The sequence below is a fragment of the Erinaceus europaeus genome, chromosome 13, assembly GCF_950295315.1.
Source record: "Erinaceus europaeus chromosome 13, mEriEur2.1, whole genome shotgun sequence".
NCBI lineage: Eukaryota > Metazoa > Chordata > Mammalia > Eulipotyphla > Erinaceidae > Erinaceus > Erinaceus europaeus.
In genome coordinates this window covers 44,212,197-44,356,375 of record NC_080174.1, presented here as the reverse complement: position 1 = coordinate 44,356,375, position 144,179 = coordinate 44,212,197, and the positions used below count along the sequence as shown (strand labels likewise).

Sequence of the window (144,179 nt, the reverse complement as noted above, 5' to 3'; positions counted from 1 at the left end):
CGCAAGGACCTAGGTTTGAGCCCCAATCCCCACCTGCGGGGGAGGGAGCTTTGCAAGTGGTGAAGCAGGTCTACGGGCATCTCTCTGTCTCTCGCTCTCTATCTCCCCCTTTTTCAACTTCTGGCTGTCTCTATCCAAATAAATAAAGATAATGGGGGGGGGGCGGGTGGTGGCCCACCTGGTTGAACGCACATGTTACAATGTGCAAGGACCTGTGTTCGAACCCTCAGTCCCCACCTGCTGGGGGAAAGCTTTGCGAGTGGTGAAGCAGTGTTGCAGGCGTCTCTCTGTCTCTCTCCCTATCACACACTCCCTCTCGATTTCGGATACTCTCTATCCAGTAAATAAAGCTAATAAATAAAATAAAATATCTTGCAGAAGTTGAGTGGTGGTGCACCTGGGTAAATGCATATATTACCATGTGCAAGGACCCAGGTTCAAGCCCTGCTCCCGACCTGCAAGAGGCAAGCTTCACGAGCAGTGACGCAAGTACTGCACATGTCTAGAGAGACTGTCTCTCTCCCTGGTTTCCTCTCTCCTCTCAATTGTTATCTAATTAGAAAAAAAAAAAAAGCACAGGAGTCGGGCGGTTGCGCAGAGTTAAGCGCATGTGGCACGAAGCGCAAGGACCGACCTAAGGATCCGGGTTCGTGTCCCCAGCTCCCCACCTACAGGGGAGTCGCTTCACAGGTGGTAAAGCAGTTCTGCCAGTGTCTCTCTTTCTCGCCCCCTCTCTGTCTTCCCTTTCTCTCTCCATTTTTCTGTCCTATCCAACAACAACGACATCAATAACATCAACAACAACAAAAAACAAGGGCAACAAAAGGGAAAATAAATATTAAAAGAAGAACCCATACCAAAGGGAAAATTTTTTTAAAAAAAAGACAAAACACACACACACAGAAAAAAGAAAAAAGGCAAGGGGAAAAGAAATGGTTGCTAGAAGCAGTGAATTTTTTCCTGCAAGCACCAAGTCCCAGCAGTAACACTCGTGGTAGCAAAGCAAGGCAAAACAAAAAGTGGGAGGGGGGCTGGCAGGCAGTGTGGTGCACCGGTTAGCACTCCCATCACAGTGTGCAAGGACACAGGTTCAAACCCCTGAACTCACCTGCAGAGAGAAAGCTTCACAAGCATGTTCACAGGTGTCTTTTTGTCTCTTTCCCTCTCTGTCACCTTCTCCCTTCTCAATTTCTCTCTGTCTCTATCCAACAATAAATAAATAAATAATAATAAATAGTTAAAAAAAAAAGATCTCTTCACACTCTGTATGGTGTCTTTCTGTTTGCGTGGTGGTCTCCTTTGCTGTGCACAAGGTTTTCAGTATGATGTAGTCCTATTGATTTTTTTTTTTTTTTGCTTGTTTGTTTTATTTGCTGTTGTACTTGAGTCTTTGAAGACACTTAAAATATAGATCATGGGGGGACCGGGAGGTGACGCAGCCGGTTAAGTGCACATGGCGCAAGGCACAAGGACAGGTACAAGGATCCCGGGTCTAGCCTCTGGCCCCCCACCTGCGAGGGGGGGGTGTCGCCTTACAGGTGGTGAAGCAGGTCTGCAGGTGTCTATCTTTCTCTCCCCCTCTCTGTCTTCCCCTCTGCTCAATTTCTCTCTGTCCTATCCAACAACAATGACAGCAATAACAGTAATAACAACAACAACAAAGATAAACAATAGGGGCAACAAAAGAGAAAAATTGGCCTCCAGGAGCAGTGGATTTGTTGTGCAGGCACCGAGCCCCAGTGATAATCTTAGAGGCAAATTAATATATATATATATATATATATATACATATATATATATATATCATGAAATGTGCTGCCAATGTGTTCTTTTTTCTTTTTTTAAATATATGTTTTTAAATATTTATTTATTCCCTTTTGTTGCCCTTGTTGTAGTTATTATTGTTGTTGTTATTGATGTCGTCGTTGTTAGATAGGACAGAGAGAAATGGAGGGGGGGGAGACTGAGAGGGGGAGAGAAAGATAGACACCTACAGACCTGCTTCACCACCTGTGAAGCGACTCCCCTGCAGGTGGGGAGCCGGGGGCTCGAACCAGGATCCTTAAGCCAGTCCTTGCAATTTGTGCCACCTGTACTTAACCGCCCGACTCCTTGTATTTTGTTTTTTTTTGTGTGTGTACTTGATAACTTCTAATTTAGTGTCCATGTCTTTGACCCACTTGGAGTTAACTTTTGTGTATGATGATATGTGGTGGTTCAATAGTATTCAGTTCAATTTCAATCCAATTTTCCCAACAACACTTATTAAAGGAATTCTCTTTTCTCTATTTATTTTTTTGGCTCCCCCTTGTCAAAAATTAGTCATCCATAGGTGTGGGGGCTGGGAGCCTCTTTAAGAAAACAAAATACGGGAGAAGACTTCCGGAGGCGGAGCTACGAGCAGCAGATCGCTTTCTCTCCTCTCCTCTCCTCTCCCGGATCAACTAGGAATACCAAAAGAGACCACCCGAACCGAAACAAGACAGGACTAGAATGACCACAGAAACCCAGTAAATCACCCGTGAGTACAAACACGCGTGGCTGGTGACAGAGAGGAGAGAGGGGCCTAAGGAGAGATTAAGTGACTGCTAACAGTTCGACAGTTTGTCAGTGGAGACACCACCTCCAGTCTGCTCCACCAACAAGGGGACAGCTGAAGGGAGGAAAGGACTCCCCAGAGACTCACCAAGTACAACTCTGAGTCTCCATTGCTACTACCCTCAGAATCTGGAGCAGCAACAGGGAGGGACACCAGGGCACAGAGATCTAACCGGGAAACTCAGGAGAAGACCTATACCTCGGTGGCATAGCTGAAGGGCTGTGAAAGTCTCTTTGCATAACCACTGGATTATCTCTGCCACACCCTGCTTTATCTCTTGGTCAGGAGTCATTGATTAAGCCAAGAAGCCTATTGATAGTTTAAAAGCCCTCAGGCTACCATAGCCTACAGGGGGAAAAAAAAAGGCTTTTACACCACTGAACTCCAACTCAGGGATTGAAAAACCTCTTAACTTATATAAAATGGTTAAAACAACAAGAAAAAATAATGGAGACTCGAACCAAGACAAGAGTCCAGCTAAAAGTCCTCCAGAGGGTGAAGCACAAAACAACGAGTTCAACATCCAAACATTAGCTAAGGAAATAATAACAGGAGTGAGTAAAGAATTTGAAAAAATTGTAATCAGAACTGCAGGAACAACAAATGAGAATATGGAAGAAAATTCTAATTATCTCATGGTTATTAGAGAGCTGAAAGCTGAAATTGCTGAGCTAAGAAGGCAACTAGCTGAACAAGCTAAAACAGTATCAGAGCAGGGCAACAAAATAGATGAACTCCAGAAAGCAGTAGAGGGCAGAGAGAATAGAATCAATGAGGCTGAAGACAGAATTAGCAAGATTGAGGATGAATTAGAGATAACAAAAAAAGAAGTAAGAGATCTCAAAAAGAGATTAAGAGATGCTGAAAACAACAACAGAGTCCTATGGGATGACTTCAAAAGAAACAATATACGCATTATTGGCTTACCAGAGGAAGAAAGAGAAGGGGAGGAAGAAAGCATTCTCCAGGCCATAATAGCTGAAAATTTCTCTAGTCCAGACAACACCAAAGACATAAAGATTCAAGAAGCCCAGAGGGTCCCAAACAGAATTAACCCAGACCTAAAGACACCAAGACATGTCATACTTAGGTTGGAAAGGAATAAGGATAAAGAAAGGATCCTCAAGGCTGCAAGAGAAAAACAAAGAGTCACCTACAAAGGAAAACCCATAAGATTAGCAGCAGACTTCTCCATACAAACACTACAGGCCAGAAGAGAATGGCAAGATATCTATCGAGTGCTCAATGAGAAAGGCTTTCAGCCAAGAATATTATATCCTGCTAGACTGTCATTCAGACTAGATGGAAGCATCAAAACCTTCTCAGACAAGCAACAGTTGAAGGAAGCAACCATCACCAAGCCTGCCTTGAAAGAAGTTCTGAAAGGTTTCCTATAAACAACCAGACCACCACAAATAGGACATATATCAAAACACTCTAAAACTCTACAAGAATGGCGTTAAAATATCTTCAATCTTTGATATCAATAAATGTGAATGGCCTGAATTCACCTATTAAAAGACACAGAGTAGGAAGATGGATCAGAAAACACAACCCAACAATATGTTGTCTACAGGAAACTCACCTAACGCAACAAGACAAACACAGACTTAAAGTGAAAGGATGGAAAACTATCATTCAAGCCAATGGCCCACAAAAAAGGGCAGGAACAGCTATTCTCATATCTGACATGATAGACTTTAAAATAGATAAGATTAAAAAAGATAGGAATGGACACTACTTAATGCTCAGAGGATCAGTCAATCAAGAGGACTTAACAATTATTAATATCTATGCACCCAATGAGAAGCCATCTAAATACATCAAACTTCTACTGAAAGAGCTACAGCAATATATTAACAGTAACACAATCATAGTAGGGGACTTCAACACCCCACTATCTCAACTTGACAGATCATCCAGGAAGAAAATCAGTAAAGACATAAGGGAGTTAAATGAAGAGATAGATAACCTAGAACTATTGGACATTTTCAGAGTCATTCAGAGCAAGTTGTGGTAAATACACACAATGGAATACTACTCAGCTGTAAAAAGAAAACAAAATACAAAATAAAGAATACAAAATATTGGGAGTCGGGCTGTAGCGCAGCGGGTTAAGCGCAGGTGGCGCTAAGCACAAGGATCCGCATAAGGATCCTGGTTCAAGCCCTGGCTCCCCACCTGCAGGGGTGTCGCTTCACAAGCAGTGAAACAGGTCTACAGGTGTCTATCTTTCTCTCCCTCTCTCTGTCTTCCCCCTCCCCTCTCCATTTCTCTCTCTGTGCTATCCAACAACAATGACAACAATAATAACTACAACAATAAAACAACAAGGGCAACAAAAGGGAATAAATAAATAAAATAAAATAAAAAGAATACAAAATATTGGGCCAAGGAGATATCTCACATGATAGAGCACATGCCTTTCTATACATGATGTCCTGGGTTCAAGTCCCAGCACCACACATGGATGATGCCAGAAGAATCCAATTGGTAGTGGAGTGGTGTTTTTTTTTTTTGTTCTCTCTCTCTGAAATAAAGAATTTAAAAAAATGGGTTGGAGAGGAATCTCTAAGGCCCTGGGGTTATTCACACACACACACACACACACACACACACACACACACACACACACAGGGGGGCGGGGGAGAATACAAAATACAAAATGTCAACAATCACCCAAGATCAGAAGACAAACTAGGAAGGAGGAACGGTGTGTGAGTGGAAATAAATAGTGGTCCTCACCTATTGAAATGAACACATTTTACTTTTGCACATTTCATAGAAGCATATAATCTTGTAGACACAGGGTCAGGGTCCCTGCTCAGGCCTGTGCAATTGAACCCTTGACTGACACATGAGCCTGCCCCTAGTCTGCGGGAGCCAGGTTTGAAGTCCCCCATAGGAAACTTGGAGATTCTGAAGCTAAGGAAGGATTGGCACTTGTGTCTCTCAGCCACCACATCCCTCAGCAACCCTTCCCCCCCCCACACACACACACCAGCACCACCTCCAGGGAGGAGGCCTTTCAGCAAGACTTTCCAGAGCTTCTTACCTTGAACCAAAGCCAAACTCCCTGAGCCTTCTGTCAGGCCACATACAAACAGTTGGATTATCCAGACAGGACTGCCCAGGGGGTCCTCTGTTCCTCCCATTCACATCCTCCTTTATTTTTCAGGAAGCCCCAGGAAAGCATTTCTACCTGCCTTAGCCTACCTGGGTAGAGCCAGCACTGTGTGCGGCACTCAAAGATCTTTCAGCAGTGCAAAGCTCTTGTCGAGCCCTTGTTGTCAGTCTAACATCACCATGAGTGGTCAATTTAGATAGACATTTCCTGAGCTCTTCGTGTGTGTGTGTGTGTGTGTGTATGTGTACGTGTGTGTGTGTGTGTGTGTGTGAGAGAGAGAGAGAGAGAGAGAATTCAGACCCAGTCTCAACCATACTCTAGTTTGAATATTTTATTTATTAATGAGAGGGATAGGAGAGAGAGAAAGAACCAGACATCACTCTGGTACATGTGCTGCCAGGGATTGAATTCATGACCTCAAATTCACCATATTTTAGTTTGTAATTAGTGCAGAGTGAAAAAAACAAAAGTAGGGATGAAGACAAACTTAGAGACCAACTAGTCCAAATGATTGTCAAATGCCACAGAAACCCAATGTAGAAAGGTAGAAAGCAGAGGGAAGGTTAGAGCCCCCTGCTCCCCACCTGCAGGGGAGTCGCTTCACAGGCAGTAAATCAGGTCTGCAGGTGTCTATCTTTCTCTCCTCCTCTCTGTCTTCCCCTCCTCTCTCCATTTCTCTCTGTCCTATTTAACAACGACGACATCAGTAACAACAACAATAAAAAACAGGGCAACAAAAGGGAATTAATAAATAAATACTAAAAAAATAAAAGAAAAGAAAGAAAGAAGAGGGAAGCAGGGATACAGTGATCTAAGCAGTGTCTTTTTTTAATATTTATTTATTTATTTATTTTCCCTTTTGTTGCCCTTGTTGTTTTTCATTGTTGTAGTAGTTATTATTGTTGTTGTTACTGATGTTGTTGTATAGGACAGATGCCGGACTAGCCTGAGGGTGTTTCTTCCCGGGCACATGCTCTCTGGGTTGGAGAGAACTCTGCCGGAGCCAACCTAGGCTGCTGCATACTCAGCGACGGGAGAGGAACCAGGAACTCTTATGGCTGAGCGGGAACGCAATGCCATGCTGGCTTTATTCATCTGCATTTATAATTTCCAGGAAGTAAGTGATAGGGTGGAAAAAGGAAGTACGTAGGATAAGGGGGCGGAGTGGAAAAAGAGTGCAAACCAGTGGGGATTAAACCAGTGGAGATTAAACTAATGGGGATTAAACCAATGCCCTGCAGAAAGGGCGGGTCTCAGACAAAACAATGATTATGTAAATAGACCACAGCATCAAGCAATGCAGTATAGAGCAGGGGGGAGCTGGCATAATGCCCAACAGACAGAGAAAAATGGAGAGAGGAAGCGAAGACAGAGGGGGGAGAGAAAGACACCTGCAGACCTGCTTTACCACTTGTGAAGTGACTCCCCTGCAGGTGGGGAGCTGGGGGCTTGAAGCTGGTCCTTGCGCTTTGTGCCACGTGCGCTTAACCTGCTGTGTTACCGCCTGACTCCCCAGATGTTTTTAATTAAAAAAAATTTTGCTCCCTTGCGGTAGCACAGTGGGTTAAGTGCATGTGGCTTGAAGAGCAAGGACCACCGTAAGGATCCTGGTTTGAGCCCCGGCTGTCCACTTTTAGGGGAGTCACTTCACAAGCGGTGAAGCAGGTCTGCAGGTGTCTGTCTTTCTCTCTCCTTCTGTCTCCTCTCCTCTCTCAGTTTCTCTCTGTCCTATCCAACAACAACGACATCAATGGCAACAATAACAACAAAGGCAACAAAATGGGAAAAAATGGCCTCTAGGAGTCACGGGTTTGTAGTGCAGGCACCAAGCCCCAGCAATAACCCTGGAAGAAAATATATATATATATATGTATATATATATATATTGCTTCCTTTTGACTGGAGCAGCTATCTTCCAGTAAATTGCCAGAATGACTAACACAAAACGGAAAGAGGAGAGGAACCCACTATATGTTTTCTAGGCCTTTTAGAAAACATGAAATTTCCTTTGGCCCCATATAAGTGGATCTATAGGAAAGGTCATATATATATAAATAGTCATTTTTTAAAAAGATTTTATTTATTTATGAGAAATATAGGAGGAAATAACTAGACATCACTCTGGCACATGTGCTGTGGGGGATCGAACTCGTGACCTCATGCTTGAGAGTCCAAAACTTTATCATTGCACCACCTCTGGGAACAGAGGAAAGGTGATATTGTAGATGTAAAGGGATGTAGAAAAAAGGAATGCCCCACAAATGTTACCAGGATAAAACTGGAAGAGTCTGCAACATTACCCAGTATGCTGTTGGTATTATTGTAAACAAACAAGGGCAAGATTCTTGACAAGAGAATTAATGTTCATACTGAGGATACTAGGCACCCTAAGAGCAGAGACAGCTTCTTGAATCATGTGAAGGAAAATGATCAGAAAAAAAAAAAAAAAAGAAGCCAAAGAGAATGAATGGGACTTGGGTTCCACTGAAGCACCAGCCTGCTCCACCCAGAGAAGCAAACCTTGTGAGAACGAGTGGAAAAGAGCCAGAGCTGCTGGAAACCATTCCCTATGAATCCATGGCATGATCAATATAAAAACTTGGTAAACGGAGTCGGGTGGTAGCGCAGAGGGTTAAGTGCACGTGGCACAAAGCGTAAGGACCGGTAAGGATCCCGGTTCGAGCCCTCAGCTCCCCACCTGCAAACAAAACGGTGAAGCAGGTCTGCAAGTGTCTTTCTCCCCTCCTCTCTCCATTTCTCTCTGTCCTATTCAATAATAACGACATCAATAACAACAATAAAACAACAAGGGCAACAAAAGGGAATAAATAAATATAAAAAATTTTTTAAACTTGGTAAAATGTCTGAATGGTAAAATACTTTATTAATTTTATTATTTGAAAGAGAGAGAATCAGAATACTGCACTGCTCTGGCTTATGGTGGTACTGGGGATTGAACCTGGGACCTTAGAGCTTCAGGCATGAAAGACATTTGCATAACCATTATGCTATCTCCCCAGCCCTCCAAAATATTTTTTCTTCCAAAATATTTTTTCTTCCAAAATATTTCTATTTTTATTTTTTTATATTTATTTATTTATTCCCTTTTGTTGCCCTTGTTGTTTTATTGTTGTAGTTATTATTGTTGTTGTTATTGATATCGTCATTGTTGGATAGCACAGAGAGAAATGGAGAGAGGAGGGGAAGCCAGAGAGGGGGAGAGAAAGATAGACACCTGCAGACCTGCTTCACTGCCCATAAAGCAACCCTACTGTAGCTGGGCTTGAACCAGGATCCTTGCACCTGTCCTTGGACTTTGTGCTATGTGCGCCACTGCCCTCCCCTTTCTCTCTTTCTCTCTCCTTATTTATATATTTATTATTGGATAAGGACAGAGAAATTGAGAGGAGTGGGGGAGGTAGAGAGGGAAAGAGACAGACACCTGCAGCCTTCTCCACCACTTGTGAAGCTTTCCCCCTGCAGGTGGGGACCAAGGACTTGAATCCTTATGCACTGTAATGTGTGTGCTTAACCAAGTATGCCAACACTTCATCTCTCTCTCTCTCCTTTTTGCATCTTCCCTCCATCCAGCATGGGGGGGGTTGGTAAAGAGAAGCTCCAAGGGTCCAGAGCCCTTTTGGAAGCCCTACACTGGCATGAGGACAGAGACTGGACCTTTATGTGCTTGCTTTCTGTTTATCTTCAGTTTGAGCACAGGACCTCCTGCACTATCAGTCACTAGTATTAGTTGAGTGAATGAATTTGAATAGTAGGCTGGGCTGGGGCCCCGTCTTGGTTGGGCAAATCATCCCTGCAGGTTGATCTCTTCTACCTCTGGGTCTGGAGTAGCGACATGGGCTAAACTTTCTGCAACACTTAGTACAAATTTTCAGTTTTGTTGTGTCCTTCTTTTCTCTTCAAAACACCTTTCATATTATCAGAGGAAGCTACAGTGGTTCTGAGCAAGTTACTTCTGCATCCATCTCTTCATTTGTTTGATTTTTTTTTTTTTTTTAACCAGAGCACTGTTCATCTCTGGTTTGTGATGGTGTGTGTGTGTGGGAGGATTGAACCTGGCACTTGACAGCCTCTGACATGAGTGTCTGTTTGCAGAACCATTATGCTACTACCCCGCCCCCCCTCACAAAAAAAAAACTTACTTTAAAGGCCCAGTACATATTACTACTAACTCAATGAAACGGATTCCTTCCCCTGGCCATCACATGGGAACACCATACAAATAGGAAGCTTAATGACTGGTGGAGCAATGTTGTTGGGTCTCACCTTCTGCTTCTCATCCTCTCTGTCACCAACCTCTATCTGGGGAAAAAGAAAGAGTGCATCAAAAACAGTGGAATCCTGCAGGTTCAAAAGTCCAAAAAATTCCTGGGGGCAAAAATAGATATATATTCATATTAAAGTATTTTTATTTTGTTGTTGGTCCCCCCCCCCCTTCCAGAGGACTGCTCAGCTCCAGCTTACAGTGGTGCAAGGGACTGAACCTGGAACCCTGGAATCTCAGGCATGAAGGTCTGTTTATATAACCATTATGCTGTTCCCCCACCCCCTTGAAAGTGATTTTTCATAGAGAGGAGGGAGATATAGAGAGGGAGAGAGGCACCTGCAGCCTTGCTTCAACATTCACGAAACTTTCCCCCTGCAGGTGGGGACCAGGGGCTTGAACCTGGGACCTTAAGAACTGCAATGTGTACACTCAACCAGGTGCACCACCTCCTGGCCCCCTTGAAAGTGCTTTTGTATTATTATTATTATTATTATTTCCATTAATAATGTCTAGAAGTTTTATTCAATCTACTTTTTTGGAGTTGCGCAACAGAGATACAGTGATAGGAATAACAATTCCGGTAAAGGTAAAAGCAGACATTATAAACTCAACAAGCCTTGTTTGTGACTTAATTGGATTAGAATATAATTGTAAGGTTCCATACTGCAGGTTTTGTGTTTCATTAGAAAAGTCATGGGAGTTAGGTGGGTTAAGCGCAATGGGTTAAGCACATGTGGTGCAAAGCGCAAGGACTGGTGGAAGGATCCTGGTTCTAGCCTCCAGCTCCCCACCTGCAGGGGAGTCGCTTCACAGGTGAAGCAGGTGTGCAGGTGTCTCTCTTTCTCTCCCCCTCTGTCTTCCCCTCCCTGTCCTATCTAACAACGATGACATCAACAACAATAACAACTACAACAACAATAAAAAAAAAAAAAGAAAAGTCATGACCAGTTATGGTTGGATTATTAACGAAAGATTACATTAGCAGAGTCCTCTTGCAGGAGCTAAAGGATGAATATGTTTTGCTTCATTAGAATGGTCTTGCTGTCAATTGACATTGTGATTTTACAAAAGGAAGAGCCAGTCAGAGAGCTCCATGGCCCAGGTTCCATTATCCTCTTCTCAGAAATGGGTATGTTTGCACCCTGACATTGTTTCCCCAAAGCAAAATAAACACAGTCCTTTGCATTTGTCCTTCTGCCACAGTAGGAGATGTCAGCTCCATGACATGCTGCATTGTGAGGGATATATATTGTTAATTTTAAATTTTTATTGACTTTTCACTGCATACGGCATGTGGGATAAGGAAAATAAGTGCAGTAATAGATACATGAGACAGTGGAACCTGACTCAGACTGTGTGGTTAGTCAGTGATAGGTCCCCACCAGCTCATACAAAGTTTTCCAGTGTCTCCCAACAGGATACTTCTCTCATTCATGACCATCTTTGAAAAGCCAGTTCCACTCCACAGTTTCCAGACTCATGAGAGAGCAGGCGCTCTGGCTGAGCTCTGAACAGAAGGAAATTGAATAAAGATGCTCTTATCAGGTATGGCCAATAGGTGGCAGCAGTATCCGTGAAATGAACCCATCCATTGGCAACTTGGACATTTCTCCTGGGCCAAGCTGTTTGGCTTTGAGTAGAGGCACCAACACAAGTGCATAAATGAATGTGTGGCCCAGTAGGAGCTGTGTGTGTACATGCCCGTGGCATGAAAAGGTAGGCTTGGTCTCTCCAAAAATTGTTAGATAGGGTTTTCCAAGATGTTCAGTGCAGGATTTTTTTTTTTTTTGGATATGTCATATACCTTTGACATGTGGAGCTAAGGTCAACAGAGGTCCTGTGGGCCTTAAAGAATTATCATGGGCCAGCACAGCAGCTCACTTGGATAGAGCGCTGCTTTGCCATGTGTGTGACCCAGGTTTGAGCTCAACCCCCAGCACATTAGAGGAAGCTTCAGTGCTGTGGTCTCTCTCTTTCTCTTTCTGCTCCTCTTTGTCTCTGTCTCTATCTGAAAAAGTCATCTGAGAGTAATTAAGCCCCAGTGAAGCCAAACAATAAAATAAAATAAAATAATAAATAGAAAGAATTAAGATTTCTGGCTGGGAAGGTGGCTCAGCTGATAGAACATGGGACTTGAATGCCTGAGGTTCCCAGTATGACCCTTGACACCCCATGTGCCATAGTGGTGCTCTGGTTTGTCTTTAAGACTTTCTTACTGCCTCATGTGAAACTCTGCCATGTGTAATCAGTACAAGCAATCTAAAGAAAAAATGTGTTAAGCACCCTAGGAGATGGCACAGTGGCTTGGTGCACACAGTCAGGTGCATGTATATGTAGCCTCCAGGTCAGTGAGGGCCTGTGTGGTGCATGTAGCCCCTATCCAGCTCCCCCTGCAGAGCCTCTTAACCTTTTGGGTCCTGGAAGCCTGGGGCATTCAGTGAATCTCACAGCAAGGCACGCAGAGACAGTTTGGACTCTAGAATCTGAGGGCTGGAATCACCTCTGGATCCCCTGGGAGTTCTCTTAGGCACTCAGAACCAGAAAGATAGCTAACTGGGCAGGGCACCTGCATTGCCATGTATGTGATCCAAGTTTGAGCCCCAGAACCAAATGGTAGGTGCTCTGATAACAGTACACTTATGTGCTATGATATTTATCTCTATCTGAAGAAGGAGGAGGAGGAGGAAGAGAAGGAAAAGAAAAAGAAAAAGAATGGTCAACAATTTGTTTGGCTTTGTATGTTAACTCTCTTTCAACCACCAGGTTCCAGATGCTAGCATGATGCCAACCAGACTTCCCTGGACAGACAACCCCACCAATGTGTCCTGGAGCTCTGCTTCCTCAGAGCCCCTCCTCACTAGGGAAAGAGTGAGGCAGGCTGGGAGTATGGATCGACCTGTCAATGCCCATGTTCAGCGGCAAAGCAATTACGGAAGCCAGACCTTCCACCTTCTGCAGCCCACAATGACCCTGGATGCATACTTCCAGAGGGATAAATAGGAAAGCTATCAGGGGAGAGGATGCAATACAAAGTTCTGGTGGTGGGAATTGTGTGAAGTTGTACCCCTCTTCTTCTATAGTTTAGTCAATGTTTCCTTTTTATAAATAAAAAGTTTAAAAAAAGAAAAAAGAAAAAAAGAGAAGCCACCCAGAGTGGTGAAATTGTGCGTGCCTAATGCCCAGTTCCGTAAAACATAAGAGGAAGTACACTCAGGTGTTACTAAAAAGGGGAACAGGGGCTGATGTTTTCCTTCTTTTTTTAATATTTTATTTCATTTATTGTAATGAGAAAGAGTAGATACAGAGGGAAAGATACAGAGAGACTGAGACAGAGACACCAGAACACTGCTCATTTCTGGCTTATGGTGGGGCTGGGGATTGAACCTGAGACCTCAGAGCTTCAGGCTTGAAAGGCTTTTGCATAACCACTATGCTGTCTCCCCAGACCCGGGCTGATGTTTTCTTCCCCTTCTTTCCTAGAGGAAAATCATTTTTCTCTGCTTCTATAATGAGCATTCTATAATAACCATCACTTTTAGGGTCCAGTAGGATGGACAGTTGATAAACATTGAGCTCTCAACCATGAGGCTCTTCCTTTAATTTCTTATTTATTTATTTATTTATTTATTATTGTAGATAGAGATAGGGAAGTAGAGAGGCAGAGAGAGAGAGTAGAGGACACCACAGCACCAAAGTTTCCTTCAGTACAGTGGGGGCCAGGCTCAAACCTGGGTGACATATATGGCAAAGTAATGTACTGAGTGAGTTATTTCGCCGGCCCTCAAACAAGAAGCTCTGAGCTTGATCTCCAGCATACCATATATCAGAGTGATGCTCTCTCACATTCTTTTCTTTTTTCTTTCTTTCTTTTTTTTTTTTTTTTTTAACTAGAGCACTGCTCAGTTCTGGTTTATGGTGTTACAGGGGATTGAACCTGGGACTTTAGAGCGAGAGTCTCTGTGTATCCTATCTACTCCCCCTCACACATTCTTAATAAATAAGAATTTAAATGAAATAACCATAGATTTTATTGAAGAAAAAAAAAACTGGGGAATGTTATGCATGTCCAAACTATTGTATTTACTGTTGAATATAAAACATTAATTCCCCAATAAAGAAATAAATTAAAAAAAAAATTGTGTTCCAGGCAGGGGTAGATAGCACAATGGTTATGCAAACAAACTGTCATGCCTGAGGCTCCGAAGTCTCAGGTTCAATTACCCACACCACCATAAGCCAGAGCTGAGCAGTGCTCCGATTAAAAACAAAACAAAACAACCTGTGTTCCTTTCCACAGCAGAAGAGGTTGTGTGTTTCTGGCAATGCTGGGGTGTGTGTTTGGTTGTGTGTGTGTGTGGTGGGGGGTCAGAGAGAGCCTGCTGAGAAAAAGCAGGTCTTACTCAGCAAGACAGAGCCTGACAGCAACTGTGGGAAGTATAAGCAGGATAAAGGATATGGCTGCAGCAATCAAAGAAGGCTTCCTGGAGGCAGAGATTGTTGATCAGACCTGCAAAGATGATGAACTGGAGACATGACAGAAATCTGCTTTGCCTGCTCCCCTTTTCTGAGAACTGCCTGTCCAAGGGTGGGGAGTTGGCAGTCTTTTTTCTGTAGTGAGTCTCCTTTGCCTGCTGCAGGAGTTCAAGGTTGCAGGCAGGCAAACTTGACCTTAGATTCCTAGAATCCCCCTTTGGGAAAGAGCAAGGGAGAACATCTATATGTTTTAGGTAATTGAGAGCCATGGAGGGTCAGATGCCTAGTGTGTTTCCCCATCAATAACAAATCTGCCCTAGTTACTGTCCACAGTTAACTACAGATTTTACCAGAACAGCCCTTGTGAGTTAGCTACAATAATCATTACTATCCTGCTTTACAAAGGAGGAAAGTGATGGTCAGAAAGGGCATGCAGTATACCTTCCTCAAGGGATATACAAAGGTGAATAAAGAAATTCATGATAGTGGTCCGAGAGGTGGCATAGTGGATAAAGCATTGGATTCTCAACCATGAGGTCCCGAATTCAATCTCTGGCAGCACATTTACCACAGTGATGGCTGGTTCTTTCTCTCCTCCTATCTTTCTCATGAATAAGTAGATTCTTAAAAAAAAAAAAAAAAAAAAAAAGAGTGGTCCGGGAGGTGGCACAGTGATAGGGCTTTGGACTCTCAAGCATGAGGTCCTGAGTTTGATCCCTGGCAGCACATGTGCCAGAGTGATGTCTGGTTCTTTCTCTCTCCTCCTATCTTCTCATGAATACATAAATAAAATCTTTAAAAAAAAAAAGATATCCATGATGCATTATTGCTAAATAACTCACCTTGATAATGTGCCTGCTTTGACAAGTGTGCGGACCAGGTGGGAGCCTGGCTTTCACTTCATTGGAGGAAACTTTGGTGCTGTGGTGCCTCTCTGTCTCTCTCTTTCTGTCAGAGTAGCAAAGCCCTGGTGATGACAAAAAAAACTTTAACATAAATTGCTAGATGCTCTGACTCTCTTGCCAGCTCTCTCTTAGCTTCACTTTCAGTGAGAGATTCCTTGAGAGAATCTCTGTGTGAACAGTGTGAGTAGTGATAACCCCGTCCACCCCAGTCTGGCGGCTGTGCCCATGTCCACAGTCTGCAGCTTAAAGGAGTTGGACTCCAGTCCAAGTTAGGGAGCCATCACCCTAGTGCTTGTCACCTGACAGAGGCCCCAGGTGTGAGGCCAGGCTAAGGATTTGGGTCTGTAAAGGCAGGATGCCCAGAAGAGGAAGTGGGGCTCCAGGCCCAAGAGCCCTAAGATCCTGGTCACATATGGTGAGGAGGCATATCCTAGGGCTGGGAGGCTCCCTCCCCCACAGTTAACTGCTCAGCAGCAGGGCCCCCACACTGATCCCTGGAACACAGACCTTTCCAGTCATCCACGTGGTTTAGGGTGACCTTGAATATAGAGGAGGTTTTTGGTGCTTTTGTGACCAAAGGCAGGCTTTCTGTGAGGCAGTGGAATATAAATGAGGTGGGAGTAGGGTACAGATTGGCTGGGAAGAGTCAGTGGGAACCCCAAGAAGCATGTGAGGTGGGAGCAGGGAGATAACTCAGCTAGTTAAAGCACCAATTTGCATGTTTTAGAGGTCTTAGAGTCTGCAAGATTAATGTCAGAGCTGAGCAGTGTTCTGGTCTCTCTCTTTCTTTAAATATTTATTTATTCCCTTTTGTTGCCTTTGTTGTTTTATTGTTGTAGTTACTGATGTCGTTGTTGCTGGATAGGACCGAAAGAAATGGAGAGAGGAGGGGAAGACAGAGAGGGGGAGAGAAAGATAGACACCTGCAGACCTGCTTCATCGCTTATGAAGCGACTCCCCTGCAGGTGGGGAGCCTGGGGCTGGACCTGGTCCTTGCGCTTTGTACCATGTGTGCTTAACCCACTGGCTACTGCTCGATTCCATCTTTTTTTTTTTTTTTCTTTCTCACCAGAGAAAGAAAATCTCAGCTCTGATTTATGGTGATACAGGAGATTGAACTCGGGACTTTGGAGCCTCAAGAATGAGTCTCTTTGCATAACCATTATGCTATCTACCCCAGCCTATGTTCTGGTCTCTTTATCTCATAACAAATAAGTAAAATATATCTATATATTTTTTAAAGATTTTATTTATTTATTCATGAGAAAGATAGGAGGAGAGAGAGAGAGAGAAAGAGCCAGACATCACCCTGGTACATGTGCTGTTGGGGATTGAACTTGAGACCTCATGCTTGAGTCCAATGCTTTATCCACTATGCCACCTCCCAGACCACTGTATATCTTTTTAAAAAAATATTTATTTACTTTCCCTTTTGTTGCTCTTGTTTTATTGTTGTTGTATTCTTGTCATTGTTGTTGGATAGGACAGAGAGAAATGGAGAGGAGGGGAAGACAGAGAGGGGGAGAGAAAGATAGACACCTGCAGACCTGCTTCACCACCTGTGAAGCGACTCCCCTGCAGGTGGGGAGCTGGGGGCTCGAACCAGGTTTCTTATGCCACGCCTTTTGCTTTGTGCCATGTAGGCTTAACCCGCTGCACCACTGCCAGACCCCCAAAAGAATTTTTTTTTTTTTTTTACCAGAGTACTGTTTAGTTCTGGCTTATGGTGGTACAGGGAATTGAACCTGGGTCTTTGAAACCTCAGTCATGAGAGTCTCTTTGCATAACTATTATACTATCTACCCTCTTCCCTGAGACATTTTTTAACTAGAGCACTGCTCAGCTCTGGTTTATGATAATATGATGGTGTTGGGGATTGAACTTGAGACTTCACACTGTCAGACAAGAAAGCTGTTTGCACTACCATTATGTTAGTTCTCTTTTTTAAAAGATTATTTTATTTATTTAAAAAAGGAGACATTAACAAAACCACAGGATAAGAGGGGTACAACTCCACACAATTCCCACCACCAGATGTCCATATCCTATCCACTCCCCTGATAGCTTTCCTATTCTTTAACCCTCTGGGAGTATGGACCCAAGGTCATTGTGTGATGCAGAAGTTGGAAGGTCTGGCTTCTGTAATTGCTTCTCCGCTGAACATGGGTGTTGACAGGTCGACCCATATTCTCAGCCTGTCTCTCTCTTTCCCTAGTAGGTTGGGGCTCTGGTGGGGTTATCTGTCCAGAGAAGTCTGGTAGGCATCATGTTAGCATCTAGAATCTGGTAGCTGAAAAGAGAGTTAACATACAAAGCCAAACAAATTGTTGAGCAGTTAGTTCTCTTTTTAAAGATATATACCCTATTCCCTCCACAGATCAACTCTGTCTTATGGTGGTATTGGGGACTGAACCTGGGACTTTGGAGCCTCAGGCATGAGAGTCTCTTTGCATAACAATTATGCTATCTACCCCTGCCCCTACTATGCTATTTCTCTAGGTCTATAAATGAATATTAAAAAAATTATCTTTGTTTATTGGATAGAGACAGCCAGAAATTGATAGGGGAGGGAGACATAGAGAGGAAGGGAGACAGAGAGACACCTGCAGCCCTGCTTTACCACTTGTGAAGCTTTCCCCTTGTGGGTGGGGGCCATGGGCTCGAACCCGGGTCCTTGTGCATTGTAATATGTGCACTTGACTAGGTGAGCCACCGCCCAGCCCCTATAAATGAATATTTTAAAATGTGCTTTGCAAGCATGTGGGTAGACCAAACTCTGGAGAAAAAGGAACTTAGTTTAGTGGAAGTGGGCCATGAGGTTGAGAAGCCCATTTGGAGGGTGTGGATTTGGTCTGGTTTAGGAACCTAGGAAGTGGTTATAACTGCTTTGTGTGTCTGTCCCACTCATCTAATGGAAGGCTCTGGTTTTTGCTACCGCGATTTACGTTGGGGCTTGGGAGTGTCTACATGACTCTAACATTCTCAGAGCTCTTTTCTTCCTCCTCCTTCTCTTCTTCTCCTCATCCTTCTTCTTTTCTTTCTTTCTTCTTTTCTTTTTGATAGAGGATGACAGAGAAAGAAACAGAGGGAGGTAGAGACAGAAAGGAGAGATACCTGTAGCTCTACTCTACCATTTGTGAAGCTTCTCCCTGGAGGTGGGGACAGGGTAAGAGAACTGGAACCCAGGTCATCTAGGATGGTAAGGTGTGTACTCTGCCAAATGTGACACAGGTTGGCACTGAGATTGGTAAATTTATAGCTTTATTTATTTTGGTTTTAAAAATATTTATTTTGGATAGAGACAGAGAAATTGACAGGGAAGGGGAGATAGGGAGACAGACGTCTGCAGTGCTGCTTTACCACTGATGAAGTTTCCTTCCTGCAGGTGGGAACTGGGTGCTGGAACTAGGGTCTTTGTGCATGATAACATGTATACTCTCCTGGGTGCACTCTGAGTGGGTCCTTATAGCCCTTTATATAAATAGAGAGAAAGAAAAAGAAATTGAGAAGGGGAGTTAGAGAGGAAGAGAGAAAGAAAGACACTTGCAGTACTGCTTCACCATTCATGAAGTTTCCCCCTGCAGGTGGGGACAAGGGACTTGAACCTAGTTCCTTGTGCATGCTAAGATGTGAGCTCAACCAAGTGTGCCACCACCTGTCCCCAAGCCATTTGGAAAAAATATATATTTCAAAAGATAGAGAGGGAGAGAGAAAAGGCCAGGGGTCTAACTGAACCTTGTACTCACAAGTGAGCACTAGTCTCTGGGCTGCCAAATGAAGCTAATCACAGTGTAAGGCAGGTCCTCTGGGTAAGGCTAGAATTCCTTCACTGTGACCAGTCAGGTCTGTATCACTTCCTAGGCTGGAGCCCCCTCATAAGCCCCCTTAGGAAGTGAGCAGAAGCAACAGAGGCTAAGAACAACACTCTTTATTGGGATAACATAAGGTTGGTTCTTGGTACCAAGATGGGGCCGAGAGAGGCAAAAGTCAGGTGTTTGAGTCAAGTTTCATATATATATGTATCCTTCTCTCATCCTCAAAGTGGAGCAGTTTCAATTACAAACACCAGACTCCAGGCATCCTTCTGCCTTTGGACAAATGTCTAGGCAATTTCATCAGTAAGTATCTGTTTATCAAATCCAGGAACTTAAGCAAACTGTATCTGTTCTTTTGGGCCATGGCAGAGCCATTAGAATCCATCTCCTCCTACTTTTGATTTTTCATTGTGCAGGGACCTAGAGGGATAGATGACTGCCTAAAGTTACATGGCAATGGAGTGGAGGACCAAGAGTAAAAACCACATTTTCTATCTCCTGGTTTAGTATTCATTCCAAGAGAAGATTCTAGAAAACTAAACTCTCATCAGATGGCTGTCAACTACACCATGATCCACTCCAGGACTCCATACCATCAGTCAAATGTCCAGGCAGTGCCTCTCAGGGATCTATTTTCCCTCCCTTGTTGTTCCCACTTTGGGGCTCCAGGGAGGGCCGTTCTGGTGAGGACAACAGGGGGCAGCTCTAAGTACTTGCAAAGATAGCATGGTGTCCCAAGACCTGAAACAAGAGCGGTTAAAAGAAGATCCTATGCCCCTGACCCACCTACAGCATCAAGCAACAGGGGTCAGAGCAAGTACAAACACACACATCAGCTAATAATAAAAAATGCATTTGCTCTCCTGGCCCCACCTGCAGGGGGGTTGCTTCACAAATGGTGAAGCAGGTCTGCAGGCATCTGTCTTTCTCTCCCCCTCATTGTCTCCCCATCTCTCTTGATTTCTCTGTCTTATCCAACAACAAAAATAGCAATGACAACAATAATAATAATGACAACAACAAGGGTAACAACAAGGGCACCAAAAGGGGAAAAAATGGCCTCCAGGAGCAGTGGATTTGTAGTGCAGGCACTGAACCCCAGCAATAACCCTGGAGGCCAAAAAAAAAAAAAAAAGAAAGAAAAAAATGCTTTTGCTGGGGCTGGGTGGTGACACACCTGGTTGAGTGAACATGTTACAGTGCACAAGGACTTGGATTTGAGCCTCTGGTCCTCACCTGCAGAGGGAAAACTTCACAAGTGGTGAAATTCTCTCTCAATTTCTGGCTGTGTCTATCTAATAAATAAATAAAGATTAAAAAAACCTTGTGGTCACAGCAATAGATGCCACCAGGGCATCAGTGTTCAAAATAAATAAATAAAAAGAAAACAGCATTTGCTGAACACTGGTGTGCATTACTCATCCTGGTTAAAAGAAGTTCCACTGCTCCTGACCCACCTACATACAGCATCAAGCAATGTGGGTCAGAGCAGGTACAAGCACATTGGATAAGATTAAAAAACATATCTGCTATGCACCAGGCACTTCACTCATTCTCTTGGTAGAATAGCTCCAGTGTACCATCTGCAGAGCCACTCGCTGGAGACAAGTCAGACTAGGTCCTTTCCTTCCAGACTCTTTTAAAGATTTGTTTGTTCATTTACTAATGAGAGAGGAAGCAGAGAACCAGAGAATCACACTGGCACATAGGAGCCTGGGATGGAACTTGGGACCTCATGTTTGAGAGTCTAATGCTTTAACCATTGCACCATGTCTTGAGCCACTCCCAGCCTCTTTCTAATCTTCACTTCATAGCAGGTAACTGTTTTCTTTTTTTTTTCTTTTAGATTCTGTTTTTTTTTTAAAATATTTATTTATTTATTTATTCCCTTTTGTCGCCCTTGTTTTTATTGTTGTTGTTACTGCTGTCGTTGCTGTTGGATAGGACAGAGAGAAATCTAGAGAGAAGGGGAAGACAGAGAGGGAGAGAGAAAGATAGACACCTGCAGACTTGCTTCACCACCTGTGAAGCGACTCCCCTGCAGGTGGGGAGCCTGGGGCTCAAACCGGGATCCTTACGTCGGTCCTTGCGCTTTGTGTCATCTGCGCTTAACCTGCTGCGCTACCACCCGACTCCCCAGGTAACTGTTTTCTTCCACGATTGAGGAAATGGACTAAACATGTGAAGTTTCAGAGGCTGGGTGGTGGCACACCTAGCTGATTCACATGCTACTATGTGCAAGGACCTGGGTTCAAGGCCCCAGTCTACATCTGCAGGGGTGGGGGGTGTTGTAATCAGTGAAGTAATGCTGCAAGTGTTTCTGTTTCACTCTCCCTGTCTCTAGCTTCCCTGTTGATTTTTCTCATTTCTATCCAATAAATAGAATATATACATATCTAAAGTGAAGTGACTTCTCCAGGGTCATACAGCAAACACATGGTAGGTTAATGTATATATGAATGACAGAGTCAGAGAGATAGCTTATGGGTAGGCTATGTGCCTTGCCATGAGTACAGCTCCAGTTCAAACCCTGGCACCACATAGATGGTGCTAAGGAAACAGAAGAAGTTCTAGTACTTGGTCTCTCTCTCTCTCTCTCTGTCAATACCAGAATGGAAAAAACAGCCTAGAGCAATGAAATCATACATGCTTGGGGTCCAGGTTCCACTAAAAAAGAAAAAAATTACGGAACAAAGAAATGCTGTGACTCTGAGGTTCTGAGTGCCTCTGTGTAACCCTGAGTTCCTCCTGGGAGACAGAGGCAGTGTCCTTCCATGGGGTCCAGTAATCAACAAACTGTGTGGCCTCAGGCAGGCCATTCTTTTTTCTGAGCCTCAGTGTCCTCATGTGTGAGACAGGATAAAAATAGTAACGCCCATCTTATAGTCATGTTGTGAAGACTGAGTAAGGAGTTTTACATACTGAGTGTGCCAACCCTAGCCTCTCACTGGCATAGGCCTGTGAAAGTCCTCTGAGCTTTGGAAAGGACTCATGGCCAGGGGTGGTGACCTCCCAGCATACCCTCCAGCATATCCGTTTATAAATCTTTTTTTTTAATTTTATTCATTTTTAAAAAATATTTATTTTATTTATTTATTCCCTTTTGTTGCCCTTGTTGTTTTATTGTTGTAGTTACTATTGTTGTTGTTGTTGTTGGATAGGACAGAGAGAAATGGAGAGAGGGAGGGGAAGACAGAGAGGAGGAGAGAAAGATAGACACCTGCAGACCTGCTTCACCGCCTGTGAAGCGACTCCCCTGCAGGTGGGGAGCTGGGGTTCGAACCGGGATCCTTATGCCGGTCCTTGTGCTTTGTGCCACCTGCGCTTAACCCGCTGCGCTACAGCTCGACTCCCCCGTTTATAAATCTTGAAGGCCATCCACATGTCCCCTCCAAGTTTTTATTGTTTTACCAGAGCACTGCTCAGCTCTGGCTTATGGCGATGCCGAGGATTGAACATGGGATATCAGAGCCTCAGGCACGAATGTGCATAGCCATTAATTGCATAGCCATCATACTACCTCCCCAGTCCTTGAGCCCCATTTTGAGTTCCCAAGCTGCCTGCCTCCAAAACCACAGCCAGTTATCCTAAACCCTTGTTTCCACCACCTGGGGGGACTAGGTTCTGACTCTCTCCTGTCATGCTCCTACCCTCACCCCCCAGCACTATGTGCTTTGTTCCTAGAAATGAAATAAAGGAGCAAGTAATTATTAGAAATAATGAGAGAAAGGTGTGTGTGTGTGTTTGTGTGTGTGTGTGTTATGCATGAGTGCTATCACTTTCTAGAACTTTGGAGCATTTACGCTTGTTCCCAACCTTGATCTGTAGTCACTGCCAGGCATGGAAGGCAGCCAGAGGCCAGGTTAAGGACCTGCCACTAGAAACAAAGAAAGGATTGGTTTGTGGGGTAGGGCCCTAGCGGGTGCCCAGCTTGGACAGTTGGTCCTGCAAGTCCTCTCAGGTTGGTGGGCCCCCTCCTCCTTCAAGAGTGCTTCAAATTCTAAGCTAAGCAAATCTTCTTAGGCAGCTGCCTCTGGCAGCCCCTAATTAATCAAAAGGCAACCCTGCCCACCATTTTGGTAGGCACCTGATTGAAGATACCTCTAGTTTTTACAGGTGGCGGGGAGCTGTTGAACATGAAATAACTCGCCTAGGATCAGACTGCTAGCAAGTGACCAGGGATTCAATAAGAAGTGAACTCTTACTGGAAACTGAGCATTGGGACTGAGGAGACAGCAGAGTGGTGATGTAAAGATAAATAAATATAAAAAAAAATTCATGCTTCATGTTCCAAAGTCCATGGTTCAATCTTCAGCACCACCATAAACCAGAGTTGAGTAGTACTCTGGTAAAACAAAAAGAAGAAAAAGACAGAAAGAAAACTGAGCTTTAAATTAGAGACTGAATTAGTCTCTCAGCTCACATGGAGGAGAAAACAAAAGCTTATTGAGAACAAATTCCTTGCCTGAATCACATAGTCAGTTAGCTTCAGAGCTGAAATTTGAGTCCCGATTTGAGGCTTCCCAAGCTATGTAGAAGACTGAAGTTGATGTCTCTGGTTTGCTCCCATCACCCTCCTGCCCTCCCCATCCCCAATCTCTTTTATGTGACACTTGACATCATATTATCCATCACTCCCTCCCCCTGGGAACGCCCTCCTCCTCCAGTTTCCATGGCAGCACATCTTCCCCCATCCTCCCCCTGCTTCTCCAGCAGTTTCGCCCTCTCCGTGGTGGCTCCCAGCTATGGAAATCAGTGGGATCCCTAACTGGACCCCCAGTCTCTTCTGTCTCTTTATCGATACCACTAAAAGTTCAATCTACTTTTCTCTCTGGTTTTCTAACTCTGATCTTGCAAACAACACCACTTAAGAACAACTAATTACCCTATGTTGGCCCCCACACATTTTTTTTGTCATTGTTTTATTGGGGGCTTAGTGATTTACAGTACAGTTGTTATTATTTTTTTTTCATTATGTCCTCACAGCAACCCCACGAAGGACATTTGTTCACTTACAGGTAAAGAAACTAAGGCATAGGTGGGGAAAGCCAAGCTCTGACTCCAGTCTCAACCATTACTTCTACTACCAAGAAAAATAGCTATAAAAATGAGAGGACATTTTGAATACTGACGCAAAAATTTCCTCCCACCTCCTGAAGAGAGAGGAATAGAAATTTTGGGGGAAACCAGTCCTACTCCACAGTTCTCAGAGCCCTATGATGATCTAGAATTACACTGTCAACTTGGAGCTTTAAAACACATCACGTTCAGTACATTTCAAAATGTGAAGATTTAGGGAGCTTCAAAAGGAACAAAAGTTCATGAGGAATTGCCTTTTCCTGTCTATTTTTCCATCTGGATTTAAACCATCAAAAACTTCATTCCAGGGTTCCAGCCATTAAGGTTTTTTACTTCTACAATGCCTGAGATGTACTGGAAAGTTGAACTCTGGAGGTCCAGTGACCTGAGTTCTGCCACTGACAGGTCCTGTGACTTTAGAGTGAGTGATTTGACTGCTAGATGTCGCAGTACTTCTTGTCTAAAATAAAAGTAATACTCCTTCCCTGTTCCTGGGGAGGATGTAAGTTTGAGTTCTTGGCCACGCAAAGGGGAAACTTCATAGGTGGTGGAGCTGTGCTATAGTGTCTCACCTTCTATTTCTGTCTCTCATTCTCTATTAAAAGAAAAAAAAAGTGATTAAGGAGGTAGCACAGTGGATAAAGTGTCAGATTATCCAGCATGAGGTCAAATTCAACCCCCACTATCCCATGTGCGAGAGTTATGTTCAGGTTCCCTCTCCCTCTCCCTTTTTCTCTTAAATGAGTGAATTAGTCATTTATTTTTGCCAGAGCACTGCTCAGCTCTGGCTTATGGTGGTGCCGGTGATTAAACCTGGGACCTGGGCACTTCAGACATGAGAGTCTCTCTGCATAACCATTATGCTGTATCTCCAGCTCTAAATAAATATTTTTTGAAAACAAAATTTTTGAAAAGGAGTCCACCAGGAGTGGTAGAGTCACCCAGCCACAAAGCCCCAGAAAACAGACACATAGACAATAACCTTATTGGACATCTTGGGAGATGGCACAGTGGACAAAGCGTAGAACTCTTAAACATGAAGTCCCAAGTTCAATCCCCAGCCTTCTATGTACCAGAGTGATGCTTTGGTTTGTGTGTCCTCTCTCTGTCTCTGTCTCTGAATCTTCTCTCTCAAAAACTTTTAAAAACAAAAACCCATATATTGCACCAACATAAAGGAGGTGTTATGATAATATATAGGGCGTGTTTCAGGTTCTGGAACACAATAGTGGAGGAGGACCCAGGTGGGGGTTGGGGGACTAGAGTGTTTTGCAGAAAACTGAGAAATTTTACACACATATCAACTGTATTTACTGTCAACTAAAAACCATTAATTCCCTCCCCCACAAAAAAGAAAAGAAAAGAAAAAAAAAACCCGCTGGAAAAATAAGTTAAAGTGCTTGGCACAGAGCCCAGCACAAAGTTCGCAGTTAAGCTCTGTGCTCCAGATGCACGCAACTCCCCACCTCAGGCATGCCCAGTACATGCACATTTCCACACTGTTGCACAAATATGTTCCAGTACAAAGTTAGAAAAGGCACTTCCCAGTGACACCCTCCCTGGGGTTCCCTGTCACTACACACATCACAATGAAACACAATGATCTGTTTATGCTTTGTCTCCCAGAGCCCCAGTGTTCTGAGCAAAGGGTCACATCTGACTCACTTCCGAGTCCCAGTGCCCAACACAGACAACATGAAGTCAGTTTCAATACAAATCAGTTCTACCTTAAGTCACAAATGTGGTCTGAGCCCAGTCCCACTGACCCCAGAACAAATTTACATATGAGAAATGGTTATTTAAAAAAAAAAAAAGACAGCCAGATCTATCATAGCCATAGGAAATGGCAGTGACATGGAACAGTGCTAAGACAGACCTGTATTGTGAGGAGCTGAAGAGGACACAGTGCTTGCAAGGAAAATAAACAACCTGACTCCAGTTTCACTTTCTACAGGAGTCTTTGCTGCTTTCTAAATTGTTCCTTTTGTTTGATATGTCATTATGGTATTAGCAGATGGGGTATCCACGCGGTCCCCAATGTTGCTGACACATAAACCCCTGATTCAGAGAGAAGTGTCTGGTCGCTGGCTCCATTTGGATGGTAAAGGTGACCTTGGTGGACCAGGCCTAATGGCTTAGCAGGCAGGATCTGAATGCCGGGCTTGCTCCACGCCTTCCAGTGGCCTAGTGGAGCCTTTCCTGTGCCCTGTAAAGGAGGCTGTGCTCTGCCATGCAGGGCATCCCTACCTCTAAAGTGCCCAAAGTCCATCTTGGTGCCTAGGGCCCCAAGCCCCCTGACTGCTAATTCAGCCCCTGCTGGAGTGACAGTTTCTCAGATGATGGGAAAGGCTTTTGTTCCAAGAAAATGACTGTCAAAAGAAGTGTATTGTTTCTTTTTCTCTTGTTTGAGACAAAGACGTCAATTTCTTTCCATCTGTCCCAAAAAGGGAAAACATTAAATTTATTTTTACAAGGGATGTCAGCACAGTGCTTCCATAGGGAGTCAAGGGTGTATGGCTAAGGCAGTATCTGGGGGAAAGGGGGAGGAAGTGAAGCATTGGGGAGGCCCAGGGAACAAGGACAGATCTTGATCTGGGGAAGGGAAGGGCCATGAACACTAGATTGGGGGGTGAAGAGGAAGGGGCCCAAAACACTGAGCAACTGACAATAAAGACTTTATGTCTAGTTCTGGGTGAACCTCACCCCGAGTAGTTTAAAGAGTGGTGGCTAGAGCAGGTGAGAACTTGGGAAGCTGGGGTGAGGTGTGGCAGGAAGGGATATGAGAGCACAAAGTGATGCAAGCAGGGTGGTTATAAAAGCCCTTTACTAGGGGCCAGGTGGTGGCACACCTGGTTGAGCGCACATTACAATGCGCAAGGACCGGGGTTGGATCTCCCTGTCCCCACCTGCAAGGGGAAAGCTTCATGAGTGGTGAAACAGTGCTGCAGGTGTCTCTCTGTCTCTCTCCTTCGCTATCACCCCCCTTCTCTCTAGATTTCTGGCTGTCTCTATCCCATAAATAAGATAATTAATAAAATAAAAAGCCTTTTGTCTCTAGCTCTTTTGAAGTCAGGTGCCTGTGTGAGCAAGTCCAGTTCATTGGAAACACTAGGTACAGGAAGATGTTGGGAGAAGGGAGAAAGAAATTCATTTTTATTTTTCATTTTATTATTTATTTTACCAGAGTACTGCTCAGCCCTGGCTTTTGGTAGTATCTGGGATTGAACCCGGGACTCTGGAGCCTCAGGCATGAAAGTTGCATAAGCATCATGCTGTGCCCAAGGGAGAGAGGATTTCTTGGAGGTTCTTTTCAGGAGCCCAACGCCAGAAGCCAAGAGGAGGGAAGTCCACACTGGTCCTTTGGATACACTCACCGAGGCCCAGATGCATTTACTATCCACAGAGCTCTAACTGGTGTGGTCTTCTGTCCCCCAGCATCTCTGACCTAGAAGTCAGGTCAGGGTCTTGGGGACTCCAAAGTGTCTAATCTGATCTAAGGGCCATACTTCAAAGCAGAATCACACCCTACCTTCACTCCACCCAGCACCCCTTGGCATAGAGATAAGCCCCCACCTCCAATTTTGACACTGAAGGATCAGAAGCTTCATTGTTCCTTCCCTAGCCCACTTAGAACTTTACAACTTGGGGGAGGGGTTGGGGTGGGGTGGCGTGGGGTGGAGAAGCGACCTCAACGGAGGTCCTGTCCCACTCACTGCGCTATCCTGTGGCCACCACCCTGGTTCACTATGCCGCCCCAGGCCCCACTGGAGCTCAGTGCTAGAGACGTTTCTGCAATGCTGACGGGCATTCTTGCCCACTCCAAGGAAATGAAACAAGGTGTTCTATCTCTCTCTTCCTTGGGTCTCTCGCCTCCCTCGGTTTTTTTCTCTTTCTGGACCTGAACCTCGCCAAGTACCACACAGAATTCAGAACTCAGGGCTAACATTCTACTCCAGAACTGAGACCTCTACCTCCAGTACACAGATCTCATGGCCACGTCATGAGCTGTGCTCACAATTCCCCAGAGTCCCTCTCCACCTACAGGGAGGCACGATCTTGCAGCTCAGTTCTCCAGCCCCGTCCCCTCACACCAGTGCTGGGTTCCTGCAGGGGATCTTCAGGTCTCAGGCTGGACCCCCCCACTTCTGCCCGGCTGTCCCAAGACTGGGGCCCCGCCCACCTCCCAAACCCAGGCCCCAGCCCCCAGCCCCCTGCAGGCAGTGCCCTCAGCTCAGAGGCACCCAGCCCCTGAGCAGGGGTCTCCCCACGGCAAGGGCCCCTCTCTCAGACTCCATCCGCCTTTTCCGAAAGCAAGCCCCCTGGGGTCCCCGGCCCCGCCTCCACGAGACGGCTGTGATGGCGGAGTCGGGCCGGAGGGGGGCGCAGCGGCCGGCTCTCTCGGCTCAGGCGGCGGCGCCCCCGCCCGGCCCGTCGGACGGCGTGCAGGCGGTGACCCGCTCCCGGGCCGTGGCTTCGCGCGCGCGGCTGAAGCTGCGGGGCTCCGGGCGGCCGCAGGGCGCGCGGCAGAGCTGGCGGAAGCAGCGCTTGAAGTTCTCGTCGAGGAAGGCGTAGAGCACAGGGTTGAGGCTGCTGTTGGCGTAGCCCAGCGCGATGCACAGGTGCAGCGCCGCCACCACCAGCGGGTCGCGGCGGTCGATGTCCACCAGCGTCCAGACGATGACGAAGATGTGGATGGGCGCCCAGCACACCACGAAGGCGCCCACCACCACCAGCACCATGCGCGTGATGCGCCGCAGGCTGCGGTCCTTCTCCTTGGAGCCCGACAGCAGGCGCACGCTGCGCAGGCGCAGCAGCATCAGGCCGTAGCAGACGGTGATGATGAGGATGGGCACCACGAAGGCCAAGAGGAACACGCAGATCTTGGTCACCGTGTCCCAGTACCAGCTGGGGTTGGGGAACTGGAGCATACACACCACTGCACCATCTGCAACCAGCAGACAAGGAAAGATAGACAGTTGGTGAAGGTATTGTGGACCTAAGGTACTCTGCCTGTGCATGGCCCCTCACCCCCTGACCCCCAGCTTCGCCTCCTCCTGATCAAGGTGATTCTTCATCCTGGAATGTTCTCTTTGGAATCTGCATCTGATGAACTCTTATTCATCCATAAAGATCCTGGTCGGATCCTCCTAATCAAGGAGACCTCCGTTATGTTCTCTCCTAGCCCCTCTATACGTCACCATGGAGAGCAACAGTGATATCATTTATCACAAACCCACTAAATTCCAGTCATTGTGATAAAAACACCCCACACAGCTCCACACAGCTCCAGTGGGGACAATACAGCTAAGATTGAAAGAACACAGATTTTGCTGTGTCATGTGACTCTGGGCAAATCATCCAACCTCTGTGAAAACTGCTATAAAGTGGGATCCAGTACTTAATCCTCAAGGGCTGTTGTGAGGTTTAAAGGGGCTAAGACATGTAAAGTATCAGAATGGAGCTCAGGATCTTTCATGTATCTCACGGGGCAAACAGATGTGGGAGTTCAGAAGTCAGGGCTAGGACTACCAAGGCAGAGCTCAGTTTAATAAGAACTTGCTGACTGCAAGGCTTGTTGAGAAATAAGAGGGGACATCCATAATGAAGGGAGCTCTCCATTATTAGAAAGTGGGTTTGGGCTACAGGAGTACCTTAGGGGATGCCCTGGGATTCAGACAGAGGGCTGGAAACTGGCCAAGAGGGACTCCCAAGAGCTCTTGAAATTCTGGGTCTGAGGAGATACACAGTGGATTTGGTGTATGAGTTGTGAGAAACAGACTGGGGACCCACAGGACATCCGACTGATAGGAATCCCAGTAACGATTCAGTCAACTGACCTAACTGTACAGATGGCAAAATCAAGCTCAGTGAGAGAGCACTTGTCCAAAGTCATACAGTAAGTGGCATACATAGCCAGCAGTGCTAATGGCACACAGTGGGACACTATGTGTGTTTTGGTTTGCGAGAAAAGGAGTGAATGAATGAGACAGAGAGAGAGAGAGAGAGAAAGAGTACTGAGGAGTCCCATCTGGCCCAGCCTCCACCAGAGCTGCAATAAATGGCCTGTAAAGTGAAGACTGACAGAAATGAGGCCCAACTGCTGAGTCTAAATCAGTCTCTCAAAACACTACCTAAGGACACCAGAGGATTTATGGTTGTGAGGGTCAGGCACTGCTAAGAAGCATTCTCAAAACTTGTTCCTGGGAGTCAGGCAGTAGTGCAGTGGGTTAAGCGCATGTGGCGCAAAGGGCAAGGACTGGCATGAGGATCCTGGTTCGAGTCCCCTGGCTCCCCACCTGCAGGGGAGTCGCTTCACAGGCAGTGAAGCAGGTCTGCAGGTGTCTTTCTTTCTCTCCCTTTCTCTGTCTTCCCCTCCTCTCTCCATTTCTCTCTGTCCTATCTAACAACGACAACATCAGTAACAACAATAATAACTACAACAACAATAAAAAAGACAACAAGGGTAACAAAAGGGAAAATAAATAAATAAAATAAATAAAAAACACCTGTTCCCCTCTTCCACCCACAGCACTAAACCTCTGCAAACCTCCATTTCAGTGACCTTAAGCAGTGACAAAAATGGGGGCAGGAGCCATGGGGTCTAGGATGAGCTCCATAAAGTACCTGGCTATGTGACCTTAAGTAAATCACCTGATTTCTCTGATCCTTGTGTGGTCTTTCTTCCTTTCCTTTCCTTTTCTTCCCTTTCCTTTCCTTTTCCTTCCTTCCTTCCTTCCTTCCTTCCTTCCTTCCTTCTTTCCTTCCTTCCATTCTTTTAGTAGCAAATGGAGGTAGGATTTTTGTATTTTTTCCACAGACTTAATAATAATTCTAATAGCAATTATTTATTGTATCTTGGGAATGAGTCATACCTCATTCTAATATTTTACACATGCATTCATATTTAACATTATCAATATCCTACAATATAGTGTGACTCAGATAGGTCAATTAGTGACCAGTATCTTTGGTACCCTGCTAAAGTACTTTTCTCACTTTCTGACATCAAGTTGAGGCCACATGACCATCTATCATCAGGAAAAGATGGGCCATGACACTTAAAAACGGTTGTACTTTTGGGCTGTCAAGATAGTTACACTGGGTAGTGCATCTATTTTGCTATATGCATAAACCACTTTTGAGCTTGGCTTCCACCTCACTGGAGGAAGCTTCAATGTTGTGGCCTCATTCTTGCTCTCATGTTCTCTTTCCCTTTCCTTCTCTCCCTGTTTTTCTATCTGAAAAAGTCATCCTGTAGTGGAATGCTAAATGCCTAAAGATGATTTTAAAAATAAATAATATATAAAAAAGACTTTACTTTTTTCATCACCCCCTCTCCACATTCTTCTGCTGAGCAGATGTCAGCAGTGGAAGATTCTGAATCATCATTTAGAGTTTGAGTCCCCAAACTGTGGAATGGAGTTACCTTCTCTTAGCCACACTGGACTGTGATGTGAGTTAGAAGCAAATAGTGTTAAATCATTGAGCTTTATAGATTGTTACAGCAACTACCCTGACTAGTACGGGTAGTTAAAACAATGATGACCATTTTGCTCTGAGGGATATTATCAGTTTGCACATGTCTATCATTCTCTAAAGGTCATTCTCTAGGCCTTCATTCTCTAGGCCTTCCTTTGGCCACCTGGGTCAATGAGAGTGAAAGGGAGTTTGGGATGGGGCTACAGATCTTATGACCTTCACTGCTCACTGGTCAGTGACACCCTCACCCCACTGACCTATCTTCCCATACGTCATTTATCCGTACACTCCTGGTCATCTACTACATGTACACAGATCAGCCATCCACAATCCCATGTCTAATTTTCCTTTGGTCAGCAATCCAAATGACCATGGCCAATCATTCATGCTCACAAGAGCCAACACCTCCCATTGGCTGAGAATTCACAACCCTGTTAGCTGACCACCCACATCCCTACTGGCCAGCCAGCCATACTTTCAATAATCAGCAACCTGCATGCCAACTAGAAGTGATCTGGAAACCCAGAGATCAATGTGCTGCTTCCTGTATTCAGGCTCCCTCACTTACTCACCTCGAGGACGGGTCACAGCCATGACCATGATGGGTACACCGATACCAGAGGCTAGCACCCAGATGCAGATGTTGATCAGCTTGGCCTTGGCAGGTGTGCGAAAGTCCAGGGCCTTGACTGGGTGGCAGACAGCAATATAGCGGTCGACACTCATCATGGTGAGTGTGAAAATGCTGGTGAACATGTTGTAGTAATCAATGGAGAGCACAGCCTTGCAGAGCAGCTGCCCGAAAGGCCACGTCTGCATTAAATATTTGGCACTCTGGAAGGGCAGCGTGCTGGTGGCTAATGCATCAGCCAAGGCCAGGTTGAAAATGTAGATGTTGGTTGCTGTCTTCATCTTAGTGTACCTTAAACAAGGAAACACAGGTGTCATCATTTCATTTTGCATCTTTCAGTTTCACATAAGACCCAAGGAGGTGAAATGAAGTTCCCCATGTCACATGAAAGGTCAGAGGCAGAGGTGGGACAAAAAGTCTTTAACTATCTGACTCAGTGTCATTGACTTTTTTTTTTTTTTTTTTACCAGAGCACTGCTCAGCTCTGGCTTATGGTGGTACAGGGCATTGAACCTGGGATTTTAGAACCTTATGCATGAGAATCTCTTTGCATACCATTATGCAATCTCTACCTCCACCCTCAGTGTTACTCCTTTCCACTATCACAAACACAAAATTATTTCTTTGACTGTGTGTGACTTTGACAAAAGATATTTATCTTCTGAGGACAGCATGGTTCAAGATAAGTCTGGGCTCCAGGGGAAAACAGGTCTAGGTTCCAACCCCACGTCTACACAGCAGTAGCTTATTAGTTGAATGGTTCTGGACTTATAATCTGGGGTCTCTTAAGTCTCAGTGTCTAGGGCTGTAAAAAAGAGAAGAGGAGTAATGCAGTAACCAATTTCATAGAGTTGTGAAGTTTTCTGAGATCAGATAGCACTTGGCTCTGAGTTTAAATCATGGTATGTATATGATAACTGCTATTATTCTTCAGATCTGAAGAATGAAGCTGGGGGCTAGATCAGAGTCTCTGTGGTCTCTATCTCTTACTTGGCCTTTTGAAAGTATGATTAGCCAGCTCTGGAGAAGACACTATGCTTAACAGACTGTCTGATACCTTAGAACCTTGGAATATCCTGCATATAGACGAGAGTTCTCAGTCCTTTCTCTGGTCCCAGCAGACTGTCTAAACCACATGTATCTTGAAACACTCAGCTGTGGGGAAAAGGATCAGGTGGAAGTGTCACAACCTCAACCAGGGCATGAGCCCAAGTGTCCAAGTCCAACGTCTGTAACCAAGCCCTGCACCCCAGAACCTCTCCATCATGCCTCCATGTTTTGTACTGCCACACAGCTGTATGCTCTACAGCTGGTCCCTTGTTTAGTCAACATTTACTGTCATAATCCTTCTGGTAGCAGGGCTGGGACTGGGCATGAGACTGGAAAAGACTGCTGACACTGGAGCACACTGCCCAGTAGTGAGATCACCACAGAGACACATAGGGATGAGAGAGAGAGATAAGGACTGCTACCATGCTCCTGGAATGACCTGAGAAACCCATAGAAGGAATGCATGAGCAAACCTTCAAGTGGGGAACTCTGGCTCAAGGCCCAGCATCTTACAGAAACACCACAGCACTAGGAAAACTCCATGGATGGTGGTGCAGTGCTGTGGTATCTCTCCCTTTCTGCCTCTCTCTCTGAAATAAAAAGAAAGGAAAATAAAATGTTAGCCCAGGAGTGTTAGAATCACATAAATATGAGGCCTTGGCTCTGCAGAGAGAGAGAGAGAGAGACAGAGAGACAGAGAGAGACAGACAGACAGACAGACAGACTAAGAACTCGCTTAAGAATTACCAAGGGGGTCGGGCGGTGGCGCAGTGGGTTAAGCGCATGTGGCGTAAAGCGCAGGGACCGGCATAAGGATCCCGGTTCGAGCCCCCGGCTCCCCACCTGCAGGGGAGTCGCTTCACAGGCGGTGAAGCAGGTCTGCAGGTGTCTATCTTTCTCTCCCCTTCTCTGTCTTCCCCTCCTCTCTCCATTTCTCTCTGTCCTATCCAACAACGAATTGCGTCAACAAGGGCAATAATAATAACCACAACGAAGCTACAACAAGGGCAACAAAAGGGGAAAAAAAAAAAGGCCTCCAGGAGCGGTGGATTCATGGTGCAGGCACCGAGCCCAGCAATAACCCTGGAGGAGGAAAAAAAAAAAAAAAAGAATTACCAAAAGGGGGGTGGGGGGGGGGGGTCGGGAGGTGGCGCAGTAGGTTAAGCGTGTGTGGCGCAAAGCCTAAGGACCGGAGTAAGGATCCCGGTTTGAGCCCCCGGCTCCCCACCTGCAGGGGAGTCGCTTCACAGGCAGTGAAGCAGGTCTACAGGTGTCTGTCTTTCCCTCTCTCTGTCTTCCCCTCCTCTCTCCATTTCTCTCTGTCGCATCTAACAACGACAACATTAACTACAACAACAATGAAAAACAACAAGGGCAACAAAAAGGGAAAATAAATTTAAAAAAAAAAAGAAAGAATTACCAAAAGAACCTATGAGAAATGTAAATTCTTGGACACCCCCCCCCCCAGGTCAGTCACATCTTAATTATGGAAAAGAGGATTGAGAATCTTCACCTTGAATTACTCTCCACCAAGTGAGTTTCACGGACTTTAAAGTTTGAGAAACACTGTGTAACTCAAACCCCATGTTGGGGAAAAGACAGAAAAACCAGAGCCTAAGCTGGATGCACGGATCACCCAAAGTCCCAGAGTGACAGTGGCAGAGCTGCAGTGAGAATTTAGACTTCCTGCTTTCCAAAATAGGGTTCGTTCTCCCTCTCTCTCTCTCTCTCTCTCACCACACAATGTGTTTCTAGAGCCCTGGTCTATCCTGTGTACCCATCCTGGATGGCCAGGGTGGTATATACTCACCGTGTTTTGAATGACTGAATGAACTTATAGCAGCAAAGGCTGCACCTTCATAATATGCAAATTTTCCTTCGTTTGAAAAAATGAACTCACACTCATGGCCCTCTGGGCTCAGCATCTGTTCCCTTCCCTCCCAAAATAGCTGTTATTTGCCCTGGGATTGGAGAAGCAAAAAAGTTTTGCTGGGAGACAGCAGAATTGCAAGTCTTGGGAAGTCTGTCTTCAGCGGGTTGCGGGATCACAGCTGTGTAGGAGGCGGTCTCAACCCCACAGCTGACTCGTCTAATTTCGCTTCTTTTACGCAGAACAATTAGAGGCTGTTCTTTGCCTGCTATTTTGATTTGTGAAAGGTCCTTCAATTCCCAGAGGGGACTGGGATGCTAGGAAGTAGGTGATGAAGCTGCTGTAGCTGGTCCAGGCAGGGCTGGCTGGTATGGCAGGCTGAGCCCCACAGCTCCCTCCTCGCAGGCCTCCTCTGCCCTCCACCCACAGCTAACTGGTAGCCAAGCCCTGTCCGTTTTGGCCTTCTTAGTTGGAACCTGCCACTCACTCTCCTGTTCCCAACCCCCAAGTGGCTCCACTAACAACCCTAGACAGTGGTGGGCTCCTGAGGTCTTAGCTCCCAGGACCTTCCATTGACTCATGGCCGCCTCATCACTGGCTTCTGTGCCATTCCTTTGACACAGCAAGCCCTTTCCCACCTAAGGATCTATAGACTGTTGCTCTCTCTGCCTGGAACCCTCGAGTTCCAAATTATTATTTTTAATTTGTTTATATTTATTTTTCCCTTTTTGTTGCCCTTGTTATTTTCTATTGTTGTAGTTATTATTGTTGTTGATGTTGTCATTGTTAGATAGGACAGAGAGAAATGGAGAGAGGAGGGGAAGACAGAGAGGGAGAGAGAAAGACAGACACCTGCAGACCTGCTTCACCGCTTGTGAATCGACTCCCCTGCAGGTGGGGAGCTGGGGTTTGAACCGGGATCCTTACGCTGGTCCTTGTGCTTTGCACCATGTGCGCTTAACCCGCTGCGCTACCACCGACTCCCTGAGTTCCAAATTCTACGTGATTTTAGATAGATTCTGTCCACTGCTGAGTCGTGGCACCCTATACTTATATTTATTTCCAAGTACAATTTTTTGTTTTTCCTGGAGGTGACAATTGCCTCTTTTTTCTCCATTTGCTTAGTTCCCTAAATATATTGCTGAATCTCCCTCCAACACTGCAGCAGGCCTGTAAGATACATTTCTCATGCAGTCACATGATCAGTCAGTTCCTTTTGTTATCTAAGTGGTCTACTTTCCTCCTTTTTTTCCCTTTTCTTTCCTTACGATTTATTTTATCGGGGGCTGGGTGGTAGCGCAGCATATTAGTTCGAGCTCCAACTCCCCACTTGCAGGGGGTTCACTTCACAAGCAGTGAAGCGGGTCTGCAGATGTCTATCTTTCTCTTCCCCTCCTCTCTTGATTTCTCTCTGTCCTATCCAACAACAGTAACAATAACAACAAGGGCAACAAAAATGGAGAAAATGGCCTTCAGGAGCAGTGTATGTCTCAGTGTATGTAATATGAGCCCCAGCAATAACCCTGGAGGCAAAAAAGAAAAAAACGATTTATTTTATTAATGGAAGAGAAAGAGAACCACATACACACAAGTCTAACATGCTACGTACAGTACCTCTTAAGTTGCAGGTTCCTCTTTCAACCTAGGACTGATTACTTTCTAGACCAGATGCAGACCTATCCTCCATGTTACAGCACCTGTTTCCTGGCATTCAAGTCCTTTCTACTATGGTTTATGCCTTCATTTGGTAGGGTACACCTTCAGTAACATCCTAAGGATGGACACACACGAAGTACATTTTTAAATATTTATTTATTTAGGATAAAGCAGACACTGAGAGGGAAGAGAGAGATAGGAAGGGAGTAGGGAGGGAGGGAAGGCGTGAAGAAGACCTGTAACATTGTTTCACCTCTCATGAAGCTTCCCTGCTTTGGGTAGGGGCTTGAACCTGGGCCCTTGTGCACTGTAATATTCAACCAGGTGCGCCACCACCAGGCCCCTTATGATTACCTCTTTATCCTTAGTATTCCGACACATTGTGAAGATATGCCTAAAGGCAGGCCTTTTTCTTCTTTTCTTTTCTCCCTTTCTTTCCTTCTTTCTTTTATTCCCCCCCCCCCTTTGCCTCCAGGGTTATTGCTGGGGCTCAGTGCCTGCACTATGAATCCACTGTTTCTGGCAGCCATTTTTTCCCCCCGTTGTTGCCATCATTGTTGTCGTTGCTAGATAGGACAGAGAGAAATGGAGAGAGGAGGGGAATACAGAGAGGGGGAGAGAAAGATAGATGCCTGCAGACCTGCTTCACCGCCTGTGAAGCGACTCCCCTGCAGGTGGGGAGCTGGGATCCTTGCACTTCTCACTACATGTACTTAACCCAGTGCACTACCACCTGGCCCCATCTTTTCTCTTTTTATTTTATTTTTGAGTGTTTGACAGATTTTTTAAATTCTTTTTTGCATTATCTTTATTTATTGAATAGAAACAGCCAGAAATTGAGAGGGAAGGAAGTGGTAGAGAAGGGGGGGGGGGCTGGGAGGTGGTATAGCGGGTAAAGTGTTGGACTCTCAAGCATGAGGTCCCAAGTTCAATCCCCAGCGCACATGTACTAGAGTGATGTCTGGTTCTTTTTTAATCTCTCTCCCCCTATCTTTCTGATTAGTAAATAAATAAAATATATTAAAAAAGAGGAAGAGAGACACCTGCAACACTGCTTCATCACTCACAAAGCTTTCCCCCTGCAGGTGGGGACAGGGCCTCAAACCCATGTCCTTGTGCATTGTAAAATGTGTACTCAATCAGGTGTGCCACCACCCAGCCCCTACAGCTTTTTTCTTATTAGTGATTTAATAATGATTAACAAGATTATAAGACAACAGGGGCACAATCCCATAGAATTCCCACCACTAGAGTTCTGTAGCTCATCTCCTCCACTGGAAGTTTCCCTGTTCTTTATCCCTCTGGTAGTATGGGCCAAAATTCTTTATGGGGTGCTGAAGGTCTGGGTTCTGTAACTGCTTCTCCACTGAACATGGACATTGGTAGGTCGATCCATACCTGGAGCTTGTTTCTATCTTTCCCTAATGGGATAGGGCTCTGGAGAGGTGGGGTTCCAGGACACATTGGTGAGGTCTGAGAGAAAGAGACAGAGACAGAGACAGACCTGCAGCACTGTTTACCACTCATGAATCTTCCCCACTACAAGTGGGGACCAGGGGCTTGAACCTGGGTCCTTGCACATTATAACATATGTGCTCTACCAGGGGCACCATTCCTTTTTCTTCTTTTTCTTTTTCTCCTCCTCCTCCTCTTCCTCTTCTCCCCCCTCCATTTTTGTGGTGCTGGTGTCGGACATTAAACTCAGGGTTTCACAGTGTATTCTGATGAGACACCTCACTGATACAGTTTTAAAAATGTGCAAGAATGAGATAAGGAGACAGAGAGAGTGCACAAAACACTGTCTACCGTCCATGAAGTTTATCTGATTTGTTTGTTGCTCTCATATGGTGTGGGGATCAAACCCAGGGCCTCATGCAGACACCCTAAAGCTGGGCTACCTCCCTGCCCCTGGGGCTCTTGTTTTCTTTTCTCTGTGATGTTTTATTCAATGCCCATATGAATAGGATAACTTGATATTCCTTAAGTAGCAAGCTCTGAATTAGGCAACTGCTCTGTGTGAGACCATGAGTGGCAGTTTATATAGTAATCTAGGTTCTATCCAGGACCATGAGTATGTATTAGAATCTCTTAACCTAGCAGCAACCAAAAGGAAAAAGAGACTAGGTAAACACAGTCGTAAAGTGCTTTACATAATTGCAAGTAAGAAGCAGTTAAAAATCTAACTATACAGTCTACTTCTTTTACATCCATTATAGCCTTGCAAGTAGGAGGCCTAAAAAAATACTAAGCCAGGGAGATAGCATAATGGTTATGCAAAGGACTTTCATACCAAGGCTCCAAAAATTCTAGCTTCAATCCTCCACACCTTAAGCCAGAGCTAAACAGTGCGGGGGGTGGGGGGGTAGTTGGGGGGGGGCGCAGAGGTGAAAACTCAGAATTAGGGCTGGAGAAACAGCATAATGGTTATGCAAAAAGACGTTCATGCCTGAAGCACCAAAGGTCCCAGGTTCAATCCCTAGCACCACTATAAGCCAGAGTTGAGCAGTGCTCTGGTAAAAAAAATAAAAAATAAAAAAATAAAAAAGAAGAAGAAAGAGAAGGAGAAGAGAAAAGAAGAAAAGAAAAAATAGGGAGCTGGGTGGTGGTACACCCCATTAAGCACACACAGTACTAAGCACAAGGACCTGCACAAGGATCCAGGTTTGAGCCCCTGGCTCCTCACCTTTGGGTGGGTGGGGGGAGGTGCTTCACAAGTAGTGAAGCAGGTCTACAGGTGTTATCTTTCTCTCTGCCCCCCTTCAATTTCTCTCTGTCCTATCCAATAAAATGGTAAAAAAATGGCCACGAGGAGCAGTGGATTCATAGTACTGGCACTGAGTCCCAGAGATTACCCTGGAGGCAAAAAAGAAAAAGAAAGAAAGAAAGAAAGACAAATAAACAAACAAAAAATCCTCAGAATTATTCTTCTCTATGGAAATCTTCAGTAAAAGGTGAAAGAGTTATATATGATCATTTTTATTAAGACCTCTCTGATGGAAGATTAGTGTCCTTCAATATGAAATAAGTCTCATGTCATTTTCAAAAATATGCATTTACTTAGAGAGAGCAGAGAAAATGGCAGAGAAATACTGTTCTGTCATTTGATTTTACCTGAAGATAGAACCTGACACTTTATTCATGCAAGTCCTGCCCTCTATCAGTGAGCCACCTCCCTTCTCGTCTCACATTTTTTGTTTGTTTGGGTGGTTTGATTTTTACTTTGTTAGGGGAAATATGACTTACAAGACAGCTGTTGTCACATCTGTACAACTTCTTACTTCCCAGTGGTAGGTCTTAGCACACCACACCTATCACCAGCCACATCTACATTTTCACCTTAGTGTGAAGTGGGTCTCTAAAGCCCATTCTGTGCTCTCTTGCCTCTCCCTTTAGAGTTCTGGGATCTGTGCGTCTAGTCTAAATTTCACCATGCTTTGTCTTTCTTTGTTTCATGAGTTCCATCTATGAAGGCTCACATCACTTTTCAGAAAGCCATTTTCCTCAGCTTTCTCTAAAAAAGCCCTTAGGGGAGTCGGGCTGTAGCGCAGCGGGTTAAGCGCAGGTGGCGCAAAGCACAAGGACCGGCATAAGGATCCGGTTCGAACCCCGGCTCCCCACCTGCAGGGGAGTCGCTTCACAGGCGGTGAAGCAGGTCTGCAGGTGTCTATCTTTCTCTCCCCCTCTCTGTCTTCCCCTCCTCTCTCCATTTCTCTCTGTCCTATCCAACAACAACAACAACAATAACTACAACAATAAAACAATAAGGGCAGCAAAAGGGAATAAATAAATAAATAAAATAAATATTAAAAAAAAAAAAAAAAAAAGCCCTTAGTCAGATATTTGGCCTTCTTAATTGGTCCTCTAATTTTTCTTCTTCTTTTTTTTTTTAATCTTTCCTATTTTTCATCTTCTTGTCTTTTAGGTACATCCTCTGGGAAATTTTATTTTCATTATCTCAGCCTTTAAAAAATTTTTTTATATTTATTTATTTTCCCTTTTGTTGTCCTTGTTTTTAATTATTGTTGTAGTTATTATTGTTGTTGTTACTTATGCTGTCATTGTTGGATAGGACAGAGAGAAATGGAGAGAGGAGGGGAAGCCAGAGAGGGAGAGAGAAAGACAGACACCTGCAGACCTGCTTCATCGCCTGTGAAGCGACTCCCCTGCAGGTGGGGAGCCTGGGACTCGAACTGGGATCCTTACTCTGGTCCTTGCGCTTTGTGCCACGTGTGCTTAACCCGCTGCACTACCGCCCGACTCCCTATCTCAGCCTTTTTATTGGCTTTGGTTGTTGTTACTGTTGGCTCTCGTGTTTCATTTTCCTAGTGCCCTTCTCCTTTTAATACAGCATTTATAACACCTTATTTCATAGCTATAATGCCTATTCTTTTATCTCTGAGCATACTAATAATTTATGCTTTGTATTTTCTTCTGCTCTCCCCATTGTCTATTTTGTTTGTTTTTTCTGCCAAGGTTATTGCTGGGCCTCTGTATCTACAAGACTGTACATCTCCCTGTGGACTCTTCTGTTGTTAATGAGAAAGAGAGGAGAGAGAGAGAACACAGAGCATCACTCTGGCACATAGGATGCCAGGGGTTGAACTTGGGACCTCATGCTTGAGAGTCCATCATCACCACCTGGAGCTATCTTCCTTCCTCTCTTCTTTGCTTTCTCTTCCTCTCTCTTCCTTTCTTCTCCTTTTTTAAAATATTTATTTATTCCCTTTTATTGCCCTTGTTGTTTTATTGTTGTAGTTATTATTATTGTCGTCATTGTTGGATAGGACAGAGAGAAAGGGGGAAGACAGAGAGGGGGAGAGAAAGACACCTGCAGACCTGCTTCACCGCTTGTGAAGCAACTCGCCTGCAGGTGGGGAGCCAGAGCTCGAACCGGGATCCTTACACTAGTCGTTGCGCTTTGCGCCACCTGCGCTTAACCTGCTGCGCTACAGCCGGACTCCCTCTTTTCTCCTTTCCTTTTGTGAAAGAGGGTTGGAGACAGACACAGAGAAGGAGAGGCAACACAGACCACTTCACCATTTGTGAGGCTTTCTTATACAGGTGTTCCTATCTGGTGGCTGGAGGGTTCAAATTTGTGCATGGTAAAGTATGTGCTCCACCAGGTAAACTAATTCCCTTTCCCTTGCTTTAAAAAAAATCTTTCTTCTATTTGGTAGGACAGAGAGCAATTAAGGGTGGAGGAGGATATAGAGAAGTAGAGAGACAGACAATTGCATCATTGCTTCACCACTTGTGAAGCTTCCCTCCTGTAGCAGAGACCTAAGGGCTTGAATGTGGGTCCTTGCCTCATGGTAATGTGTGTACTCAATCTGTTGCACCACTGCCTGGCTCCAGCCTGTTGCTCTTTTTTAAAGATATATTCATTTGAGGGGTGAGGGGAAGAGCGAGCGATACCATGGCACCATTCCATCATATGCAGTGCCATGGATGGAACCTGGGGTCTCGGGAATGAAAGTCCTGCTCTTTACCTGATGCACCACTGCTCCAGCCTTGGCCTTCATCTTTTATCCTGGAGATAAAATACATTCATACAAATTCTATATTCATACAAATATCTGGTCACCTGTGACTAAAATTTCATCATTTTTTTCTTCACTTATTGTTTGTGATTAATAGCAGGCTACAAGATTGTTTCCCATACCAATCATCTCAGTTCTGTGTTCTCATCCTGCCATCTCCCAAAGATAACCACTATAGTTCTCATAAGTCTTAGAAGAAATTTGCTTCCTTCTGATATAAAAGTTGATCTTTGAGTGAAGCACTAATTGGCAGCTGTGTGTGTGTGTGTGTGTGTGTGTGTGTGTGTGTGTACACTGTCAACTGGTGGGCTCTATGGCAGTAGTACTAAACAAAGATCTACCTTTATACTGAGGGATCTCTGTTCATAGGTCTCATCTCTGGGACATGCAAAAAAGAATCCTTCCACAGCTTGGGAGGTGAAGCAGTAGATAAAGTATTGGACTCTCAGACATGAAGTCCTGAATTTGATTCCCAGCACTGCATATGCCTGAGTGATGCTCTAATTCTCATTCTTTCTCTTGTTAATAAATAAGCAAGTTTGTTTGTTTTAGAGAAAAGAATCCTCCTGGAGCTCCAGTGGTTCAATCGGTTAACATGCAGTACTTATACAGAAAAGAATCCTCCTATCTCCTGCTGAGGGAGCACATTTCTGACTGTAAGGGTTCAGGTAGTAGAGCTGGAGAAGAGATCCAGGAACCCCCCAATTTTCTATTTGAGGCTTACCTGTAGAGTGGGAAAATGCCTCTAGGCTCCCCAACTCGTATGCCACACAACCCAATGATTTCTCTTTCATTTTGTGGAAGATCAGTATTTTTTTCCTAGATAATTTAATTTGGGAGAAGCCTGAACTTAGGACTATCAGACACAGAACAGGTCAGAGGAAGTTGAGTAGAGTAATTAACCAGAATTGGGAGCTGCAAAAAAAACAGGACTCTTCTTTTTTTTTTTTTTTAAAACAGGACTCTTCTACACTGTTGGCAGAAATGGAAAATGGTACAAGTGCTGTGGAAAAAGGCATAAAGCACGGAAGTTAAAAACATAAAAATAGGGGTGAAGGTAGGTAGTATAATGTTTATGCAAGGAGACCCCCATGCCTGAGGCTCTGAAGTCCCAGGTTCAATCCCCTGCACCACCATAAGCCAGAGCTGAGTAATGCCCTAATATGTGTGTGTGTGTGTGTGTGTGTGTGTGTGTGTGTGTATAAACAAGATATTGATGAGAATGTTTGTTCTTTATTTTGCAGAGTCAGGACCTTGGGCACACATGATTCCATGGCTCCAGACTGCTCTACCATTCAGAGAGAGCTAGGAAGAGGCAGGCGCACACACCACACACACACACGCTCTAAAACACCACAGCCATCACACCTCTCATGTGGTGCTGTAGCTTGAACCTGGGTCCCTACCTAGTGAATGATCTCTCCTGCCTAATGCATATTCTTGTTTATAGCAACTTTTAAAAATATTTATTTATTTTCCCTTTTGTTGCCCTTGCTATTTTTATTGTTGTTGTAGTTACTATTATTGTTGTTATTGATGTCTTCATTGTTAGGACAGAGAGAAATGGAGAGAGGAGGGGAAGACAGAGAGGGGGAGAGAAATATAGACAACTGTAGACCTGCTTCACCACCTGTGAAGCGACTCCCCTGCAGGTGAGGAGCTGGGGGCTCAAACTAGGATCCTTACACTGGTCCTTGAGCTTTGTGCCACCTACGCTTAACCTGCTGTGCTATCGCTCGACTCCCTATAGCAACTTATTTTTGCCTCCAGGATTATTGCTGGGGCATTATGAATCCATAGCTCCTGGCGGCCATTCATTTCCATTTTATCAGGTAAAACAGAGAGAAATGGAGAGAGGAGGGAGATAGAGAGGGAAAGATAAGACACCTGCAAAGCTGCTTTGCTGCTGGTGAAGTGTCCTCCCTGCAGGTGGGGAGCTGGGGGCTCTAACCCAGATCCTGTGCGGGTCCTGCCCTTAGTACTATGTGCCCTTAACTTGGGTGTGCCACTACCCAGCCCCTCATAGCAATATTTTTTAAAAAATATTTTATTAATGAGACAGGAGGTGAGAGAGAACCAGATGTCACTCTGGTACATGTTCTGTCAGGGGCTGAACTCAGGACCTCATGCTTGAGAGCCCAATCATAGCAACATTATTTATGAAGGCTAAAACATGGAAGCAACCCAAGAGTCTACTGATAAAAATGGATGGATAAACAAAATGTCATAGACATATAATGAAATATCATTGAACTTTTAAGGAAGGAAAATGTAACATGCTACAACATGGATAACCCTTGAGGACATTTTGCTAAGTAAAACAAGCCAGTCACCCTGGGAGTCGGGCCGTGGCGCAGTGGGTTAAGCGCAGGTGGTGCAAAGTGCAAGGACCAGCATAAGGATCCCAGTTCGAACCCCCGGCTCCCCACCTGCACGGGAGTCGCTTCACAAGTGGTGAAGCAGGTGCAGGTGTCTGTCTTCCTCTCCCCCTTTCTGTCTTCCCCTCCTCTCTCCATTTCTCTTTGTCCTATCCAATACCGACAACATCAACAACAACAAGGGCAACAAAAGGGAAAATAAATAATAAAAAAAATTTTAAAAGCCAGTCATAAAAATGGGAGAAGGGTTGGTCTGGGAAGTGGCACAGTGGATAAAGTACTGGGCTCTCAAGCATGAGGTATTGAGTTCAATCCCTGGCAGTACATGTACCAGAGTAATGTCTGGTTCTTTCTCTCTATCCTTTTATCTTTCTCATAAGTAAATAAATAAATAACATATTTTTAAAAGGAGGAGGAAGGGGCTGGAGTGATGGCATAGTTGTTATAAAAAAAATTTTCATGCCTGAGGCACCAACGTTTCAAGTTCAGTCCCCAGTACCACCATAAGCTAGAGTTTAGCAGTGATCTCACAAAAAGAAAAGAGAGACACAGAAACATAGAAAAGAAAAAGAAAAATGATAATGGAAAAGAATTGTTTAGTAGGCATAGACTTTCAGTTTTACAAGATGAAAGGTGTTAATGATGGTGGTGATAATTACAAAATAGTATGAACGGGAGTCGGGCGGTAGTGCAGCGGGTTAAGTGCACATGGCGTGAAGCGCAAGGACCGGAGGAAGGATCCTGGTTCAAGCCCTCAGCTCCCGAATGCCAGGAACCATTTCTCTGCTTGATAGATGATAAGCTTTGAAACAATGGAAGCCCTTGAGACAAGTTTTATTTCCCCTCTGGGCAGGCCATTTCCCCTCAGGTAAACCATTTATCAGTAATCAAGTGAGACAACACACAGTTGTGGTAATAAACATGGTTTCGGCCATTGTTTGTTGCAAGGAACATTCCACTTTGAAGTTTGCTCCCCCTCCTCTTCCTCCAGAATCTCCCCCCCTTCCCAAAGCCTTATAATGCCTGTGAACACAATAAAATTTTGCAGCTTGATCAGAAACTTGTCTTGCTGTTGTTCTTTCGTGTCTCTTGTCCCTGTCATTTCAGATCTTTAGGTTCCTAGCTCCTGTTCACCGCCCCGCTGGTCGGGGCACCCGAACTGCAGGGGAGTCGCTTCACAGGCAGTGAAGCAGGTCTGCAGGTGTCTATCTTTCTCTCCTCCTCTCTGTCTTCCCCTCCTTTCTCCATTTTTCTCTGTCCTATCCAACAACAATGACATCAACAACAATAATAACTACAACAATAAAACAAGGGCAACAAAAGCTAATAAATAAATAAATAACAGTATGAACATACTTAATGTCACTGAACCATACATATAAAAATTGTTACTGTTTTCCTCAAGAAGCTAAAGATAGGGCAGGGAGATAGTGAAGCAATAGTGTACAGGACTTGAATTTGGAGGTCCCAAGTTTGATCACCAATAGCCAGAGCTAAGGTTGTGCAGCTGGTAGAGTGGCTGACTTGAATACACAAGATCCTGGCTTCAGTCTGCATCACCATGTATGCCAGAGTGATGTCCTGGTTATTTCTCTCCCCTCTGTCAATAATGGATAAATAAATCTTTTCTTTAAGAAGCTAAAGATAAAGCTACTATATAATTCTGTAATCCCATATATCACCCTTAAAAGAAGAAAAGAGCCTTAACACAAAATGTTATATTCATTCCAGAGTTTATTGCAGTGCAACTTACAATAGCTAAAATATAGAAGCACTGAGTATCCACAGCTAGGTGAGTAGAGAAAGAGGATGTGGTACATTTATATAATGGGATAAGATATGAAAAGCTATAAAAAGATGAAATCTTGCTGTTCACTGCAAAATGGATGGAGCACAAGGAGATCCTATACAAAGTGAAATTAGTCAGAAGGAAAAAGACAAGATCTGGATGATTTCATCCACATATGTGATTTAAGAATATAAAATTGGCAAACAGAACAAAGCAGAAAGACAAGCCAGTGAACATTGATGACAGGACTCTGGTTTCCTGAGAAGGGATGGGGAGAGAGACAAGCTGAAAAAGATTACAATTACAAATGCTAAGATGATCAATTTTATGTTCTGTGTATTTTACCACAGTAATAATAATAAATAAATAAACTAACACCTGCATGTTAGCTGTGGGGTTCAGGCTAAAATTAGTAAGGTCATGGGCCCCTTGGAAAATACCTAAAAGAGACTTCCTAGCTTCTTTCAACATGAAGACTCCCAATCTCATCTGCTATACTCCTACCTTTAGGCTTCTGATTACATTAAATTTGTATATGGTGGGGCCAGGTGGTGGCACACCTGGTTGAGCACACATGTTACAGTGCGCAAGGACCCAGGTTTGAGCCCCTGGCCCCCACCTGTAGGGGGAAACTTTCACAAGTGGTGAAGCAGGGTTGCAGGTGTCTCTCTGTCTCTCTTCCTTTCTGTCATCCCCTTCCCTCTCAATTTCTGACTGTCTCTATCCAATATATAAATAAAGATTTAAAAAATATTTAAAAAATTTGTATATGGCTCTGGGTAGTATAGTCATTTTGATGATGCTAATTCTTCCAATTCATAAACATGAATCATCTTTCCACTTCTTTGTGTCTTTCTATTTCGTTGAATAGTGACTCATAATTTTCAGTATACAATTCTTTTACTTCATTTGTTAGGTTTGTTCCTAGATATTTTTTTGTCATTTTTAATTTTTATTGTTAATTTTTTAATTTTTATTTATAAAAATAATATTTTATTGTTTTTGTTGTTTAGTAAAAGGCATTGATTTCTGGATTTCTTCTTCTTCTACCTTAGTGTTTGCATAGAGGAATGCCACTGACTTTTGTATGTTAATTTTGGGGGCCAGGTGGGGGCGCACCTGGTTAAACGCTCATGTTACAGTGCACAAGGACGAAGGTTCAAGCCCCTGGTCCCTGCCTGCAGGGGGAAAGTTTCACGAGCGGTGGAGCAATGCTGCAGGTGTCTTTCTGTCTCTCTCACTCTCTATCTTCCCCCTCTCCTCTCAATTTTTCTCTGTCTCTAGTTAGTAAATAAATAAACAAAACATTAATAAATTAAAATATATTTTATAAAACATGTATGTTAATTTTGTAGCCTGATACCTTAATATATTTCCTGGTAACATCTTTTTAAAAAATATTTATTTACTTACTTATTCTCTTTTGTTGACCTTGTTTTATTGTTGTAGTTATTATTGTTGTAGTTATTTTTTTATTGTTGTAGTTATTGATGTTGTCGTTGTTGGATAGGACAGAGAGAAATGGAGAGAGGAGGGGAAGACAGAGAGGAGGAGAGAAAGATAGACACCTGCAGATCTGCTTCACTACTTGTGAAGCGACTTCCCTGCAGGTGGGGAGCTAGGGGCTCCAACCAGGATCCTTACGCCGGTCCTTGTGCTTTGCGCTGCCTGCTGTTTTTTAAAAAATATTTATTGGGGGTCGGGCGGTGGCGCAGTGGGTTAAGCGCATGTGGCGCAAAGCGCAAGGACCGGAGTAAGGATCCCGGTTCGAGCCCCCGGCTCCCCACCTGCAGGGGAGTCGCTTCACAGGCGGTGAAGCAGGTCTGCAGGTGTCTTTCTCTCCTCCCTCTGTCTTCCCCTCCTCTCTCCATTTCTCTCTGTCCTATCCAACAACGAATTGCATCAACAAGGGCAATAATAATAACCACAACGAAGCTACAACAAGGGCAACAAAAGGGGGAAAAAAAAAAAAGGCCTCCAGGAGCGGTGGATTCATGGTGCAGGCACCGAGCCCAGCAATAACCCTGGAGGAGGAAAAAAAATTTATTTATTTATTCCCTTTTGTTTCCCTTGTTTTATTGTTGAAGTTATTGTTGTTGTTATTGATGTCATTGTTGTTGGATAGGACAGAGAGAAATGGAGAGAGGAGAGGAAGACAGAGAGGGGGAGAGAAAGATAGACACCTGCAGACCTGCTTCACCGCCTGGGAAGCGACTCCCCTGCAGGTGGGGAGCCGGGGGCTTGAACCGGGATCCTTACACTGGTCCTTGTGCTTTGTGCCACCTGCACTTAACCCACTGCATGCTACCACCCTACTCCCAGCGCTGCCTGCTCTTAACCTGCTGCGCTACCACCCGACTCCCTGCTTGATAATTTCTTTTTTTTTTTAATTTCTTTATTGGGGAATTAATGTTTTACATTCAACAGTAAATACAATAGTTTGTACATGCATAACATTCTCCAGTTTCCCATTTAACAATACAACCCCCACTATGTCATTTATCATCCTTCATGGACCTGTATTCTCCCCACCCACCCACTCCCACCCCAGAGTCTTTTACTTTGGTGCGATATGCCAATTACATTTCAGGTTCTACTTGTGTTTTCGTTTCTGATCTTGTTTTTCAACTTCTGCCTGAGAGTGAGATCATCCCATATTCATCCTTCTGTTTCTGACTTATTTCACACAACATGAATTTTTCAAGGTCCATCCAAGATCGGCTGAAAACGGTGAAGTCACCATTTTTTATAGCTGAGTAGTATTCCATTGTGTATATATACCACAACTTGCTCAGCTACTCATCTGTTGTTGGACACCTGGGTTGCTTCCAGGTTTTGGCTATTACAAATTGTGCTGCCAAGAACATATGTGTACACAGATCTTTTTGGATGGGTATGTTGGGTTCCTTAGGATATATCTCCAGGAGAGGAATTGCAGGGTAGGTCCATTTCTAGCCTTCTGAGAGTTCTCCAGACTGTTCTCCACAGAGGTTGGACCAATTGACATTCCCACCAGCAGTGTAGGAGGGTTCCTTTGACCCCACACCCTCTCCAGCATTTGCTGTTACCTTTTCTGATATATGACATTCTCACAGGAGTGAAGTGAGACTGTTGTCTTTAGCTTGATAATTTCTAAGAGCTTCCTGCTAGATTCCTTAGGTTTTTCTATGTTTACTATCATGTCATCTGCAGACAGTGAGAGTTTGACTTCTTCTTTTCCAATCTGTATCCCCTTAATTCCTTGCTCTTGCCTGATTGCTATGGTAGGAACTTCCAACACTATGTTGAGTAGTAATGGTGAGAGTGATCTGATCTAAGGGGAAATGCTTCCAGTTTTTCATCGAGTATGATGTTGGCTGTAGGTCTGCTATATATGGACTCCACTATCTTAAGGAATTTTCCATCTATTCCTATTTTTTGTAGTGTTTTGATTATGAAGGGATGTTGGATTTTGTCAAAAGCTTTCTCTGCATCTACTGATACAATCATGTGGTTTTGGTCTTGCTTTTGTTGATGTGGTGGATCATGTTGATTGTTTTATGTATATTAAACCAACCTTGCATCCCTAGGATAAACCCCACTTGGTCATGATGAATAATATATTTTTTTAAATTTTTATTTATAAAATGGAAACACTGACAAGACCATAGGATAAGAGGGTTACAATTCCCACTCCGTATCTCATCCTTTTCTATAATAGCTTTCCTGTTCTTTAACCCTCTGAGAGTATGGACCTAGGGTCATTGTGGGGTGCAGGAGGTAGAAGGTCTGGCTTCTGTAATTTCTTCCCCGATGAACATGGGCATTGACAGGTCCATCAATACTCCCAGCCTGTCTCTCCCTTTCACTAGTGGGGCAGAGCTCTGGGGAAGTGGGTCTTCAGGACACATTGGTGGGGTCATCTGCCCAGGGAAGTCCGGTTGGCATCATGGTAGCATCTGGAACCTGATGGCCCAGGCAAGACCAAGGCCCTGGTTGGTCAGGTATTCTGTCCATGAATAATCTTTTTAATATACTGCTGTATCCTGTTGGCAAGAATTTCCTTCAATATTTTAGCATATATGTTCATCAGAGATATTGGTCTGTAGTTTGTTTATTTATTTATTTTGTTGTGTCCCTGTCTGCTTTTCATATCAGGGTGATGTTGGCTTCATACAAGGGAGTCTCTGTGTCTTCAATTGTTTGGAAGAGTTTTAAAAGTAGAGGTATTAACTCTTTCTTGAAGGTTTTGTAGAATTCATTTGTAAAACCATCTGGTCCAGGACTTTTATTGTTGGGAAGGTTTTTGATAACTGTTTCAATTCTTTGGCTGTGATTGACCTGTTCATATTTTCTAGTTCTTCTTTGTTTAATTTTGGAAGTTTTTATGTATCTAGGAACTCATCCATTTCTTCCAGGTTCTCTAGCTTGGTGGCATATAGTTGTTCACAGTTTCCTGATTAGTAATCAAATTTTACTTTATATGTTAATGCTTTTCAGCCACCAAGTTGTGGATGCTACCATGACACCAGCCTGACTTCCATAGGCAGATGAAGACACCTCACCAATGTGTCCTAGAGCCTCGCCTCCCACTAAAATAGAAAATGGAATGAGGCTGGGGGTATGGATCGACCTGTTAATGCCCATGTCCAGCGGAGAAGAAATTACAGAAGCCAGACCTTCCACCTTCTGCTCCCCATAAAGATCTTTAGGGAAGGATATCTCTCAGAAAGATAAATAATAGGGAAGCCTCCAATGGAAGGGAGGGGATATGGAACTCTGGTGATGGGAATTGTATAGAATTGTACCCCTCTGGAGTCGGGCTGTAGCGCAGCGGGTTAAGCGCAGGTGGCGCAAAGCACAAGGACTGGCATAAGGATCCCGGTTCGAACCCCAGCTCCCCACCTGCAGGGGAGTCGCTTCACAGGCGGTGAAGCAGGTCTGCAGATGTCTATCTTTCTCTCCTCCTCTCTGTCTTCCCCTCCTCTCTCCATTTCTCTCTGTCCTATCCAACAACGACAACAACAATAATAACTACAACAATAAAAAACAACAAGGGCAACAAAAGGGAATAAATAAGTAAAATAATAAATTTTTAAAAATTAAAAAAAAAGAATTGTACCCCTCTTACAGAATCATTTTTTTAAATTTATTTTTTATTTAAGAAAGGATAAATTAACAAAACCATAGGGTAGGAGGGGTACAACTCCATACAATTCCCACCACCCAATCTCCATATCCCATCTCCTCCCCTGATAGCTTTCCCATTCTCTATTCCTCTGAGAGCATGGACCCAGGGTCGTTGTGGGTTGCAGAAGGTAGAAGGTCTGGCTTCTGTAATTGCTTCCTCGCTGAACATGGGCGTTGACTGGTCGGTCCATACTCCCAGTCTGCCTCTCTCTTTCCCTAGTATGGTGGGTCTCTGGGGAAGCGGAGCTCCAGGACACATTGGTGGGGTCTTCAGTCCAGGGAAGCCTGGCCAGCATCCTGATGGCATCTGGAACCTGGTGGCTGAAAAGAGAGTTAACATACAAAGCCAAACAAATTGTTGAGCAATCATGGACCTTAAGGTTGGAATAGTGGAGAGGAAGTGTTGGGGGGGTACTCACTGCAAACTCTAGTGTACTTCTGCTTTCAGATATATATTTTGCACTAGTTTATGGATACGTATGAACATATGCTCTCTCTCACAGAACCTGGTCTATATCTAGGTTTTGGGACTTTGTTAGAAAGTGATCCACCTCGGATGGAATTAGAGAATACTATGAAAGGAAAGGTCTCACCCGAGTATGAAGCTGAAGGGCTGTCATTCCACACACAATCATTATTAAGTCACTAATAAAAATGCAAAAAAAACCAAAACATGCGAGAGGTAGTTTAATGGTTATGCAAGTAGAATCTCATGCCTAATGTTCCAAGGTCCCAAGTTCAATCCTCAGCACCACCATAAGCCAAAGCTAAGCTCTGGTAAAGTAGTAACAATAATAATTTTAAAATAACAATAAATAAAGAATTATAACTGTGTGTGGTCTAGGAGGTGGCGCAGTGGATAAGGCACTGGATTCTCAACCATGAGGTCCAGAGTTCAATCCCCGGCAGCACACATACCAGAATGATGTCTGGTTCTTTCTCTCTCTCCTGTCTTTCTCATGAATAAATAAATACATTCTTTTTTAAAAAAAGGAAGCAATTACAGAAACCAGACCTTCTACCTATTGCATCTGACTATGACCTTGGGTCCATACTCTCAGAGGGATAAAGAATAGGAAAGCTATCAGGAGAGGGGATGGGATACGAAGAGCTGGTGGTGGGAATTGTGTGGAGTTGTACCCCTCTTATCCTATGGTTTTGTCAATGTCTCCTTTTTATAAATAAATAAAAAAGAGTTATGACTGTGTCTACTTCCTAAACTTGTGAGTGCAATGAGGGTATCTTTAGGAAGTCGTTCAGATCTTGGCTCCTCAATACATTTAGATATCTGGCTGTGGATAAATCACTTCACCTCAATGAACCTGGTTCCTCTTGGTATTGAGATGCAGTTGTGCTTTTTAGGAGCCAACACAAGTGAAAGGGTCTAGCTTACTGATCAGCATATAGACAATAATCAGCATGTAGAGAATAATTTTGTTTTGTTTTTCCTCTAATGTTTTTGGCTTTTTTCTCACTGGTCTAATTTTTTAAATTTTATTTTAAAGTCTTTATTTTATTTTATTTTATTTACTTATTGGATAGAGACAGAGAGAAATTGAGTAGGGAGGAGGTGATAGGGAAAGAGACAGAGAGACACCAGCAGTTCTGCGTCACCACTCATGGAGCTTTACCTTGCAGGTGGGGACCAGTGGCTTGAACCTGGTCCCCTGTGTGCCCTGTACTGTGTGCACTTAACCAGGTGTGCTACTGCCTGGCCCCTCATTGGTCTGATATTTACTCATAGAATTTGACCTTGGAATTGGGGACGATGAACTTTGGCTGAACTTTTAATTTTTTAAAATATTTATTTATTTATTTATTTTCCCTTTTGTTGCCCTTATTTTGCATTGTTGTTATTACTGTTGTTATTGATGTCGTTGTTGGATAGGACAGAGAGAAATGGAGAGAGGAGAGGAAGACAGAAAGGGGGAGAGGAAGATAGGCACCTGCAGACCTGCTTCACTACCTGTGAAGCAAATCCCCTGCAGGTGGAAAGCTGGGGGCTCAAACTGGGATCCTTGCGCCGGTCCTTGTGCTTTGCGCCACCTGCACTTAACCCGCTGTGCTACTGCCCGACTCCCTTGGCTGAACTTTTATTGGTTCAGAGATACCTTGGGAAACACTTAGCTGTTTTCCTAAGTCAAAGCTCCCACTGCCTCATCTTGGATTGTGCAGCTACTAGGGGTTTGCTCCCCTTTGTTCTTGCAGTCCTCTATGAGGCTTCCAGAGTAACCGTCCATGTTCCTGTCAGAGGCCTAAGCCTACTTCATCATCTGTCTGGCAGGGGAGGCCTGCTGGCAGAGAAGATCATGCCACCTCTATTCATTTTCTTTCAACTTGATGGAGCTTGGACATGCTCTGTGATTAAAGCACGGCAGGACCACATTAAATCCACACATGCTCCTGGGCCTCTGGAGAGCTGGGCTTCTCAGCTGACATCCTAACAAGAATATTCTCCCCAAGGCAAACCCAAGGCACTTATTTAGATCTACTGATGTCTTAATACCTGGTGCCCAGAAAAGTTCAAACTCCTCCTTTGTGTTTTTCCCCCCAAAGATTTATATATGAGAGAGAACTAGAACATATATGGTGCTGGGGATCAACCTGGGGACTGCGGTCTTGCAATCCTGGGCTGCTCGAAGTCCTCCTTTGGATTAGGCCTTGACAGGGTTGATCTCACCGTTTTGAGTGGATTTTTTTGGGGTCTTCTTTAAGCAATATTCTCTGGGAGCCTCTTCTTTCATTTGCCAAACACTATACTCAAAGCAGCATTTCATTTTGTCCTCACTGCAGTCCCAAGTATTAATATGATCCCTATCCTCCAGATGAGCTAAGACAGATGGCTCTGGCAGTCAGGCTGTGCCTTACCAGTTGAGCACAAATTTACCATGCACAAGAACCCAAGTTTAAGCTCCCAATCTACCCTGCAAGGCGGGGAGGGGGTTTTTCACAAGTGGAAGTTTTACAAGTGGTGAAATAGGCTACAGGTGTTTTTTTGTTTGTTTGTTTTTCTCTCTCTCTCTCTTCTCCCTTCTCAATCTCTCTCTAACCTGTCAAGTAAAAGGAAAAAATGACCACTGGGAGCTGTGGATTTGTAAGTGTAGGTACTGAGCTCCAGCAATAACCCTTGTGAGGGAGTAGGGGGTAGAGGGAGATAGATGGCTCTGGAAGTAATAATAACTGGATTCAAACTTAGATCTGGTTTCCTGAGCCCACATTCACAATTCCGGTTCAGGCACTGCTCACAGTCTCCACAACCAGGTGAACTGGTCCAGAAGTGGGCTAGCTCCATAGTATTCATCTATTTTTCATACATTCCTGGGTCCTGCTCTGACCTGAAGACTTGGAGACAATCCATACTCAGTCCTGGTAAAGACTCGTAATCATCAGGACAGTGCCAAAGGTGCTGTGGCAGGGCTGAGAGGTAAGGAGAAGGAGTTAATTCAAAGCAAAACAGACACACCTGGTCACAAAGGAGCAGCATTCAGTATTTATGGACAAACAGCTCCATGCTGGGTCCTTCTGAGGCACAGTTATTCTGTACCCCATTACACCTGTGTTTTGTTTGAATTTGTAATAGATAATAAACATTTGTTGGAGATAAACTATGTGCCAGACTCTGGGAAATCATCTCATATCATCTAATCATCCTTCCTTACACACTTACAGGGTAGATGACATTTGTTATTCTTACTTTATAGAGAGTGGTAAAGGAGATAGCATAATGGTTATGTAAACAGACTTTCTTGCCTGAGACTCCAAGGTCTGAGGTTCAATCTCCCATACCACCATAAACCATAGCTGAAAAGTGCTCAAGTTAAAAAAAAAAAAAGGCGGGTTAAGCACACGTGGTGCAAAGCCCAAGGACCGGCATGAGGATCCCAGTTCAAGCCCCCAGCTCCCCACCTGCAGGGGAGTCGCTTCACAGGCGGTGAAGCAGGTCTGCAGGTGTCTATCTTTCTCTCCCCCCTCTGTCTTCCCCTCCTTTCTTCATTTCTCTCTGTCCTATCCAACAACAATGACATCAATAACTACAACAATAAAACAACAAGGGCAGAAAAGGGAATGAATAAATAAATATTAAAAAAAAAAAAAAAAGAAAAAGTCCAAGGCTGTAGAATCAGAAAGCGGTTCTGAGGGGAAGCAATTAGAGAAGCAGCCAGACCTCCCACCTTCTGCACCCCATAATGACCCTGGGTCCGTACTCCCAGAGGGATAAAGAATAAGAAAGCTATCAAGGGAGGGGATTTGATACAGAGCTCTGGTGGTGGGAATTGTGTGGAATTGTACCCCTCGTATCCTATGGTCTTATCCATATTTCCATTTTATAAACAAAAATAAAAAAAGAAAAGAATCAGAAAGAGGTTGAGTGAAAACCAAAACCCAGTGCTCTTCGCTGAAATCTCAGGACCTTCTTGTCTTTGGTTTCAGCTTTTCTCCTGTGGAATCAAAACACTCTTTGCACCCCTCACAAGTCGTGCCTGACAAGTAAAATATAAGCTCCCCAAAGAGAGACAGCGTTTGTCTTGGTTACCACATGACAGAGAGCCTATAGCAGTGCCCAGCATAAAGCATGTCCTCAGAACACATTTGCTGAAGGAAACCTGTGTTTCAGCCTAGTCTGGGAGATCCTTCAGGCAGGAACACATCCCCTTCATGCTGTTCACTGTTCACAGAATTCACCTCAGGGCCAAGTACAAAGGGATGTAGTGTTTCCTGAAGAATTCCCAGTGGGAAAGAGGTATCAAGGTGACCTGGTCCTTGGAAGTAGCCAGCCACAGACCAAAAAGCACAGATTGAGATGGTTCTTCCCTGCTCCTTCTTTCCTTCCTTCCCCGCCTACACTCTGTCTCAACCCAGATCAACCCAGATCCCCTGAAGGACACTTGGGCCTGACCCTGTTTGCCCTGAATCTGAAATGACTCAGCTCTGCCGTGGTAGAAGGAAATGTCAGATCATTTATCCAAAGTAGCTCATTTGTTTTTAACTAAACAGAGAGATTATTTTTCCTCACTTCAGCACAACAGCCTATGGGGGTCAAAGTAGGGCAAGAGTCCTGAAAACAAAAACAATAACAACAGCAGCAACAAAATAAAAGCTTGAACCTGTTAATTAACCTTGTGACACCTTAGGAGCAATATTGAACAAAATGGCTTCTTCCTGCATCAATTTTTTTTTTATTCCAAAGTGTGTGGTTTTTCTGGAATACGTAGAATTAATTTTAATCCCAAATGATTTCTGAGATGTTAAACAAACAAACAAACAAAAAACAGTAGCCTCTCATTATGAAATGTCCAGACAATGCATACTTGAAGAAATAAAGTTTAAAGGGGCAGGGGGAGAAAGCATAATAGTTATGCAAAAAGATTTTCATGCCTGAAGTTCCTCAAGTGCTAGGTTCAGTCCCCTGGCAACATAAACTAGAACTAGGCAATAAGAAAAAGAAAAAATTGGGAGTCGGACAGTAGCGCAGCAGGTTAAGTGCAGGTGGTGCAAAGCGCAAGGACTGGCGTAAGGATCCTGGTTCAAGCCCCCAGCTCCCCACCTGCAGGGGTTAACTTCACAGGCAGTGAAGCAGGTCTGCAGGTGTCTATCTTTCTCTCCCCCTCTCTGTCTTCCCCTCCTCTGCATTTCTCTCTGTCCTGTCTAACAACAACAACATCAATAACAACAACGGTAACTACAACAACAATAAAAAACAACAAGGGCAACAAAAGGGAAAATAAGTATTTAAAAAAATTTTTTTAAAAAGAAAAAATTATCATACTGATAGGGTAGCAAATAATATACATATATACCTACTCTGTTTTATATAAACAGAACTTTACTCAGATTTTATTATATAATCTGCTTTTTGTTTTGCTTTGTTTTATCTTTTTTTTTTCCCCCAAAGCACTGCTCACTTCTGATTTATGGTGGTACTGGGGTTGACCCTGAGACCTAAGAGTCTTGGGCATTAAGGTCTTTTTGCATTAGCATTGAGCTATTTCCCCTGCTTTATACAATCAGTTTCTTTCTCTCAAAAATACGCTGTGACTATCTTCCTATATCCACAGACACACACACACACACACAATTTTTTTTTCCTGCCATAGTTATTTCCTACAGGGTTCTGCACCTGCATGATTGCACTGCAGCTGGCAGCTTCCTCTCCCCCCACCTCCATATATGAATGTGTACATATATGCACTACTCAGCTCTGGTTTATGCTGATGCGGGGGATTAAACTTGGGACTTTGAAGTCTCATGCATGGAAGTCTTTTTGTATAAACACTTTATTGTCATTCCCACTTCTCTCTTTTTAGAAACAGCATGAGATGCTGAGAGAGAGAGAGAGGAGAAATACTCCACCACTTGTGGAGCTTCCCCATGTAGTGTGCTCATATGTGGTGGCCTGGAGCTCCATCCTGGGTCCTAGAGTATAGTAGTGTGAGCTTTACCAAGTGAGGCATCTCCCAACCCCCCCAAATTAGTATAATTTTTAGTGGTCAGAGGCCAATATAGTTTTTGTTTGTAAAGGACTAGAGAGTATATATTTTGGGCTTTGTATAATCTTCCCTCTCCCCACCCCACAATCATCTAAAAGTGTAAAAATTATTTTTTAAATATTTATTTATTTATGTATTCATTCCCTTTTGTTGTCCTTGTTGTTTTATTGTTGTAGTTACTGATGTCGTCATTGTTAGGACAAAAAGATATGGAGAGAGGAGGGGAAGACAGAGAGGGAGAGAGAAAGATAGACACCTACAGAACTGCTTCACCGCTTGTGAAGTTAACTCCTGCAGTGGGGATCCAGGGGCTCGAACCAGGATCCTTACGCCAGTCCTTATGCTTTGTGCCACCTGTGCTTTGTCCAACTCCCCAAAATCATTTTTTTACTTCAAGGACCATAATGAAACAGACAGGGAGCTAGATCTAAGCCTCACAGACTAATACAAAAGCTCCTAAAGAAGGCTGATTAGGGAGTCGGGCTGTAGCGCAGCGGGTTAAGCGCAGGTGGCGCAAAGCGCAAGGACCGGCATAAGGATCCCGGTTGGAACCCCGGCTCCCCACCTGCAAGGGAGTCGCTTCACAGGCGGTGAAGCAGGTCTGCAGGTGTCTGTCTTTCTCTCCCCCTCTCTGTATTCCCCTCCTCTCTCCATTTCTCTCTGTCCTATCCAACAACGACAACAACAATAATAACTACAACAAGGGCAACAAAAGGAATAAATAAAAAAAATAAATATAAAAAAAAAAAAAAGAAGGCTGATTAATAAATTCACTCTTTGGGGATTATGTGGGTTGTTTCTGTACTTTTGTTATTAAAAATAATGCTACAGGGAGTCAGGTGGGGTAGCACAGCGGGTTAAGCGCACGTGGCGCGAAGCACAAGAACCAGCACAAGTATCATGGTTTGAACCCCCCGGCTCCCCACCTACAAGGAGAGTCGCTTCACAGGCGGTGAAGCAGGTCTACAGGTGTCTTTCCTCTTTGCCTTCCCCTCCTCTCTCCATTTCTCTCTGTCCTAACAACAACATTAATAACAACAACAATAACTACAGCAACAGTAAAAAACAAGGGCAGCAAAAGGGAAAATAAAACAAATAATGCTATGATAAACATCTTTGCATACAGTTAGCTAATGGTCTCCTTGGAGAAAATTCCTAGATAGGCAGAGCTAGAAGAAACCCTCATAGTGGGGTGATTTCCCTCTACTGCGCTCCAGGCAAATGGCTATGCAGTTTCTGCTTGAACATGTCCAGGGACAGAGAACTCACCACCTGCAGGCACTGTGCCATTCTGGGCCAACACACAGAGTAAGATGCCCTTTCTCTTTCTCTCTCTCTCTCTCTCTCTCTCTCTCAATTGAATTCTCAGTTTCTCTTTTAAAATTAAGATTGTCTCCTTCTTTCCTTCTCTCTCTTTTCCTTCTTTCTTTTTTTTTTACTCTAAGAGAGAGGACCAGAACATTATTCTGACATATGTGGTTCTGGGTACTGAACTCAGGATCTCACCCTTGCAAGTTGGGAGCTCTACCTGCTGCACAACCTCCCAGGTTGTTAGACTGCCTCTTTCTTACCTAGCACTATCTGTCCTGGTTCTGCAGTCATAGTTCCCCCTTCCACGGAACTATTAATAGCACACACTTTACCCAATCATGGTGAAACCTGAGTTACTGTGCACAGTACGTGTTAACTGCTTTGTTGATTAGTTGTCTTTTCAGCATTGTGTGGTTATTCCTTGCAGTCCCCATGTCAGTTTGTCCTCATGCATCCATGTATGTGATTATCTGAATAAATACGACACCTGCTGCTTTCTTGGGTAAACTGAGGGTGTGAGATGATGCAAGTTGGTCACATTATAGAGGCAGATGATGGCCCAGGTTTGGTCTTGTTCCGTCTCTCCAATCAAGTAAGTGAAACCAAATTCATTTCATGTGTAGCTGTAACCTCAGTCCCATTAGTGTGGGCACACTCTCCAGTCAGCAGGGCTAATGTCTCTGGACAGGTTCCCAGGTTTTGGCCCTGTGACTGCATCTCTCCATACCCAGATGTGGTTTGTACATATTTCCTACTTCACTGCCATCACTATTGTCAGAACAACAGTTTAAACCATGTATATGCCCCCCAGTTAAGTCTCCTCAGGTCAAAATTTTCCTCATCTACTTCTAAACCACTCTAGAGACTCCCTGTTCCTTCCACTCCTACACTGTGGGCCCAGGAACCCAGAAGATGCTATCATCACCAAGGCTTTAATAGCTATAATGGTTTGATGGAGGGCCCTAAAAAGAACAAGTACAGGATCCACCCCCCAGGGCCTGTGAACATACTTTCCTTATTTGGAAAAAGGGTCTTCGGCAGATGAAGTAAATTAAGGATCTTGATATGGGGCCATCCTGGATTATGTGCATGTGGCCTAACTCTTATGACAAGTGTCCTCATAAGAGACACAGAAGGAAACAAGAAGACCATGTGAGGATGGAAGTGGGGTTGCAGTGATAGAGCCACAAGCCAAAGAACATCTGCAACCACTAGAGGTTGCAAAGGAAGGAAGAATTCTTCCCAAGAGTCTTCTGAAGGCATGCAGCCCAGCAGACAATTTTGGGACTTTTGCCCTTTAGAACTATGAAAGAACAAAATCTTATTGTTTTAGGCCATTAAGTTTGTATAACACAATAGAGGGGTAGCTCAGGGAAAAGTTCAGACACACCTAGATTTAAGTTCCAGTTTTGTCTCTAACTATGTGTCTTTGGCAACTTCTAACTTCCGAAGCTTCGCTTTGCTCCTCCTTGTGAACTGAGTATAACAATCCTATCTCACAAGCATACTGTGAAAACTGACTGGGGCAATGCCCCTAACACACTGCCTGGCACACTCATATCTTAGCAGCATCTCACCATCCAGACAATAAGATATGCCCTTCTGACATCTGGTGAACTACTCATGCCCCTGAGTCTTCTGCTGTCCTTGAGACCTGCCATCATTGGGGTGAGACACAGAGCTCTAGTACTGAGAATCTTAGTACTGATTCCTCTAATTCAGAGGAATCTCAGTACTAAGAGAGGCTCTGATCTGGAACAGAATTCAAGTCTACCATTTAGATTTACAGAAAGGGGGAGATCAGTATTCATGTCCATCTCCCGGCCTCTGGGGTACCAACTTCTTTTTACTTATTTCAAGCTTCCCCCTCAGAAGTGAAGTGTCAGATGAGGGATCAAGGGGGCCAAGGCCAAAGGAAAGAAGAGCTCTTGCGCAAGGCTGCAGAATTCCTGGTGGTTCTTAGTAATATCTATGTTCCCATATACAGAGATTAATCAAGTGGGTCTGTGGATGGAAACATCACTGCTGCCGTCTTCCCCATCATATCCATCAGGCAACTCTAAGGGCTCAGTGCTTATACAGGCATGGCAATGTTTTATTGAATTCTACCATGACAATTAAATAAATCACCTCAGTTAATCACTCCAACAACCAGTGAAAGTGCTTCTAATATTATATTGGTACAGAAGACAGAAGTGAGCCTTGGAGAGTATACCGAGTTGAACAGATACCCCTCTCCCCGAATTATTTTATTTATTATTTAATGAGAGGGATAGGAGGAGAGAGAGAAAGAACCAAACATCACTCTGGCACACGTGCTGCCGGGGACTGAACTTGGGACCTCATGCTTGAGAGTTCAACACTTTATCCACTGTGCCACCTCCCTGACCACTGTCCCTGAAAATTTATATCTACTTGGAACTTAGGATGTGAGCTTATTTGAAACAGGATCTTTGAAGATTTAATTCATTAAGATATGCTCATACTAGATGAGAGTCAGCCCTAAATACAGGATGACTGGTATCCTTGTAAGACACAGTGACACTTTGATCTCAGACTTCTAGCCTTCAGCACCAGGATAGAGTACATTTTGTTGTTTTTTCTGGTAATTTGGTATAGCAGCCTTAGGAAACTAATGTAGAAGGATTGACCATCTTTCCAGCTGTGGGATAAAATACTAAAGTAATGTGCATTAAAACTACTCCACACTCCAAATCTCCCAACAATTTCTTCACCATGGACACAGAACATTAGCAGTGAAGGCAAAGAGTATTTACCAAGCACTTTATTATGTTCCAGTTGTCCTGCTAAATAAACACCACTCATGTGATCATCAGTGAGTTGAATCTGCACAACCACTACAAGAAGCAAGCATTAGCATCCAGGAGGTAGCACAGTGCATAACATGTTAAAACTTCAAGCACGAATTGCTAGATCCTATCTCCAGCATAGTGTGTGCCAGAGTGATGCTCTGTTTTTTCTCTCTCTCTCTCTCTTCCTATCACTCATTAATTAAAACACATTTTTATTAAAAAAAAAAGTGACCATTATTATTCTCATTTTACAGTTACAAACTATCAAGGCCCCAAAGGAAAAAGTAAATCACTGAAAGTTCCACAGCTAGGAATGGTAGAGTCTGACATTGGGCCTTGCGTTCCTTTGACTCCAAAACCCATACTTCTAAACTACACTCTACCCTATTTTCTTGCTAAATTCATATGCTAAATTCATGTTCAACCTCTTTATTTTACAAATGAGGAGTTCAAAACACAGTTATAGCAGAGATCACAAAAACTGTGCCTTTGGGGAACAAACAATTTAAATAAAGCAACTGCCAGACAGCCCAGGTCCAGCTGGGGCTCCCTCTATTTGCAGACAAAGGATTGCTCTTCCAAAGGGCAAAACAACCCAGGCTGGGAGCAAGGGCTGCAAGCCAGATGTCCCTGCCCACCATTTAACAGGGAGTGGCGAGTAGCCAGAAATTAATTAGCTGTCTCAGTTTTGGCAAAGTCTGAAAAAAGAAAGTAGTTAATTATAACAAGACCCAGTGATTTGCCATGGGAGAAGGTTAAAGGCTAGAATGTGGAAATAAAGGACCCCTGAGTGGAACATGAGTGAGTGGGATGGCCAGCTCATACTTAGCACCATGCTGGGCCGTTCTATTCAATGCTATTCAAGAACCACAGTGTCATAATTATAAATAATGCACTTTTTGAGAGCCTGCTAAAAACACAACTTTCAAATAACAGTAATAAAATAAAATTTATAAATTCTGGAAAAAAAAAAAAAGGAAGAAAAGAAAAGAACCACAGTGTTGAAGGCAGGCAAGAGAAGCTCTTCCCCACCACCACAGCTCTGTTTCTGGCTGAAAGTTGAGTGGACCAGGGGATGGGGCAGCCAGGCACGGCCAAAGTGTGTTTTGACAATGTGTGTGGTCCCTGCTGTAAAGGGAGACACTTAAGACACCATGGAGGGAGTCGGGTGGTGGTGCAGTGGGTTAAGCGCACGTGGCGCAAATCGCAAGGACCTGCGTAAGGATCCCAGTTCGAGCCCCCAGCTCGAAGGGGAATCGCTTCACAAGCGGTGAAGCAGGTCTGCAGGTGTCTGTCTTTCTCTCCCACTCTCTGTCTTCCCCTCCTCTCTCCATTTCTCCCTGTCCTATCCAACAACAATGACATTAATAACCACAACAAGGGCAACAAAAGGGAAAATAAATAAATAAATATTTTAAAAAAATTTTAAAAGACACCATGGAAACACGGAACATGAGAGGGGTACAAGGGGGTAACTATTGGCCTGGGCATCAGAGAAAGCTCCCTAAAAGAAAAATTTACTAATAATACTCCACAGGGGATAGAGTCCTGAGGTTCTTGTTTATCTTGTTTCTCTCTTGCTTTGCAGTTGGGGATTTTTTCTTTTTTTAGGACCTCAACAATTTCCTAGAGGGAATCTCATTCAAAATGCCAGCTAGATATTTAAGAAATACTTATGGGGGTCAGGTGGTAGTGCAGTGGGTTAAGCACACATGGTGCAAAGCGCAAGGACCAGTGTAAGGATCCCTGTTTGAACCCCCAGCTCCCCACCTGCAGGGGGTTCACTTCACAGGGTGAAACAGGTCCGCAGGTGTCTATCTTTCTCTCCATTTCTCTGTCCTATCCAACAATGACAGCAATGACACAATAATAACAACAACACGATAAACAACAAAGGCAACAAAAAGGGGGAAAGTAGCCTGTAGGAGCCACGGAAAATGAATGAGATTATGCAAAAGACTTTCATGTCTGAAGCTCTGAGGTCCCAGGTTCAATCCTCAGCACTACCAAAAGCCAGAGCTGAGCAGTCTTCTAGTTTTTCTGTATCTTTCTCTCAGTATTTCTCTCTTTAAAAAGTAAATGAATAAGGGTGGGGGTATAGCATAATGGTTATGCAAAGAGACTTTCATGCTTGAGGCTCTAAAGTCCCAGGTTCAATCCCCCACACCACCATAAGCCAAAGCTGAGCAGTGCTCTGGTAAAAAAAAAAAAAAAAAAGTAAATGAATAAAATATTAAAAGAAAGAAATAAAAATGAGTGAGAGATACTTCTTGCCCTTCAGGAGTAACCAGTGTCAAAGGGAAAGCAAAACAGAAGCAAACAATCACTTTACAATCTGAAAATATTGCTTTAGCCAGGAAGGAAACTCAGTGGTGCTACGCCTGCTATACATGTGTGGAGCTCTAGGTTCAATTCCTGGCACCACACAGGAGAAAGAGAGCTCCAAAAATGGTGGAGTAATGCTTCACTCTTATGTATCTCTGTCTCTGATTCTAAAAATATATATTTTTTAATTGGCCTGGGGAAGTGGTAATACCCATGCGTGAAACCGTGGTTTATCTCCAGTACTGTATTAAAAAGGGAAAAAGTAGACCAATATCTCTGATGAACATAAATGCTAAAATACTGAACAAAATTCTAGCCAACCAGATACAGCAGTTTATTAAAAAGACTGTTCATCATGGCCAAGTGGGGTTTATCCCAGGCATGCAAGGCTGGTTTAATATCCGTAAATCAATCAATGTGATCCACCACATCAACAAAAGCAAGACCAAAGACCACATGGTCATATCAATAGATGCAGAGAAAACCTTTGACAAAATACAACATCCCTTTATGATCAAAACACTACAAAAATGGGAATAGATGGAAAATTCCTGAAGATAGTGGAGTCTATATATAACAAACCTACAGTCACCATCATACTCAATGGTGAAAAACTGGAAGCATTTCCCCTCAGATCAGATACTAGACAGGGCTGCCCACTATCACCATTACTATTCAACATAGTGTTGGAAGTTCTTGCCATCACAATCAGGCAGGAGCAAGGAATTGAAGGGATACAGATTGGGAGAGAAGTCAAACTCTCCCTATTTGCAGATGACATGATAGTATACATAGAAAAACCTAAGGAATTCAGCAAGAAGCTTTTGGAAATCATCAGGCAATACAGTAAGGTGTCAAGCTACAAAATTAACATACAAAAATACTCTATGCAAACACTAAGTTAGAAGAAGATGAAATCCAGAAATCAATTCCTTTTACTATAGCAACAAAAACAATAAAATATCTAGGAATAGTGGTCTGGGAGGTGGCACAGTGATAGGGCTTTGGACTTTCAAGCATGAGGTCCTGAGTTTGATCCCTGGCAGCACATGTGCCAGAGTGATGTCTGGTTCTTTCTCTCTCCTCCTATCTTTCTCATTAATAAATTTAAAAAATCATTTAAAAAATATCTAGGAATAAACCTAATCAAAGAAGTGAAAGAGTTGTATACTGAAAATTATGAGTCACTACTCAAGGAAATCGAAAAGACACGAAGACACAGCCAAAGAAACTATCACACAAACAAAGAGACCCCTCACAGAATGGGAGAAGATCTTCACATGCCAGACATCAGACAAGAGACTAATCACCAAAATATACAAAGAGTTCAGCAAACTTAGTGCAAAAAAAGCAAATGACCCCATCCAAAAATGGGCAGAGGATATGAACAAAACATTCACTTCAGAGGAGATCTAAAAGGCTAACAAACATATGAAAAATTGCTCCAGGTCGCTGATTGTCAAAGAAATGCAAATAAAGACAACATTGAGATACCACCTCACTCCTGTGAGAATGGCATGCATCAAAAAGGACAGCAGCAACAAATGCTAGAGAGGCTGTGGGGACAGAAGAACCCTTCTGCACTGCTGGTGGGAAGGTAAATTGGTCCAGCCTCTCTGGAGAGCAGTCTGGAGAACTCTCACAAGGCTAGACATGGCTACGGAAGAAGGGCAAACGCTAGAAGAAGAAGAAGAAGAAGAAGGGAAAGAGAGAGGCAGACTGGAAGTATGGATCGACCAGTCAATGCCCACGTTCAGCGGGGAAGCAATTACAGAAGCCAGACCTTCTACCTTCTGCACCCCACAATGACCTTGGGTCCATGCTCCCAGAGGGCTAGAGAATGGGAAAGCTTTAGCACCAAAAAAGCAAATGACCCCATCCAAAAATGGGCAGAGGAGATGAACAAAACATTCACCTCAGAGGAGATCCAAAAGGCTAACAAACATATGAGAAACTGCTCCAGGTCACTGATTGTCAGAGAAATGCAAATTAAGACAACACTAAGATACCACCTCACTCCTGTAAGAATGGTATACATCAAAAAGGACAGCAGCAACAAATGCTGGAGAGGATGTGGGGACAGAGGAACCCTTTTACATTGCTGGTGGGAATGTAAATTGGTACAGCCTCTGTGGAGAGCAGTCTGGAAAACTCTCAGAAGGCTAGACATGGACCTTCCATATGACCCAGTAATTCCTCTCCTGGGGTTATACCCCAAGGACTCCATAACACCCAACCAAAAAGAGGTGTGTACTCCTATGTTCATAGCAGCACAATTCATAATAGCTAAAACCTGGAAGCAACCCAGGTGCCCAACAACAGATGAGTGGCTGAGAAAGCTGTGGTATATATCCACAATGGAATACTATGCAGCTATCAAAAACAATGAACCCGCCTTCTCTGACCCATCTTGGACAGAGCTAGAAGGTATTATGTTAAGTGAACTAAGTCAGAAAGATAAAGATGAGTATGGGATGATCCCACTCATCAACAGAAGCTGACTAAGAAGATCTGAAAGGGAAACTAAAAGCAGGACGTGATCAAATTGTAAGTAGGGCACCAAAGTAAAAACCCAGTGGTGAGGGGTAGACATGCAGCTTCCTGGGCCAGTGGGGGGTGGGAGTGGGCGGGAGGGATGGGTCACAGTCCTTTGATGGTGGGAATGGTGCTTATGTACACTCCTAGCAAAATGTAGACATATAAATCAGTAGTTAATTAATATGAGAGGGGGAAAATCAATTGTATATCTCAAAGTTTCTCAAAAGACAAACTGAATCTTTTTAATATATAGGCTATGTATTTGATATGCGGACTGTCTCAAAAGCCTAGACCAAGTAGATTAGAAGCATCCAATAGCACAGCTATATACAAGATACTGGATACTGTACAGCAAACCATAACAAAGGGACTTTTCAAAGTTAACCCAATTAACAAATAATGTGATGATAACATTAACTATCGATTGTCTTTTTGAACCCTAAGACAGCAGGAACCTCACATCTCCACTATAGAGCCCCTACTTCCCCCAGTCCTGGAACCCTTAGATAGGGCCCACTTTCCCGTATGCATCTCCCAATCCAAACCAAATAATATTGCATCCGCCGATCACAACCTAACCAACGCAACGATTGCCACCTCAACATGCTTCACCTCAGACTGTGTCCAGAGACTTCACGTGTGGAATGACAACCCTTCAGCTTCATTACTCGGGTGAGACCTTTCCTTTTATAGTACACTCTAATTTCATCTCAGGTAGTTCACTTTCTAACAAAGTCCCATAACCTGGATATACACCAGTTTCTGTGAGAGAGAGCTTATGTGCACACGTATCCATAAACTACTGCAAAATATATACCTGAAAGCAGAAGTACACTAGAGTTTGCAGTGAGTACCTCCCTAACAATACCTCTCCACTATTCCAAGCTTGGGATCCATGATTGCTCAACAAATTGTTTGGCTTCATATGTTAACTCTCTTTTCAATCACCAGGTTCCAGATGCCACCAGGATGCTGGCCAGGCTTCCCTGGATTGAAGACCCCACCAATGTGTCTTGGAGCTCAGCTTCCCCAGAGACACACCTTACTAGGGAAAGAGAGAGGCAGACTGGGAGTATGGACCGACCAGTCAACACCCATGTTCAGCGGGGAAGCAATTGCAGAAGCCAGACCTTCTACCTTCTGCAACCCTCAACGACCCTGGGTCCATGCTCCCAGAGGGCTAGAGAATGGGAAAGCTACTGGGGAGGGGGTCGGATATGGAGATTGGGTGGTGGGAATTGTGTGGAGTTGTACCCCTCCTACCTTATGTTTTTGTCCATTAATCCTTTCTTAAATAAAAAATTTAAAAAAAAAAGAATGAGAAAGCTATCAGGGGAGGGGATAGGATATAAAGATCTGGTGGTGGGAATTGTGTGGAGTTGTACCCCTCATATCCTATGGTTTTGTTAATGTCTCCTTTTTTAAATAAATAAATAAGTAAATAAATAAAAGAAAAAGACATGAAGAAATGGAAAGATATTCCATGTTCATGGTTGGAAGAATTAACATCATCAAAATGAATATACTACCCAGAGCCATATACAAATTTAATGCTATCCCTGTCAAGATCCCAACCACATTTTTTAGGAGAATAGAACAAATGCTACAAATGTTTATCTGGAACCAGAAAATACCTAGAATTGCCAAAACAATCTTGAGAAGAAAGAACAGAACTGGAAGTATCACATTCCCAGATCTCAAATTGTATTATAGGGCCACTGTAATCAAAACTGCTTGGTACTAGAACATGAATAGACAGTACTGACCAGTGGAATAGAATTGAGAGCCCAGAAGTAAGCCCCCACACCTATGGACATCTAATCTTTGACAAAGGTGCTCAGACTATTAAGTGGGGAAAGCAGAGTCTCTTCAACAAATGGTGTTGGAATAAATGGGTTGAAACATGCAGAAGAATGAAACTGAACCACTATATTTCACCAAACACAAAAGTAAATGCCAAGTGGATCAAGGACTTATGTTGTATGCTTTACATTGGGTTCTAGTTCTCCCCCGCCAAGAGAATTGGATCAGTCCTGTTAGTTTCACGAGCCCACTTGGCCCCGCCCCAAGGAACCCCGCCAGAGTTCCAGAGTTCCAGAGTTGGAGAGTTGCAGAGTTCGAGTGAGAGAGAGTGCTTGCGCCGCCGCAAAGAGACAGCAGAGTTCTGTTTGGTGATTAGTTTGTCTTAGTTTATGAATCATTGTTCCTGAATAAAGAAATACAGCTTCCCTGCCCAGCCGTACGTCTCTGGTCGTCTCTGTTACCCGCCGTGAAGCTAGCCCGGCAGGAGCCGTCGGAATTTTTAACAACAAATGGCGCCCAACGTGGGGCTGACCTGCGCATCTCTCAGATAAGTAAAGACAATTTGGCTACCTATGCACTATGGCCTTCTCTTCTGCTTGTGAAGAGATCTCCAAAGGCCTCTGCTCTTTCTTCACGAGACTGTTTTGCTGTTTCTGGAACATTTATCTCTGGACCACTCTGTGGTTTCCACTCGCTCGGGTGAACTCAGAACAGCCAGCGGGAATAGCCAGCGGGCGAGAGGCGAGGCGCGGAGCTGCTGTTTCCACCTGGTTAAAGAGCCAACCAGCCGGCTGCGCCCAGACAACCCCGCGCACCGCGCCCGCAGCCCCGCAACCCCACAGCCCGCAAGAGCCCGATGCCACCACGCAGGAGCCCGATGCCACCACACAGGAGCCCGATGCCAGCACGCAGGAGCCCAATGCCAACATGCTGGAGCCCAATGCCACCATGCAGGAGCCCGATGCCAACACTCAGGATCCCGATGCCACCACGCAGGAGCCCAATGCCAGCACGCAGGCCAGCCCACAGGAGCTGGCTCTCCACCGCGTGGCGCAGGGCACTGGACGTGTGATCCCTCCACGCTGCTCAGCCACTGCGAACAGGGCAGCAGACATGGCAGGGCCATGGGGCAGAGCCGCGGCGGCCTATCATGGCCACCACCCCTGGGCACCTCAGCCCACGCCTTTTACAATGCTGGCCCGCCTGCCCTCTTGCTATAAATTCTGCAATGATCCCGGATCTCCTGGACCCCTGGGCTCCCTGCCGAAACTGGGCACACAAGATCTCCAGCTGCCGGTCCGGTCTGAAGGCAGACAAGCTGGAGTACGCAGAGATTTGTGCAGAGATCGCAACCTGCAATTCCTAGAAGTGAAGCTGCCCAAGAGACCACCACTGGACAACGCACCCCCCCAACAACTAAGACAGTACATATCTAAATTTGTGTTTAAAATGACATGTCTTCGTAACAAAGGTTTCTCTCCTTGTGTATTAATGACCATGTTTATGTGTATGTTTAAAGTTTGGTAAACAGTAACTTTAAGGCTAAATTCTTACTAGACAAAGTTAAATGAAAAAGCTTCTCAACATAATTCTCATAAAGATAAAATTAACTTACATTTAAAGTCTAAGGTAAAAATTAGTTAACAATCAATATATTTAAACTAAGTTGGTCTAAACAAAAGGTTAAATAGACTTGTTGATGTGTAAAACTCTCGATTACCTTCTCTATTAGAAATGGTAGATCGCACAATGGCTATGCTAATTATTCTCATGCCTGAGGTTTCCTTTCCTGACTCCATCTTGAATGGGTGTAACAAAAGGTTAAAAGACGTTGTTGATATGTAAAAGTCTCAAATTCCTTCTCTATTAGAAATATACTAATAACAAGTTTTGTTTCATAGTAAGTAAATTGCAGCCAGCTGCCTTTGGGACTTTAGGCCGTTCCCCGCCCCCATGCAAATGCCCGTCAAGGCAAGTACGCCCCCCAGAGGCAAGAAATGTTTTTTTTAAGCTGATAAAGTTTTGCCCACAGAGACAGAAATGGCCCCCTCAGGCCTTCCCTTGGCAGCACACTGGTTCTTGTTACTTGCTTACATGTTTCTCCATGTTTGTGCCAGTTTCTTTTTTTAAAAATGCCTGTACGATATAGGTTTCTGTTCACCCCACACCCTTGATACTATAGTCATTTAGTTAAAAAGAAAAGGGGGAATTGTTGTATGCTTTACATTGGGTTCTAGTTCTCCCCCGCCAAGAGAATTGGATCAGTCCTGTTAGTTTCGCGGGCCCACTTGGCCCCGCCCCAAGGAACCCCGCCAGAGTTCCAGAGTTGGAGAGTTGCAGAGTTCGAGTGAGAGAGAGTGCTTGCGCCGCCGCAAAGAGACAGCAGAGTTCTGTTTGATGATTAGTTTGGTTTAGTTTATGAATCGTTGTTCCTGAATAAAGAAATACAGCTTCCCTGCCCAGCCGTACATCTCTGGTTGTCTCTGTTACCCGCCGTGAAGCTAGCCCGGCAGGAGCCGTCGGAATTTTTAACAACAGACTTGGATGTTAGACCACAAACTATGAGATACTTAGAGGAAAATATTGGCAGAACTCTTTTCCGCATACATTTTAAAGAGATCTTCAATGAAACGAATCCAATTACAAAGAAGACTAAGGCAAGTATAAACCTAAGGGACTACATCAAATCAGAAAGCTTCTGCACAGCAAAAGAAACCAATACCCAAACCAAGAGACCTCTCACAGAATGGGAGAAGATCTTTACATGCCATACATCAGACAAGAGGCTAATAACCAAAATATATAAAGAGCTTGACAAACTCAACAACAAGAAAACAACCCCATCCAAAAATGGGGAGAGGACATAGACAGAATATTCACCACAGAAGAGATCCAAAAGGCTGAGAAACACATGAAAAAATGCTCCAAGTCTCTGATTGTCAGAGAAATGCAAATAAAGACAACAATGAGATACCACTTCACTCCTGTGACAATGCCATACAGCAGAAAAAGTGTAGCAGCAGCAAATGCTGGAGAGGTTGTGGGGTCAAAGGAACCCTCCTGCACTGCTGGTGGGAATGTCAGTTGGTCCAATCTCTGTGGAGAACAGTCTGGAGAACTCTCAGAAGGCTAGAAATGGACCTACCTTTGATCCTGCAATTCCTTTCCTGGGGATATATCCTAAGGAACCCAACACACCCATCCAAACATATGTTCTTAGCAGCACAATTTGTAATAGCCAAAACCTGGAGGCAACCCAGGTGTCCAACAACAGATAAGTGGCTGAGCAAGTTGTGGTATATATACATAATAGAATACTACTCAGCTATTAAAAACAGTGATTTCACCATTTTCAGCTGATGTTGGATGGAGCTTGAAAAAAAAAAGTTAAGTGAAATAAGTCAGAAACAGAAGGATGAATATGGGATGATCTCACTCTCAGGCAGAAGTTGAAAAACTAGATCAGAAGAGAAAACACAAGTAGAACCTGAACTGGAGTTGGTGTATTACACCAAAGTGAAAGACTGTGGGGGGAGAATACAGGTCCAAAAAGGATGACAGAGGACCTAGTGGGGGTTGTATTGTTATATGGAAAACTGGGAAATGTTGTGCATGTACAAACTATTGTATTTACTGTCAAAGGTAAAACATTAATTCCCCAATAAAGAAATTAAAAAAAGAGAAAAAGTAAGAAAAACATTGTTTCATTACCCTTTATTTTTACATGAAGCTTTCTGTGTGAAGCATACCAAGTGAAGATAGTTGATTTATATCACTGCATTAAATCCTCACAACAAATGGGATAAGCATAGTCACTGCATTTGGCAGACAAGATGAATGAAGTTCAGAGAAGCAGAGAAACTTGCCCACAGTCACACAGCACATAGGTTGTAGTATCAACACATAAAGTCCAGGTCTGTGGAATCCGGTGACGGTTAGTTTTATGTGTCAGTTTGGTTATGGTCTAATGAACTAAACACTAACCTAGGTGTTGTTGTGAATGTTTTTTTTTCTTGCCTCCAGGGTTATCACCAGGGCTCGGTGCCTGCACTATGAATCCACTGCTCCTGGAGGCCTTCTTCCCCATTTTGTTGCCCTTGTCATTGCACTTATTGTAATTGTTATTGTTGTCATAACTATTGTTGTTGTTAGATAGGACAGAGAGAAGTTGAGAGAGGAGGGGAAGCCAGAGCGGAGGAAAGACACCTGCAGACCTGCTTCACCGTTTGCGAAGCGACTTCCTGCAGGTGGGAAGCTGGGGGCTCAAACCTGGATTCTTAAGCTGGCCCTTGCGCTTTGCACCATGTGCGTGGTGCACTTAACCTGCCATGCTACCGCCGTGCTACCGCCCAGCACCTGAATGTATTTTGTAGATATGATTAGTATCGACAATCAGCTGAATTTAAGTAGGTTATCTACGATAATGAAGATCGGTTTTAAGAATCCAGCTGAGACTCCCCAGAGGAAGAACATTTTCTGCTGCAGATTGCAACTTCAGCCCTTACCTGAGAGTTGCCAGCCAGTCAACCTGCCCTATAAATTTCATACTTGCAGAGCCAGACCCTACAAATGCATAAGCTGACCCTTAAAAACTTAAAAATAGTTCCCCTGCCTCCCCCCCCCGACCCAGCAGGACCTTGACTTATACAGGCTTCAAAGTCCACATTCTAGGCTAAGATTGGTGCTAGGGAACCACACAGTCTCTCCAGCCCCAAAAGGACAATGATAACCACGGCCATATTGGTTGTCGTGGAGGGTTTAATGTAGTGAGAGGCAGCATGATAAAATGAAACTAGGGCAGGCTATGCAGTGAATTTTAACCCTGATGTTCTTGGATAAAAGCTTTACATCTCTCCCTAGACACCAGTCAAAGGGAGATGAGAGGTTGTGCCTACGTGTTAACTACTATAAACTATCAAGTTTCCCCCCCATCATTTACTTTTTTAATCTTACATCTCTTGACCTTCGGCTTCTTCATCTGTGACTCAGGGACACTAAATTGTCCCTGTGTTATAAAAGTATTGTGAAGATTAAGTGAGAGTTTGCATGGAAGCTCTTCTATTAAGAAGCTTTACAATATGACCAAAGACATGCTCGTTTTTGCCACAGTTATAACTGGTGGAATCTTAATTATTTTGAGTCCTGACCTTCACCAAGTAGTTGGCCAGACTCCATATTTTTAATTAATTAATTAATTAACTTGTTTTGAGTACAGGCAGAAAGAAATTGAGAGGTAATGGGAGACAGAGAGGGAGAGAGGTGAGAGAGACACCTGCAGTGCTATTTCACTGCTCAGGAAGCTTCCCTCCTGCAGGTGGGGATTGGGGGCTTGAGCCCAAGTCCTTGCACAATGTAACGTGTGTGCTCAAATGCCTCCCTCCTCCCACTTCATTACTTTATGCAAAGCTGCTGCCCATGAATTTATCCTTTTTAGTGACCCTGTGTGGATGCTGACCTGTCCCTCTGCCCCAGGGACTCTTTTTGATGACAATGAAGAAAGCAAGTCCTGTGCAGAGCACATCACACACCTTCCTTCCTTCACCTCGCATCAACCATGTGTGTGTCACCTCTTCCAGTTGCACATGATGGGGGTATCAACATATGTCCATTTGTTGACAGAAGGAAACTGTGGCCCAAAGACCCAAAGTCAAGTGTTTTTAAGGCCGGGTGGTGGTGCACCTGGTTGAATGCACATGTTACAATGTACAAGGACCCAGGTTTGATCCCCTGGTCCCACCTACAGGGGGAAAGCTTTGCGACTGGTAAAGCAGTGCTGCAGGTGTATCTCTGCCTCCCTGTCTTTCTCTCTCCCCTCGATTTCTGAGTGTCTCTATCCAACAAATAAATAAAGAGATAATTTCTAAAAAATAAAAATAAACCATTTACTACCATTAGGTCTTTAGTCCTGCTGTGAGTTATTGCCTATATTTTCTTCTGCCTGGCATACAGCTACTATTTTCTTTTCTTTTCTTTTTATTCTTTTTAGTTGCTAACAGGGTGATTGTTGAGGTTTGCCACTATTCACTTTCTTTTTATTTGGTAGGACACAGGGAAATTGAGAGGGGAGGGGGAGGAAGAGAGGGAAAGGCGAAGAGAGACACCTGCAGCACTGCTTCATTGCTCATGAAACCTCCCCCATTAAGGTGGTGACTGGGGACTTGAACGCAAATCCACATGCATAGTGAAGTGTGTGCTCAATCAAGTGTACTCCCACTGGGCCTCAGCACCCCAATTTTGACTGGACTGTATCGCAATGCACAGGCCTGATATATATAATTTAATTTGGACAGAAAGAAATTGAGATGAAAAAGGGGAGATAGGGAAAGAGAGAGAGACCTGCAACACTGAGACTACCTCTTGCAGGTGGGGACTAGGCAGCTACTATTTTCTTTATTAATAATTATTTTAAATTGTGTTTCATTGAGAAAGGGAGAGACCAGAGCACTGCTCTGCTACTTTATGCAGTGTGGGGGATTGAACCCAGGGCCTCACACATGAAAGACATACACTCTACCACTGAGACCTACTCCAACAACCGATTATTTTAACAATTTTATAGACATATCTACCCTGCTCCATCACCTCTCCCAGCTTTTAGCTCTATGAAACATTGTCTTTCCAGAGTTGGAATCATGAGTTCAACCTTTACCAACACTTCATGTTCACAAAGTCCATGTGGAATCTGGCAATCAATGGCGGCTTCGTCCAAAGACTCCCTCTACTGCCTGGCAGCTGTGGCATGTGCCAGTGAATGGGCCTCAGTGTTCTCTTCAGCATCAAATGGAGACAGAGTGGTGCCAACCTCACAGAGTGGGAAGAATTAGATGATGCAACATATGTGAAGAACTCAGCCCAGAGCAGCCCAGAGAGGTCAGTGGTTCTAATTTTGACATTAAGTCCTGTTGAGCCGATACGCCATGCTTTGGCTGGACCTTCTTGTATCTGGGTGACAAGGCCTGAGCAGGCGGCAGGAGATACTGTGACTACCTGCCTCTCCCAGCAGGAAGACTCTCTGGAAGACACAGCTTCATGCCCATTCCCCGCCTCCCACCCCTCGCCTTGGCCAGGGAGAAGTGGAAAATTACTAGATGTGGTGGGCATTTCTGAGCACTTCAGAAGGATGATTTTGCTGTAACTAAGGGAAACAGATTATCTCCATTTGTCCTGTAGGGGCATCTGGCCTGATGGAGAGAAGCAGTTTCCCTCCTTTAGCTGAGTCCCTGCCCTGGTTCCTGAGTGCCGGGAAACCAGCCAAAAGACATCATTAGCATCAATGACTTCCTGTTTATGGGATAGGCCCTGCACAAGGCCATACATCATTGTGCTTACCTTTGCCCTCACTGTTACCTCTGCCTACAACACTTCCTCCTTGCAGCATGTCTCTGTTCAGTTGTCTCCTGCTCCCTAACCTCACCAGACACGTCTGCAGCCGCATCATGCTCCCTCCCCTGACTGCTGACTTCATTGCCCATTGCCTTGGCCTTCCACCTGTTTATTCACTGTCTACCATATTTTCCGCAGGACATCAGCTTCGAGGGTGGGGGCTGTTATCTTGATTCCGATTGCATGGTCAGCAACTAGAACTGTGCCAGGTACTGAGGACAGGCTGCTGAATGCATGTTTACCTCACCCCTGCCATGCTGTTCTATCATCCGCATGTCACAGATGAGAAAGTAGGTTCAGTGAACTTGGAAATGGACTTACAACAAGTAGACCTATATTGGAGTTCTAGTGTCTTTGCCTCTGAAAAGACATGGCTGCTGGTCTCACCCCAGGCAACTGGGGGCTTCTTTCAGCCTGTTAAGTGTGGTTAGTGATCCCCAGGCTGGGCTGGCCTATGCAAGAACCCATTTCTCAGGCTCCCAGGCCTTACTCTACCCAGCTTCCCGTAACTCATGTACCCCAACCATGGAGCATGAAAGAAGAATGTCCCAAGAGGTTTATAGTGGGTGGGATATCCAGTTTGCAAGCATGAAGACCCAGGCTCAACCCCTTGGCAGAGCTTATGCCAGAGTGATGCTCTGGTACTCTTATAAATAAGTAAACAAATAAATTCTAAAAAGGTGATGGGGTGATTAGAGAAGTAGCTTAACTGGTAACTCATCAGATTTTTATGCCTGAGGTTCCCAGTTCTATCCCCAACACCACACGTACCAGAGTGGTGCTCTGTCCTGTCTGTCTTTCTCTGTCTCTCTCTCTTTTCTCTGTCTCATGAGAAATTCTCTATCTCCTTCAAAATAAATACATAAATATTTTTTTAAAAAACAGAGTGAAAGAGACAGCAGCACTGAAGCCCCCTTCAGTGTGGTGGGGGACAGGCTCAAACCTCAGCTGTGCACACAGCAAAAGCAGTCTACTATTCAAGTTAGCTACTTCACAGACCTTATAAAATAAATACTTATAAAAAAGAGATATGGAAGAAGATAGAGCAAGGAATTAGAAAATGTGAGCTCTAGTCCTGCACTGGTCAGTAGACATAGAATCAGCACACTCCGTCCCCATCCCTGAGTTCCCTATTTAAATCAAAGGGGATGAACCTTACGTACAAGCTTGCAGAGGAGAGGGAAATGGTTAGATGTGTGTGTTCTGAAAGCCAAATGACCTGATTTCAGTTGGACTCCAGAGTTCTGAGCATATCACAGCACTTCTCTGAGCTTCAAGCCTTCTCATCTATTAAACTGGGGCAACAACATTCATGTCATATGGATCTGTGAGGTTTAAACAGGCGAATGCATATATACACTGACAAGCAGAGTGTGTGGCACAAGATAAGCGTCCAATAAAGAGAATCATCATCCAGGATTTAAAATCCCATGCCGGGGTTGTATTGTTATATGGAAAACTGAGAAATGTTATGCATGTACAAACTATTGTATTTACTGTCGAATGTAAAACACTAATTCCCCAATAAAGAAATTAAAAATAAATAAATAAATAAATCCCACGCCGTGGTCAAAAGATTACCTCCATGGGGAGTGGGGATGAAACTATTTCTGCTTCTCCCTGTGATATATATATATATTTTTTTTCTTTTTCTGTTATCAGAGCACTGCTCAGCTCTGGCTTATGTTGGTGCAGTTGATTGAACCTGGGACTTTGAAAGCTCAAACATGAGAATCTTCTGCATAACTACTGTTTGCTTCTGCCCATGCTGTGTATATTGAATGGGTTTTTTTCACCTCCCAGGACTGAAGTGTGAGATCCTTCCACTTCTCAAGAGGGATTCAAAAAGCTACAGAAGACAAGTCTCTCAGCATACACCCACCACAGCCAGAGACAAAGCTGCTGATTTCTGCAGCTGCACTGGAAGCTATAAGTCAAGAGAAGGCAATCCAGACAGCCCACCCAATCCCATGCCCTCTGGCGGGTAATGGGGTTGCTACAGTCTGCTTGATGGTAAATTGCTAATTTAAGCCAGGCTTTCTGCTTTACCCGACGATTATCCCTCTTCTTGTGCATGTTGCCATGTTCTGAGTATCCAATTGAATTTAGAGGTCCCAGGACACTGAAGTTAATGAAATCATGCCTTGTCCTTGCTCAGCCACCCCCGCCCACAGTCTCAGACATCATCTGCCAGGAAGAGAAGGGGAGTTGGCCATCACAACGTCAATCACGCTTCCTTGAATCCCAGCTATGGTGAAGATATAAAATGATGTTTGGGTCATCATGTCACCACTCAGACAGACTTTCAGTGCCAACCCTCTACTCTGTGGTGGTACATATCCTCATTGACAATAAACTTACTATATTAAACAGCAGGTCATATCTTCTTGGAGTGCTTTGTGAGAAAATTCTTTATAGAAATATACAAGATGTGAGTGGTCCAGGAGATGGCACAGTGGATAAAGCACTGGACTCTCAAGTATGAGAGCTTTGGTGTTGAGGTCTCTTTCCCTTTCCTTCTCCCTCTCCCTCTTCTCTGCTTCTCTAAGAAAAGGAAAAAAGGGTGAAAGAGTAACATAGTACAAAAAGGGGAAAACTATTCCCAGTTGGCTGTATGTCCTTTTTTTTTTTAACATTTTATTTGTTTATTAATGAGAAAGATAGGAGGAGAGAGAGAAAGAACCATACATCTTTCCAGTACAAATTCAATCCCCAGCAGCACATGTACCAGAGTGACATTTGGTTCTTTCTCTCTCCTTCTTTCTTTCTCATTAATAAATAAATAGTCTTTTAAAAAATGAAATATACATTGGTGTATTGCACCAAAGTAAAAGACTCTGGGGTGTAGAATACAGGTCCTTCAGAGAACCTAGTGAGGATTGTATTGCTACATGGAAAACTGAGAAATGTTATGCATGTACAAACTATTGAATTTACTGTCAAATGTAAAACATTAATTCTCCAATAAAGAAATAAAAATAATATATACAATATGTGCACAAGCATGTGCTCAGAGACACATGATTTAGAAATGACATAATAATGGAAACATACTCCACACACACACATAGAACACATTCATACAAGAGTCAGGCAGTAGCGCAGTGGGTTAAGCGCACATGGGCAAAGCGCAAGGACCGGAGTAAGGATCCCAGTTTGAGCCCCCGGCTCCCCACCTGGAGGGGAGTAGCTTCACAGGCAGTGAAGCAGGCCTGCAGGTGTCTGTATTTCTCCCCCTCCTCTCTCCATTTTTCTCTGTCCTATCCAATGACAACAACAACAAAAAATAATAATAATAACCACAACAATGATGGAACAACAAGGGCAACAAAAGGGGGAAAATGGTCTCCAGGAGCAGTGGATTCATGGTGCAGGCACCGAGCCCCAGCAATAAGCCTGGGGGCAAAAAAAAAAAAAGCACATTCATACAATGAAGCCCTCAAAAATTGTGTTTTTTTCTCCATGGTTCAGAACCCATCAATATCAGTTCAAGTAGAAAACTTGGAAATCCATGTACAAATGCCAACTGGGAACAGCTGTGACCCGGGAGGTGGCGTAGTGGATAAAGCACTGGACTCTCAAGCATGAGGTCCTGAGTTCGATCCCCGGCAGCACATGTACTGGAAAGATGTATGGTTCTTTCTCTCTCTCCTCCTATCTTTCTCATTAATAAACAAATAAAATGTTAAAAAAAAAAAGGACATACAACCAACTGGGAATAGTTTTCCCCTTTTTGTACTATGTTACTCTTTCACCCTTTTTTCCTTTCTTAGAGAAGCAGAGAAGAGGGAGAGGGAGAAGGAAAGGGAAAGAGACCTCAACACCAAAGCTTCCTTCAATGCAGTGAAGACCTGGTTCAAACAGAGTTGCACAGGGCAAAGCAGTGCACTATCCAAGAAAGCTATTTTGTTGGGCCTACTCTTTTGTCTTATATGAAGAAATTAATTTATAAATTCCAGACAGTGAGACAGTCCTACTGACCTTGATGCTTTGGCTACCTAAAGATTATACTGCTTTTAAAAAGTTTTAAAATGCTGCCTATCACTGTCATCTTTTGCCTTTTCAATGATGCTCTTTTAAAAATGAAGTTGTATAGTCTGGGAGATAGCTCAGTGGGTGGAACATTGGGTTCTCAAGCATGAGGTCCTGAGTTCAATACCAAGCACTGAATGTGCCAGAGTGGTGATCTGACTCCCTCTCCCCCACTGTGTCATCAAAAAACACAATATTATTTAAAAAATGAAATGAAATAAAATTAAGTTAACTTATATATTGAGTTTATTTATGGATGGCAGGACAAGTACTTTCTCCAGACTTTTTTTTAAAAAAAGTATTTTATTTGCTTTTTTTAATGAGTGGGATAGGAGGAGAGAGAGAAACTGAAAGAACCACTCTGGCACATGTGCTGCTGAGGATCAAACTTAGGACCTCATGCTTGAGAGTCCAACACTTATCCACTGCGCCACCTCCCAGACCACTTTCTCAAGACTTTATTATAATGAAAGCAGTTTTTAAAAATAAAGTTTCACAGGGCTGGGCAGTGGCGCAGCTGGTTAAGTGCACATGGCACAAAGCACAAGGACCAGCATAAGGATCCCAGTTCCAGCTCCCGGCTCCCTACCTGCAGGCAGATCACTTCACAGGCGGTGAAGCAAGTCTACAGTTGTCTTTCTCTCCCCCTTTCTCTCTTCCCCTCCTCTTCCCAGTTCTCTCTGTCCTATCCAACAACAATAACAACAGCAATAAAACAGTAGCAACAAAAGGGAATAAATAAATAAATAGAAAAAGAAAAAAACACTAAAATGGGTCAGGTGTCTCCCCTGGACTTCACAGTTCTGAAAAGTTGCAATTATGAGAGGCCAGGCGGTGGTGCACCTGGTTAAGCACACATATCATCAAACACAAGGACCCGGGTTCGAGCCCCTGCTTCCTACCTGCAGGAGATTCGCTATGTTCTGTCTGCTTGGAGCTGCTGTGGACACTGGTTAGTCACAGCAGTTGGCATGTGTTGAGGGCCACTGTGTGCCGAGCGCAGGGCTCTGACCTGTGTCTTCCGTGCACAAGCTCATTTACTCCTCCCAGTAGCCTAGCCTGATCACTCCCTATTTTACAAATGCAGACATAAGACTCCAGGAGGTTAAGTTGTTTGCCCACGTCACCATCAGGACTGGTGGAACGAAGACTGTGACCTTTAGTACTGCATCGCATCACTTCAGTGGGCTTTCCACAGGTCTGCGTGTCCTCAGCCCATAAATCCCATCAAGGTGAGAGAGAGGTGAGAAACAAGAAGGCAAAAGACCAGACCTCCAAAAAACAAGATAAGGACTGAGAAGATTCAACCCTGTAAAGATGATCCTTAAGCACTTTTCTCATTTCTGGCACCTTAAGGTAGTCTCACTCCCTTGGCTGCCCCACACCAGGCCAGCCTCACCTTCCTGCCTACACTTTGCTATGCTTGCTTGGGGTGGGAGGGGAGATAATGTCTAGCAACATCATGTTACTTTATCTTATCGCTGGGGGGAAAAAAAACAGCTATAAGGGGGGGCTGGGCGGCAGCACAGCTAGTTAAGTGCACACATTACCATGTGCAAGGACCTGGGTTCGAGCCCCTTCTCACCTGCAGAAGGGATGCTTCACAAGCAGTGAAGCAGGTACTACAGGTGTCTCTCTGTCTCTTTCCCTCTCTATCTGACCTTCCTGTTTCAATTTCTTTCTGTCCTATCAAAAAAAAAAAAAAAAGGCCACCAAGAGCAACGGATCTATAGTGCAGGCACTGAGCCCTAGTGATAACCCTGGAGGCAAAATGTGTGTGTGTGTGTGCGCGCACGCGCGCGCGCACACACACACACACCCTATAAGGCAAGTACTGTGATCCACATTGTATAGATGGAATGGTGATCCTGTTTGTTAAAGATATCAGTAGATGGCAGATCCAGTATTTGATCCAAGGACAAGAGTCAGAAAAGACACAGGTCATGGTCCAGGAGGTGGCACAGTGGATAAAGCACTGCACTCTCAAGCATGAGGTCCCAAGTTCAATCCCTGGCAGCACACGTACCAGAGTGATGTCTGGTTCTTCTCTTTCTCCTCCTAACTTTCTCATTAATAAATAAAATCTTTTAAAAAAAAAAGACACAGCTCATGAGAGAGACGAAGAGGCAGAGAAGCAGGACTGGGTGGTAGTGAACCTGGCTGAGCACACAAGCAACGATGTGCAAGGACCCAGGTTCAGGGCCCCAGTCCCCACCTGTAGGGGGAAAGCTTTGTGAGTGGTGAAGCAGTGTTGTCTCTCTTACCTAATTAATTAACTAATTAATTATTTTAATTTATTGGATAGGAACAAAGAGAAATCCAGAGGGAAAGGGAGATAAAGAGGGAGCCCTGCTTTACCACTTGTGAAGTTTTCTTCCTGCAGGGGGCTGAGGGTTTGAACCTGGATCCTTGTATATTGTAACGTGTGCACACAGCCAGGTGCACCACCGCCTGGTCCCTCTCTCCTTCTGTATCACCTCCTTCCACTTCATTTCTGAATGTCTCTATCCAGTAAATAAAGATTATTTTTAAGAAAGAAAAGAAAACCTTAAGCCTTAAAATTTTTTTAAAGGGGTCAAAAAAGCTTGAAACAGAATCAAAAAAGCTTGAAACAGAATCATAAAAGGAAGAAGTGAGGGGGAAGGATAGGTTTTGAGTTTTGGGGTGCTAACATAGTTGGGTACAAAGACACTAAAACCAAGACCAGGTTGTGGCAGGAAGACAGTGGCTGTGAAGCAGAAAGGAGGCCAAATTAAAAAACAAAAAACAAAAACAAAAAAAAAACACCACCAACTCTATTTTCCTGCCTGGATTCTGAGGCAGGAAAACCAGGAAGTTCCAGACCATGCAGAGAGAAGATAGGGTCACCTACCAGAGATGAGGGGCTTCACCCAAGTCTTCCACATTCCACCCTGCGAAGTCAAACTCTCTGAGATGCCAGCCCTACTCAGGGCTCTGACGCCCTCCACCTACACACACACACACACACACACACACACACACCATGAGGGATTGTCCAGCCTCTGCTGTGAGGCCCTACGAGTCACCTCACAGGAAAAAGGAGTGATGTTCTGCCTGAGGACCAGATGTCCTGAAAAATACTTCCTGGAAGTTTCAAGAGCCACAGGCGGTTTGCTCAGAATACAGTCCCCAGAGGCCCTTCTCATTTGTCCAGAAGGGCTTCTCAGCAGCTCCAGGGAGGATGGAGAGGGCCAGGCAGTGGGGGAGGAAAGAATGAGTGTCTTGTGACCAGAAATGTTTTTTTTTTTATCCTAGCATCCATGTCATGCTGTCGACTAAAGACATTTCTCTCAGTGTTTTACTTACCCCTTCTCATCCTTCAGACCCTGAACAAGTGAGACTCCCCCTGCCCATGGGCTTCCAAAGCCTCCATGTACCTTGCATACTTGTTCACATCCCACAGCACAGCTGCAACTTTAAGTGTGTTAGCTCACTCTCTGATGGATGCCCACTCCTCTCAAAAAACCCTAAATCCAGGAGGACAGGGATAGTTTTTTTTTCCCCTCACCATTATATTTTACCATCTACTACAGTGAATCCAGTATTCTCTTGGTTAACTCTTTTCATTTTCATTCCTGTATACAGAGATCCTCCCTGATCTCAAAAGGATTAAGCTCTGAAGGACTCAGAAGATACATAACTCTATCTCATTTGATACTTACTTCAACCTGAAGCATTGTTGTTATCCCTGCTTTAAGGTGAAGAAATGAGCTTCATTGAGGTGTGGACTTTCTAGTTCAAATATACAGTAAGTAAGTGGCTTTGGATTCAGGACTAGAACTTAGATCTATCTAGCTTCAGAGCCCCCAGTTCTGCTACTACCCTACCTTGCTTTCCTATTCCAATGGTGAATCAATCTCTCTCTCTCTCTCTCTCTCTCTCTCTCTCTCTCTCTTTCTCTCTCTGAATAACATTGCTCAGCTCTGGTTTATGGTGGTGTGGGGGGATTGAACTTGGAATCTTGGATCCTCAGGCATGAAAGTCTCTTTGCATAACCATTATGCTATCTGTCCACCCCCAAGGGTGACCTTTATTTTCCTTTGCATTCCAAGGTGACTATGCTCAAGACTGGCAGGGAGAATTCATTTATTCAGTTAGTCAATCAGTCTTTCACTCATGCAACCAAACAACTGAATCATCTATTGGTTGAGCTAGGGTTTTTCTCCACCCTGGATTCCCTTCACCCTACTGCTCTTGAAACTTTGTCACCAGAATCTTAGCCTCAGGCAGCTACCCAGTCCTTAGCCACCCACTTTTAGAAGTAAGTCTCCATCCCCATCATTCTCCTTCCCACAAGGATGGTAACCGAAAATACATGGGCTGAATAATGTGTGGGATCACAATTCTTTGGTCTCCATCATTCCCTAAGGACAAAAAGAGGTACAGGCTTCTGCTTCCCTCTTTCCATGTAATACTTTGTCCTCTACCCAAAGCGGTTTTGCAAAAAAATATGGACATAAGACCTAAATTTAGTACTAGATATAGGACTAGCCTCAGACCTTAGGAAAACAAGAGATCCTACCTCTATGAATCACAGGTTTCATTCATAAGATGAGAGTGCTAATGACAGGAATTCTAACACCTATCCCACAGAGGTAGGGGTGAGATTTGATCATTCAGACTCAAAGATACCGTAACCATATAAATTGTCAGCCAGGAAAATGTCTTGGTTAGATGGGGGAACCTACTGGTGCCAGCTATGCTGCTTCAATAGTGCATTTGACAATGCAATATTGTGAAGGTTAATTAGGAACTCCCCTAGTAGGCTAAGCCCAGAGTCAGCCCTGGGTGGATCCTCAAACGTGAGAGACCCTTCCCAGCTCAATGGCAGTGGGAGAATGATACTTACTAGCCCAGCAGTCAGACGATCCTGGGGAAGAGACTGAAAATGGAACTGGAACTCTGGTGCTCAGCTTCCCCTGCACTGAGCACCCACAGCTCCCCTAAAAAGCATTTGTGCCAGGAACCTGGGATTCCCAGAATTGTAGATACCCTCAGGCCCACTTTAGGAATAGCATCTTCCTTACATTCCCTTCTTTAATAGGCACTGGATTTGGAAGAGTCTGGAACATTTCTCCAATTCATCACATGGATAGCTTACACTTATTGAGCCCAGGCATCAGGCCAGCTGCATTATATATGCCTTCTTCTTGACACTTCATGGAAACTATTCTAGAAGGTTCTGTCATTGCCAATTCTACAGATTAAGAAACTGATGCTCAAAGCTGTTCAAAAATGCTAAGAAATTTACTCAAACAACGAAGACAATTTGTGGCAAAGCTGGGATTGTCAAAAGGCAAAATGGAGTGGTGGGGGTTCACAGAGAAAAATGCAGAGCAAAAATCATTCCTGCCTGTCCTTGGGGAAATTTCCCTCTGTAGCTGGTGGTGAGTCACGGAAAGCACAAGAAATTCTTTTGCCCTCCACTCTTCCTGGGGGAGCATAGATCCCCCAGAGATCATCAATGCCAAAGCTCCCTCAACACCCACACATCTCCCATCCAATGTTCCAATGCACTGTGCTTTCCCCCTGCAGAGATTCCATACTCTGAAAGTCATACTTCCCAATGGAGGAGACTTAACTATTGATCAGGTGATCTGGGGAAGATGGGGCAGAAAGGAAGGGGGGGGGACAACTCTCACTGTGATGGGCATTAGTGACTGCACACAGTTTACATCTCCAACCTCTCAGCTCACAATCTTCCTCTGCTTGGTGGCACTATGGCTCAGAGACTTAAAAGCTGTGTCCTCAGTCAACCATCACTGAGGACTTAGACCAACCAACAGTAAATACCAGGATGTCCTTGTTGTTAGATTTCTTTCAATTCCTTCTGAGCTAGTAGAATTGATTTGAGAGGACCATTTTGGGAGCAAGTCAGGGTGTTCTAGACTTTCTGAAAAGTTACCAGTTTTATACATAGATGTCAAGAAGGAATCTCATGTTCTCAGGTGAAGCACAGACTCTACTCTTGCCCCCACAAACCACTGTATCTCTGGCATGGGGAGGGTGGAAAGACTTAGAAGACAGGAGAATACAGGCAGAGACATTTTTAGGAGGATTGAGATCTTTCTATCTTTCTGATTCACCTTCAGAGCTCCTGAGACCGGCTGGTGGCCACCAGGGAAGAGAACAGAAGGCCAGCTAGCTGGCCCACAGCCATTTTCTTCTGTGCCCAGAAACCACACACTCTCCATTAGCAAGTTCACACACAGGCTCACAAACGCAAATGTTCAAAGACACTCTGGATGTTCTCCTGCCCCTAAGATTTCAGCGGCTTGACAAGAAATACCATCACATTGCCAGTTTCTCTTACAGAGAACATAAGAAATGACAATGTGGGACAAGTGTACCCCAACAATGACCTCATGTCACTAAGCAAATACCCCCATAGCATGGCTCAGAGATAATTCACCTGACAACCCCCCCGCCCCCCAGCTGCACAGAAAACTCACACAAGGTTGTCTCCCAAGCGGCCCAGGTCACTTAAGACATCTCAGCCCACCTCTGTATTTTACACACACACACACACACACACACACACACACACACACACACACACACACACACACACACCACCACCACCACCACCACCACCACCACCACCACCACCACCACCACCACCACACTCTCTCTCTCTCTCTCTCTCTCTCTCTCTCTCTCTCTCTCAATGAAGAAATGAAGATGGTCTCCCTGCTGGACTCCGGGCGCCCCCTGCAGGAGATGTAGACACGCAGGGAGGCTCGGGTTTGAGGTCTGAGGTCCGGTCAGTGGTCCCCACACTCGCCCCAGGACCCAGCCCCGGGGTGCCAACCACCGGCCCACTCACCGGACGATGCCAAACATGACGAGCACATTGCCCAGCAGCCCCACTGCACACACTGCCGAGTAGAGCGCGGTGATGGCGATCGCCAGGGCGAGGGACGAGGCGCTCCGTGCGCCCGGTGGCCCCGACACATTGGAGCCTGCGCTGGGGAAGGCGTTGGGGAAGGCGTCCGACGCGTTGGCGAGCAGCACGGACTGCAGCTCGCCGTCGGCCGAGGGGGTCGGCTCCATGGCGGCCAGGCGGCCAGTGCCGGGTCCTGCTCTCCGCCGTGCGCTCTGGGCGCGGAGACCTGGCGCGAGGGCGCGGGAAGGGCCGGGGCCGGGGCCCCGACGCCGCCGTCTGCAGCCCCGAGCAGCCCCGAGCAGCCCCTTGCTCCGTGCCTGCCTGCCCTCCTCGCCCCCCGCACCTGCCGGCCCCCGGCGCCCGCCCGCTCTCCTCTCCGCGCCGGGAGCGCTCTGAGCAGGGAGCCGCTGCGGGCTTCTTGGACGCACCCGCGCTGCGCACCACGTGGCCCGGAGGCGGCCGCCAGTCTGCGCCCGCGACCGGGGGCGGGCGCTGCACCACCGGTGAGGCTGGGCCGGGGACGCTTCCCACCCCTTCCCCAGGGACGCTCCGCAGGCTCCAACCTCAACCTTTAGCCACTTTGGGATCTGAATTCAATCCTGCATCTCCTGCCCTCACTATGCAAGGTCACTTAACCTCTGTCAACTTCATTTTCTTGGAGGGGAGGGGGGCGGGTAACAATCACACTAACTCTTTCAGAAGACTGTTGGGGAGATAAAGTAAAATGATGCAAGTAAAGAATCAGCTCTGTGCTGTGCGCGCACACACAGCGGGTACTCCATAAATAACCACGATTGTCTATGGTACTCCATTCATTGATTCAATAGATATTTTGCAGAATACAAGAGTCTATACTATACAAGACCTGCTAGTGTGCAGAACCAGATGGCTGCTGGGGCATAACGGAGGCGAAGAGAGATACCAGTGATAAGATGAAGCACAGATGAAGATATAGTTAAACATGGAGGGTAAGGAACGCAAAGCATTCTTGGGACAAAGCATACAAAACATGGAGTTCAAGACAGTCCCCCAAAGAAATGACACTTATGGTGAGATGCCAAGGTTGGGGAGGAAATAAGTTAAGGAAGAAGCAAGGAGAATTCCAAACAGAGACACATGTGCAAAGACACTGTGGTATCAAGGACTAAAAGGAACCAGACACAAAGAGATGGCAGGGAACAAGAAGGGGAAGAATGCACTAAGGTTGTAGGAAGGATCTTAGGGATCACTCTGATTACTGCTGGAGCAGATAGAAGGGGGGCCATTTTCCATATCCTCTCCCTAGCATGACGTTAGGTGCCCTAGAGCCAGTGCCATCCTTCTTCTTAGGACTCCTGTCCTTCCCAAAACAGTTGATAATGTAAGTCTCCTTCCTAGGGGCCTGGGTGGTGGAACACTTATTACCATGCACGTGGACCTGGGGTTTAATCCCCCATTCTACCTGCAGGGGGGGAAGCTTCATAAGCAGTGAAGCAAGTTTGCAGGTGTCTCTTTCTCCCACTCTCTATTTTCCCCTCCCCTCTAAATTTCTCTCTGTCCTGTCAAATAAAAGAAATAATTTGAGGGGGGCAGATGGTAGCACAGCACAAGTGGTGTAAGGATCCCAGTTGGAGCTCCCAGCTCCCCACCTGTGGTGGGGGGGGTCACTTCACAAGCGGTGAAGCAGGTCTGCAGCTGTCTATCTTTCTCTACCCTCCTCTGTCTTCCTATCTTCTCTCAATTTCTCTCTGTCCTATCCAACAACGATAGCAATAACAACAACAATAATAACCACCACAACAATAAAATAACAAGGGCAACAAAAGGAAAAAAAAAAGGCCTTCAGAAACAGTGGGTTCCTGGTGTAGGCACCGAGGCCCAGTGGTAACCCTGGAGGCAAAAAAAAAAAAAAAAAGAATTAAAAAAAAATCTCCTTCCTTTTTCCACTTCCCCCATCTTTCTATCTAAATGAAAACATAGCCAGAGTACATACGACTTTGTATAACTCAGCTCCGCAAAAAGGGTAGGGGGGAGAATGAGGAGGGAGAGTAAGAAAGGGAAAAAGAAGAGGAAAGAAGGGAGTCAGGCGGTAGCACAGCAGGCTAAGCGTACATGGTGCAAAGCGCAAGGACTGGAGTAAGGATCCCGGTTCCAGCCCCCGGCTCCCCACCTGCAGGGGAGTCGCTTCACAGGCAGTGAAGCAGGTCTGCAGGTGTCTGTCTTTCTCTCCCCCTCTCTGTCTTCCCCTCCTCTCTCCGTTTCTCTCTGTTCTATCTAACAACGACAACATCAATAACTACAACAATAAGACAAGGGCAACAAAAGAGAATAAATAAATAATTTAAAAAATTAAGAAGAGGAAAGAAAAGAAATAAGAGTTTACTTCTTGTTTTTGTTCTCCTCTCTGTGAGAATAGCAGTTTAGAGGCTGGGTGGTAGAACATCCAGTTGTGCACACACAGTTACCACCCTCAAGAACAGGGGTTCAAGCCCTTGGTCTCCACCTGGACGGGGAGGCTACATGAGCAGTGAGGCAGTGCTGCAGGTGTCACTCTTTCTCTCTCTATCCTCCCCTTATGTCTTATTTTTTTATTTGATTTATTTATAAAATAGAAAATATGAACAAAACCATAGGGGAAGAGGAGTAAAATTCCACCCAGTTCCCACCCCCAGAGCTCCGTATCCCATCCCCATCCCCTGGAAGCTTTCCTAGTCTTCATCCCTCTGGGAGTATGGACCCAGCATCATTATGGGGTGCAGAAGGTGGAAGGGCTGGCTTCTGTCATTGTTTCCCCACTGAACGTGGGCATTGGCAGGTCGATCCATCCTCCTAACCTGTTTCTGTCTTTTCATAGTGGGGCAGGGCTCTGAAGAGGTGGGGCTCCAGGGTACATTGATGAGGTCATCTACCCAAGGAAGTCAGGTTGGCATCATGGTAGCATTTGCAACTTGGTGGCTGAAAAGCATTAAGATAAAAAGGCAGAACAAATTGTTTAATAATCAGGCACCTAAAGGTAAGAATATAGAAGATGAGATTTGGGGTCTCCATTTTGGAAAAAGCTGATTGGTCTATTTTAGGTATATTCCAAGGGGCCCATGACTTGACTAATTTTTGCCTGAGCTTGACAGCTAACATGTAGGTGGGCTAAAGGTATTGTCTGGGGAAATGGTGTCAGAGTTGGGAATAGGACTAGAAAGCTGGATCAGGGAAGAGAGTAGCTCCCAAGTATGGGGAAAGTATATAAATATTGTTAACTGTAAATCCTTCATTATATCTGTGTGGGAACCCCATGGCTCCCTGACCAGGGCCCCAGGTGATGGGATGGCCTGGTAGAGACTAAAGAGTCACCATTAAAGTCTGCCCAAAGCTGGGGTGCTGAGCCAGGTTTCTGTGACTCCACTAGCAATCTCCTCACTGTCACACTACCCTACTTCTCAGAGCAAAAAAAAACGAAAACAAAAAACTAGGAAGTCAACCCCCTGCTCTTGGTGAAGCACGGAGTGGCACAGCCCTTCTTCCACACCACTGTTACCAAACCATTTGGCTCTGCTTTGAGTCTGCCCCTATCCTTGACTTCAGGTGAAAACAAGAACAAACAAGAAATTCTGGGCCACACCAGAGCATCAGAAGGCATCAACAGTAGAGAAACAGAAATCACTAAAGGAGTCAAAGCAGAAAGAAGCTCTCTGGGGAAGCTATTAACAATTTAGTACGTGGGAATGTAGCTCCCACCTGCCAAAGAGACAGATTCACCGGATGGAAAATACTGGGACTGCCTCTGAGTGAGCAGGCAGGCAGCTCCCCTGGGTTGCCTCATACTCTGGCTGCATCTGCAAGCCCCTGGAGGGGGAGGACCATAAAATAATAAACCACTCACATTTGCAAAGCACTTTTGACTTTCTGAAGCACTTCCAGATTGATGACTTCATCTTAGCTTGACACAATCCTGGTACATGGAGGTCAAATTTCATTATCTTCACTTTACCATCCTAGATGTCTGACAGGAAGACAGACATCTGGAGAACCTGGGCTACATCCCCAAACATAGAAAATCAGTGCATAAAATAAGGTTCATGCCATTCATCTAGTTGTTCAAGCCAGGAACTTAAGAATCTTTTTATTGGGAGGCACAGAGAACCAAGACCTCATACATGGACAGTTTTATCACTTTGAGCCACTTTTTCACTCAGAGAAACAAAGAGAAAGGAAGAGATACCACTGCACCAGAACTCCCCCAGTTCATACCTCCCATGTGTTGCCAGGACTCAAACCTGGACCACAGGAATGGCAAGGCATGTGCCCTAACTTGTGACCTATCCCTCTAGCCCCTAAAAGTCATTCTTGACCCATCTCTTTTTCCCAATCCCCATCTTGAAGCAACTGCCAAGTTTTATTCATTTTTCCTAGAGAACCCATGAATCCTGCCATTATTCTTTATTCTTACTCCCACCTTCCTATTCCCACTGCCATCTTCCTACCATCTGGTGTACCATCATTTCTGCTAAAACTACAGAAGTAGCCTTTGCTATGGTTTCCCTATATCCAGATTCGCTGCCTTCAAGAAGTAACATGGCTGTAGAATGTGCTACATTTCACCTACTCCTGCCTCATTATTCTCTTGATATACCACCTTCTCCTTCACATGCTATATTCCAGTCAAAACAAACTGCTATAGTTCTCTAAATAACTGGCTTCTCTTACTTCTGGGGTAATTTAAGTACTTAAGACGGGGCTCATTGGGGGCTGGGCAGTAGTATAGCAGGTTAAGCACACATGGTGCAAAGCCCAAGGACTGGCAGAAGGATCCCATTTTGAGTCCCCAGTTTCCCACCTGCGGGGGGGGGGGATCGCTTCACAAGCGGTGAAGCAGGTCTGCAGGTGTCTATCTTTCTCTCCCCCTCTCTGTCTTCCCCTCCTCTCTTGATTTCTCTCTGTCCTATCCAACAACAACAACATCAATGGCAACAATAACAACAACAACAACAACAAAAAGGGCAACAAAATGGAAAGATGGCCTCCAGGAGCAGTGGATTCATAGTGCAAGCACCGAGCCCCAGCGATAACCCTGAAGGAAAAAAAAAAAAAAGATGGGAACTCATCTACCTAGGAGATGACACAGTGGATAAAGTGTTGGACTCTCAAACATGAGGTCTTGAGTTTAATCCCTGGCATTGCATATGCAAGAATGATACTCTAGTTCTTTCTCCACCTCTCTCTCATTAGTAAAATTTTTAAAGAAGACGTGTCAGACTGGTTGAATTTGAAATTCCAACTTAATTTTTTACTGGTTTCATGACTATGGGCAAGTTATTTGTTGGTTCTTTGTTTTTACCAGCATAAGCCAGAGCACTCTCAGCTTATGATGGTGCTGGGAGTTGAACAGGGGGACATCTGGGGCCTCATGCATTATGGTCTTTTGTATAACCCAGCCCCCATTACTTAACTTCTTCTGTCCTCATAAACTGAAGACTACAAAAGTGCCTGCTTTATAGAGCCTGGTATGTAGGCAGGGCTCAATGTGTATAAGCAGTTGCTGTGATGATGGTTCTCTGCCTGGATGACTCTAATGTGGTTCTTCAGCTCCTTTGTCACCTAACTCAGTCCACACCACCACCATATATCTGCTGAGATGGCACTTCCTTCCCTACTCCCCTAGATTGGTTTACATGTTGGACAGTGTATAACAGAAACCTTGGGGGCAGGGGTGGGGGGTAGATAGCACAATGGTTATGCAAAGAGACCCTTGTGCTTGAGGCTTCAAAGTCCTAGGTTTAATCCCCCACACCACCATACGCCAGAGCTGAGCAGTGCTCTGGTGGTAATAATAATAATAATAATAATAATAATTTTATTAATAATTAATAAATAGCAAACCTTTGAGAACAGATTCCCTCCAGCACATCTTCCTCCCAGAAGGCACATCAAGTCCTGAGTTCCTAGAAAACCAACCCATCAGAAGTGGCTGGGGAAGCCTGTGTCTGTCAAAAGGAGGAGGAATGGAGTTAGAAAGAAGGCTGAGAGAAGTCAGGCAGTAGTGCAGCAAGCGGGTTAAGGGCAGGTGGTGGTGAGGGGTTGTCACTTCACAAGCATTGAAGCAGGTTTGCAGGTGTCTATTTTTCTCTCCACCTCTCTGTCTTCCCCTCCTCTCTTGATTTCTCTCTGTCCCATCCAACAACAATGACATCAATAACAACAATAATAATAACCACAACAATGATAAAACAGCAAGAGCAACAAAAGGGAAAAAAATAGCCTCCAGGAGTAGTGGATTCATGGCACAGGAACTGAGCCCCAGCAACAACCATGGAGGGAAAAAAAGAGAGAGAGAGAGAAATGATTCCCCAACCCCATCCCAACTCTCTGATGACTGAAACTGGGTTGTTCCACAGTTCAAAAAGAGAAGTATTGTGTGATATTTACTTTATTTATTAATTCATTTTATAGCAAATTATACTGGAGGAATCACCAAGACTCAGACCAAAGGACAACAAAAGACAGATTAAAAATCATACTTTGCAGGCTGGGCGATGGCGCAGTGGGTTAAGTGCACATGGCGCAAAGCACAAGGACCGGTGTAGGGATCCCGGTTGGAGCCCACCCCGGTTCCCCACCTGCAGGGGGGTCGCTTGGCGAGCGGTGAAGCAGGTCTACAAGTGTCTTTCTCTCTCCCCTCTATGGCTTCCCCTTCTCTCCCCATTTCTCTCTGTCCTAGCCAACAACGACAACAATAACAACAAAAATAATACAAAAATAATAACCACAACAACGATAAACAATAAGGGCAACGAAAATAAATAAATAAATAAGTAAATAAATAAATAAAATCATCCTTTTGGGGCCAGGCAGTGGCACACCTGGTTAAGTGCTTACATTACACCTGCAGGGGGCAAGCTTCACAAGGGGTGAAGCAGGGCTGCGGGTGTCTCTGTCTCTCTCCCTCTCTATCTCCCCCTCCCCTCTCAGTTTCTGTTTCTGTCCAATAATAAAATAAATTTTTAAAATATTAATCTTTAAAAATCATCCTTTTAAAAAAGAAATAATGGTGGTCTGGGAGATGGTGCAGTGGATAAAGCATTAGACTCTCAAGCAGGAAGTCCAGAGTTCGATCCGTGGCAGCACATGTACCAGTGATATCTGGTTCTTTCTCTCACTCCTATCTTTCTCATTAATAAATAAATAAAATCTTAAAAGAAAAAACGGAAAATGGAGGGTGACTTGGAAATCTTGAAGTTGCACAATCTTTCTTCCCCTCCTTGTGTCTTGGATGAACCCCTGTCCAAACACTTTCAGCTGCCTGCCCAGCATCCAAGTCCTCCTTTATTCCCTGCAACTGTATTCTAACCACGGGGTGGAAGTGTTCTCTGGATTTGGATGGAGTCCCCTCCTTGTCTTTGGGGATGAATTATTCTAAATGATCTGTGGTAGATTGCAAAATACTCACAAGTCATCATTCCTCTCTGCATCTACACTGCTTGCCTTGTGAGTGTGCACCTCAGGCCATCAAGTGATTGAGTCTATCCTCATGTTTTGTACATTGGCCAGTCTTGACGTCCAAAAGAATGGAGTGGAAATGATAAGAGTGCCAGTACAGGGTCCAGGTCTGAGAGGCTTTATTTAGCTACCCAGTTTTGTTGTTGTTGTTTTATTTGTTTGTTACCCAAGTACTGCTCAGTTCTGACCTATGGTGGTGTGGGAGATTGAGTCTGGGGTTTTGAGGTCAGGTGGTAGTGCATCTGGCTAAGTGCACTTATTACCATGTACATGGACCCAGGTTCAAGCCCCTGATCCCCTACCTGCAGGAGGAAAACTTCATGAGCAGGAAAGCTACGCCAGAGATCTCTCTGTCTTTCTCTCCCTCTCTATCCCCCTCCCTCTCAATTTCTCTCTATTCTATCAAATAAAATAGAGAAATTAAAACAAATTTAAAAACTTAATCTGGGGTTTTAAAAGTCTCAGACTTGAAGGTCTTTTTGCATAACCATTATATTATCTCCCCTGCCAAGCTTAGACTAACCTGCAAGACTAGGGGTCCAATCATCCATCACCTTAGTTGACAGTCAGCCAATTCTACATGTGAAAAAAAATAAGGCTACTTCAGACAATGCCACCCACAACCCACCCATCAGTTGACTACAGGTACACATGTAATCTCAAACAAGATGAACAAGGCCTAGCTCAAAGAAAAGCTACCCAGTTATTCACAGACTTATGGCAATAATAAAATGGTTATTTCAAGTCACTGGGTTTGGGGTGACCTATTAATCAGTACATATCCACTTTGCTATATCTAGGGTTGGATATGGAGCAATAAGATGTAAAGAGAAATCTTTTTCCTCCAGAATAAAAAGCAAAGCCCATCAGAAGAAAATGTTTTGCCCAAACACCCACAGAATACTTATAGGATGCCTAGAACTATAGCAGTCATTCTGCAGCCATGAAGCAATTAAGCACGAGGATGAGGAGTCAGCATGTTGAGGTTGTCAGTCAAAAGACAAAAAAAGGGGAGTCGGGTGGTAGCGCAGCGGATTAAGCTCAGGTGGCGCAAAACGCAAGGACCAGCATAAGGATCCCGGTTCGAGTCCCCGGCTCCCCACCTGCAGAGGAGTCACTTCACAGGCGGTGAAGCAGGTCTGCAGGTTTCTATGTTTCTCTCCCCCTCTCTGTCTTCCCCTCCTCTCTCCATTTCTCTCTGTCCTATCTAACAACGGCAACATTAATAATAACAACAATAATAACTACAACAACAATAAAACAACAAGGGCAACAAAAGGGAAAATTAATAAATAAAGTTAAAACTTTAAAAAAAAAAGACAAACAAAATCCTGGGTCTTTGATGATGTTGTGGCACTTTAAATATGCCAGCCCTGGACTAATTCAAGACCACTTGTTTAAGCCATTCCTAGTTATGATTTTTGTTATTGCTACTTGTTGCTCTCACAGTATTCCTAAAAGAAGCATTAGTGTGTGGGTAACATCCTAAGGAGAGTGACATAGGACAAAGAGGATATGGTTTCCTGGCTTAATACATCTTTGAGAATGGGAGGTAGAATCCCAACGGGCTAGGGAAAGAGAGAGGCAGACTGGGAGTATGGACCGACCAGTCAACGCCCATGTTCAGCGGGGAAGCAATTACAGAAGCCAGACCTTCTACCTTCTGCAACCCACAATGACCCTGGGTCCATGCTCCCAGAGGGATAGAGAATGGGAAAGCTATCGGGGGAGGGGGTGGGATATGGAGATTGGGCGGTGGGAATTGTGTGGGGTTGTACCCTTCCTACCCTATGGTTTTGTTAATTAATCCTTTCTTAAATAAAAAAGAAAAAAAAAAAAAAAGAATCCCAACGGTAAGATTAGGGACTCAGGGATTGAACACTGGGTTTAATCATGTGTTAGCTATGTAACTTCAGGTAAGTTCCTCAAGTTCACCTAGTCTCATCTACTAAAAAGAAAAGACTATAACATTTTATGGGATTCAAAGAAAATAATGAGGCAGGGCAGGCAAGAAAATTCACCTGGATATTGTGCCTGCTTTGTCATGGGCATGACCCTGGTTTAAGATGGCCTCCACTGCAGTGGAGGAAACTGATGATATGCTTCCCCCTTTCCCTCTGTCTCTCTGTCTGACACACAGGGAACACTCAATACATTCTTGTTGGAGAGACAGCATAACACTTCACTGCTCCTGAACTTTACCTTTGCATAGTGTTTCCATGTGATGACCAAGAGCTTCCACCCAAGTTCTCACACATGGTAAGTTGTTCATTTTGCTGGGTAAACTATGTCCCAGTCCCTCACTTTTTTTTTAAAGATAGAGACAAGAGAAACAGAGAGGCAGTTTCCTTCAGTGCAATAGGGGCCAGGCTCACAGTCTCAAACCTGGGTCAAGCACATAGCAAAGCAGTGCACTAACCAAGTGAGCTATTTCACAGTCCACTTTTTTTTTTTTTTGTCCTCCAGGGTTATTGCTGGGGCTCAGTGCCTGCACTATGAACCCACTGCTCCTGGAGGCCATTTTTTTCCATTTTGTTGCACTTGTTGTAGTCGTTATTGTTGTCATAGCTGTAGTTGTTGATGGATAGGACAGAGAGAAATGGAGAAAGGAGGGGAGAAAGATAAACACCTGCAGACCAGTTTCACTCCTTGTGAAGCGATCCCATTGCAGGTAGGGAGCTGGGGGTTCAAACCAAGATCCTTACGCTGGCCCTTGCGCTTTGCTTTTTTTTTTTTAATGGGACAGTAGGGAATGAACCCAGAGCCTCCCACTCCCACAGTATTCCTGTGCAACCTCTTGGACTGATATATTTTTCCTTCTTCTTCTTTTGTTTCTTGTATTGAAAGGAGAGATAGAAAGATACCTCAGTACTTATTTCACCATCCATAGAGCTGCCCTGGTGTTCTTCATGGTGCTCCCATGCAGTAGCAGGGCTCAAGCCCAGGACCTCACCAATGGCAAAGCATATACTCTACCAGATCGCTTGAGTGATAAACCTTTTTTTTTTAAACCAGAGCATTCTTCAGCTGTAGCTATTAGCGAACTACTAGTGCACTGTGCCCAGAGGCCTAAAACCTTTTTTAAATGTGCTTATTTTTTTCATAGAGACCAGGACACTGTTTAATCATACATAGCTCTAAAGTAGCACCCAGGGTGTCATACATGCCCTCAACCTGAATCATTTCCTCAGCTCACCGCATGGATTACATGCCTTACCATGCACAAAGCCATGGGTTCAAGTTCCAATTGACATGGGAGCGCCCTGCATAGCGCTTAGATATCTCCATAAGTGGTAGAGTAGTGTTATGGTGTCTCTCCTTGAAACATTGTTTGATATTTCTTTCACTACTTTCTGTCTCTGAAAAACTAAAATATAAAATTGAACCAAAGAGAAGTGGCATTATGAATTAATAAAGTCCTGGGCTTATTCCCTAGCACCACATTTTAAAAATTTTTTTGTATTTATTTATTTTCCCTTTTGTTGCCCTTTTTTATTATTGTTGTAGTAATTATTATTGTTGTTATTGATGTCATCATTGTTAGATAGGACAGAGAAAAATGGAGAGAGGAGGGGAAGACAGAGAGGGGGAGAGAAAGATAGACACCTGCAGACCTGCTTCACTGCTTGTGAAGTGACTCCCCTGCAGGTGGGGAGCTGGGGGCTCGAACCAGGATCCTTACATTGGTCCTTGCGCTTCACGCCATGTGCACTTATGCACCACATTAAAAAAAAAAAAAACTTTGTTTTTCAAGGCAGAGAAGATAGCATAATGGTTATGTAAAGATATTTTCATGCCTGATGCTCCAGAGTTCCAGGTTCAATGCCAGAACCACCATAAGCCAGAGTTAAGTGATGTTCTGGTAAAAGAATGATGATGATGATGATGACGAAAACATAAAGAAATAAATTTTTTCTTTTAGAGACTTATCTATTTTATGATAGATAATACCACGTCTAACATTAATAAAAAGTAGCCATATTCATGTCAACTCTTATCTTGATCTTGTGGGGCATATAGACTCCAAATTTAGAACAACCATCCTAGAAAGTAGCCAATGCTGGGTCCATATACTGTACCATGTGCTAGCTCCTGCCTGGAGTTGATGTGCATGTGTCAGATTGCAGCACTTGCTCTCTCTCTCTCTCTCTCTCTCTCTCTTTCTATATAGAAAAAAAGAAGAAGAAAAGGAAAAAGAGAGAAAGACTCCTCTAGAAGCAATTGAATTGTGTTGCTATGAAACACTGACAGGGAAAGAAAATTACTTTCAGTTCACCTTGTCAGAGGGCAAATCCCCACCAGCAAGTCCTCAGTTTCCTTCTCCCAAGTGTCTTTTTCTCCTCAGTATCCATGCTTCACACACACACATCCCCCCACCACCCCACTCCAATTCTCCCTCAAAGCTTGGGCAGGACTTTGAACTGGAAGTGGATACTAGGGAGTGTCAATCAAAGTTCATGGCGCCAGTATGCCGGGCTAGCTTCGCAGCAGGAGCCAGATGACCAGGGACACACGGCTGAGCAGAGAAGCAGTATTTCTTTATTCACGAGCGAACGGTTCAAAAAACTAATCTAATCTAATCACCACCCAATTTTGTCTTTCTTCTCTCTCCTCCTGCCACAGCCTCAGGAACCCAGGAAGTATGTAGGATAGGGGGCGGGGAGAAGGAAGAAGCGCGAAAAGGCAAAGACTAAACCAAAATCTCCGGGAGGCAGGGGGAGTGAGACCAAACCAATGTAACAGAATGATCATGTAAATAGACCATAACGTCAAGCAATGTAACAGAAGGGATCCCAGAAGCAGAACTAGAAGCATACCAACGAGGGAGCCAAACTGAGTGTCAAGTGCTATAGCCTTCCTGGAAAGTTCCTACTTTCCCTCTCATGTCCAAAAGCTTCCCTGCTGAGCCTCAGGGCCCTTCTAGTATGAGGCAGGATGGAGTAGGGGAAGCAAACACAGTTTGGGTGCCTTGGAATTAGTATTCTGTCACAAGATGCACAGATTGCAGAACTGAGGCCGCGGCGGGGGTGGGGGGAAGCTTAGGCATCATCTATCACAACCCTCTTTCCATTTACAGAAAGGGATGCTGAGGCTCAGCATGGCAAGGGACTAACATGCAGCAAGTTGGTAAAAATGGAAAAAAAAAAAAAAAAAAAAAAACTCCAGGCAAAGAATGTAAGGAGAGGAGAGAAAACCATTGCCAGTGGTTGACTCTCCCTTGCACATTCCAGTGCCCCAAGTAGAAACCTTGGCAGACTCTTTGTAGCAAACCCGCTCTCTCACCCTTTGATTCTGTCTGCACCTTGGTGGACTTTGTAACCAATCAACTTGTGCCGCACCCAGTTTGAAAAAGATAAAAGGCCAGCATGTGCAAAAGACTGTTCATGTCTGGTAGGAATTGACCTGAAACTATTTGTGAGAAGTAAATGTTAGCTCCTGTCCTCCACACGGCCTTGGCTTCAGTCTCATTCTTTGGGCATGTTAGAGCTGCAGCACTCAGAGTTGAAACATGGCTTTTTCCAGAACAGTAGCAGTGGTGACAGAATCCACATCCCCTGAGTCCTACACCAATGGACTTTCCCATACTGAGCAGAATGACCTTGGAAAAACTTTGTCCTCCTGTGCCTCACTTAGCAAAGCACTTTGATGTGTAATATTGCACTTAACTTTTCATATAATTCTGCCAAAGAAGGAGCGTTATGATTCCCAGTTTACAGACTAGAGCAGTTTGAAGCTTGATGTCACATGATACTCAGAGAGACTAGTGGGACCCAGGTCTGACTCCAGAAACCCTTCTGGCAGTCACAGAACTTCTCTGTAAAACTCAAAGCAACTTGGGCTTCTGTTTCCTCACTTGGGAAATGAAGGGATTAGATTCTGTGGTCCTCAAAATCACCTGTGAGACAGCAAAGAGAATTTTGAGGAAAGTCAGGCAGTTTGCTAGTTGCCAGCATCAGTGGAAGAATTTCTGTTTTCCCCATTTGCTTCAAAACAGCTCGCCCCCAGGTTTACTCTGAGAGGAGCCTGGGGAAGGTGCCATGGCAACCAGAGCTGCTCCAGAGCGCTGAATTCACCAGGCTTGGCCAAACTGACACTCAATGACCAGAGGCTTACCCTCACCATGGGCAGGGCCAGGTGAGGGTAAACCACAGGGGCTAAAGGAAGAGCAATGTCCGGCCTGCCTAGGCTAAAAGAGCATGAATTTGCAACCCCAAAATTTGACTCTGTGGTCAAATCTGTAACATATAAATGTGGAGATCTGGGTGAGGGTAGATAGCATAATGGTTATGCAAACAGACTCACATGCCTGAGGTTCCAAAGTTCCAGACTCAATCTCCCGCACCACCATAAACCATAAACCAGAGTTGAGTAGTGCTCTGGTAAAATAAATAAATAAATAAATATATATTGGGGAATTTATATTTATTATAGACAAATCATTTACTCTCTCTGAGCCTCAAGGTCTGGTTCTTTGTGTTTTGTTTTGTTTTTCTTTACCTAACACATAGAATATACACGAAATAAATAATAACTTGTATTATTATTATTACTAATATCTAAATTCTGAAGGGTTGGATGCCCATCAGATAATGAGCTTGAAAAAAAAAAATCATGGACCTGAGCAGTGGCACAATGATTAAACACATGACTATAAGCATGCATACCTGAGTTCAGCCCCCAGCATCACATATATCAGAGAAATACTCTAACTCTCTCAAATAAATAATTTTAAATATTTTTTATTTATAAAAAGAAAACATTGACTAAACCATAGGATAAGAGGGGTACAACTGGGGAGTCAGGCGGTAGTGCAGTGGTTAAGTGCACATGGTGCAAAGTGCAAGGACTGGCATAAGGATCCCGGTTTGAGCCCCTGGCTCCCCACCTGCAAGGGAGTCGCTTCACAGGTGGTGAAGCAGGTCTGCAGGTGTCTATCTTTCTCTCCCCCTCTCTGGCTTCCCCTCCTCTCTCCATTTCTCTCTGTCCTATCCAACAACAAAGACATCAATAACAACAGCAACAATAAAGAAAAACAAGGGCAACAAAAGGGAAAATAAATATAATAAAAAAAAATTTTTTTAAAAGAGGGGTACAACTTCACACAATTCCCACCACCAGAACTCCATATCCCATCCCCTCCCCTGATCGCTTTCCTATTCTTTAACCCTCTGGGAGTATGGACCTAGGGTCATTGTGGGGTTCAGAAGGTTGAAGGTCTGCCTTCTGTAATTGCTTCCCCATTGAACATGGGCATTGACAGCTCGATCCATACTCCCAGCCTGCCTCTCTCTTTCCCTAGTGGGGAAGGGCTCTGGGGAAGTGGAGCTCCAGGACACATTGGTGGGGTTGTCTGTCCAGGAAAGTCTGGTTGGCATCATGCTAGCATCTGGAACCTGGTGGTTGAAAAGAGAGTTAATCAAATATTTTTTAAAGAAAATACTTTGGGAGTCAGGCAGTAGCACAGCGGGTTAAGTGCATGTGGTGTGAAGCGCAAGGACCGGCATAATGATACCGGTTCGAGCCCCCGGCTCCCCACCTGTAGGAGAGTCACTTCACAGGTGGTGAAGCAGGTCTGCAGGTGTCTCTCTTTCTCTCCCCCTGTCTTTCCCTCCTCTCTACTTCTCTCTGTCCTACCTAACAATGACAACATCAATAACAACAACAATAATAACTACAACAACAATAAAAAGGGCAACAAAATGGAAAATAAATTTAAAAAATATAAAAAGAAAGAAAATACCTTATTACTGCAGCATCACACAAGTACCAGAGATGAAGATTACTCAGTAAGAATGTCCACAGTGCCCTAGCTGTATAGATCCCTTTATTGTCTATAATAATTGAACTGAACACTTTCTGTTTTAAGAAAAGGATTTTATTTATTTATTAATGAGAAAGATAAGAGGAGAGAGAGAGAGAGAAAGAACCAGATATCACTCTGGTACATGTGCTATTGGGGATTGAACTCGGGACCTCATACTTAAGAGTCCAATGCTTTATCCACTACGCCATCTCCCAGACCATGAGATGAACACTTTCTTTTTTTTTTATTTTTTTAAATATTTTATTCCTTTTTTTGTTGCCCTTGTTGTTTTATTGTTGTAGTTATGATTGATGTCATTGTTGTTGGATAGGACAGACAGAAATGGAGAGAGGAGGGGAAGACAGAGAGGAGGAGAGAAAGATAGACATCTGCAGACCTGCTTCACCGCCTGTGAAGTGACGCCCCTGCAGGTGGGGAGCCGGGGGCTCGAACCGGGATCCTTAAGCCAGTCCTTGCGCTTTGCGCCACATGCGCTTAACCTGCTGCACTACAGCCTGACTCCCAACTGAACACTTTCTACACAAAAGATGTTTTAGATACTATGCTTGGGGAGCAGTGTAGTGATGGCCCGTATGTGTATGTTCATGTTCTAGAGGGCAGCACATATGACATAAGGGAAGAGGTAGTGTTATGAGAGAGGGTCAGTTGTTATGAGTTAAGAGATAGTAATGGCAGAATGAGTATGGGGAAGGTTTTCCCAGGAACAGAGCCAAGTGGAGATGCTACTCATATACTGTACTAGGCTAGATGCTGAGCCATGGACACTTCTGTGAAGGCATATACCACTTGGGTAGTAGCTGCTTACACTGTCTCTATCAGGTCTCTGTGGTTGCAAGTAACAGAAGTCTGCAGCAGCTCACTTAAGCAAAACAATGGAGATTTATTGTAAGGAAACAGGAATGTCTGAGGATACATGGTCAGGGATATAGACTAGAAAGATGGCTTACCAGATAGGGTTGTACCTTGTTATGTGTGGCCAAGGTTTGAGCTCCAGCACCACATGGGAGTTGTGCTAGGGGAAGTTATAGTGCTGTGGTGTCTCATATGTCTCTCTCTGTGTGTGTCTATCTATATCTGAATGAACTAGCTGACCAGGGAGCAGTGAAATCACACATGTGTGGGATCCAAGAGTCCACATACAAAAAAAAAAAAAAAAAGAGAGAGAAAGCAAGAGATAAATGCAAAACATCTTTGCTTCACCTATAGATATCTTTTTTTAAAATTTTTTTTATTTATAAAACAGAAACACCAACAAGACGATAGGATAAGAGGGGTACAACTCCACACAATTCCCACCACCAGAACTCCGTATCCCATCCCCTCCCCTGATAGCTTTCCTATTCTTTATTCCTCTGGGAGTATGGACCCAGGGTCATTATGGGATGCAGAAGGTGGAAGGTCTGGCTTCTGTAATTGCTTCCCTGCTGAACATGTGCAATTTCTTCTTTTTTAAATAAAACATTTCATTTATTTATTATGCTGGTCGAAACAGAAAGAAATAGGGCAAAAAAGAGGAGACAGAAAAAAAGATGCCTGTAGTCTGTTCCACTATTCATGAAGCTTCCCACCCACAATAGGTAGGGAACTGGAGCTTGAACCCAGGTCCTTATGCAATAGTAATTTGTGCCCTTTTATTGGTTGCACCACCGCCTGGTCCCTATAGAGCTCTGACTTTTGCTCTCATGTGGTACCATGGATCCAATACAGGACCTCACTTGCAAGGCTTGTGCCCTCCCACTGAGCCACGAACTTCATCTGCCCTACAACTTGTGACTTGCTACTTCCTTTACCTGGACTGTCCTTCCCCCAGTCCCCACACAGAAGATTCCTCTAACCATTCAAATCTCTCTTAAAACAAACATTAGCATTAAGCTCCCCTCTAAATTATATCTCTCCCCCACCCTAGCACTGTCTTTCACAGCAGTCTGCTCACAACCTGTTATTACTTACTGGGTTCCTTCCCAGCAATTACCACCACCTGAAATTATCTTGTTCATTTACTGGCTTGAGTTTTTTCCGTTTCACTGATACTAGAATATTTTGTCAATACCAGAAGGGCAGGCACCTCACCCTTTCCTATTCATCACTGTATGAATAGGAAAGGGTGCAAACACAGTACCCGCTCCTTTGTCGGTGCCTAAGAAATATTTAGTGCCAACGATAAAGTTCACTTGGATAGTGTGCTGCCTTGCAATGTGTAAAGCCCAGGTTCGAACCACGTTGGAGAAACCTTGTGTACTGTGGTCTCTCGCTCTCTCCCTCTGCTTCTCTCCCTCTGCATTCCAGGTGTAGGGCAGAACAAGTTTGACGCATTAAAAGAGCAGAGGGGTGGGAGCCAGGCGGTAGCACAGCCGGTTAAGCTCACATGGCGCAAAGCCCAAGGACCAGAGCAAGGATCCGGATTCACGGGCTCCCCATCTGCAGGGGCTCGCTTCATGGGTATCTATCTTTCTTTCCCCCTCTCTGTCTTCCCCTCCTTGATTTCTCTTTGTCCCATCCCACAGCAACAAAGTGGGGAAAACAGCCTTCAGGAGCAGTGGATTCGTAGTGCAGGCAAGGAGCCCCAAGCCCTGGAGGCAAAAAAAAGAGCAGAAGGGTCCAACAGGTTTTTCAGTAGAAGGGCACACGCCTTGCAAGATGAGGTCCGGACTGAATTAAAGGAAACTGGTGCTGGGTGGGGCTTGATAACATAATGTTTATGCAAAAAGACAGACACTCATGCCTAAGACTCCATAGTCCCAAATAGGCCAGAACTGAGCAGTGCTCTGGTGAAAGAAAAGAAGGAGAGAAGAGAAGAGAAGAGAAGAGAAGAGAAGAGAAGAGAAGAGAAGAGAAGAGAAGAGAAGAGAAGAGAAGAGAAGAAAGAAAAGAAAAGCTGGTGCTTTGGATTCTTTCCTCTCTCTCTCTCTCTATCTCTCTCTCTGTCTCTGCCTCTGCTGTTTTTATCTGGGGAAAAAAAAAAAAGTCAGACTGGAGCCATGAAGCCTGGAGCCAAACAAAAAGAAACTTTTTTTTTTAATTTACCCCTTCTCATGGCCATTTTTTTCTTTTCTTTCTTTCTTCTTTTTTTTTCTTTTCTTTTTTTTTTTTTTTCTTTATTTGATAGGACAGAGAGAGAATTTTGAGAGGCATGGGGAAGACAGAGAGACAGACTGAGGAGACAGCACAATGGTTATGCAAAAGACTCATGCCTGAGGCTCTGGAGTCCCAGGTTATATCTCCAGCACCACTATTAGCCAGAGCTGAGCAATGTTCTGGTCTTTCTCTCTGTGTCTTTCTCTCTCTATTCTCTCTGATTAAAATAAATAAAATTTAAGAGAGAGACCTGCAGTACTTACTTAACTGCTTATGAAGCGTCTCCCTTGCAGGTGGGGAGCAGGGGCTCAAACCAAGTTCTTTGAGCACGTTTAACCAGGTGTACCACTACTCAGCCACCAAAAAGAAATTTTTGTTGGTAAGTAAAGATAGCTCAAAGGTAGAGTACATAGCTTGCATGCATGAGGCCATGGGTTTGATCTCCTGCACTGAATTATTTTCTTTTTTTTTTTTCACTAGAGCACTGCTGAACTCTGGTTAATGGTGGTAGTGGAGACAGAGGGTGTTTAAACTTGGGGCCTTGCAGTTCGTGCCATGTGCGCTTAACCTGCTGCACTACAGCCCAACTCCCAATGTTTTATTTTTTTTAATGAGAGAGATACAGACAGAGACCAGAGCACTGCTCATCTCTAGCTTGTGGTTGTGCTGGAAACTGAACCTGGGACGTCAGAGCCTCAGACTTGAGCATCTTTCACGTAACCATTAAGCTGTCTCCACTTACCCATCCCCCACCCTACCCTTGATGGTTAATTTTATATGTCAATTTGACTGGGCCACAGTGCAAAGATCTTTGATAAAACACTATTCTGGAAGTTTTTGTAGGGGTATTTTTGGATGAGATCAACATTTAAATTGGTAAAGCAGAGTTAGAGAGACAGTATAATGGTCATGCAAAACAATTTTCATGCCTGAGGCACCAAAGATCCCAGATTCAATCCCCAGCACCACCATAAATCAGAGCTGAGAAGTGCTCTGGTAATAAATAAGTAAATAAATAAAGCAGAGTAGTCCAAGAGGTAGCACAGTGGGTGAAGTGTCCTCTCAGGCATAAGGTCCTGAGTTCAATCCCTGGCAGTGAATGTAGCAGAGTGATGTTCTGGTCCTCTCCACCCATCCACCTTCTCTTTCTCTCATTGACAAGTAAATAGGGGAAGGGGTAGAGAGTATTTGGATTATACAGAAGACATTCATACCTGAGTCACCAGAGTCATTTGCTTTGGCACAATACACAAAACCCAGTCCAAGTGCTACTTGGTGTTTTCCCCTTTTACTCTACTGTCCATGAGTGAGGCCATCCATATTCATCCTTCTTTTTCTGGCTTATCTCACAGCTCATGATTCCTTCAAGCTCTAACCAAAATGAGGTAAAGTAGGTGAATTCATCATCATTCTTTTTTTTTAATTAATTAATTTATTTATTTATTCCCTTTTGTTGCCCTTGTTGCTTTATTTTTGTAATTATTATTGTCGTTGTCATTGTTGGATAGGACAGAGAGAAATGGAGAGAGGGGGGAAGACAGAGAGGGGGAAAGAAAGACAGACACCTGCAGACCTGCTTCACCACCTTTGAAGCGACTCCCCTGCAGGTGGGGAGCCAAGGGCTCAAACCGGGATCTTTCCGCCAGTCTTTGCGCTTTGCGCCCCATGAACTTAAGCTGCTGCGCTACCGCCCAACTCCCTCACCATCATTCTTAATAGTTGAGTAGTACTTATTTATTTATTATTATTATTTTTTTAACGAGCAAGAGATACAGAGAGAACAGAGCACTGCTCAGCTCTGGCATATAGTGGTGCAGGGGACTGAATATATATATTCAGTTGACTCTGTTTATCTAAGAAACTGACTAATAGGATCTACTATGTGATTAGTTCTGAAGACAGACATGGCCTGCCTCCTCACTGAGTTTACATTCTAGTGGACAAATAAACATGGCACTGGCCAAACTAATTAGAGCCATAGACAAGTGTGTATGACCCAGGGCATACCTTTGCCTCACCTGAAGGCCTAGCCAGGTGCAGAGACACATAAAGCAGGTTCAGACAAAGATCAAGACTTTAATTTCCATTTACTCTTTTATAAAGTGGAGACTATATAATATCTCTGTTGTCATAGAAAGTGGGTAGAATGAGGGTGTTTTTATTAAAAAAAAAACTGTCTAGCAGGATGGAAGGAATTGTCATCTTAACAGATGGCAACAAGCTCCTTTGGGAGAAAACTGTCTCAGTTTAAGATAATATTTTGATAAACCACTTGAGATAGAAAGTGTTTACCCAGGAGCCTTAGCTCTCAAATCAGCCTACACAGGCAATGCCTAGAGTCAACAAGAGTTGAAGGGGACTGGAAGGCAAGAGAAAAGGGGCAAGAATGGAAGAAGAGTCCTGCACCCTGACAGAGGATTCAGGGGTTTTATTTAATAGTTTGTCAACATTCCATTTTTTAAAAACTTATTTTATCTTATTGAGGTAACGTTGTCTTAGAACACCATTTTAGGGATACAGACTCATGCTGTCCACTGAGTCATCTCCCCCCCACACTCTTTGTTCCCACCCACCCACACACCTTAGAACCTACAGTCAGAACCAAAGGGTTTAATTTTTATTTGTCAACATTCAATTTTTGTGTTTGTTTTTTTTTTGCTTTGTTTTACTGGAACACTGCTCAGCTCAACTTATGGTGGTGCTGAGGACTGAACCTGGGACCTTGGGTACCTCAGGCCTGAAAGGTTTTTGCATAACAATTATACTATCTCACCCACCCCAATATTCAGTTTGAAATGCTTTTGTTCCTTTTATGTTCCTGTGATGTAGATCCACTCTTTGTCCCTTCTGCCCTATGAAGGTTTGCAAAACACACTTCTTTGTATTTTTTTTTTCTGCGAACAGAGAGAGATAAATTGCAGGCTTGAGAAACCCCCAGGTCACGATACCCCAGAAGTTACATACTGGGACAGCCAAAAAGATGCAGAACAAAGACAGAATAGTGGTTAAAGAGTGGGAGTCAGAGGTGATTGTGCCCGCTTACACCCCATGGAGAAACTATCTTGTTTGAAGGAAATGGAATTTCCAAGAGGTAAAGGATGAAGGATTTAAGCACACCGTATATCAGTCTTAAGACCCAGACTGACTTCTAGGTGACCTGCATATGAATGCATAAGAGAAGAAAGTGTGGCAAGGTTGACAGCAAACCGCTAACGGGCTGTATCTCCTTCCTAGAATGACGTTGTCTTGTTTACTTAGTATAATTTTGTTGTCTGAATGCACACACAAAGCTGTCTAAGTCTTTCAAAATAAGCAGGGGGGAAATCCAACAAAGTTATTTTCAATATTTTAAAAGAGATAAACAAACTTCCTGCTGCGAAGCCTGCCTAAGGGACTGAGAGAGTCAGCAGGGGTCTCCTCAAGGAAGGAGACTTGGGAGCTGGGAGCCTGGAGCCGGTTGGTCAGGGAGAGGTGGGGACTCCTTCCTTTTACTGCACTGGGAAATATGACTCATCTCGCTTTTCAGGCTTCTCTGAAAATGAAAAGAGAGCTCCCAAGGAGACTTGCAAATTGCCTATCTCTTCTTTCTCTCTTCCCACAGTGAGAGTGAGAGTGAGAGGAGTGCAGCTGTCTAGCTGTCCTTCACAGAGCTAACTCCTGACTGTTTGTCTGCCAAGCCCACAGCTGCCGCCCACCAGCCCTCAAGTCCCAACAAATTAGCAAGGTAGGATTCCTTTCCATTTCCCCCTCCCTGACTCCAATACTCCTCTCTCCTGGCTGATCCTCGAGCCCTCCTGAAACCCCCAGACTTTGGCCTGATGGCCCAATGTTACCAAGGGCTTAAGACTTTACACACACACAGCCCTCCCTGTCACTGCAGTTCCCTCTCCACATGCCTTTCAAAAGACTCCCCCTCATCTGTTTTCAAAGGTGAAGCATTCTCCTCAAAGTATAGGCAGAGTGAAAGCTGGCTACAAAGGACATTTGTAGAGATAGGTTGTTGAAAGGGAAACAAGATCCTATAAGTTGTGAACTATAGTTCAGTGCAAGAACAGTGAAAGGTCCACATGACAGGAATTAGTATTAAGATGATAACAGTTTTAACCTGAGAATGCTCTGTTCTCTCTCTCTTTCTTTCCTTCTTTCTTTCATATTTGTCTGTTAATTGGATAGAGACAGACAATGAGAAGGAAGGGAAGACAATGAGAGGTGCCAGGAGCCAGCCCCAGCAGGTTATTAGGGTATCCTGAAAGATGAGGGGCATCGGCTCTGAATGAGGAAGAATGAGAGACAAGTGAGTTGATGCTGAATCAAGCTCAAGCAGACATCTCTGTCATACTCGAGCAGAACTTTATTTTTATAGTTTCATAAGGCTTAGCTCATTAAATCAAAAATCACCAAGATATAGATTATTAAAACAAAAATCTGCAGGTCTGCAGGTGCCTCTCTTTCTCTCCCCCTCTCTGTCTTCCCCTCCTCTCTCCATTCCTATCCAACAATAATGATGACATCAACAACAACAACAATAAAACAACAACGGCAGCAAAAGGGAATAAATAAATAAATATTTTTTTAAAAATCACCAAGGCTTTGGTCACTAATACATAAATCACCAAGTCTTTGATTATTAATACAAAAATCACCAAGTAAGAACAGCACAGGTAAGGAACACCTCCTGCTTTGTGGAACACTCACATTCTAGGGGTACTTTTCTCCCTAAAGATCACATCACAGTTTCTAGGTCTTTTGTTATTCCTGTATCTGTGTGCTAGGCAGATGTCTTATTGGTTAAGATTAATATTCTACCTGTATGTTTATGCCATCCTCTTGCCTCTATGCATCAGAAGCCGTGGTTCATAGAAAGTTCAAGCTTGTTATGTTTATAGGGGCCTTAAACAAATTGAACAGCCCATTTTTCATAAAATCTGTCCCACTGTTTGATCAAGGAGTTTTGTTTTGTTCCATACTGAGAAGGCACCAAAGTGGTGCTGACCTGGCCAGCCTCTCCATAAAGTTAAGCTCTCTAGCTGGAATCCATCTTTCTTGTATGCTCACTATGTGACCTAGGTTCTTGTGTACTATTCCTGTATAAGGAAGTGGGAGCATAGTGGTGGGTGGTAGATTAAAAGGCCCATTATATCTAGGCGGGTACCATAACTTTCCATTAATTAGTTATGCTATGTAAAGTGGCCCCTCCACTGTGGGAACCACCAATCTTTCCCTATATTTTAGTGGGACTACTAAAGAAAGTGGTGTAGATAAAGAGGAAAACAATTTTTCCTATTGGAGTCTCCTGAAAAATTCTGCATTACTGATATTGCTTGTTCCATTATGATCAGTCTTACAGAGTGCAGTGCAGGTCTTGTCATTATTTTTGTTATTGGTCAGGCTCTAAACTTGGCCATAGGTAAAGATTATTAAGACCACACAGAGCTTAATCCCAAGCCCTATACATGGCAAAAGACAAGACGGTTTCAGTTTGGCCTGGAGAGTCCAGCCGTGCTGAACTTCCTGTGAAGCTGATACTGTGTCAAGCAGCTCGCAGGGCAATGCCTACACCACCGAGGGAGAGAGATATCTGTAGTACTGCTCCACCATCTTTGACACTTCCCCCCTAAAAGTGGGGTCCAAGGGCTTGAACCCAGATCCTTGTGCATTGTAACATGTGCATCCTATTGGGTGTGCCACCGCCTGACCCCATGAGTGTTGTTTTATAAGCTTGCTGGATCTCCTATCCCTTTAATAGCAGAATCAAATTGTTCAATCTCCCTTGTAAGTGACTACAGGGAATTTAGTCTTCAGTATTTCTGAGGGTTCCAGGAAAGAAGGTGCTTGATAGTAACAATAGCACAAACACTAAAAAAAAAAATGTCTTGTTTGTTGGGATTGAAACATGAATTTACCTCTCAACACAAAGCAGGAATATTAGATGAGACTGAGCATATTCAGGGTGGTGGGGCCATAGATAAAACAGTAACTTCGGGAGTTGGGCGATAGCGCAAAGGGTTAAGCACACTTGGCGCAAAGCACAAGGACTGGCATAAGGATGCCAGTTTGAGCCCCCAGCTCCCCACCTGTAGGGGAGTTGCTTCACAAGCAGTGAAGCATATCTGCAAGTGTTTATCTTTCACTCCCCCTCTCTGTCTTCCCCTCCTCTCTAGATTTCTCTGTCCTATCCAACAATGATGACATCAATAATAACAATAATACCTACAACAATAAAACAAGGACAACAAAAGGGTATAAATAAATAAATATTTTTTTAAAAGCCAGTAACCATAGGAGTTGGGCGGTAGCACAGCAGAATAAGGGCATGTGGTGCAAAGTATAAGGACCAGTGCTTAAGGATCCCAGTTCAAGCCGTCGGCTCCTCACCTGCAGGGGAGTCGCTTTACAGGTGGTGAGCAGGTCTGCCGGTGTCTCTCTTTCTCTCCCCCTCTCTTCCCCTCCTCTGTCCATTTTCTTTGTCCTATCTAACGACGACGACATCAATAACAACAACAATAATAACTACAACAACGATAGAAAAACGACAAGGGCAACAAAAGGGAAAATAAATAAATATTTTTTAAAAAGACAACAGTAACTTCATATGCTTGAACTCAAGCCTAGGCCCGTTCAACATACACTGTGCTAAGATGTGCATATACAGCAACTCATTTAATCTCCAAGTAGATCTGCAGGCACTTAATAGAGTGTAAAATTGAGACTCAGGGAGGTTGATTAATTTGCTCAAGATCACACAGGATCTTGTAAAGGAGAATTAGGAATAGAAACAAGACTATTTTGTCACATTTAAACTGTCTTATCTCCATGTAGTCTCAACAACTGCTCTGCTTTTGTTCCAGACTGTCCTATGATCACTTTGCCAAGACTGCTGTCTCACTCCCAGTTGTCTTTGCCCAAGGAGAGGAAGAACCACTGTTCCTCCCTTCATTCCCCAAAGCAGCCAAGTCCCAGGCTGATTCCTGGTAGTGGCAGCTAACAAGCTGTGCTGACAGGTTGGGTAAGTCACAAAGAAGTGGCTCTTCAGTAGAGGAAAACTTAAAATTGATTTCCTATGGGGAAACTCAATTATGACATCTGTTGTTGTTTCCAGATAGAGACAGAAAGGCAGAGGTAGGGAGTGAACAAGACCACGACACTGAAGCTTCCTTCAATGTAATGAGGATCAGGCTTGAACTTGGCTTGTGTACATGACAAAGCAGTGCACTGTCCAGGTGAGCTATTTCACCAGTCCGTCTTAAGTCACACCTGCTGGCTCCTCAGCTTTCCCTCACCCACTACAACATTAGATCCTGCTCAGATCAAGGTCTTCTGTTCTTGCCTTTTTTTTTCCTATTGTGCCCCATGCTAATTTCCTAGATCATCTAAAGATGAATTTATTTCTCTTATGAGAAAGAAACACTAGAGTGTTAGTGGGTCACTCTCTGTATGCAGTACCAGGGCCTCATACATGCAAGGAATGTCCTCTACCTGCTGAGCCACTTCCCCAGTTGCTACCTGTGTCCTCTAGAGAAAGCAGCATTTTGTTTGGCTATAGCCAAACTAAAACAAGCAGTAGCAAAAGAAGAAGAAGAAAAAAAAAATGAGGAGGAGAAGGAGAAGAAGGAGAGGGAGAGGGAGAGGAGGAGGAGGAGGAAGAAGAAGGAAGAGGAGAAGGAGAAGGAGAAGGAGAAGGAGAAGGAGAAGAAGAAGAAGAAGAAGAAGAAGAAGAAGAAGAAGAAGAAGAAGAAGAAGAAGAAGAAGAAGAAGAAGGAAAAGCCAGTCTTTCTACCTGAAAATATAATCTTTGTGTCATGGTGTGAAATATTTAGCTATTTGGATATCAACTACTTTATTTCATTTTTATTACAGATTTACAAAATTATAGGGATGCATTGGATCGACCTTCTCATGGTGCATCCCGTGAGTACCCATTCATTGGGGAAACTGACGATCCTTCCTAGCCGACTGAATCCACATGGATCCCAGTCACTTTCAAAGCCAGCAACAAGCAGCTCCTGACAGCTTTCAACCTGACCTGTTGACTGGCTACGGAAGAAGGGCAAACGCTAGAAGAAGAATAGGGATACAATTCCACACCATCCCACCACCAGAGTTCTGTGTCCCCATTCCCTTCACTGGAAACTGCAGTGATCCTCCCAAGGTCACAGATAGGGATTGACTATTGTTTCTGTAACTATCTATATTTCCCCTTTTTTTTTTTCTGCCTCCAGGGTTATTGCCAGGGCTCATTGCCCACTGCTCCTGGAGACCTTTTCTTAATTTTTTATTTATAAAAGGAAACATTGACAAAACCATAGGATAAAAGGGGTACAACTTCGCACAATTCCCACCACCAAACCTCCATATCCCATCCCCTCCCCTGATAGCTTTCCTAATTCTTTTTTTTTATATATATTTATTTGGGTAGTTCCTTTTTGCTGCCATTGATGTTTTTATTGTTGTACTTATTATTGAGGTTGATGTAGTCGTTGTTGGATAGGACAGAGAGAAATGGAGAAAGGAGGGGAAGACAGAGAGGGGGAGAGAAAAATAGACACCTGCAGACCTGCTTCACCGCCTGTGAAGCAACTTCCCTACAGGTGGGGAGCCAGGGGCTCAAACCGGGATCCTCACGCCAGTCTTTGTGCTTTGCGCCATGTGCGCTTAACCCGCTGCACTACCCCCATCTCCCAGCTTTCCTATTCTTTAACCCTCTGGGAGTATGGACCCAAGATCATCATGGGATGCAGAAGGTTGAAGGTCTGGCTTCTGTAATTGCTTTGACATGGGCAAACTAACATGGGCATTGACACTGGAGACCATTTTTTCCCCTTCTGTTGCCCTTGTTATTTTTATCATTATTGTGGTTATTATTGTTGTTGTTGTTGGATAGGACAGAGAGAAATCTAGAGAGGAGGGGAAGACAGAGAGGGGGAGAGAAAGATAAACACTTGCAGATATGCTTCACTACTTGTGAAGCAACTCCCCTACAGGTGGGGAGCTGGGGGCTCGAACTGGCATCCTTATGCCGGTCCTTGCGCTTTGCGCCAAGTGTGCTTAACCCTTTGTGCTGTCGCCCAACTCCCGAAGTTACTGTTTTATCTATGGCCCCACCACCCTGAATGGCTTTTCTTTTTTCCTCTTCTTTCTCTGGGTCCTGATGGAATTGTGTTTCAGAGCCCTCTAGTCATCTTCCCCTAATATTTCTCACCCTCTGGGAGTATAGACCAAAATTCTTTATGGTGCGCAAAAGATGGAAAGTCTGGCTTCTGTAGTTGCTTCTCAGCTGGATGTCAGTGTTGGCAAATTGATCCATACCCCCAGCCTGTCTCTATCTTTCCCTAGTGAGTTAGGGCTCTGGAGAAGTCAGATTCTAGAGCACATTGGTGAGGCTGCCTACCTGCAGTTCAGAATGAACATAGTAGCATCTGCAATCTGGTGTCTGAAAGGCAGTAAATTATGAGGCAGGACAAAATGTTTAATAAATAGGAAGCAGAAAGTAGGAATAGAACAGGTGAGAATAGGAATTTTAGGGTGGTAAGAAGCTAGGAAGTCTATTTTAGGTATGTTCCCAGGGGTCTGTAATTTTTGCCTGAGTTTGATAGTTAACTCGGAGAGGGACTAAAAATGTTGTCTGGGAGGGCCATTGTCATTAAAACTGCTTGGTACTGGAACATGAATAGACACACTGACCAGTGTAATAGAAATGAAAGTCCAGAAGTAAGCCCCCACACCTAATCTAATCTTTGACAAAAATCTAATCTTTGACATCTAATCTTTGACAAAAGTGCCCAGACTATTAAATGGGAAAAGCAGAGTCTCTTCAAATGGTGTTGGAATAAATGGGTTGAAACACGCAGAAGAATGAAACAGAACCACTGTATTTCACCAAACACAAAAGTAAATTCCAAGTGGATCAAAGACTTGGATGTTAGACCAGAAACTATCAGATACTTAGAGGAAAATACTGGCAAAACTCTTTTCCGCATAAATTTTAAAGACATCTTCAATGAAATGAATCCAATTACAAAGAAGACTAAGGCAAGCATAAACCTATGGGACTACATCAAATTAAAAAGTTTCTGGGAGGGATCCAGTCAGTAGTGCAGCGGGTTGAGTGCACGTGGCACAAAGCACAAGGACAGGCATAAGGATCCCGGTTCGAGCCCCCAGGTCCCCACCTGCAGGGGAGTCGCTTCACAAGTGGTAAAGCAGGTCTGTAGGTGTCTATATTTTTCTCCCCATCTCTGTCTTCCCCTCCTCTCTCCATTTCTCTCTGTCCTATCCAACAATGATGACACCAATAACAACAACAATAATAACTACAACAATAAAAACAACAAGGGCAACAAAAGGGGAAATAAATAAATATTTTTTAAAAATCTTCTGCACAGCAAAAGAAACCACTACCCAAACCAAGAGACCCCTCACAGAATGGGTGAAGACCTTTATATGTCATACATAAGACAAGAGGCTAATAACCAAAATAAATAAAGAGCTTGCCAAACTCAACCACAAGAAAACAAATAACCCCATCCAAAAATGGGGAGAGGACATGGACAGAATATTCACCACAGAAGAGACCCAAAAGGCTGAGAAACACATGAAAAAATGCTCCAAGTCTCTGATTGTCAGAGAAATGCAAATAAAGACAACAATGAGATACCACTTCACTCCTGTGACAATGTCATACAGCAGAAAAAATGTAGCAGCAGCAAATGCTGGAGAGGTTGTGGGGTCAAAGGAACCCTCCCGCACTGCTGGTGGGAATGTCAATTGATCCAACCTCTGTGGAGAACAGTCTGGAGAACTCTCAGAAGGCTAGAAATGGACCTACCCTAGATAAGCAAAAGGGGGCTTGCTTCCAGTGCAGTCGCCAAGGGCATTGGCATAACCAATGTTCAGAAAATAAATCACAACCCCACTTCCAGAGGCCCCAAACACCTTGTCCTAGATGCCAGAAAGGTTTTCATTTGTGGAAAGATTGTTGGTTTAAGTTTCATAGAAATGGCACACCCCTGCTGAATGTAGATTTAAACTAGGTACAGGGCTGACCCTGCCTTCAAGAGGGAGTCAAACAGACTCCCGTTCAGCGCTGCGCCTTTCTTCCATAAACCAGAGACCCAACCTGTCGCTCCGCCCACCACTTCATGTAACAGTAGCAGAGAGTGAGCGGGAGGAGGCGCGCACAGCGTGTGGGAACTCCTAGCGTAAAAATTGCCAGCTGGAGCAAGCAAACAGCGTGGATTCAGAGCCTGATATTTTGTGGACCACCCCTGTTTTAGAAAGGGGTCACCCTACTATGACAGTAAGGATTGGTAAAATTCCTTTTAAGTGTTTGATTGATACCGGAGCAGACAAGACAATTTTAAGGCAAGCAGAGGTTCCCCAGAGTTGGGAACTCCTTCCAGGACCATATCTACATGGCGTTGGAGGATTGACACAAGATTTCCTCACACGAGATTCGCTAGTGTGGGATGACCCAGATGCTTTCGTTCTTTTATAGCTAATATTAGCACCAATTTATTGGGCAGAGACTTGCTAAAATCTCTTAATGTGGTAATATTCTCAGACGCCTCTGCAGGGCATCACACTCACTCCTGTGAGACTTCGAGATCCGACCAGCACCCCCAATACTAACTGCCATTGTTTGTAACAGAACTCCCTGTTTAGATTGGCTTTTTAATAAGCTTGTCTGGGTGGAGCAGTGGCCTTTGCCTAGGGAGAAGCTAGAAATTTTAAAAGAGCTCATCCAAGAGCAGTTGTCCTTGGGACACATTTGCCATTCATGGAGCCCATGGAATACTCCTGTCTTTGTGATTAAAAAGCGCTTGGGAAAATGGCGCCTCCTCCAAGATCTCTGTGTGGTTAATAAAACCATGCAGGTTTGGGGCTCCCCCAAAGGGGTTTGCTTCTTGCTTCTGTGATTCCCATGGGAATTCCAGTCATAGCTATTGATATACAGGATTGTTTTTTCTCTATTCCCTTGCACCCACAAGATTGTAAACATTTTGCCTTCTCTGTTCCTTCTATTAATAACGCCAACCCTGCTGATAGATTTGAATGGGTGGTACTGCCCCAGGGCATGGACAGTAGTCCTACAATTTGTCAAGAGGCTGTTAAATCTGCCCTTTTTCCATATATTCATAAGGGCCTTAAGGTTTTTCATTCTATGGATGACGTCTTAATATGGGGAGAATTAGATACAGATCTCTCACCCTACGTGATTTTCTTATCCTTGCCTTAAAGAAAAACTGCTTTAATGTAGCTCCTCAGAAGGTACAGCTAATTCCTCCAATATCTTTCTTAGGGTCAGAGATTCCTCTAATGCAGATTCATCCCTTAAAACCTTGTGTTACTTTTCCTTCTAATCTCACTCTTGCTTCTTTACAAAGTTTTCTTGGAAATTTAAATTGGCTTAGGCGGTATCTTTATCTCCCTACTGGCTGCCTCCAACTGCTGTTTGATGTGTTAAAAGGAAACAAACAGCCTTCCTCAAAGCTTACGTTAACCCCTGAAGCCTCCTTGGCACTGGAAAGGGTTAGGCCCTCCAGGACATGCACCTGTTTGGTTCTCCCCTTCCTCTCCAGTAAATCTTCTCATCTTTAACTCCACCCCCACAGTGGTGGGGGCACTGTGGCAGACACATGGCGTTCTCGAATGGCTTTACACGCCAGTAGGGGGAGCCCCAAGACTTCTTACTGAGACTGATGCCTTAGCATCTATGATTCGCCAAGGAAGAAAGAGATCAGTTCAGGTCTTAGGAAGAGAACGGGATTCAATTATTCTTCCTTTTTCTCTCACAGATAGAGTGGCTTGTATGCCACCATTCTTGTTTTGCCATAAGTTTAAGAGGTTTTCCAGGACAATTAGATAATCATTTTCCTTCTAACAAATTGACAGCTTCTTTACCTCTTTTGCCTCTACTAGTACCTAAACTTTTCTCTGGAGATCCCATCCCCTCTGCTCCCACAATTTTTACTGATGGTGGCAAGAAGGGAGCTGCTGCCCTTATATATTATCCAGATAAACAATGTCCCATGTTTCTCTTTACTGAGCTTCCTGATAATTCCCCTCAGTACAAAGAACTCTATGCTGTTCTCCTCGCCTTAAAAGCTGTACCAGAACCCTTCAACCTTTTTTCTGACAGTGTGTATACTGTTAACCTACTTCCATGGCTTGCTTGTTCTTATGTGAGAATTGATGACAACCCACTTTCTCCTCTCTTGATTCAAATTGCCTCTATGCTCTGTTCTCGAACTCAACCACTGTATGTTCAACACTTTTGTTTCCACAGCCCTCTTCCTGGTCCCCTGTCTGAAGGGAATGCTGCAGCTGACCACCTCGCCTCCACAGGAATTCTCCTAGCCTGGTCCATGGAGCATGAACTCCATCCTCCTTAATTACCTGGAGAACTTTTTAAGATCTATGGAGGAATACGGGCTCCACGCCTGAGGTCTCTGTCTATTGGGGACAACGTTTACCGGGAATGTGTGGACTTGCTCTGGAGGAAAAGCTCCACCGCAAAGCTGGCAAAGGTATTCAGTGTCCAATAGCGGCTTAGCAGTGGGGGGGAGGAGTCTCAGAAGTGGAAGCCATCAGAGAAGCAGCAGCGGCCGCCGGACACATGTCTGCCAAAATGAGAGCCTCTGGGCAGAATGCAGATGGCTTACAGTGGGTCAGGATCAGGGCAGGCTTTGCTTTCTCTAGAAAGCATGTATGCTGCTGGGTAAGCAGAATGACCATCTCCTTTAACTCTTGGATCACAGCCTCAAGGTCCCTTAGCCTTTTGGGAGGGTGTCCTGCATATCTCCTGAAAGCTGCAACCATGGTCAAAAGGATCCAAGGTGTGGCCCCGAGCAAAATGTCCCAGAGATATAAAAACTAGAGAAAAAAGAGTAGAGGGTTTGGGAAACCTCCTCATGAGAAGGAAGTTCACCCATGGTGAAGAGGTCTCAGAAAAATAAGAAGAGGGAGAAAAAGAACCGCAGTGCCTTTGTTAAACATGAGGCTGCAGAGAGCGAAGTGGCTGTATACTTATCTGGAGCACCTTCGTACATCTGCTGCTTGTGTGGAGCCAGTGGTCCCTGTTCAGGAGCCAGATGTCAGGTTGCGTCACAGGAAAATGAAGAGACCAGGAACTCGTGGCAGAGTGGGAGCGCAAATCTTTATAAATGTGGACACCCCAGAGTCGGGTGTGAGCACTGCAGGTTTAGGCCACGTGGAGCTAGCAAAATGGCCGCCTCCTGCTATGCACGCCAGCCCTTCTCCAGGTCGGTACGTGGAAGAGAAAGAGAGAGAGAGCGGACACAGGAGTGACTTTTATAGGAGAATACTGGAAGTGGCAATTTGGGACGGAATTGGCTAGGAAAGGGGGTGGAGAAAACAAGGCACTCTGGGAAGGTAGAAAGTTTCCATAGCAATGGTTGCTATAGTTTTTTAGCTCTCAGAAATGAGCAATACCCTGAGGGGGTTATGTGGTGGTGGAGGAGTCATTTTTAAAACAAGGCAGAAGATTGATATGTAAACAATAATACTTGCATGGAAATATAGTGGTTTGTGGGTCCTGCCTGACTCAACCACATCTGTACAATATCCCAGCAATTCCTCTCCTGGGGATATATTCTAAGGGACCCAACACACCCATCCAAAAAGATCTGTGTATACATATGTTCTTAGCAGCACAATTTGTAATAGCCAAAACCTGGAAGCAACACAGGTATCCAACAACAGATGAGTGGCTGAGCAAGTTGTGGTATATATACACAACAGAATATTACTCAACTATTAAAAACAGTGATTTCACCATTTTCAGCCGATCTTGGATGGAGCTTGAAAAAAACATGTTAAGTGAAATAAGTCAGAAACAGAAGGATGAATATGGGATGATCTCACTCTCAGGCAGAAGTTGAAAAACAAGATCAGAAGAGAAAACACAAGTAGAACCTGAACTGGAATTGGTGTATTGCACCAAAGTAAAAGACTCTGGGGTGGGTAGGGGGAGAATACAGAGCCAAAAAGGATGATAAAGGACCTAGTGGGGGTTGTACTGTTATATGGAAAACTGGCAAATGTTATGCATGTACAAACTATTGTATTTACTGTTGAATGTAAAACATTAATTCCCCAATAAAGAAAAATTTTTTAAATGTCTGGGAAGATGTAGTCAGAGCTGAAAATAGGGCTAGAAAGCTAGCTTAAGGGCAGAGAATAGCTTCCAAACTTGAAGAAAATATATAAACACATTTAACTTTACTACATTGATCTGACCCAGGGCCCATTCAATTACTTTCATATAAAATTATTTCTTTTGCTTAACTGTTTCTAAGACTTGTGAGAAATATGGTGGTTATCTTTGGAGATGACACAGAACTTTGGTGTTGGGTGTGGAAATGTACATTTAATCTTAAAATATTGTAACTCACTGTTAGTCACAAATAAAAATTTTTAAAAATTAAGTATTTTAGAGTGGGGGGGGAAAGGTCCTTTAGGTGAGAGGAAAAACAAGTCTGGGGGCAGTGGGGGGGAGGATTTGCTTTGCTTAACCAGGAGGTCATGGAGGCACACTGTCCAAAAAGAAGGCAATTTGGGGTCAGAAAGATTGCTCACCAGACAGGGTGTGTGCCATACCACACATGTAGACCAGATACAAACCCTGGCAAAATAGTTCACTGGGACAGTGCACTGCTTTGCCATGCTTGTGACACAGGCTCCAGCCTGGGTTCCACTATGTAGGAGGAAGCTTTAATGCTGTTGCTTCTTTCCTTCTTTTTCTTTCTATCAGAAAAAGTCTTGTGATGACAAAAGAAGTGGGAGGGGAAGGAAGAGAAGGTGGTGCTGGTAGAGGGGAAAGAGAAGAAAGAAAAGAATGGGCCTTGTGGTCTGGGAGGTGGTGCAGTGGATAAAGCATTGGATTCTCAAGCATGAGGTCCTGAGTTCAATCCCTGGCAACACATGTATCAGAGCGATATCTGGTTCTTTCTCTCTCTGTCCTTCTATCTTCATGAATAAATAAATAAAATCTTTAAAACAAAAATTAGTGGTCCAGGAGGTGGCGCAGTGGATAAAGCATCGGACTCTCAAGCATGAAGTCCACAATTCAGTCCCCGGCTGCACATGTACCAGAGTGATGTCTGGTTCTTTCTCTCTCTCTTCCTACCTTTCTCATTAATAAATAAATAAAATACTTTTAAAAATTTATTTATATAAAAAAAAGAACGGGCCTGATGGTGATATACCCTATAAAGTGCACTCATTCATTACCAAGTGCAAGGAACTGGGTTCGAGCTTCCAGACTCCACCTGCAGATGGAAGCTTCATGAAGAGTGAAACTGTGCTGAAGATGCCTTTGTTTTTCTATCTCCCCTTTCCTCTCTCAATTTCTCTCTGTCTATATCCAAAATATGTAAATAAAATAGAAGAAGGGGAAATAAAGAAGGAGGAGGTGGAGGAGGAAGTGAAGAAAGAGGAGAAGAGAAAGGGAGGAAGAGTTGAACAGTGCTCTAGTAAAATAAATTAAAAATCAAACAAGGTTCCGAGCTAGTCTTTTGTTCCCAGAAGTATCTCTAAAGATCCCTTAGTCCTGGGAGGTGGTACAGCTGTGAGTGAGTGGGTTTTCTCAGAAGTTCTCTCAGGCCTCCCCCCATCTTAATAGTTCCCCATTTTAGAGTCAGGCTGCCGCAAGCAAAAGGCTTTTAAGAAACTCCCCCTTGCTGGACGCCCAAGGCCAACAGGCTTTATAGATAACTCAGTCAAGTCTGCTCATTCTGCTTGCCTAAAGTGATATTGCAAAAATATGGGATGATGTTTTTTTGAAAGTTTGGATTTAACCGGCTCATTCTGCTTCTGTTAACCCACTTTGCTTTTGGCGCCTTAGATAGAGCCAGGAATGTATGACTTAGGTAAAGGTATGGCATGTACTCAGGGAACACCCCTTGGTCCCTCTGCACCTTTAGGTAAGAGTGATCACCCCATCCCTGACCATTATAAAAAGGCATAGGTTCGAGAACTCGGGGTTTCTTAGGCAATGGGACCTCTTTGGCATTCTGGCTTGGGGACCTCTCAGCTGAGATGTGTGTGTCTCTGTCCATGTGAGTCTGGATACTGACCTATTTTTCTGTGTGGTTGTGTGAATAAACTTTCTTTTCTTTTTTTTTTTTGTAAATATTTATTCCCCTTTTGTTGCCCTTGTTTTTATTGTTATAGTTATTATTGTTGTTGTTATTGATGTCATCGTTATTGGACAGGACAGAGAGAAATGGAGAGAAGAGGGGAAGACAGAGAGGAAGAGAGAAAGATAGACACCTACAGACCTGCTTCACCGCTTGTGAAGTAACTCCCCTGCAGGTGGGGAGCCAGTGGCTCGAACCGGGATCCTTACGTCAGTCCTTGTGCTTTGCACCACCTGCGCTTAACCTGATGTGCTACCACCCGACTCCCATGAATAAACTTTCATCATCACTAATTCTCTGTGTCTGACTCAGTTTGTGAAGGGGCTTGGTGAGCAGCGACTTAACACAGTGGACAAAGTATTGCACCCTCAAGCGTGAGGTCCAGAGTTTGGTCTCTGATATCCCATGTGTCAGAGTGATATTCTGCTGTTCTCTCCTCCCTCCCCATGTTAATAAATCTCTTAAAATAAAGATCCTTCTGGGTGGGGGTAGATAGCATAATAGTTATGCAAAGAGACTCTCATGCCTGAGGCTCTAAAGTCCTAGGTTCAATCCCCTGCACCCCCGTCAGTCAGAGCTGAGCAGTTCTCTGGTAAAAATTAAAATAACCCCTCCTACCTTATGCTTTTGTTCACTAATCCTTTCTTAAATAAAAAATTTAAAAAAAAATAAAAATAAATAAAAAATAACCTGGGTGGTGATGCACCTTGTAGAGGATACACATTCCCATGTGAACAAGAACCCAGGTTCAAGCCCCCCACCACCTACAAAGGGGAAGTTTCACAAATGGTGAAGCAGTGCTGCAGGTATATTTCTTTCTCCCCCTTCCATCTCAATTTCTGTCTCTCCATTAAAATAAAATTAAAAAAATTAAATCCTCTACCTCTTCAAAATGCCAACTCTGCCCTCAGGCTACCAGGCAGGCCTGGGTAGGAGTTTCACTGTTGGCTCCGCCTCCTCCTCATGTCCTTGGCAAGTCCCATCTTTTCCTCAAGTCTCCACTTTCCCATCTAAGGTCTTTTAGAAGCTAAGACTCTGCATCCAGCTGGGGGAATAGAAGGGAGAAGATAATTCCAGAAAGAAACCCAGTTGGGGCCTCAATTCCTCACTGTTCCTTGCATGAAGTATGTATTTCACCCGCACATGCTAACCATTCTCTTCGACCTCTTTACCTTCATGTCTGCAGTAATTTTCTCCTGGAATCTCCCTCTTTTTTCTTGTCAAGTTACTTTCCATCACCCACTTCCGTGAAAACCTGTTTTGATCACTTCCAAATTAATTGTAATTAAACCTGCTGAAACAAAGACACCCTAAAAGCACATAGGTTTAAATAAGTTTTCCTTGACTTCTGTTTGTTTTATGAGCTTAGTTCTCTAGTTTTCCTTCTGATTCTGGGAGCTCTTTCACAGCCTCTCAGTACATATCTTCTCTGTTTAAACTATACAGAATCGGTTTCTTTTGCTCATTCAATAACAGTACCAGAGGGAGGCAGGAGTATCTGTGTATGGTACAATTGCAAGCAAAAGAAAATGATTCTGGTGGTCCAGGAGGTGGTGCGGTGGATAAAGCATTGGACTCTCAAGCATGAGGTCCCAAGTTCAATCCTCAGGAGCACATGCGATATCTGGTTCTTTCTCTCTCTCCTCCTATCTTTCTCATTAATAAATAAATAAAATATTTAAATTTAAAAAAGAAACTGATTCTGTATAGTTTGAACAGAGAAGAAGCCCAGGTGCTTTGTGAACAGTGAAGCCAGCAGAAACGTAACCTTTTTCCACTCTGTCCCTATTCTTGGTTCCCATCACCTAGCCCCCTGTAACAGAAGTGAACCAGCAAAGCAGCTCACAGTCACATTAGCTAAAGCAAAAGAATGGCCAGGAGAACCAGCAATGAGGCCCCAAAATAGAACACTCATGTTACGCTTGATGATTACCTCCCCACTATGACTTTTGCAGTTATATAATACTGAACCTTTTTTTTTTTTCATTGTAAGCAGATAGCAAATAATCTCCCAAAACACTTACTGATGATTCCTGACTCCATTAAGGGAAGTTTAAGTGCTTTGTTTAGATCCTGTTACTGAGCCACCAAGAAAGAGAAAGTAACCAATTCGTCCTGAAGTTTCTTCTCCAGGTCACATAGCCTGTCCTTGTTCACTTAGCTAGAAGACACTTTCCCCTTCACTAAACACCTTTGATGCAATTTTTTTTAATATACGTATTTTTAAAATTTTTTTCTATTTATTTATTTTCCCTTTTTGTTGCCCCTGTTGTTTTATTGTTGTAGTTATCATTGTTGTTGTTATTTATGTCGTCATCGTTGTTGGATAGGACAGAGAGAAATGGAGAGAGGAGAGGAAGAAAGAGAGGGGGAGAGAAAGATAGACACCTGCAAACCTGCTTCACCGCCTGTGAAGAGACTCTCCTGCAGGTGGGGGCTCGGACTGGGATCCTTACGCTGGTCCTTGCGCTTTGCACTTGAAATAGTTTTTATATTTATTTGTTTTCCCTTTTGTTGCCCTTGTTAGGTGCAATTTTTAAAATGTAATTTAGAAACACTAAAACACATAAATATTAAGATTTAAATTAGTTTTTATATATTTTGCACACAACCAGGCTGACCCAGAACCCAGACTGCCAACCACTAACCCACACTGCCTCATGGTTAGGGAAGATTCGCAGGTTAATGGTCTGTATGCCCTGCTTGACAGCTCATGAACTGCTCTCACTGGCCCCAGAAGTGCATATATAATCATGCCTGTAGTTTCCTACAGGCAGGAAAGCTGAGGGTCAGATACATTAAATGACCTGTTTGCATAGCTAGCAAGCAGCTAAGACTACAAACAAGAATCCCTCTCAATGAAAATGCCCTGTTCTTTTTTGCTTTTGTTTTTGCCTCCAGGGTTATTGCTGGGGCTCATGCCTGCACTATGAATCCACTGTTCCTGGAGGCTTTCTCCCCCCTCCCCTTAGTTGCCCTTGTTGTAAATCATTGTCACTGTTATTGCTGTCATTGTTGTTGGATAAGACAGAGAAAAATCGAGGAAGGGAAGACATACAAGGGGAGAGAAACGGAGTCGGGTGGTAGCGCAGCAGGTTAAGCGCACATGGCGTGAAGCACAAGGAACTGCAGAAGGATCCCGCTTTGAGCCCCCGGCTCCCCACCTGCAGGGGAGTCGCTTCACAGGCGGTGAAGCAGGTCTGCAGGTGTCTCTCTTTCTCTCCCCCTCTCTGTCTTCCCCTCCTCTCTCCATTTCTCTGTCCTGTCTAACAACGACAACATCAACAACAACAATAAAAAAAGGGAAAAATAAATATAAATATCTAAAAAAAAAAAAAAGAAGAAGGGGAGAGAAAGATAGGCACCTGCAAACCTACTTCACAGCTTGTAAAGTGACCCTCCTTCAGGTGGGGGGCCGGGGGCTGGAACGGGGATCCCTGCTGCAGTCCTTGTGCTTCGCTCCATATGCCCTTAACACACTGTGCTACTGCCCGACCCCTGTTGTCACACCCACAGGCCATCCTTCTGTAGGACAAGCTGACTGTATGACAGGACATTAGCTACAGACCTCTGTGTAGGCTTGGTGCTTGACTTCTTACATGGGGGGGTTGGATATCAGAATCAATATTTTCCTTGAAAGCACAGTATTGGAGCACTGTATTGGTAGTATTGACTACCCTGGTCAAATCTATGGCAACATTTAAGTTGCCATCTCCTGATGTTTTACATTTTAAAATAATAATAAATTAGAAGGAAGATCCAAGTTAAAAGGGTGTGTCCTTTTGTTCAACCAATAAGTATCAATTCAGTACATAAGCCAGGCATAGTTACACACATTCAGGTGGGGAGCAGGGAGCTGGCTTGAACCCAGGTCCTTGTGCTTCTTAACATGTATCCTTAACCCAGCATGCCACCACCTTCACCAGAGAAACAGACATGTTTAATAAAGAGCAAGATCAGGTCCATGAGCATCTATAAGCAGAGGTTCCTGAGTCTGAGAAGACAGTTTCAAAGAGGAAATTGTGTGTGTGTGTGTGTGTGTGTGTGTGTGTGTGTGTGTATCCAGGGCCAAAATCAGATATAATTTCACCATAAGCATATATTGGGCTGCTCCTTCCTTCCTTCCTTCCTTCCTTCCTTCCTTCCTTCCTTCCTTCCTTCCTTCTTTCATTCATTCATACCACAGCACCAGAGTTTCCTCCTGTGCCCTAGCACCTCCACTGTGATGGCTGAGGCTCCAACCAATCTGGTCTGTGTACATGGTATGGACTGCACCCTACCTGGTGAGCTGTCTCTTCAGCCCTCTCTACTCCTCCTGTTTTCATTTACCAGATCCTCCTACTTCTCCCTGTAGCCATAAAAAAGTTAAGTTCCGGGAGTCGGGCTGTAGCGCAGCCGGTTAAGCGCAGGTGGCGCAAAGCACAAGGACCGGCATAAGGATCCCGGTTCGAACCCCGGCTCCCCACCTGCAGGGGAGTCACTTCACAGGCGGTGAAGCAGGTCTGCAGGTGTCTATCTTTCTCTCCTCCTCTCTGTCTTCCCTTCCTCTCTCCATTTCTCTCTGTACTATCCAACAACAACAACAATAATAATTATGACAATAAAACAACAAGGGCAACAAAAGGGAATAAATAAATTAAATAAATATTTAAAAAAAAGTTAAGTTCCAAATAAGTGCAGCAAGTAAATGGAAAGACCTAAAAATGACACCCTTTTTTACTAAGTACCATATATAAAGTACTTAATCAAATAGTTTCTACTTAGATACCCTCCTCACCTACTTTTTATTTCACTTCCTTCAGTCACTCCAAGGCTAACCTTATCAGATAAGGTAAAGACTACAAAAGCTGCAAAAGGGCAAGAGATCGGCATAATTTAATAATGGCTCTTTTGGTCACTACCAGGTCACCCCATCATCCAGGGCCCTAGTAAGGGAATCCTGGGATTCCCACACAGGCATGAGGTGCCTAGACCTCTAACAGATCCCTCTCTCCACCGTCACTGGTCATCTCTATCAGGAACAACATAGTGGACCCTCTTGTGGGCCTCTACAGTACCTTGCCCTCAATGTGGGTCAACAATGGTAGAGACTACCCCGTTCTCTAAAGGGAAGTTAGATCAACATAGTCTGTCACTCTGTCACTCAAGGAATATGAGTCCTGCAATGAATACAACCTAGAATGTTTCTAGCTATGACCACAGAATGCAAGCTGAGATCTACAGGGATGCAGAGGTTACATAGGCTTCTATACTGACTATGGGCCCCAGATCAAATCAATGGGGTTTGCAGTTAACAATATTTATATACTTTCCCCATACTTGGGAGCTACTCTCTTCCCTGATCCAGCTTTCTAGTCCTATTCCCAACTCTGACACCATTTCCCCAGACAATACCTTTAGCCCACCTACATGTTAGCTGTCAAGCTCAGGCAAAAATTAGTCAAGTCATGGGCCCCTTGGAATATACCTAAAATAGACCAATCAGCTTTTTCCAAAATGGAGACCCCAAATCTCATCTTCTATATTCTTACCTTTAGGTGCCTGATTATTAAACAATCTGTTCTGCCTTTTTATCTTAATGCTTTTCAGCCACCAAGTTGCAAATGCTACCATGATGCCAACCTGACTTCCTTGGGTAGATGACCTCACCAATGTACCCTGGAGCCCCACCTCTTCAGAGCCCTGCCCCACTATGAAAAGACAGAAACAGGTTAGGAGGATGGATTGACCTGCCAATGCCCATGTTCAGTGGGGAAACAATGACAGAAGCCAGCCCTTCCACCTTCTGCACCCCATAATGATGCTGGGTCCATACTCCCAGAGGGATGAAGAATAGGAAAGCTTCCAGTGGATGGGGATGGGATATGGAGCTCTGGTGGTGGGAACTGGGTGGAATTTTACTCCTCTTCCCCTATGGTTTTGTTGATATTTTCTATTTTATAAATAATCAAATAAAAAATTATCTGGGGGACAGGTGGTATCGCAGTGGGTTAAATGCACATGGCACGAAGCACAAGGACCGGCACAAGGATCCCAGTTCAAGCCCCCATCTCCCCACCTGCAGGGGGTCACGTCACAAACCATGAAGCAGGTCTGCAGTTGTCTATGTTTCTCTCCCTTGTCTTCCCCTCCTTCTCTCTGTCCTATCCAACAACAACAATAATAGTAATAACAACAATGATAAACAACAAGGGCAACAAAAGGGGGAAAAAATTGTCCAATGGGAGCAGTGGACTCACACAGGCACAAGAACTCAGTGGAATCCTCTTGGGAAAAAAATGCAAATAAGATCATGCTACATCTAAAAAAAAAAAATTCTCAAATAGTCTCCCATTTCCCTCACATAAAATCCAAGTCCTTTATCCATGGCCTTCAAACCCTGCAAGATCTGGCTAATGCCCACCTCTTTAGTTTCCATGTCATGCTATCCTTTCCCCCTCACTGCTTCAACAAGTTTAAATTTCACTGAAGTATTCATTTATTCATCTAGGCAACCAGGTATTTATAGTGTCTCTTTTATATCAGATGTGGTACCAGGTGCTCAGTTAGGTTTAAACAAAGTGAACATTTCTACCCTCATGATGCCTCCAGTGTCTTCCTCTCCTGATTCAGACTCTTCCTGTGCCTCTCCCTCTGCTTGAATCCCCTCCTCCAGCATATATACTGTATTCCTTTCAACTACTTAGTCATCATCCAGATCAAAATGAAATGTCTGGACTAGAGAGATAGTGTGCATAAGACCCAGACTCTAGTCCTGGCACCACACTGGAGGTACTATCTCACTGGGGGGAACTCCAGGGCTGTGGCATCTCTCTGTGTATGTCAATCTAAATGAAAAGTCAGCCCGGGCTGGGGGTAGATAGCATAATGGTTATGAAAATAGACTCTCATGTCTGAGGCTCTGAAGTCATAAGTTCAGTCCCCTGCACCACCATAAGCCAAAGCTGATCAGTGGTCTGGTTTAAAAAAAAAAAAAAAAAAAAAAGGTCAGGAAGTCGGGTGGTAACACAGCAAGTGTAAGGATTCTGGTTCGAGCTCCCGGCTCCCCACCTGCAGGAGGGTCGCTTCACAGGTGGTCTATCTTTCTCTCCCCATCTCTGTCCTCCCCTCCTCTCTCCATGTCTCTCTGTCCTATCTAACAATGACGACATCAATAACTACAACAACAATATTGAAAACAAGGGCAACAAAAGGGGGAAAAAATGGTCAGTCTGGAGTGGTGAGATCACATGTGCATAAGGCCCTGGCTCTAACAAACGAACAAACCAAAGAAAGTTCCAGTGCTATTGAGTTTCTTTCTCTCTGCCTGAATGAAAAAGTGGCCCACCCCATATTTGGGAGCTACTCTCTTCCCTGATCCAGCTTTGTAATCCTTTTTCCAACTATGACATCATTTCCCCAGAAAATAATCTCTGTCCACCTGCATATTAGCTGTCCGGCTCAGGCAAAAACTGGTAAAGTCATGGGCCCCTTGGAATTATATCTAAAATAGACCTACTAGCTTTTTCCAAAATAGAGACCCCCAATCTTCATCTGCCCAAATCTTCATTCCTGCCTTTAGGTTCATGATTAATCAACAATTTGTTCTGATTCATATCTCAACTTTTTTTTTTTCAGTCACCAGGTTCCACATGAAACCATGATGCCAACCTGACTTCCCTGGGCAGATGACCCCACCAATGTGTCCTAAAGCCCCGCCTCCCCAGAGCCCTGCCCCATTAAGGAAAGAGACAGGCTGAGAGTATGGATCGACATGCCAACACCCATATTCAGTGGAGAGCAATTATAGAAGCCAGACCTTCCACCTTCTGTACCCCATAATGATCCTGGGTCCATGGTCCCAGAGGGATAATGAATAGAAGCTATCAGGGGAGGGGAGTGGATACAGGGTTCTGGTGATGTGAATTGTGTGGAATTGTATCCCTCCTATCCTATAATCTTGTCAATATTTCCACTTTATAAATAAAAATCAAAAAAGGAAAAATATTATGCATGTACAATTCAATATATATATATATATATATATATATATATATATATATATATATATATATATAAAAAAAGAAGAAGAGAAAAAGTGGCCCAAAGCAGTGAAATCATGCATGCATGAGGCCTGGACTTCACACAAATAAAGAAAGAGATGAAGAAAGAAAGAAAACAGAAAAAGAGAGAAAGAAAAAGAGGCAAAGTGGAGAGCAAAGATTCTCAAAAGTAGGAAACAATGTTTTCGGAATCATGCCTCTAAATTAAGTAAAACTGAGGATGGAGGGGGTGGGGCAATGGCTCACATGGTTAAGTATCTTCCCATGCGCAGGACCTGGGTTCAAGTCCCCACACTCCACCTGTTGGAGGGAAGCACATCTGCAGGTGTCTCTCTGACTCTTTCCCTCTCTATTTCCCCCTACCCTCTCAAAATCTCTCTGTCCTATCAAATAAAAAAAAAAAATAGTGTGGGGGAGATAGCATAATGGTTATGCAAACAATCTCATACCTGAGGCTCTAAGGTCCCAGGTTCAATCCCCTGCACCACCATAAGCCAGAGCTGATCAGTGCTCTGGTAAAATAAATAAGTAAACTGATTGATTGATTAATTAATTAAGGGAAAATGGCCACCTTGAACAAGAGTGGTGGCTTCACCATACAGGCACTGAGCCACAGTCATAACCCTGGTGGCAATATATATATATAAATGTTTCCAGAAGATTTATCAATATGGAAGTTATCAATATGAAAGTTGACATCAGTTGCTAAAAAAAAAAGTAATGACTATTATTGACTCAGTCCTAAAGGTGGAAACTGTGTTCTAACTTTGGCAATGTACTGCTCTCCCAATTTCACAGCATTCCACCCTCTTTACCTAGAATACCCTTCAATTGCTCAAATTCCCCCTTATTTTCAAGGACCAGTACAGAGGTTATCTTCTCTGTGACTTCCCCCAAATGCCTCAAACAAACTTTTCCTTTCTTCTCAAACCCCCTAAGGGCCAGAATAGCACTGGCTTCCTGTATAGTTGGGATTTCTTTTATTTTTTTTAAAGATTTTATTTATTTATTAATGAGAAAGGAAGGAGGAGAGAAAGAACCAAATAGCACTCTGGTACCTGTGCAGCCGGGGATTGAACTCAGGACCTCATGCTTGAGAGCCTTAGCCACTGCGCCACCTCCTGGACCAAAGTTGGGATTTCTAAGCATGGTTTCTGTCTCTCTAACCCAGTTACACCTCTTACAGAATTTAGTAAATTTGTCAAAAAACAGCTACTCCTTCTTCAGGCCAAAATAGGGCTTTGCAGCCTAGTTGTAAAAACTTGGGCAGAAAATGATCCATTAGTGTCATCTGCTGGTTAGATGTGGTATGACAGTTTCTGATTAGGATTTTTTTCTTTATTGGGGGATTAATGTTTTACAGTCAACAGTAAATACAATAGTTTTACATGCATAACAATTCTCATTTTTCCACACAACAATACAACCCCCACTAGGTCCTCTGCCATCCTGTTCCAGGACCTGAACCCTCCCCCCACCCACCCCAGAGTCTTTTACTTTGGTGCAATACACCGACTCCAGTCCAAGTCCTGCTTAGTGTTTTCTCTTCTGATCTTGTTTTTCAACTTCTGCCTGTGAATAAGATCATCCCATATTCAGCCTTCTATTTCTGACTTATTTCATTTAACATGATTTCTTCAGGCTCCATCCAAGATGGCTGAAAATAGTGAAATCACCATTTTTACTCTGAAAATGTACTATAGTGCTAGTTTATCTAGTTCTTCATTTAGCTCCTTCGTTCATTTGTTGATTTTCTGCCTGGATGATATGTCAAGTTGAGAGAGTGGGGTGTTCAAGTCCCCGACTAATACTGGGTTGCTGTTGATATATTGCTGTAGCTCTTTCAGTAGATGTTTGATGTATTTACATGGCCTCTCCTTAGGTACATAGATGTTAATAAATCCTCTTGATTGATTGATCCTCTGAGCACTAAGTAATGTTCATTCCTATCTTTTTAAATTTTATTTATTTTAAAGTCTATCATGTCAGATATGAGCACAGCTGTTCCTTCCCCTTTTTGTGGGCCATTGGCTTGTATGAGAGTTTTCCATCCTTTCACTTTAAGTCTGTGTTTGTCTTGTTGAATTAGGTGGGATTCCAGCAGACAACATATGGTTGGGTTCTGTTTTCTGATCCATCTTCCTATTCTGTGCCTTTTAATAGGTAAATTCAGGCCATTGCCATTTATTGAGATTACAGACTGAAGATATTTTAATGCCATTGTTGTAGATTTTTAGAGTGTTTTGATATACGGCATGTTTATGGTGATCTGACTTTATAGGAGACCTTTCAGAACTTCCTTCAGGGCAGGCTTGGTGATAGTTGATTCCTTCAACTGTTGCTTGTCTGAGAAGGTTTTTATGCTTCCATCTAGTCTGAATGACAGTCTAGCAGGATACAGTATACTTGGCTAAAAGCCTTTCTCATTGAGCACTCGATAAATACCTTGCCATTCTCCTCTAGCCTGTAGTGTTTGTGTGAAGTCTGCTGCTAACCTTATGGGTTTTCCTCTGTAGGTGACTCTTGTTTTTCTCTTGCAGCCTTCAAGATCCTTTCTTTATCCTTATTCCTTTTCATTCTAAATATTATGTGTCTTGTTGTCTTTAAGTCTCGGTTAATTCTGTCTGGGACCCTCTAGGCCTCTTGAACCTTTATGTCTTTTATGTTGTCTAGACTAAAGAAGTTCTCAACTATTATGTCCTATAGAATGCTTTCTTCCCCTCCCTTTCTTCCTCTGGTAGGCCTATAATGCATATATTACTTCTTTTGAAGTCATCCCATATGTCTCTGTTGTTATTTTCAGTATCTCTTAATCTCTTTTTGAGAGCTCTTACTTCTTTCTTAGTTTTTTTTATTTCCTTTTGTTGCCCTTGTTTTATTGTTGTAGTTATCATTGTTGTTGTTGTTGTTGGGTAAAGAGAAATGGAGAGAGGAGGGAGAGACACAGAGGGGGAGAGAAAGATACACACCTGCAGACCTGCTTCACTGCCTGTGAAGTGACTCCTCTGCAGGTGAAGAGCCAGGGGCCCGAACCAGGATCCTTATGCCAGTCATTGCACTTTGTGCCATCTGCGCTTTACCTGTTGCACTACAGCCCAACTCCCTTCTTCCTTAGTTTTTTCTAATTCATCCTTGATCTTGCTAATTCTGTTTTCTGCCTCATTTATTCTATTCTCTCTCCCCTCTGTTGTTTTCTGTAGTTCAGTTATTTTGTTAACCTGTTCTGATACTGTATTAGCTTGTTCAGCTAGTTGTGCTCTTAGCTCAGCTATTTCAACTTTCAGCTCTCTATCTCAAGATAGTGATTTCTTTCAGAGACTCACTTGTTGTTTCTGCATTTCTGATGACAATTCTTTTAAACTCTTTCCTCCTGTGACTAATTCCTTAACTAGTGTTTGGATGTTGATCTAATTTTCCTGTGTTTCTAACTTTGGGGGGGGGGGACTTTTAGCTGGACTTTTGTCCTGGTTCACTTCTCCAATGTTTCTCCTTGGTTTAAGCATTATTACAGTGTGTTATGAGGTCCTTTTCTCAGCACTTTTCAGTCTGCTGATCACAGTGGCTGTTAAAGCCTCTTTTGTTCTTTTTCTTCCCTGTAGGCTATGGGAGCCTGAGGGATTTTTACCTATAAGTAGGTTTTTTTAGTTTAATCACTCACTGCTGACCAAGAGATAAAGTGGGGAGGGGGGAGAGATAGCACAGTGGCTATGCAAAGAGACTCCCACACTTCAAGGATCCAAGGCTCCAGGTTCACTTCAGCTTCTCTGCCAAGCCAGGCAGCACTGCTGGGCCCTGTGAGTTTATAGTCTGTAAACAAGTCCCGTTTATAGTCTGTAATTTCTGAGGAAATTATTCAACAAGTTCTCATCAGGAGAACAATGTGGAAAGGCTCCCCACTATACAACCCCACCGCTAGACCACCGAAGTGTAAATCTTCTCCTGAGTTTCCCGGCCAGTTCTCTGCCCCCCAATGTCAGCACAGGACCTCCCCACTGCTACTTCAGCCTCTGAGGGCAGAAACAAATGGAGACTCACAGTTGCATTTGGTGAGTCTTAGGGGAGTCCTCTCCTCCCTTCAGCAATCTTTTTGTTGGAAAAACAGACTGAGGTGGCCCCTCAATGGGCAAACTGCCAGACTGTTACCAGCTGCTCAGGAATAGATATGGGCTTTAGCCCCAAGAGTCTCTCCTTAGGTTCCTCTCTGTCCATGAGCCACACGTGTTTTTGCTGATAGCATAATGGTTATGCAAAGAGACTCTCATGCCTGAAGTTTCAAAGTCCCAGGTTCAGTCCCCTGAACCACCATAGGCCACAGCTGGTAAAGAAAAAGAAAAAGGTCTAGCATGAATCATTCACAACCTTTTTTTTTAAGTTTATTGATAACAACAAAGAAAAATAGTTACAGAACTATAACACATTGCAGTGTGTCTCAGTCTTATATTCTAGAACTGCAGTGTTAAAGCTGGAAGAGAACATCACTCTTTTTTCCCATTAGTTTTGTTGTTGTTGTTGTTATTGTATAGAGACAGAGAAAATTTGAGAGAGAAGGAGATAGAGAGGAAGAGAGACAGAGACACCTGCAGACCTGCTTCACCACTTGTAAAGCAACTCCCCTGCAGGTGGGGTGCCAGGGGACTTGAACTGGGATCCTAACCAGTCCTTGAGCTTTATGCCACGTGCGCTTAACCCGCTGTGCTTAACCCGCTGCACTACCACTCGGCTTCCCTTCCCATTAGTTTTGTAAATACTTACTGAGCATTCTTACATGGCAGGTAGTGAGGATGTAACAGTAGACAAGAAAGGACATGATTTACTCTGGTGATATTTATGTTCTTTGGGAAAATAGGAAACAAAGCAAGTACACAACTTTAAATATTATTAAGTGGCACATTATATGATTGAAAATGCAAAATTTAGGTACAGGGGCCAGGTGGTAGCACATCTGGTTAAGTGCACATGTTACAGTGTACAAAGACCTGGGTGCAAGCCCCTGGTCCCTATCTGCAGGAGAATAAAATTGATGCCACAAGCAGTGGATTTGTTGTGCAGGCACAGAGCCCCAGTGATAACACAGGCAGTGATTTAAGAAGAACCAAAAAAGAGAAGAACCAAAGAAAAAAGCAAAGAAAGAGAAGCAAGCAGGGAGGCCAAGGTGAGTGAAGCAGATAAGAACAATGGCCTCTGGGGTCGGGCGAGGTGGTGCAGTGGGTTAAGCGCATGTGGCGCAAAACGCAAGGACCGGCGTAAGGATCCCTGTTCGAGCCTCCGGCTCCCCATCTGCAGGGGAGTCGCTTCACAGGCGGTGTCTTTCTCTCCCCCCTCTCTGTCTTCCCCTCCTCTCTCCATTTCTCTCTGTCCTGTCCAACAATGAACAACATCAACAATGGCAATAATAATAATCACAACGAGGCTACAACAAGAAAGGCAACAAAAGGGAGAAAGAATGGCCTCCAGGAGCAGTGGATTCATGGTGCAGGCACCGAGCCCAGCAATAACCCTGGAGGGAAAAAAAAAAGAAAAAAAAAGAACAATGGCCTGAGGAGACAGCATAGTGGTTATGCAAAAAGACTCTTTATGCCTGAGGCACCAAAGATCCCAAATTTAATCCCCAGCACCATCACCAACCAGAGCTGAACTCTGGTAAATAATAATAATAATAATAATTTTTTTTTAATTGAGAATGTGGAAGTTGGGCGGTAGCGCAGTGGGTTAAGCACAGGTGGTGCAAAGCGCAAGGACCCGTGTAAGGATCCCAGTTCAAGCCCCGGCTCCCCACCTGCAGGGGAGTCGCTTCACAGGCGGTGAAGCAGATCTGCAGGTGTCTCTCTCTCACTGTCTGTCTTCCCCTCCTCTCTCCATTTCTCTCTGTTTTATCCAACAATGACAACAACATCAATAACAACAACAATAAAACAACAAGGGCAACAAAAGGGAATAAGTAATTTTTTTTTTTTTAAGTGAGAATGTGAACAGTAAATGAAAAGAATGGAGTGGCCTGAGAGGTAGTGGTTGAGAGATCTGAATTCTCTGCTCCGGACAAAGGAACAGCACTGTTCATACAGTTTTACATCTTGGTTACAAGGAGAATGCAGACATTGGCACACTGTAGGCACATGATCTTGAGCCCTGATGCTAGTTGATACAGGGGTCTGGATTCCTCCCAAGCTGCTCTGCTTAGGAATGTGGAGGGAGGAGGTATGGTAGCTGCAGTCACTAACTGCTAAAATACCTACATAGGGTGAATCAGGAGAGTATGCACTCTGTTTATCCATTTTTCCATTTCAAAAGCTTCTCAAGTGGTGAAGCTGGTCTTCAGGTGTCTTTTTCCCTCTACCTCCCCTCCCCTCTCAATTTCTCTCTGTCTCTCCAATAATAAATAAATAAATAAATAAGACATTGAGAGAGGATGGGGAGATAGGAAGAGAGAAACATGCAGACCTGCTTCACTATTTATGAAGTGAACCCCCTGCAGGGGGGGAGCTGAGGGCTTGAACCCAGATCTTCGCACAAGTCCTTGCACTTAGCACTATGTATGCCACTGCCTGGCCCCCCCTTGTAGTGCAGTGGGTTAAGTGCACGTGGCGCAAAGTGCAAGGACTGGAGTAAGAATCCAGGTTCGAGCCCCCGGCTCCCCACCTGCAGGAAAGTCTCTTCACAAAGCAGTGAAGCAGGTCTGTAGGTGTCTTATCTTTCCCTCCCCCTCTCTGTCTTCCCTCCTTTCTCCATTTCTCTCTGTCCTATCCAACAACAGTGACATCAATAACAACAACAATAAAACAACAAGGGCAACAAAAGGGAATAAATACTAAAAAAAAAAAAAAATCTTTTTTTTTTAAAAAGGTATGCACTGTATTAAGTGAACTACCTTCAGGACCCCCCATTCAAAGTTGTTTATTTATTCATTTATTTATTTGTTATTGGATAGGGACAGAGAGAATTTGAGAGAGAAGGGGGTGAAAGAGAGACACCTGCAGCCCTGCTCCACCACTTGTGAAGTTTTCCCCCTGCAGGTGGGGACCAGGGACTTGAACCTGGGTACTTGTGCCTGTAATGTATGCCTGGCCCCTAAAAGTTATTTATTAGGACCAGGCGGTGGTGCACCTAGTTAAAAGCACACATTCTGGTGCACAAGGACTCAGGTTCAAGCCCTTTCCCCACCTGCAAGGGGAAAGCTTCACGAGTGGTGAAGCAGGGCTGCAGGCATCTCTCTGTCTCTCTCCCTCTCTATCTCCCCCTCTCAACATCTGTCTCTATCCAATAGTAAACAAATAAAAAAAAATAAATAAAAGAAGAGCCTAGGAAGGACTCTTAAAAAATTTTTGTGGTTTTTTTGTTTGTTTTTTTGCCTCCAGGATTATCGCTGGAGCTTGGTGCCAGCACTACAAATCCACTGCTCCTGGAGGCTATTTCTCCCATTTTGTTGCCCTTGTTGTGGTTTTTATTGTTATTGTTGGGTAGGACAGAGAGTAATTGAGAAAGGGTGGGAAGACAAAGAGGGGGAGGGAAAGACAGACACCTGCAGACCTGCTTCACCGCTTAAGAAGCAACACCCCTGCAGGTAGGGAGCTGGGGCTGGAACCAGGATACTTAAGCAGGTACTTGTACTTTGTGCCATGTGCGCTTAACCCACTGCACTACCGCCCAGCCCCCTAAAAAAAAGTTATTTATTAATGATAAGGGAGACTGAGGGAACCAGAGCATCACTCAGGCATATGTAGTATTGGGGATCCAACTAAGAACCTCCTGCCCGAGAATCCAGCTCATTATTCCGCCTTTACTCTGGGAGCAGTGAAAGGATGTGAGCACCCTTCTGCTGGTATAAGAACAGACAATGTGAAGCAAAGCTGGCAACAGTGACTAGCTAAGTGACTCTTAAAAATCTCAAAAGTGGTCAACCAATAAGATCTGAGCTATAGGTAGTAAAAAAGGGAGTTATACATTTCTTTCAAGACTTGGCCTGAGAAATAGGATTGATTATCATGAGATGGGGCAGATGAAGGGGTTTGGGCTTTAAAATGTTAGGTTTAAGGGGGCTGGGCGATAGTGTAGCAGATTAGAGCAAGGACTGCTTAAGGATCCCTGTTCTAGCCCTTAGCTCCCCACCTGAAAGGGGGTCACTTCACAAGTGTTGAAGCAGGTCTGCAGGTGTCTATCTTTCTCTCCCCCTCTCTGTCTTCCCCTCCTCTCTCTAGTTCTCTGTCCTATCCAACAGCAATAATGACATTAATAACAACAGCAAGGGGGGTGTCTGGCTGTAGCACAGTGGGTTAAGCGCACATGACGCGAAACTTAAGGACCTGCATAAGAATCCCGGTTCAAGTCCCTGGCTTCCCACCTGTACATGGGGGTCCTTCACAAGCAGTGAAGCAGGTGTCTATCTTTCTCTCCCCATCTCTGTCTTCCCCTCCTTTCTCCATTTCTCTCTTTCCTATCTGGCAACAACATCAATAACAGTAATAATAACAACCACAACAATGATAAAAACAAGGGAAACAAAAAAGGAAAATAAATAAAAATAACAACAAGGGCAACAAAACTGGGGGGGGGGGGGAAATGGTCTCCAGGAGTAGTGAATCCATAGTGCAGGCGCCAAGACCCAGCAATAACTCTGGAGGCAAAAAAAAAAAAAAAGTTAGGTTTAAAAGGACAACCATGGGATAATTTCACTTTCTATATAGGTAGAATAGAGAAGTGAAACACATGAACTTGAAGAAAGAATATATATATCCCATATCTACGACCTTTGGAGAACTATGGTGGTTACTGCTGGTGGGGATTGGGGGAACACATCTTTGGTGGTGGGAATCGTAGATAATTATACTCATATTATAACCTTATAAATCACTAATAAAATTAGCCAAAAAAAAAAGTTAGGTTTGTGGGAGTCGGGCGGTAGCGCAGCGGGTTAAGCGCAAGTGGCGCAAAGCACAAGGACCAGAGTTAAAGATCCCAGTTGGAGCCTCCAGCTCCCTACCTACAGGGGAGACACTTCACAGGCAGTGAAACAGGTCTGCAGGTGTCTATCTTTCTCTCCCCCTCTGTCTTCCCCTCCTCTCTCCATTTCTCTCTGTCCTATCCAACAACGATGACAACAATAATAACTACAACAATAAAACAATAAGGGCAACAAAACGAAAATAAATATTTAAAAAAATGTTAGGTTTGAAATCAACACATATTCAATGGAAAGGTTAAATATAATAGCTGAAATTACTATGGACAGATCTGGGCTGGTTCTGCATTTGAGAGTTGTTTATACTTAGTATTTAAGCCACAAGACAGAATGAAATGTTGACAGGGTCAAGGTCTAAGCCCTGGGTTCTCCTGTCATTCAGAAGACAAAAAAAGGAAAGGAGGAATCAGTCAAGAGTAAGTATGACTCAATGACATAGGATGAAAATGAAAAGGTGAGCCAGGATATGGTGCAGTGGATGAAGCATTGGGCTCTCAAGCATAAGGTCTTGAGTTCAATCCCTGGAAGCACATGTACCAGGGTGATAACTGGTTCTTTCTCTCTCTCTCCTCCTATCTTTCTCATTAATATTAAAAAAAAAGAAAATGAAAAGATATACTGTGCTAAAATACGAGTGAAGAAAATGTATCAAGGAGGAAATGGTAGCAATGCCATACTGTTTATAGACCAATGGCATGAGATCTGAGAATTAACCAGTGAGGCCACCTTGACAAAAACAAGCTAAAATTAAAGTCTAATTGGAGTGAGTTAGGGAGAATGGAGGGAGAAACAGAAGCAGTGGGCAGGGGTAGATAGTATAATGGTTATGCAAAGAGATTCATATCTGAGGCTCCAAAGTCCCAAATTCAATCCCTTGCACCACCATAAACCAGAATTGAGCAGTGCTCTGGTAAAAAATAATAAAATAACTTAAAAAGGAGAAATAGAAGCATTTACAACTTACTTTGAGGTTTTGCTGCAGAGGAACAGAGAAATGGGTGGTAACTGGTGGAATAAATAGGGAAATAGCATGATTGTAATCTAGAGAATGAGACAATAGAAGCTGGGATATGGAAGAGGGAGATTAAATACAACCATTTTCTTTTTTTTATATTTATTTTTATTTATTTATTCCCATTTGTTGCCCTTGTTGTTTTATTGTAGCTATTATTGTTGTTGTCGTTGTTGGATAGGACAGAGAGAAATGGAGAGAGGAGGGGAAGACAGAGAGGAGAAAGATAGACACCTGCAGACCTGCTTCACCGCCTGTGAAGCGACTCCCCTGCAGGTGGGGACCATTTTCTTTTTAAAATTTTTTTATTATCTTTATTTATTGAATAGAGACAGCCAGAAATCAAGAAAGAATAGAGGGGGGGAGAGAGAGAAAGAGAGAGACCGAGACTGAGACCTGTAACCCTGCTACACCACTTGAAAAGCTTTCCTCCTGCAGGTGGGGACTAGGGGCTGAAACCCAGGGCCTTGCACATTGTAACATGTGCTCAACCAGGTGCACCATTACCCAGCCCTACAACCATATTCTTTTAATTGGTGACACTGGTGTCTGGCACACAAATGAAAGCATTTGTTCTAGTAATATGCATAGTCCAAGAGCATTGGCTCTCAAATTCTTAAGATTCATCAGAAACTCCATGAAGCCAGGTGGTGGCACACCTGGTTGAGCGCATGTATTACAATGCGCAAGGACCTAAGCTTGTGGTATATATATATAGACCACAACTTGCTCAGCCACTCATGTGTTGTTGGACACCTGGGTTGCTTCCAGGTTTTGGCTATTACAAATTGTGCTGCCAAGAACATATGTGTACACAGATCTTTTTGGATGGGTGTGTTGGGTTCCTGAGGATATATCCCCAGGAGAGGAATTGCAGGGTCAGAGGGTAGGTCCATTTCTAGCCTTCGGAGAGTTCTCCAGACTGTTCTCCACAGAGGTTGGACCAATTGACATTCCCAACAGCAGTGCAGGAGGGTTCCTTTGACCCCACACCCTCTCCAGCATTTGCTGCTATTGCCTTTTCTGATGTTTCTCACAGGAGTGAAGTGGTATCTCATTGTTGTCTTTATTTGCATTTCTCTGACAGAGACTTAGAGCATTTTTTCATGTGTTTCTCGGCCTTTTGGATCTCTTCTGTGGTGAATATTCTGTCCATGTCCTCTCCCCATTTTTGGATGGGTTATTTGTTGTCTTGTTGTTGAGATTTCCAACTTTATATATTTTGGTTATTAGCCTCTTGTCTGATGTATGGCATGTAAAGATCTTCTCCCATTCTGTGAGGGGTCTCTTGGTTTGGGTAGTGGTTTCTTTTGCTGTGCAGAAGCTTTTTAATTTGATGTAGTCCCATAGGTTTATACTTGCCTTAGTCTTCTTTGTAATTGGATTCGTTTCGTTGAAGATGTTTTTAAACTTTATGCAGAAAAGAGTTCTGCCAATATTTTCCTCTAAGTATCTCATAGTTTGTGGCCTAACATCCAAGTCCTTGATCCACTTGGAATTTACTTTTGTGTTTGGTGAAATATAGTGGTTCAGTTTCATTCTTCTGCATCTTTCAACCCATTTACTCCAACACCATTTGTTGAAGAGACTCTGCTTTCCCCATTTAATAAGTCTGGGCACCTTTGTCAAAGATTAGATGTCCATAGGTGTGGGGGTTTACTTCTGGGATCTCAATTCTATTCCACTGGCCCAGACCACTTTTCAGCCCTAACTTATGGGGGATGTGGGGAATTTAACCTGGGACTTTGGAGCCTCAGGCATGAGTCTCTTTATATAACCATTATGCTATCTATTGCACCAAAGTAAGACTCTATGGGTGTGGGGGCTCAGGTCCTGGAACATGACGACAGAGGATTTAGTGGGGATTGTATTGTTATCTGAAAAACTGGGAAATGTGTGGTCCAGGAGGTGAAGCAGTAGATAAAGCATTGGACCCTCAAGCATGAGGTCCTGAGTTTGATCCCCGGCAGCACATGTGCCAAGGTGATATCTGGTTCTTTCTCTCTCCTCCTACTCGAATAAATTTAAAAAAGAAAACTGGAAAATGTTATTCAATTACAAACTATTGTATTTACTCTTGACTGTAAAACATTAATAAAGAAATGTAAAAGAAAGAGGTGTACCTCTGAAAAGTGAGTGCTTTCTTCTCCAGCCTTACCTAGTTTGTCTTCATCTCTTACCTCTGGGCCTCAGTTAGCATAACTTATTATCCTATCTCAAACTCACACCTTGTATTACTTTCTCTTAAGATGAAGAGGCCAAGGGACTTGTGGTTTCTTTTTTTTTTTTAATATTTATTCATTTTCTCTTTTGTTGCCCTTGTTTTATTGTTGTAGTTATGATTGTCGTTGTTATTGATGTTGTCGTTGTTAGATAGGACAGAGAGAAATGGAGAGAGGAGGGGAAGACTGAGAGTGGGAGAGGGGACTTGTGGTTTCTATGGAGATAAGGAAAAGCTAAGGAAGCAAATCCACTATAAAAAGGGCAATCTTCAGGGGCCAGTGGTGGCTCACCTGGTTGAGTGCATGTTAGTGTGCAAGGACCCAGATTCGAGCCCCCGGTCCCCACATACAGGGGGAAAGCTTTGTGAGTGGTGATGCAGGCCTGCAGTTGTCTCTCTCCCTATCATCCCCTTCCCTCTCAATTTCTGGCTGTCTCTATCCAATAAATGAAGATAATAAAGTTTTTAAAAAACGGGTAATCTGGGAGTCGGACGGTCGCACAGCGGGTTAAGTGCAGGTGGCACAAAGCACAAGAACCAGAGCTAAAGATCCCGGTTTGAGCCCCCAGCTCCCCACCTGCAGGGGAATCGCTTCACAGGTGGTGAAGCAGGTGTGCAGGTGTTGGTCTTTCTCTCCCCTATTTCTCTCTGTCCTATCCAACAACAACATCTATAACAACAACAACAACAATAATTACAACAATAAAACAAGGGCGACAAAAGGGAATAAATAAGTAATGGGTAATCAATCTTCTTAGTGGATGTCCCTTTTCTCTTCTTATGGCAACCTGTGTATCAACTCCAAACGATATAATCCTTCATCAGAATCAAGAAGAACACTATTTCTTATCCCCCTAAGCACTGACAAAATACAGGCTGAATAAATATACACTCAAACATAGACTAGGATAAAATCGGTAGTTTTTCAGGGGCGGGCTTCTCCTTTAGGCAATGGGAAGGAGAGGAGGGGAGAATGT

At 44.0% G+C, this 144,179-nt stretch overlaps 1 protein-coding gene across 2 annotated transcripts; it reads right to left on the bottom strand.

The window, feature by feature from the left end:
* Positions 1-25,083: 25,083 nt before the first annotated feature.
* OPRD1 (opioid receptor delta 1) lies at positions 25,084-87,861 on the bottom strand. 2 transcript variants are annotated; one of them, XM_007522438.2, is made up of 3 exons: positions 87,386-87,861; positions 32,335-32,684; positions 25,084-29,228 (listed from the first exon to the last, which is right to left on the bottom strand). In XM_007522438.2, exons 1-3 carry the CDS (start codon positions 87,610-87,612, stop codon positions 28,687-28,689), a joined length of 1,119 nt encoding a protein of 372 aa, XP_007522500.1. In that variant the 5' UTR covers positions 87,613-87,861; the 3' UTR covers positions 25,084-28,686. The 2 variants fall into 2 exon arrangements, with proteins under 2 accessions (XP_007522500.1, XP_060061656.1); XM_060205673.1 differs by lacking the exon at positions 87,386-87,861 and adding an exon at positions 83,411-83,611.
* Positions 87,862-144,179: the final 56,318 nt, after the last annotated feature.

Coding starts and splice junctions, on each gene's coding strand:
- OPRD1 (XM_007522438.2), bottom strand. CDS start 87,612: ATGGAGCCGACCCCCTCGGCCGACGGCGAGCTGCAGTCCGTGCTGCTC. Junction 32,685..87,385: donor GTCATGTTTGGCATCGTCCG/GTGAGTGGGCCG, acceptor TCCTTGTTTAAG/GTACACTAAGATGAAGACAG. Junction 29,229..32,334: donor GGCTGTGACCCGTCCTCGAG/GTGAGTAAGTGA, acceptor TGCTGGTTGCAG/ATGGTGCAGTGGTGTGTATG.